The 126,149-nt window shown below is 43.3% G+C and overlaps 4 protein-coding genes across 8 annotated transcripts; 2 read left to right on the top strand and 2 right to left on the bottom strand.

The window, feature by feature from the left end:
• Window positions 1–24,774: 24,774 nt before the first annotated feature.
• On the top strand, window positions 24,775–27,778 carry LOC149314092 (gap junction gamma-1 protein-like). Its single transcript, XM_089523373.1, has 2 exons — window positions 24,775–25,930; window positions 27,649–27,778. The coding sequence occupies exons 1-2, from the start codon at window positions 24,787–24,789 to the stop codon at window positions 27,654–27,656; spliced, it is 1,152 nt and encodes a 383-aa protein (XP_089379499.1). The 5' UTR covers window positions 24,775–24,786; the 3' UTR covers window positions 27,657–27,778.
• Window positions 27,779–32,241: 4,463 nt separating this feature from the next.
• On the bottom strand, window positions 32,242–36,125 carry INHA (inhibin subunit alpha). The gene is made up of 2 exons (XM_089523372.1): window positions 35,632–36,125; window positions 32,242–33,234 (listed from the first exon to the last, which is right to left on the bottom strand). The coding sequence occupies exons 1-2, from the start codon at window positions 35,927–35,929 to the stop codon at window positions 32,468–32,470; spliced, it is 1,065 nt and encodes a 354-aa protein (XP_089379498.1). The 5' UTR covers window positions 35,930–36,125; the 3' UTR covers window positions 32,242–32,467.
• A 4,151-nt stretch (window positions 36,126–40,276) lies between these two features.
• Window positions 40,277–112,706, top strand: LOC149314090 (obscurin-like protein 1). 5 transcript variants are annotated; one of them, XM_089520489.1, is made up of 30 exons: window positions 40,277–40,527; window positions 43,207–44,281; window positions 51,050–51,319; window positions 51,988–52,248; window positions 59,630–59,935; window positions 61,902–62,177; window positions 63,168–63,446; window positions 64,961–65,233; window positions 69,154–69,426; window positions 70,587–70,859; window positions 72,610–72,882; window positions 73,809–74,081; window positions 79,446–79,724; window positions 80,366–80,638; window positions 81,648–81,923; window positions 89,749–90,024; window positions 91,464–91,739; window positions 95,575–95,850; window positions 96,455–96,730; window positions 99,206–99,472; window positions 99,802–100,071; window positions 102,478–102,744; window positions 103,096–103,362; window positions 104,804–104,916; window positions 105,155–105,308; window positions 108,271–108,432; window positions 109,214–109,318; window positions 109,752–110,018; window positions 111,820–112,089; window positions 112,378–112,706. In XM_089520489.1, exons 2-30 carry the CDS (start codon window positions 43,243–43,245, stop codon window positions 112,383–112,385), a joined length of 7,878 nt encoding a protein of 2,625 aa, XP_089376615.1. In that variant the 5' UTR covers window positions 40,277–40,527; window positions 43,207–43,242; the 3' UTR covers window positions 112,386–112,706. The 5 variants fall into 5 exon arrangements, with proteins under 5 accessions (XP_089376615.1, XP_089376614.1, XP_089376616.1 ...); XM_089520488.1 differs by having other exon boundaries at window positions 109,695–110,018; XM_089520490.1 differs by lacking the exon at window positions 89,749–90,024 and having other exon boundaries at window positions 109,695–110,018.
• Window positions 112,707–113,356: 650 nt separating this feature from the next.
• Window positions 113,357–122,653, bottom strand: LOC149314089 (transmembrane protein 198-like). Its single transcript, XM_089520506.1, has 4 exons — window positions 122,393–122,653; window positions 121,005–121,580; window positions 118,041–118,231; window positions 113,357–115,284 (listed from the first exon to the last, which is right to left on the bottom strand). The coding sequence occupies exons 1-4, from the start codon at window positions 122,553–122,555 to the stop codon at window positions 115,138–115,140; spliced, it is 1,077 nt and encodes a 358-aa protein (XP_089376632.1). The 5' UTR covers window positions 122,556–122,653; the 3' UTR covers window positions 113,357–115,137.
• Window positions 122,654–126,149: the final 3,496 nt, after the last annotated feature.

Genomic DNA, 126,149 nt, shown 5'->3' with positions numbered 1-126,149 from the left:
CACTGGAATAGTACCTCTTTAAGAGCATAGTGTGATAATCTCTCTCTCTGTTATGCTCCTAATCTTTTTATGCAGACTGTATGAATGGGCAGAAGGCCATGAGTAAAATATAGACATAAGGTGGGGAAATATTACCTTTGCTTTCAGGATTTTGCAGATTATATGAACCTTCACAGAAACACATTAGGTTGATGATTGATTGATTTAGGCGCAGGAGATACTATTCTATGGAGAAGTTGTAAAGATATAAATGTTTTCTTCTCAGTTTATTCAGCAGGTATAGGTGGTTTCAAACAACGGTCCTCTCCTGACTTTTTTTTTGCATATGTATCCAGTATGGGAAAAATAATATTTACTTATATTGCAAGCAAAAAGTTGCATTCTTGTAGCATAGCATGCGTTCCAGTGCTCTGAAATAGTAACCTAAAGACACTGTTATTGACAAGTAGCACAGGTCCTCCTTGCCTCTGTGTATATTTTAACTTAGAACCCCCCCCCCCCAACTGGGTGGACAGGATACCAGATGTTTTAGGTCCAAAACACATGGCAGAAATAATCCAGTTTGAAACCACTTTAACTGCCCTAACTCAGTGCTAGAGAATCCTGGGAACTGTAGCATATTGTGGCACCAAAGCTCTCTGACAGAGGTGGCTAAATGTCTCACAAAACTACAATTCCCAGAACTCCCTAGCACGGAGCCAGGGCCATTAAAGCAGTTTCAAACTGCTTTATTAGGGTGGGAATAGGGATGGTTTTCTTCTTGGATTTTATTGTAACTTTGGTGAGGTACAGATCGCCCCTTTGGGGCGGCCTGCACCTGCCCCTTTCCCCGGAGGATTGGGACCAGGGCAGCCATACCAGCAGCCCAGAGGCCCCAATTCAGCACTTCTCCAGACCACAGAGAAGTGGCACAATGCCGCTTCCCTGTAGCCTGGAAAAGGGGTGTCCTTGGTTTTGGGGGTGTCCGTAGCCTGGAAAAGGGATGTCCTTGTGGCTTCATGCCCCTGGACACCCTGGGAGCCAGAGCCATGGGAGAAAGGGGCCGTTTGGCTCTTTTCTTTCTGGTGTTGTCCCCGCAGCCATTTGGTGGTTGCAGGAACGAGGCACGCACCCAGAAGGAGCTCTGTTTTAGAGCTCCTTCTCGCACCATGCTCAGGCTGCCGTTTGGACACAGCGCGTGTGTGACGTCATCATGGCAGCCCACATTCATGGGAGTCCTGTGTCCCTAACCCAAGTGAATGGGAAGGGACGAGTGTATAAACAAAGGTTATTACATTAACAGTAGTGATTAACAAATAGTAGTCAGGGGGTAATATACACATTCTTGCACTGATGAAATCATAGAATCATAGAATCATAGAATCATAGAATCATAGAGTTGGAAGAGACCACTAGGGCCATCCAGTCCAACCCCCTGCCATGCAGGAAATCCAATTCAAAGCATCCCTGACAGATGGCCATCCAGCCTCTGCTTGAAGACCTCCAAGGAAGGAGACTCTTATCACCCTCTGAGGGAGTGCATTCCACTGTCGAACAGCCCTTACTGTCAGGAAGTTCCTCCTAATGTTCAGGTGGAATCTCTTTTCCTGTAGCTTGCATCCATTGTTCCGGGTCCTGTTCTCTGGAGCAGCAGAGAACAAGCCTGCTCCCTCCTCAATATGACATCCCTTCAAATATTCAAACAGGGCTATCATATCACCTCTTAACCTTCTTTTCTCCAGGCTAAACATCCCCAGCTCCCTAAGTCGTTCCTCATAGGGCATGGTTTCCAGACCCTTCACCATTTTTGTCGCCCTCCTTTGGACACGCTCCAGTTTCTCAATGTCCTTTCTGAATTGTGGTGCCCAGAACTGGACACAATATTCTAGGTGGGGCCTGACCAGAGCAGAATACAGTGGCACTATTACTTCTCTTGATCTAGACACTATACTTCTATTGATGCAGCCTAAAATAGCATTGGCCTTTTTAGCTGCCGCATCACACTGTTCACTCATGTTCAACTTGTGGTCTACTTGGACTCCTAGATCCTTTTCACACGTAGTTTCATTCAGCCAGGTGTCACCCATCCTATATCTGTGCATTTTATTTTTCCGCCCTAAGTGCAATACCTTACATTTCTCTGTGTTGAATTTCATTTTGTTAGCTTTGGCCCAGCTTTCTAGTCTATTCAGGTCATTTTGAATCTTGATCCTGTCCTCTGGGGTATTAGCTATTCCTCCTAATTTGGTGTCATCTGCAAATTTGATAAGTATGCTCCCAATTCTGTCATCCAGGTCATTGATAAAGATGTTGAATAGCACTGGGCCCAGGACAGAGCCCTGTGGGACCCCACTGGTCACTTCTCTCCAGGATGAAAAGGAGCCATTGTTGAGCACCCTTTGGGTTCGGCCGGTCAACCAATTACAGATCCATTTAACAGTTCCTTTGTCTAGCCCACATTTTACAAGCTTGTTTGCAAGAATGTCATGGGAAACCTTGTCAAAGGCCTTACTGAAATCAAGATATACTATATCCACAGCATTCCCTTCATCTACCAAGCTGGTAATTTTATCAAAGAAAGAGATTAGGTTTGTCTGGCATGACTTGTTTCTCTGAAACCCATGTTGACTTTTTGTGATTATGGCATTGCCTTCTAGATGTTCACAGACTCTCTGTTTAATGATCTGCTCCAGAATCTTTCCTGGTATTGATGTCAGACTAACTGGACGATAATTGTTGGGATCCTCTTTTTTCCCCTTTTTGAAGATGGGGACAACGTTTGCCCTCCTCCAGTCAGCTGGGATCTCTCCTGTTCTCCAGGAGTTTTCAAAGATTATTGCCAATGGCTCCGATATTACATTTGCCAGTTCTTTTAATAATGATAAATGATAAACTTAAACACTGTGCTTAAAGGTCTTTGTATTCAAGCCACAGATAGAAACAGTTGAACCACTTATGAATTATTTTAAGTTGGAATCTGCCTTACTATTCTTTAAAATGGCCACCTTTAGATCAAAGACATCCATGTCAACCTTCTATCCAGGAGGAATTCCAAAAAGTCCTCCATTTTGAGCATGACTAAGAAACCCTATTCTCCTTCGAGAAATTTATCTTCTTGGCAGTCTGTCCTTGCTGCAAATATGGAGACAGGATGGATTCTTGTACAGTTATTTTTTTCCAAGGAAGAGCAGCAGGCAAGATTTGCCCCCAGAACTCAAGGCTCATACTTTTCTCAGAGGGGAAAAGGATAGCAAAAGTGTTAGGCAATGGGCTGCTAGAGGACACAATGCAAATGCTGAAAGTGTTTCTTCCTTAATTTCAGCACAATGGACAAATGAAATGAATAATTTAAATGTAGATTCAGACAAAGATTTGTTGCTAGTAACATACAATTTTAAGCATTTGTCTTGCTTATTCTATAAGTATATTGTAAGCCAACAAGGCATTTTAACAAAGATAAATTCATCAGAAAAAATATGGTTGAGTACATAATAAAATATGCAATATAGCTAAATAAACCATAAATGAAACTGTAAATTAACCATATGAAATTGATTTATATATACATTAGTGTTTTTAGCTTGTACTTTCTAATGTCACTACATTTTGCAGTGCCTTGTCCTCCTTTCTGATTATGACATCTGGTCACCTTGGGCCTGGGAAACTCCTCCACGTTTTAGTAGAGCTTTTTTTAGAGGAAGGAATTTTCCCTTTGAGTACTGAAATCTCACTGGTGTTAATTAAAAGAAGTAAAAAGAAGAAAGGGGGCAGGGAGGAGAGGCAAACAGAGTTCATTGCCACTCATAGCATAGTTGAATTGTTGTGCATTTAGGAATGGCTGCTCCCAGCCCTGCCCCTGACCGGTGTGTCATGTATTGCTCCTTGCAGCCATCCTACAAAATTCAAAATGCCCATTTACTTTTCTCACCAGGATATATGTTTTCAAACCACTGTCTCTGAAGATAATTCATGATTTTTTATGTTTTGGTACCCTCAAAGCAAAGGAAACCAAAAATAAAAGCACACCTTGATGAGTTTAGAGCAGGGGTAGGCAACCTGCGGCCCGCGGGCCGGATGCGGCCCGGCGAGGCCTTGGGACCGGCCCCAGCCCGGTCCTGCCGCCGATTGCCGCTGGGGCCTTTGGGGGGCAATTGTCTATAGAAGCCTCAGAAACATGCATTTATATTAACATTTTTTAAAAAATCAGCAAATTTTTTCGCGTGTCCTCCATTTTTTTTTAAAAAGTGTCTTCCATTTGAAAATTTTGTCCTACATTTGTCCTGGTTTATTTATATATTTATTTATTTTTTAAATTATTTAATTATTTATTTTTTGGCTTCGGCCCCCCAGTTGTCTGAGGGACAGCAACCCGGCCCCCGGCTCAAAAAGGTTGCCTACCCCTGGTTTAGAGAAATGGTCCGTCCAGCTCCAGCCTACTGACCAAATTTTGATAGCAATGATCTCCTTTGTTTTCCTCCTCTCAACTGTAGTAATGAGACCTGCAAACAAAATTCAGGGAGTTATTTCAGTTTTACCTGCTTATTCTGCCTTTCCCCCAAGAAGCTTAGGGCAGTATAGAGAAGACCTCCCCATTCCTAATTTATCTTGACAACTGTCCTGTAAAGTAGGCAAAGAGATCTTGTGGCACCTTTGAAATTAACAGAAAGAAAGAAAGAAGTTGGTAGCAAGAGGTTAATCTCAAAAAGATCCCTTTACAACTGATTTTCTAGACTAACAAGGCTATGGCTTTGAATTCTTTGTTGTTGTTGTGTATCTTCAGGTCATTTCCAACTTATGGTGAACCTATCATGGTATTTTCTTAGCAGGTTTCTTCAGAGGAGGGTTGCCACTGCCATCATCTGAGGCTGAGACATAGTCCAATGCTCAAACCTCTACACTACACTGGCTTGAATTTTACCATCCTATAAAGGAGTTCAGGTTTAGAGGAAGCAACAGGCCCAAGAGCACTCAATACTGAAAGACCATAATAGCTCAGTGGCAGAACATGCTTTGTGCACAAAAGCTCCAGCTATCTTCAACTAAGAAAGACTCTGGCCTGAAACTGCAGAGTCCTGCCAGTTAGCTGTGGAATGAATAAATATTATTGATCATTATCTGACTTGATGAAATGCAGCTTCCTCTATTCCATTCCATGTACTTTTCAGTTCATCTCCAGGACTCTCAACACTTCGCAGGGGGTAGTGGTGTTGTTTGCCATCCAGTTGATTTCCAGTCTTGAATGTGAGACATCCTCAGCCCAAGTGATCAATTGTCCTGCTCAGTTCTTGCAAACTCAGTCATTGCTTTCTTGATTGAATCAATCCACCTGTAATATAGGCTCTTCCACATTCCCACTGCTTCTCACGTTGTTGTTGTTGTTGTGTGCTTTCAAGTAGTATTTATGGCAGTCCTAAGGCAAGACTGTGTGTATGTGTATACCTTCAAATCACCTGTTGACTTATGGCAACCCCATGAATCTCATACAGTTTTCTTAGGCAAGGAATACTGAGATGGTTTTGCCAGTTCTTTCCCCTGAAATATAGCCTACAGTGTGTGTGTGTGCATGTGTGTGTGCGTGTGTGTGTGCAGGCAAGACTGTATGTGAGCCAGTGTGGCATAATGGTTTGAGTGTTGAACTAGGATCAGGATTCTGAAAGTCGGGGGTTCACATCTTCACTCAGCCATGGAAATTCACTGGGTAAACCTGAGCAAGTCATATTCTCTCAGCTTAGAGGAAAGCAAGTACAACCAGGGACATAGCCAGGATTTTGGGAAGGGGGGGTTTCCAGACTAAGTGCCACCATTATAATGGGGCTTAGGTGCGGCAGCGCGGCAGCGCACACCATTCATTTTATCTAACAGAAGGGGGGGGGTCCGGATCCCACCCCCCCCCCCCCCTTGGCTACATCCCTGGTACAATCCCTGCTTTGAACAAATCTTGCCTAGAAAACTCCATGACAGGAGAGCCACAACAAACTATTAACCCTCTAGAATTGAGCTATGGCAGTTAAAATGGCATCAAACTGCATTACTTCTGCAGTGTGGATGGAACCTCAATCTCATGATATGCCCAGAATACTACAGCCTCAGTGAAGACATCTTGGCTTCTAGAAAGAGTTCAGGCCTGATAGTCCTAGAAACTGTTCACATTAAGATTTTTGCATGCACAGACATTTTTATTCTATTTTATTTTTATTCCCCTTTTTTCCTACTAAAAGACCTAAGGTGGGTTACTACAGATTTGAGGAGTAGTTCACATCAAAATCTCAGTGATTTTTCAGCAATAACATCTTTAAAAATGTTTTCAGCTAGGTGAAAATATTAATATCCTGAAACTGCACTCAGTGAAACAGAGCATGAAAGCATTTAAAACTTTAAAGATGAGGGAAAGTACTATTTACAATAGTTATACAGAACAATAATGGGAACAATTTGTATTTGTTTCCCAGTGCAGGAGCCAAAATTAGACTTTAACTGGTGCAACAGCAAAAACAGGTGTGTTTACCCCTTCCCACTTGCAGCTCCCTGTATAACCCAACAACCGATACATGAGGGCTAGGAATCTCTCTGGAGATGTTTTGGGCCACTCAAAGAACTGGAGGGAGAAGGGAAAATCTTTGTGTTGCTATTGCAACACCAGGATCAAGGAGGATTCTGTGGTTGTAATGTGTTGTCCAGTCAGGTCCTTTTATGGCAGCTCTATGAATATGAGACATTATGAAACCACCCTTCAAGAGTTCTGCTGAGATCTTGCAAACTTGTGGCTATGGCTTCCTTTAGTGCCTTCTGCATTACTGAGCATGATCATATTTTCTAATGAATTGTATCGTCGCATGAAATGTCCAGAGCATAATAAGTTCATTTTAGTGTGTTTGTCTTCTAGGGAAGGTTCAGGATTGGTTTGCTCTTGGACCATTTATTTAACTTTTTGATGGTATTTAACTTTTTGTATATGTTCTTCAGAATCATATTTCAAATTAGCTTCCCCCCCAACCTTAGGTTGTATCAAACCTAACTTCTCTCATTTTTCAAATTTCATCACCATCATGATTCTGAAATGTTTGAAGGAACAATTTTGAAGTGATTCTGATATCTAGTGTGGGAACAACTAATTTCAAGCCCATGCAATAGGAGTAGAAAACCTGTGGTCCTCCAGCTTTTGTTCCTCTTCGGCTTCCCTCAGCCCCATCTGGAATGTCAATGATTAGGGATAATGGGAGCTGTAGTCCAATTATATATGGAGAGCTATAGTTAACTTCTACAGATATATAAGTTGCAAATAAAGTTAGGGATTCCACGAGTTTAGGATATTTAGATTATTTATTATGTAGTTAATCAATCTGATATGGAACATTTTCACTAACTTGAATAAAATTCCAGGTCAGAAACTGAAGAGAGGGAAAGGACCTTAATAATTCTGCCTCATTATCTATGAAATGTAATGCCCCTCGAAATTAATACATGGGGCTGTAGTTTTGTGGAGCCATAGCTGAGCTTTGTTCCTGCTAAGAATGTCCACGGTCAATCCTGTATAACTGAAGGGAACGGTACAGCTGTATGTCACATTAACAAACAAATTGCAGTGCACAGTGGCTCTAAAATATTAGTATGTTATCAGATTTGCTTGTTCTAGCTCTATTTTCATAGATCATAGAGTTGGAAGAGACCACAAGCACCATCCAACACCCTGCCATGCAGGAACTTTTAATGTTCCTTCAAGTTATTTCCAGCTTTTGGTGGCCCTGTCATGGAGTTTTCTTGGCAACATTTTTCAGAGGGGGTTTGAGGGAATGTGACTTGCCCAATGTCACCCAGTGGGTTCGCATGGTGGAGTAGGCATTCGAACACTGGTTCCCAGAGTCCCAATCCAGCCCTCAAAGACTACACCATCTTGGCTCTCTATTAGTTGCATGTGCTTGTAAAAAAAATAGCAAACCATTTTAAAAACAGAGTGTCCCTTTCTGGCTAAATTCAGATGGGGTTGGTTCGGGTTGCTGCGCGCTCCCGAACCCTAGTATCAATGGCGCCACGCCGCTTTTAGCCCCTCTGTACCGGGCCTTTATGTTCAGTTTATGTTCGGCCTGCCTTTGTACTTTATTACTTGATCTTTCTTAGTAGTTGTTCCAGGTCTTTGAGAGTTTCTGCTAGTGCTACGGTGTCATCTGCATATCTTAGACTGTTGATATTTTTTCCTCTTATTTTCATTCCTCCTTATTCTGTGTCCAAGCCTGCTTTTCTTACAATATGTTCTGCATACAAGTTGAACAAGTAGGGTGATAAAATGCAGCCTTGTCTGACTCCTTTGCCAATTGGGAACCATTCTGTTTCTCCATGTTCTATTCTGACAGAATATTATACTTCCAGGAAATGCAAAAAATTCTTTTCAACCAATGTCTGAGAGCATGCTTGCTGTTTTGTCCCAAGAGCAATACTATGGACTTTGGGTGTAGTAAGGCCTCTGGCTCTCAGGAACACAGCTAGAACAAAAGACTTGTCCACAAATTTCTTAAGTTTTTAAAAGCTTTACTGGATATAACACAAATAACACAAAACTGATTTCTTCTTTTTCTTACTATAGTCCTTTCTAAATACCTTGCTCTCTTCTTGATGTACTCTATCTTTCTTTGAGGACTATCTTTCTTCCTTTGTGGACTTATCTTTTTGTCAAAGGAAAATACTCTCTCCAGGTCTGACTTGGCTGAAATCTTACTACACACTGCAACTTAGCTAGAGGGAGACAGCATAAGACCCTGGGATTTCCCACAATCCTGGTCTTTCTTAAAGCTGTAGATCTTTATTTTCCCTCCTAAACTAATACATAGAAAACCTATTATAATCTTAACTAAATATATGTCTCAAGAGCATCAAAGATGCTCTGGAGGCATGACACTTGCTGTGGCAAGCAATCAAATACAAAATAGTGCAATTTTACATTACAAAGGCAGTGAGGTTCTACAAGTCCTTTATGGACAATAAACTTATTTTGGTCCTACCTGGTGCTTAACAGAACACTTGATTTACAATTGTATTAAAGTCTCTCTCTGTGTTTAATGGGCCTTATCCACTTCGTTCAAGAAAGGATTGACGGGATTGCAGATTTAATATAAAAAATCATAGACTGCAAATTTTGTTGATGTTGTTGTTATGTGCCTTCAAGTCATTTCTGACTTAGACCCTATCATGGGATTTTCTTGTTGAGATTTGTTCAGAGGAAGTTTGTCATTCCCCTGAGGCTGAGACAGTGTGGATTGCCCAAGGTCACCCAGTGGGTTTAATAGCTGAACTGGCAATCATAATGGGGTTTAAAACTGTCAGTATAGTAGGACAATTGCATATAACTTCAACAAACGTCAGCTTTCACAGACACACAAATCCTAAAATAAACTACGCCTATGTATGTGCAGGCATTCAGCCATCATTGTCAGAAGAAATGAGCAATAAAGTTTTTTTATTGATATTTGCTGAGTACCTGTGAGAGCAGTTGTCATTACAATGGACAAATAAAAACTAGGCTGGGTAAGAATGAGTGGAAGAATGAAGAATGAAGCAAAAGCATCTAGTTAGTGTCGAAGATGAAATCTAGGGTTAGCCTAAGAAATTTTGCTGCTCAGCATCATCCCTAAATTAAAGTGCATAATACCCAAGGCTGGTCATGTTATCTTGGGTACATGAAGCAGAAAATGCAACATGTACCTCTCTCTGGGAGAAAAATACAGTATACCAACAACATAACAACTAATAATTTCTTGCTCCTTCATGATATCCCAAATGAGTTGTCAAGGGCAGCTGTTTTATTCTATCTAATAGGAGGGCTGGCCCTGGAATAATCCATCAAACAGCATCCAAAGTGCTAGAAAAAACACTGTAGAAAGACCCTAACAAAGACCTCTTATAACAGATCTGTCATATATCATGAGATATAATACCATGAACCCTTTGTCAGATGCGTGATACAGGTTTTCCACAATTTCAGATATATGACTACATGTAGTAGTAGGAATAGTCTGTGAAGTTATATTGAACTGAGACCGAGTGGTGTGGTGATTTGAACATTGGACTGAGTCTCTAGAAACTTAGCTTGGCAATGTAAACCCATTGGGTGACCTTGAGCAAGTAACACTCTCTCAACCTCAAAAGACAGCAATGGCAAACCTACTCTTAAGAAACTTGCTAAGAAAACTCCATGATAGGAGCCTTTGGGTCTCCACAAATTGAAATCCATTTGAGGACACACAACAACAATAATCTTTGGAGTGCCACAGAACTCCTGTTACTTTTGCTGTAACAGATTAACATGGCTGCCTCTCTGGAAATTATGGAAGGAATTCATTTGAAGGGTTAGCAGTGGATACGGACCAAACCAACCAAGCCCTGAAACCAGAACTAACAAAAATGTAATGCACTCAAAATATGGTAAAATTGGGGAGTACAAATCCAAAATTTTGCTCTTTGATAACTGATCATTGTCCTCTGTTTTGACAACCTAATGCTGACCGAAAGAAAAGAAGGAAGGAAGGAAGGAAGGAAGGAAGAAAGACTAGTCCACGGTGAAGGATATCCTACTTCATAGTAAATCCCCTTGCAGACATAGAATGTGCTGAGGCTTGCTGGAATGTTACAGGGCTACCAAGCAGGACATACTAGATATTTTGAAGAGCAGGGGGGCAACCTTTTGCTTTATATCTCCATTAAATAACCAAGTGTTGTTACTGCTGTGTATGTTAGGTAACAGTGTTCTTCTTATGTCAGTACTTCTATATTAAAGTTTGAATTAATGGAGAAGGCTGTCCCATGTTGAGCTGTTGCTTTTGCAGCTGGATATTTTTTCTAAATATTTTTTTACAGGCCCTGTAGTTTTCCAGGCTACTTGTATGAGGCAACAATTTGTGCGTCTTACACATTTATGAAGAAATCTACAAACTAGGAGGAAGAGGTTTGAATCTGAAATATGTGTGCCTGCATGGGTACGATGGGGGGGGGGGGAGACGTAGAAAGAGGGTGGTCCCTGAACAAGGAAAAAGTAATGAAAAAGAGAAATGTTGACATTTCTATGTTTGAACGTACAGCCTAGCTTCCTACATGTTGCAAAGTATGCATTCACAAGGTCTGGCAGGGAATGAGTACCAGATCCAGCAACTCCGCTGTTGGGCCTCAATGCAAATTTACTGGAGAGTTGGCTCAAGTGGGGTCTTACTTCTGAAGATGAGGTCGAAATAAACTTTTAAGAATGAAGAATGGCCTAGCGAAGCCTCCTGTAACTGAGCAGTCTTTGGAGAATGTTCTGAACTCGGTTGCGGAGGACTTCGGCATGTTAAATTCATTATTTTTGGATGTTAGGTCCAAAGCACACTGCAGAAATAATCCAGTTTGAGACTGCTTTAACTGCCCTGGCTTAAGGCTAGGGAATCCTGGGAACTGTAGTTTTGTGAGACATTTAGCCTTCTCTGTCAGAAAGCTCTGGTGCTGCAATAAACTACAGTTCCCAGGATTCCCTAGCACTGAGCCAGGACAGTTAAAGCGGTCTCAAGATAGATTATTTCTGCAGTGTGGCTTGGACTTTACTTTCCAAGTTCAGCAGTAAACCAGGCTGGGGTCCCACTAGCACAAGCAATGCAAAATGGAGGACAAGCCCAAATATAAAAATGGAGGACACGACCAAATGAAAGCTAAAAAACACTTATAGAAATGTAAAGCAATGCCTCTGCGCCCTTTTCAGCTGCCCTGTGATCTCAGAGCCTGGTGCTCCCTGAATTGGAGGAGACCTTGCAGAACAGAAATCAAGTGCAAAGAGGGCTGTTGATATTTGTGCCTTCAGGTCACTTCTGCATCATGGTGACCCTAAGGCGAATCTATCATGGGGTTCTCTTGGCAAGATTTGTTCAGAGGTGGTTTGCCACTGCCTTCCCCTGAGGATGAGAGAGTGTGACTTACCAAAGGTCTCCCATTGGGTTTACATGGCTGAGTGGGAATCGAACTCAGATCTCCAGAGTCAGAATCCAACACTCAAACCACGCTGGCTCTCATATATATCCAGGGATAGTACCTCTTTTTGTCTTGCTCTTGGGACTTAATTGGCCCAGCATGTATGACTCTGGAGAGCAGGGTTCGAATCCTGGCTTGCCCATGGGAGCCCACTGGGTCACACACTCTCAGCCTCAGAGGATGGCAATGGCAAACCACCTCTGAACAAATCTTGCCAAGAAAACGTCGTGACAGGTTTGCCTGGGAGTTGCCACATGTTGGAAATTACTTGAAGGCACACAGCCCACCCACATAAAGGGACTTTAAGAATGTCCCTGGGGTCCCATAGTGGCCAGAAGGAGGAGGGCCCTGCCTGCATGAATTTCCCTCCAACAACAATTGAGCTGAGAACAGGAATATCATCCTGACAAAATGTAGGTTTGGGATTAGCATCGGCATAATTATTTTTCCCCTTCTGTATTTTAAATATTGCGTATGGTTTTGTATGAAGCAGTGCGGTGTTGTGGTTTGAGTGTTGGACTAGGACTATGGAGACCCGGGTTCAAATCCTGGCTCGGCCATGAAACCCAGCGGGTGTCCTTGGGCGAGTCACACTCTCTCAGCCTCAGAGGATGGCCACCGCAAACCCCCTCCAAAAAACCCTTGCCAAGAAAACTCCACGAAAGCGTCGCCATAAGTCAGGAACGACTTGGAGGCACACAGCAACAAATGATTTGTTTTATCCCTTTTGCCAGATGAAGAAGCCAGTGCAGCTTCGAAAGCTTGCAGCAGATATATTGTGCATTTGGGTTGGCCCCATAAAGGTATGGCCGTTTTGAGGATCTTGGAGGACAAGAGTTTGGCTGCTTGGCATGTTTTTGCCCTAGGAAAGGCATTCCTGGGCTGGAGAGGGAAATCCCCGCCAATGCTGACAGGAAGTGGAAGCCTCTGAGGTTTACTCCTGATGTGACTCGCTCTCAAGTGACTCTGCTGGGATGGGCATCATTTATTCCGCTCTGGGCAGGAGGATGGTATGATTCACACCCAGGGCTCTCCCTCCCTCCCTCCTTCAGTGTCGCAATCCCTTCTCCTAAGCTAACGGCTTTGAGTAGTAGTAGGTCCCACTGAGAAAGAAAGTGAGTAGTAGATCCCATTGAGAAAGCGAGTATGTAGTACCTGAGAAAGTGAGAGAGTGTAGTAGGTCCCATTGAGAGAGAAGGTGAGTAGAGAGTCCCTCTGAGAATGGAGGACATGACCAAATAAAACAGCTACAACAACAACAACACTCCTATAGAAAGGTAAGCGTCCATGCTTCTTGGCCATGCTACAAAGTGGAGGAATGTCAGGGGAAAGAAGAGAACAGGGCCACAGCCACAAAACAACTACCAAACACTCCTGTACAGTATATGAACGTAAAACCCAGGCTCAGAAAGAAAAGGAGGGCGGGGAGTGGGAGCGGGAAGAAGGGGAAGGGGAGGGGGCGTGGCCGGAGGGGGCGGAGTCACCCAGGGCCCCTTTGTTCGGGCGGCGGGAGAGCAGAGCAGAGCAGAGCCTTCTTCTTCTTTGTGGTCTCCGCTGGACGGTCGCAGCAGGGTAAGCAGGCAGAGGGAGGGAGGGCTCCCTCTGGGGCTCTTTCAGGGTTGGGGGAGGGCTGCCCTCAGGGAGGCAAGGAGGGAAGGGTTGGGAGACCCAAGGGGCTTTTGCACAGGGGAGGGCCACCACCATTGCCTTTAGCCTTTTTGGTTGGGTCACGTCCTCCATTTACCCCTCCACTGTCCTCCATTTTGTGTGCCTGCCAAAGAAGCATGGCTTTGCATTTCTGTCCAGTGCCTTTAGCCTTTTCCTTGGGTCTCATCCTCCAGTTTTTTCCTTGCCTGCCTTCCATTTTGAGCAGGACTAAAAAAAAAAAAGCATGGGTTTTTAATTTGGGCATGTCCTCCATTTTTGTTCCGGGGAGGTCCTCCATGTTGAGCCTGACTAAGAAGCATGGCTTTGCATTTCTATGAGTGCCTCTTGCTTTGCACTTGGTCATGTCCTCCATTTTTTTCTTGATTGCCCTCCATTTTGAGCCTGACTAAGAAGCATGGATTTGTGTCTCTATTGAGTGCCTTTAGCTCTTTGTTGGGTCGTGTCCCCCATTTTCCTTGAATGCCCTCCATTTTGAACATGGCAGAGAAGCATGGATTTGTATCTCAATCAGTGTCTGTAGCTTTATATTTGTTCATGTCCTCCCATTTTTCCTTGATTGCCTTCCATTTTGAGCATGGCAAAGAAGCATGGGTTTGTATTTCTTTTGAGTGCCTTTAGCTTTTTATTGGGTTGTGTCCTCCCAATTTTTCTCTACTGTCCTCCATTTCAAGTACAGCACAGCAGCATAGATCTGTACCTCTATGAGTGCCTTTAGCTTTTTATTGGGTCATGTTCCTCCCATTTTCCTGGATGGTCCTCCATTGTGAGCAGTACTAAAAAGCATGAATCTACATCCATATGAGTGGCTTTAGTCTTTAATTTGGTCATGCACTCTATTTTTTTCTGGAAGGTCCTCCATTTTGAACATGGCCAAAGGTGTGTGGAAGGGGCCTTTGGAGGGGGGCAATTTAGGGGTCCTGGTTGTGGGGTGAGTGGGGGGGGTCTCTTCCACAGGGTCGCCATGAGTTTGGTTTGGACCCAAGGGCAGGTAACAGAGACTTGGATTCAAGAGGATTCTCACATTATGCATTTTGGGGACCTGGCTTTCTTTGTGTGAAGCTTCACCGCATCGCCTCCTGGACCAAGCAGCAAGATTGCACCTCACTCTGCTGTTAAATGGCATCCTTGCACCTACAAAGAAAGATGTTTCATTGAGGCTGTGTCTGTACTGCAGAAATAACCCAGTTTGACACTGCTTTAACCCTCGTGGTTCACTGCTACCAATTTCTGGGAGCTGTAGCTCATTGTGGCGCCAGAGCTCCCCGACAAAGAAGGTAAGTGCCCCACAAAACTACAGTTGCCAGCATTCCTTAGCACTGAGCCAGGGCAGTTAAAGCAGTCTCAGACCGGATTATTTCCACAATGCGTTTTGAACCTCAGAGATTCTGGGAGTTGCAGTTCCCAAAAGTTAACTTTTCCAAACTCCAGGAGGTAGATAAAGACCTGAAGAGCAAACCAGTGCATGGTTTTTAGTGTGTCTGGTTGAATTGCGTTGACTGGGAAGGTCTTCTTTTACCCTTTGGCAGAATTTGGCCCACTATTTGTGCCAAAAGCAAAAGGTGCTTCTCATGGATTCTAGGGTTTTTGAGGGGAGATGATGCTTAGAATTCAATTATTAATATCATTATTATTTGTATCCCACTTTTCTCCCAAAATTGGGACCCAAAGCAGCTTACAGTCTAAAAACAATTAAAAACATGCAAAAATACAATATAAAACATACAAAAATACAATGGATCTGAGGAAATAGACTGAAGTCTACAAAAGCTCATGCTTCCAATTTTATTTCAGTTGGTCTTAAAGGTGCTGCAAGATCTCTCTGCAATTAGAACATTACTATATACAGTCAGCCCTCCACTTTTGTGGCTTTGCCTTTTGTGGATTTGATTATTTGAGGATTTGATTAATATGTTCTCTCTAGAAATCTCTAGGTCCTCCAGCACAACACTACCAGAAGTTGACAATAGAGTTGTTCTGGAAAACCTAGAAGTTCTTAGAAAAACCACCTCTCTAGACACTTGTAGGTCCTCCAGCATGATTCTATGATCAAATTTTGGCAGATATTGACCATGGAGGACCTAGAGAGGTGTTAGGTAAAAAGAATAGTGTTTTTTTATTTGCTGTTTTTCTACATTCACAGGGTCCTTCACCCTTAACTCCAGCAGATGTGGAGGTGCTGCTGTATTAGTATAATTAGTAAAATTAAAATTAGTATAATGGAATTTAACAATTGTCTTACCAGAACTATAGAAATGAAAGATGAAAATTGGGTGGCTGTATAGACGCCCATCATCCATAGCCAATGGTGAGGGATAATGAGCGTTCCAGTTCAATACCTGGATGGCTACAAGTTTCCTATCCTTAATCTAAATGATTAATTAAGATAGCAAAAGTTTGGTTCTAGGGAGATAGGACAGAGCGAATGAGCCGGGAGACTGGTCAAGTTGAATGGCTGCACCTTACGGTCAAGCAGTGGATTTAAGTTGAGCCAACTCTTCTGATTCTTGGTTGAGGTTTGGGGAGAGAAGGGAGGGGGGATACTTTTCTTCTGTGTCTTATAAAAAAAATCTTCAGTCTACATCTCTCTCATTGTGGATCTGAATGTTTCAGAACCTGGGTGTGTCTATGGGGGATTGTAAAATGTGTGTTTAGACTTTTGGTGACTCCATAAATATCTATGATTTTCTTAGGCAAGGAATACTTAGAAATGGTTTTGCCAGTTCCTTCCTCTGAAATATAGCGTACAGCACATGGTATCTTTTCTTGTGCTCCCATCCAAGTATTAAACAGGGCTGACACACTTAGCTTCAAAGATCAGACAGGATCTGTTTCCTTTGGGGTGTGATTTTTGTCCCCCAAATAAGAATTTGGCCTTCTAAATGAATTATCCTTCAGTCTCAAATTGGTTGCACTCCTCAGAGCAAAACACTGATAATTGTTCACACCTAGAACTCTTCACATTTGTTGTGTTCACACTTTCTTGGTAACTTTGCCTCTTTGGATGCCTAAACTGTCTTTCTAAATGCTCAACTGCTTCCTTGCAGGCTTCCCTTGTAAGATCTAGGGTGCATCTATACTGTAGAAACAATGCCATTTGACACAACTTGAACTGTCACGGCTCCTTCCTACAGAATCCTGAGATTTATAGTTTTGTGAGGCACCAACACGCTTTGGCAGAGAAGGCTAAAGACCTTGGAATACTACAAATCCCAGGATTCCATAGGAGTGGTATCAAAGTACATTATTTCTACATTGCAGATACACCTTCTATTCTCACAAGATTGGACGTGGGGAGCTGGAGGATGTTAAAACGGCTTACTGACTTGTGGACTGAGTGTCTAAGATTGTTTTGAATTGGTAGATCCACCTTAGTTATTTACAATAAACTAGTTTAGTCTTCCTAAAACAGGTGCCCTCCAGACATGTTCTGGCAACTTTGCCCCCAGCTGACATGGCTCTGTGCAATTTTAATATTTTCCCTTTGTTTTGCTGCACTAAACACCTGTCCTGTGCCACTCCTACTACTAGTCAGAATGAGGAGGCTGCCTCAGGCAGCAAATCCTGAAAGTCATGAACTAACTTAAATTAGCCATTTAATTTGTTATGATTGTAATGCTGTTGCCAGAGAAGGCAGAGGCACTCCAAAAATATCTTGGCTGGCCGGATTCAGTGGAGAGGGTGGTAATGCCGTTTTATGTTCTGTCTCGCAGTCAAAAGATTGGGTTGGTCCTTTCTGTCAACAGGGATAAAGCTGTAGTTTGAGGTGGCAGAAAAATCTTGTTTAGGGTGTCTGCAACTTTGCTATAGCTATACAGGGGACCTGCTTGGATGGGAAATTGTAGACCTTGCATAGTATTCATTCCTTTGAGCCACAGAAAATTTGACTGAGTATAAAACTGCCTGAGCCCAGGTCTCCTGGAAGGTTGGGTAAGTTAAGAATGTGTCTCTGAGTAAGACAGTGTTCACAAAGTTCACTTGTTCAGCTGCAGCAAAAATCTCTGAACACTTAAACTGTGCCCTGCATCTCATGTTACATTCTCTCAGAGGTTTTTTTTTCTCTTTTGGGGAGCAGTGGAGTGGGTATTACTGGTGTGTGGAAATCACAGTGTCCCCTTTAAAATGGGCAGGCAGAGTTGTAAAATCTGCTTTAAAAAAGAACACCACCACCCTAGAACTGTCAAGATCCACTCACCAGAACTTGGTATGTTAGAGACAGAGACTTAAGAATAAAGAACTTTCTGCCCACATATTTGTCCTGGAAACGAGAACTAAGTAGAGCTTCAGTCCTTCTTGCACTCCCATACTGATGCATAGTGGCAAGGTGGTTTCAGTGTTGGACTACGACTCTGGAGACCAGGGTTTGAATCCCTGCTCGGCCATGAAACCCATTAGGTGACCTGGGGCAAGTCACATGCTCTCAGCTTCTGGGGAAGGCAACTGCAAACCTCTGAACAAATCTTGCCAAGAAAACTCCATGATAGGTTCACCTTAGGGTGGCTATAAGTCGGAAATGACTTGAAGGGAAACAGCACCAACTACTGATGAAGGCTTTCTTCATTTTGTCAGTCTAATTTAGGGCAAGAGCACAGTAGAGTCATTTTGCAGCTGCTATTAAAACAGAGTCAGAAATCCTTACCAATCTTCTGTAATTCACATTGAGTTCTCTACTGCACAGAGTAGGACTGAGTTCATGCTTATGTGTATTTTATGGTACTTGTAGCCAGTTCTACATACACTTGGCACTGATAACTGGGAAATTACGAGTATATTTTTGTTTGCTCTCTGTGGAGTATAAAGTGAAGCATAAAGAATTGAAATGGGGAACACACTCCTGTGCAGAGATATGAGACACCGAACAGGTTAGAAATTGGACAGACTGTTGTGGAGTTTAGATTGGGGGGCTGATAGAAAATAGTCTTCTGTACTAGCCTTCTGAATCATGAGCAACATCTGCCTATTTAACTGTACAACTTGTCCCAATTAACCTAAGTACACAAGCATTTGAGTGTGCCTCACTGTTCCAGTAGAATTCAGATTCTTGGGCCCCAAGTTGCATTATCTCATGGTTATACAAGCCAGGAGGGATAGAGAGCCAAAGACCAGAAATGTACTTGGTCCTATATTGTGTTCTGTTCACTAACCCACAGGTCTGGCCATATTTACTTGTGGTCTTGATAAACTCACATGTTGATGCTCTTGTTAATAGATTCTCTGATAGAGGTCTGGATTTCTGGTCATCTTCTTAGAATCATAGAATTGGAAGAAACCTCAAGGACGATCCAGTCTAATACCATTCTGCCATGCAGGAACTCACAATCAAAGAACCCTGACAAATGGCCATCCAGTCTCTGTTTAATAACCTCCAAAGAAGGAGACGCCACCACTCTCCCTGGGAGTGTGTTCCATGGCTGAACAGCTCTTAATGTCAGGAAGTTCCTCCTGATGTTTAGGCAGAATCTCTTTTCCTGTAGCTTGCATTCATTGTTCGGGGTCCTGTTCTCTGGAGCAGCAGAAATCAAGCTTGCTCCCTCCTCAGTATGACATCCCTTCAAATATTTAAACATGGCTATCATATCACCTCTTAACCTTCTCTTCTCCAGGCTAAACATACCCAGCTCCTTAAGTCTCTCCTCATAGGGCATGGTTTCCAGACCCTTCACCATTTTAGTCACCCTCCTCTGGACACATTCCAGCTTGCCAACATCCTTTTTGAATTGTGGTGCCCAGAACTGGACGCAGTATACCAGTATTCTTGTTGGTTACTGATGAACAGGTTAAGCTATTCTTATATCTTGATTTGGTAGAGTGCCCAAAATGTTAAACTGCAGTTTTATAGCTACTGTCTGTGCCTTCAACTGAAGGAAATATAGGCAAAAGAGAACTTGTGGTTGACTTAAGTGCTGATTCATTTGGTATTACTCACTTTACTAACAAAATGAACCAACATTTTGGGGGAGATGTCAATAACCTGTGCTAAATGTGCTTTTGAATTTTTTCTATGTTCAGAGAACATCTTCTGGACAACCATTTGTCTGGTGTGTTTGTTCCCACTGGACATGTTTTAGGCCCATTTTGTTTTGTTTAAAAAAAGTTTATGTGATATTGTTTCAGCAGTCATAAAGCAACAGCTCAGTGATCCTAACCTCCATTTTAAAAAGACAATTACTGTACAATTTATTTAGAAGCAAGTTCCATTGTTCTCATTAGGGCTTACACTTGAGTAAGTGTGTGTAGAATTGGAGTCTGAGTAGAATTAGAGTTGGAAGAGACCACAAGGGCCATCCAACCCCCTGCTATGCGGAAATACTTAATAAAAGCACTCTCAGCACTCTCGACAGATGGTCATCTAGCCTCTATTTTAAAACTTCCAGAGAAGAGACTCCACCACATATTCCACTGTTGAACAGCTCTTACCATGAGGAAGTTCTTCCTCATATTTGGGTGGAATCTCTTTTTCTGTAGTTTGAATCTTGAAACAGATTAAAGAGCTGGACCTGAACTAACAAAATGCATTTCAACAGGGAGAAATGCAAGGTATTACACTTGGGTAGAAAAAAAAATGAAATGCACAGATATAGGATGGGTGACACCTGGTTTGACAACAGTACATGAGAAAGGGTTCTAGAAGTCTTAGTAGACCACAAGCTAAACATGAGTCAACAGTGTGATGTGGCAGCTAAAAAAACAATATGATTGTAGGCTGCCTTAATAAGAGTGTAGTGTCTAGATCAAGGGAAGTAGTAGTGTCACTGTGTTTTGCTTTGTCTGACCTCATTTGGAATACTGTGTCCAGTTCTGGGCACCTAATTTCAAGAAGGCTATTGACAAGTTGGAACATGTCCAGTGGAGGGCACCCAAAATGAGAAACAGCTTAGGGAAAAGGTTAGGAGGTGACATGATAGCTATGTTTATATATTTGAAAGGATAATAAAATAAATAATAAATAAAATTTTTATTTCTATCCCGCTTTTTGCCAGGCAATGAAAGCGGCGTACAACAGGTTAAAATACATCCATATATACACAATACCCCCCCTTAAAACAAGATTAAACAATGTAAGATTAAAAACTACATATTAAAACCGACTAAGCTAAATAAAAATCTTCATGGGCAGAGTTCACTGGATGGGAAGTCTTATTTGTGGCCGAGCATTTTATTCCGGGAAGGCCTGCCGGAAGAGATCCGTCTTAATGGCCTTTTTAAAGCTCTCTAGATTGGTAATTTGACGGATCTCGTCCGGCAGGCCATTCCATAAGTTGGGAGCGGCTGCAGAGAATGTCCTCTGGGAGGTCGCCATCAACCTGGTCTTTAAGGGCTATAGAAGATTCCTCCCAGAGGACCTGAGTGTACGGGGCGGATTATATGGAAGCAGGCGATCCCTTAGATAGGTTGGGCCCAAGCCATGTAGGGCTTTAAAGGTGATAACCAACACCTTGTACTGTGCCCGGAAACTGATAGGCAGCCAGTGGAGTGACTTCAGTATTGGTGTTATATGGTCACTCCTTGCTGTTCCTGTGACCAACCTGGCTGCCATATTCTGTACCAACTGGAGTTTCCGGACTAGGCACAAGGGTAGCCCCATGTAGAGCGCATTGCAAAAATCAAGTCTTGAGGTTACCAGCGCATGTTCTACAGTTTCGAGGTCACCCTGTTCCAGGAAAGGGCGCAGCTGGCGTATCAGCCGAAGCTGATAGCAGGCGCTCTTGATCGTCGCATTCACCTGATTCCTCATCTCATATTGAGGATGGAACAAGCTTGTTTGCTGCTGCTTCAGAGACTAGGACATGGAGCAATGATTCATAGAATCATAGATTTGGAAAAGAACATAAGGGCCATCCAATCCAACCCCCTTCTGTGCAGGAACATACAATCAAAGCACTCCTGATAGACCATGATATCACATCCAGTATTTCCCTAAGTTCACTGAAACCATCTTTCTTAAAGTATAGAATGTGTATTTGACCTCATTCGGCTTCTCCTTTCATGTGTAACAAATTCTAGGAGAACATAATCACTCCCACCTAAGGATCCTGCCACTTCCATCTCATTAACCAGATCATCCCTGTTGGTTATGATCAGATCCAAAATAGCTGATGTTTTGCCTCTTCCACCTTCTGGACAATGAAATTGTCAGCAAGGCAAGTGAGGAATTTTTGGGACCTTATATTCTTGGTAGGATTTGATTCCCCAACAGATATCACAATAGTTGAAATCTCCCATTACTACTACATCTCTCCTTTCTGGATTGTTGATAACCTGTTCCAGGAAGGCATCATCCAAGTCCTCAGTCTGGTTGAAGGGTGTATAATAAACCCCCACAGTGACATCACTGTTGTGCCTCTCCTGCTTAATTTTATGGTTGTTTCCTAGATATCAATATGATTGCAATGCTTGTTTATGTCAAGGTGGGAAATAGACATCCTTCCAAGTGTTGTTGGACTGCAGGTCATCCCCTTGCAACTTAGTGAATGGTAAGAATTGATGGAAGTATCTATCCAGCATTTGGAAAGCCACAAATTGCTCATCTTTAGTTTATTCATTTGATGACTTTACTGAAAAAGATCTTTGGAGGAAGTGTATTTTATATGTTCCTGTGATTAAAACGCATGAATAGTGCAAAAATAAATGCCTTCTCTCTGCTTTGAGGTAGCCTGTTGACTTATGGCAACCCCATACATTTTGCAGGGCTTAGTCAAGGAAGGCTCGGTGATGTTTTCACCAGCTCCTTCCTCTAAAATATGCATATAGGGCTCAAATAGTTAAGAGAGGGGCGACCTATTCCCTCACATTTGTTGATGGGAATAGTAAAGAAAAAAGTGTGTGTGTAGAGGGGATCCCATGTTTCATCCATAGGAACAGAGCATAAACAAAACAACATCTGTGTGAGGGCTGCTGCCACTGCCATGCACTTCCACTCCATGGGTGCCTCCTTTGCTTCAGGATATTCATTGTATGCACGCACTGGAGCGTCACACCCTTCCCAGCACACCAGGATGTGGCATCCATCCAAAGACTGAGACAAGCCTCTTGAGTTAACTCCTGGAGGCAGCTGCTCTGCCCAACTTTCACTGATGTGACAGTGAAGGAATATTCTAAAGGCGGGGGGAACCCTGCCAATAAGTGCCACTCCCATTTCCTTAGTTCTTTACAGGTGTCCTCGCTGCTTCCTCTAGTTCTACGTAATATTCATATGTATGTTACAGTTGTGCTATGTCTACAAGGTGGGTCAGATGGTGGCCTTTCACGGAGAGGGGCCTTCACAAAGAGCCAAGCTGGATGTGACACCAGCAGTGTGTAAAGGAATCTGGTTGCCTGAAGGGGAGAGCAGCGACAGTTCACATTGGGCCTGTATCTTTTCCCAGTGCAATAAATAGATGCTCTGGGATGGGGAGTTAGATCAGGATATGGTATGTGAGTGGGATTCAATGCTCTCTCCCTGTGCCATAGCTCCAGTCTGAATTGGACCCTCTCAAACTACCTGTAGACATCCCCCACACCAAAGTGTTGGGAGATGCATACATGATTCTCTGATTTTGGGTTCAAGTTACTTCTTAAGCTGGGCCTTTGAATTGTGAGGAGAGAAGTGGAAGGAGAGAATCAGAAGTCCTCAAAAACGTGTGAGACTCTTTGTAGGATATGTAAAGACTGGGCTGTGAGCCAGTGGCACCTTTTTTTGAACGTGTGTCAGTAAATGTATTTCAGAGTGGCAGATGTCTATGCATAGTCTTGTGTGTTGTTTATTTACAGGTCTCATCCTTATCTTGAACATGCACTTTAGAATTGTTGATATGTCTATGTCTTTAAAATTATAATTTTGGAAGTGGCCTTCAGTTGTTTCTCTCTGTGATGGCTATGTAGTGATCAGGTTGAGGGCCATGGAGATTACTACATAGAAAGTTCATGTTCTATGGACAAAAGTGGGGAAAAACTATGATTCATTCTTGACTTAGGTATTTTATGACATTCTTTTTCATGGTTAAATATGTGAAGGCCGGAGGTGGGGAGAATCTCGATAAAATGGGGTACTTTCCATTCCAACACTCATAGCTTTGGCCAATTAAGAAGAAAAATTGGGGCAACCCTACATCTTCATTATAAGGTTGAGATGAATAAAATATGGCAACCTTATCATGTGTTTTCCTTGGCAAGATTGGTTTGCCATTGCCTTCCCCTGAGTGTGACTTAGTTAAGGCCACCAAGTGGGTTTGAATGGCTGAGTGGGTATTCGAATCCTGGTCCCCAGAATCATAGTCCAATAGTCCAACCACACCACATCATGCTGGCTCGCTATTGTACATGTATGCTGTAGATATGGCCAATTTTCTGGGCTTCACATGTTGTGTTGTATGCAAAGTACTGATTTTTCTTTACACACACACACACACACACACACACACCAAATGAGTCTGTTCAAACCTGTACAGACCTGAAGTCCATATGTATAAAAATGAAAATTCAGAACTGGGATTGGATTGTTTCAAGAGGAAACTTCATAAAGTGGTGTTTTCAAGAACATATTGTTTACAAGGCAAGAGAGAGATTTCGTGACATGAATGCTTCATAAAAATCAGAAACAGAACATTTGAATGTAATGAATTACGTATAGGTAGTTCTCCGAGTTGGAGTTCTTCTCTCTCAGAAGAGAAGGAGGCTTGCTGGTGCAGTGGCCTGTCTCCCACTGGGGAGGTTATGCCCAGTGTATCAGCAGAACGTTCCATCATGGGTTTTGAAAAGCTGGTAGTTTTTTGGCTGGGAAACTATTGAAAGACCCTTTGGATCTGAAGTCTCCTTTATCTCCTGGCAACCCTCCCAAACAACTCCAGCCTCAGAACCAATGGAAATTTCCTCCCTCCCAACCCAGTTGCAATAAACAGATGCAATCGTTGCTGTGCCAGGGAATCTTACTATAAGATTACTCTTTCTGTATACATTTACATATTTAAAGTAGTAAACAAAGTTGAGATCTAATAAGAAAATAACCAATATTTCAATTTTCCCACCCCGGATTTACTAATCCCCTGTCCCAGAGATTGGTTCAGAAAGAAAAATGCTGTTTTTTCCATGATTTCAAAGCTTGGGGAATCATACAGTCAATTTACTGTAGTTTAACCTTCTGCCTACTTGTGTTTATTGGCTACAGGCTGCTGCTGAGCCAAGATGAGTTGGAGTTTCCTGACGCGCCTCCTTGAGGAGATCAACCAGCACTCAACTTTTGTGGGAAAGGTGTGGCTGTCTGTGCTGATTGTCTTTCGCATTGTGTTGACTGCCGTGGGTGGTGAGTCCATCTACTATGATGAACAGAGCAAGTTTGTCTGCAACACACAGCAGCCTGGCTGTGAGAATGTCTGCTATGATGCCTTTGCGCCCCTCTCGCATGTCCGTTTTTGGATCTTCCAGATCATCATGATAGCCACCCCTTCTGTGATGTATCTGGGCTTTGCACTACACCGGCTCTCTCGCCAGCCCCCTCGGAAAAGCCGGGCCCCTGTGGTACGGCGTGGGGCTGTCCGTGACTATGAAGAGGCTGAGGACAATGGTGAGGAGGACCCTATGATCTATGAGGAGGTGGAGCCAGAGAGAGAGGTGAAAGAGCCACAGAATCAGAAACATGATGGCCGGAGGCGCATCAAGAAGGATGGGCTGATGACAGCATATGTTTTGCAGCTGCTATGCCGTTTGGTGTTTGAAGTGGGCTTCCTCCTGGGGCAGTACCTCCTGTACCGCTTCGAAGTCAACCCTTCATATGTGTGCTCCCGTAGCCCTTGCCCTCACACCGTCGACTGCTTTGTCTCCCGCCCCACTGAGAAAACCATTTTTCTCTACATCATGTATGCTGTGAGTGGGCTTTGCCTGCTGCTCAATATCTGTGAGCTATTGCACCTGGGCTTTGGAGGAATCCGGGATGCCCTTCGTGGCCTTGACAAGGATGGTGGTGTCCCTCCCAAGCCCCAGTATGCTCGGAAGGACCCCTCTGCACCCCCTAACTATAATTCCCTCAAGAAGGATCCTTCCAAGAGCCACCTCACTAAGGACAAAATGGCTTATGGTGGAGGGAATTTAGCCGGCATTGGTTCTGATCGGTATGCTGTTGCATCAGGCCTCCCAAGCCATGAGCTGGAGCGACTCCGCAAGCATCTCAGGATGGCACAGGAGCACCTGGAAATGGCTTTCCACCTTCAGCCAGAGGACACAACCAGCCCTTCACGTAGTAGCAGTCCTGAATCTAATGGGCTGGCGGCAGAGCAGAATCGCCTCAATCTGGCACATGAGAAGGAGGGTGCAGCCTGTGAGCGAACTACTGGTATGTTAGGCCAACAGTAATCTTTCCTTTGGAGCAAGATTGGGGAATCTTTGGCCCCCTAGAAGTTTTGGCATCCAGTTCCTATAATCTTTTACCCTTAGGCACACTGGCTGGGGCTTCTTGGAGCTGAAGTCCAAAACACCCTTGCAGTCTAGTACTACTATTCTTCTTCTTATTATTATTAATTTATTTATTTCATTTTTATGCTGTTTTTATGGGTTCCTTTTCTCCCAAAAAGCCACCCAAAATGACACAAATAAAAACATGTCAAAAACAATTCCCCCCCCCCCATCAATTAAAATAACCCAGTTAAAACAGTACAAAATTAAGATTAAAAACATACAAAAGTTAAAACACATAATCTAAAACACCTACTCCATATAAAAGCCACCCTGTCATGATTTTAAAATGCCTGTCTAAATAAAAACATTTTTACCTACTGGTGAAAGGCCAGCAGGGCAGAGGCCAGTCTAGCCTCCCATGGAAAGGAGTTCCCAGAGGGTGGGAGCAGCTGCCAAGAAGGCTCTCTTTCTCTTGTCCTCACCAAGCAAGCCTGTGATGTTGGTGGGACCGAGAGAAAGCCTTCTCCTGAAGATCTTAGGGTTCTAGCAGGTTCGTATGGCGAGATACTAGTATCCTAGGATAGGGCATCCATTCCAATCTGGAAAGGCAAGAATCAGCACCCTGCCAGTTCTCTTTTTGCTGATGCTAATTGTAGTTAAGTTAAAAGAGCTGTTCATGTAGAATGGAAGCGTTGTTCTCCTTTGGGCTCAGAGATGTTGGCTCTGCTCATGAACCCTAGGAAGCTGGATTATCTCCAAGTGTCATTTGGTCAGACATGCTGCCCTTGGCAGTGTAGGAGATAATGCCAGAAAGTGGGTTGACTGGTAAAGCCAGTCAGATGGCAGTGCTAAAGAGGATGGCTGGCAGCCAGATATATAATGAGCATCTGACAGAATTTATCACCCAGAGAAGGATGGGATGATGATGTTGCTCTGACTACTATGTACACCCCTTGCATGGTGCGAAATGCTCGAGATGTCCAGAGTGCTGGTGATTGACATGAAACAAAGATGCATGGAATGCTGATGCCTACTGGGGTTGGACAGCAGAGTGCCACATTTGGGGGGGGGGGGGTCTGCATATGTCTTTTCAAGGATTTTTTCATATGTTGGTCTTCAGCCCCTTTGTGCTCCCGATTCTGCCTTCTTTCTGCCCCCAATGATTGTCCCTCTTGGTTACAGGTGCTGGGATGCTGGTACTAGACTCCAGTGCAGGGGGTGATCCTTGGCCCTCCAGATGTTTTGAACTTCACCTCCCAGCCAGTATGGCCAATGGAAGAGGATTGTGAGAGCTGGGTTCCAAAACAGAGGCAGTTCATCTGTTAATAGGCTAGAGGGCCTTTCTGCACTATTTAATAGTAAACCCACCTCCCACAGTTTTGCAAAACAAGAAGCCAACTTCTGGCTTCTGGTGGGGGGGGGGTCTCCTCTTTTTTGGCAGTTTCTGTGGGTCCCACAGAAAGGACATTGCCATAGTTGCCCAGTTTTGATTGCAGTGTGTGAAGCTCACAGATTACTGGGTTGGGGGAAGAGAAAAAGAGATCTTCAAGATTGTGGTTAGTAAACCAAGATGGATTGCTTGTGTGAGGGGATGAGAGTTGATCCTGAAGGATTCAAATGAGAAATGTAACAAGCTTTTTTCTCTCTGTTGTCCAGGTCTTTGAAGATCTTGCTGGGCCTCACTAGGCAGCTGCATAAATGACAACAGGAAACGTCTGTGGAGAATTGGCGTCTGTGGAGAATTGGCAGCGTGTGAATGTGTGCTCCTAGCCTGAAGATTGGAAATGCCCTGACAGGGTGGGTGGGTGGGGATGACAATGTGCTCTGATCCTTGGTGATTGAGAGCAAGAAAAGGAGATGGATGTGAATGTCCACATCCCTTCCTTTGTGGGTGGGGGTTGTAGTGAGGCACCCTCAGAAGTCTCACTCTGTATAAGTATGTGAGTGCGTGTCTTTTTAGGGGTCCAAAAGGGAAGCCTTATTTTTTTACTTTTATACATGTTGTAGAGGTACTATTTTGTCTTTTTTAGAGGATTGTTTTTGTCTTGTTTTTCTCTAGCAGGACTGGATAGGTAACTATACGACAGCCTCCCCCACCTCCCCTTTATTTCCTTTTGAAGTTTACTGTATATTGGGGAGGGAGAGGCAAGAGAAGACTAAGATATGCACAACATTCCAGGAATCTGTACACATCCATGTACAAATGGACCTCATTTTTTTTTGCTTTCTTTGACACCAGAGTATGGAAACAAATGGTGACTGGGCCAAAGATAATAATTCTACTACATTCCAAGATGCTGCTTTTTAAGCAGTGTCTGTCTTCCTGCCCTCTGTGGGGTGCTGTGCTGGATTCCCACCTGAATTGCAATGGGACCTGACGTTTAGATCATCTCAAAGATTGACATGGAATGCATATGTATGTTGTTGGTTTTTTTTTTGGGGGTATTTTTGTATATGTAATTTACTGGAATAGTTATGTATTTGGTCCTTTTTTATATGAAATTATATATTTGGTTAAAGTCAACAGATTTTTAAAAAATAAGAATCCTGAGATCATGAGTTCTTTTTGCATCAGAAAGGAGGGGGGACACAGATAGAAGACTGCACAAGTGTGTGTCATTCTAGTGCCTTGGTTGGTTGAAGATTTTGCTAAATCACAAGCATGGGGAGGGATAGGGGTGGAGCCGTTTGTCCCCCACCTCCACCCCACCCAGTAGTATAGGGAGGTGCCATAATACCATCTATTGGTGGGCAGGTAGCCTTAGCCAACCCAACAAAGACAACAGTCCCGAATCATTTGCTTTCTTGCCTAGATTTCAGTCTGTATTTGATTCCACTTATCACAGGATACGATCTCACAAGGGCACTAGTTATATTACCATGGTAATCACAAAGAATTTGGGAAGGAAACAGGGACTGGGTGTTGGTTGGAAGGGAGCATTTTAAGGGCTAGAGGTGATCAGATAAATGTAAGGTCTCTTGGAAGAGAATGGAAAGTGGGATGCTGCTTAATTCCTTCAATCAGCTGTTTTGAGCAAGAGGTCCAGGCTAAGAACTCTGCGCTTCCTGCCAAGTTCTTAATATTTCACTGGGAGCAACTCCTCATAGTATCACATGGGGTTTTCAAACCTTCCTCCTAGCCTGTTGCCTGGGCTTTACCAACTTAGACTTCATGTAGGAGAAAGAGTGTCCTAGAACTTTCTCACTGATTTACTCAGTTCTTTGAGGGCAGTTCAAACATGTTCTGTCACCAGCAATCTGAAACGTATCACAGAGTGTAAAAAAGTTATTTTTGTGGACCATAGTTCCCAGAATCTCCAGCCAGCATGGCCAAGTTTTGGTTGAGTTTTTGAGGTCTCTGAAGTGGAGATACCAAGGACTGAACCACAGACCTTTATGGAGGGAAGGTGTTTATGCTTCTTCTTCATGCTATGTAGTGCAATCTAACACGGCCCTATCTCTCCCCTCTGATTCTGTATACTTGGAAGTTCAGCTAGACCTTGAGTGTTGTTCAATTCCCCCAATGCTTCATGTTTCTTGCTCCCCATCCCCTCCACAGAGATTTGATGGACTGGTGACCATGTCCTCTGTACATAGAAGAGAAGAGAGGGACCCAGAGTTTTATGAAGCTTCCATGAGGGTTGAAGATTTAGTGTATCATTAAAGGTGAGGTGGTCCATGTTTAGGGAACACAGTGCTTTTCCTCAGCTTCATCACACTGGGTAGCAGTAATGCTGAATTAGGCTATTGGAAGGAAAGCAGTTGTGGATGGAGAGAAACTCATTTTGCACATATGTAGCAAAGAAACAATTGCCAGCATGACCATTCTTTAAAGGCTGACTTATCAGAGGAGGTAGTGGTTTCAGACAGCCTTCTTAAACCTCTTATCCTCACCCCTGGGACAGTGGACTGATAAAAAGAATATAACACTCTTTGCTTCTCACACTCCCTATTAAAATAGATATAGAAGCCTCCAATCTCTATGTATATACATACATTTATGTATATTTGCCTTGCCTGTAAAAACCCAAAGGAGGAAAATACTGACTTTCTTCTCACATACCCAACCTTGTTTGCACTGAAACGTGCAGAAATCAGCCTTGCCGCTTTTCTCTCACTGCTGCAGCACTGGACAATGTGGCCTTCAGATGCTTTTGGATTGAAATTCCTCACCATTGCATATACTGGCTAGGTTAAGGCTGATAGAAATTGCAGTCTAACATCTGGAGGGCCACAAGCTGTTGTCTTCGGTGATATTTTTTCCAGGGAGAAATGGGATGGTTTAGAAATAGCAGTGTACAAATCTGAGAGTTAATATAGTGGGCCACTGGTGTTTTGTTCCAGATTATGGATACCAAAATCTGGATGCTCAAGTCCCATTAAATACAGTGGCATAGTAAAATGGTGTCCCTTGTATAAAATAGCAAAATGATGGCTTGCTTTTTGGAATTTATATATTTTCAAGCCATTGATGGTTGAATCAGTGGATAAAGAATCCATGGATATTGGGGGAGGACTGTATTTCTAACCAATGTGTTGTTCTTCTAGGCTTGCTTTGGGTCATTTGGTGCCCTCTGCTGACCAAGGCTTTGTATGGCAGCCAAAGCACAACCCAAAGCCTGGAATAAATTACGTGGTTTCTTTGGAGTACGGTAATAGCTCAGCTCATAGCTCTCACTTTGTATTTGATCCCAGAATTATCCTGGGTTCAGACAAAAAAAGGCCTCTACTTTAGGTTTCATCTGCCATAAAATATTTCTTTTAATTTAATGTGTACAAAAACTTAACATATTCACATGCATGGAACCAAGAATGAATCCACTTTGATCCCCTCATACAATGTTAGTAAAAGTTACTGGGTCAGTTAAGTACAGAATTTCCCAGGAAGGGCATATTTGAGTTTTCAACTTGATTATTATTATTATTATTATTATTATTATTATTATTTTTAAAAAAACCACAATGTTGAATTTAACATACAGTGTTTTGAAAACACTTTCTGAATAGCCCTTTACAGCTAAACTGCTGATTACAGTACAATATTAAGAAAGCAAAGGAACTCCCACACTCTGGCCATCACACAATGTTCTGATTATTGGCATTCAATGGCTGCAGGCAGCAGTACTAAGAGATGTCTAATATATCTCCTTGCCTTTAGCCCATCCTGAATGCTTCAATCTGCAAGATGACTTTGGTCACACACACACACACACCCCAGTTTCAACAGTTCTAGTATTAAGTTGAAATTTTCTCTCATAGCTGAATTACCTGATAATCTTAGTTGGTTACCCCTCCCAGACTGAACTGAGTCTCAAACTGGGCTATGCTTATTGGGGCCACAGGGATCAAGTGCTGGATAGAAGTCCCAGTGATTCCACTGTAAGCTTTTTGCTGCCACCTCCACCAGTGTTTCCAGTTATATCTGAATAATAAAAAGAAAATTCCTTGCACTGGGATTCTTGATGAGCCCAGTGCAAAGACTGCTGAGTATTTCCTCTTGCTGTGTGCAGAAGGCCAAGGAAATAGATCCTAAGGGTACAACAGAACCTTGGATTGTCTAGATGATGATAAAGGTTCCTGACCTTGTTTAAGGGACAATATAGGGCCTGTAGGGTTCTGTGACCCCTACATTGAGAGCCAACATGGTGTAGTGGTTTGAATGTTGAACTAGGGCCCTGGAAATCAGGGTCTGATTCCCCAATCAGTCATGGAAACCCACTGGGTGGCTTTGAGTGAGTCATACTCTCTCAGCCCCAGAACACCCCCTGATAGGTTTGCCTTAGGGTCGCTATAAGTTGGAAGCAACTTGAAGGCACACAACAGCAACAGGGTTCTGTATTCAATAATAAAAACCATATTAGGATATCTTTTGCCCTGTTGCCTCTCAATTCAAAATGGTTTTTTCCAGACCAAAAAATGGATGTGATTATATAGTACAGCCTTCTTCAGCCTTTCACGATATGTTGTATGCCACCACAAACAGCACAGACACTGGCTATTGGGAGCTGTAGTCTAAAATATTTGAAGACTTCCAGGTTGGGGAATGCTGCTTTTCTGTGTGAAAGTAGCTTGGGGGAAAATGAGTGCATAAAAACTAAGAGAAGTTATTAAGCAGTCTTTTCCCCACCTTGGCATGTCTACACTAAATTGTAGTATCAAAGGCTATTGCAACATGTGACAAGTCTAGCTGGGAAGACCACAAACTTAGACGACTACATTTATTTTAGATGAAGCAATCTTTATACCAGGCAGGTGAATCCCAGATTAGGCAACACTTAGAAAAGAACTGGTGTGACTTTACATTTTTCTAGTGAAAATCAGGGTTGAGTGTGCACATCTTTGACAGATGGAATTGATCATGGGCCTATTAGCCAGTGAGAATATTTGCTTGTAGAGGTGTTACGGTGAACTGAAGTGGGCAAAAGAGGCTAGTTTATTTTCAGGAATGCATTGGTCCTTGGGAGCCAGGTCTTTGCTATATACATGCACAATCCTGGGTGAGGATGTTGGGCACTGTCTCATACTTGAAGGAGTAGCCACCATCTGAGGTGGTGCGGACCTGCAGGGAATGCATGGTGCTGGGCAAGGCTGCACAGCAAAGTTGGAAATTGGGCTTGTCTGTGAGAGTGGGGGTGTCAGAGCAGCTCCCGTGGCAGTAGTGAAATATGAAACTGGTAGGGTGCACAATCCACTTATCCCAACCTAGTTCTTCAAAGGAGATGTTGAGAGAGGCCCGGTGGCAGTTGGCATGGACTGCAGCATCATCTGAAGGCCGCTGGAGCAAGTTGAGAAAAGCTGGTGACCAAGGCACCGAGGAACGCCGAGCCCGGTCACGGCCCTTAAGTTTGGTAGATGCCACAAGGAAAGGTATCTTTTCAGCATCGGCTACACAAGGACAGCCAGGGCAACGAACAAACAACACAAATATCTTCTGGGCAATGTAAGGCAAGAAAGAAGTTCCAAAATGAAAGACTGTCCAGCCCTCTGCAGCTGGCACTGCCATGGTAGCCACAGGGACCTGGCCTTGTTCGGAGAGCTTCAGTATCTCTGCCTCAGGCATGGAGCTGTTGGATGATGCTTCTGAAGGGCTGCTGCTCTGCACTGTCACAGGGCCTGTGTAAAACCACAGCTGGGCCGAAGTCACCACACGACTCAGGGTGTGTGTGGAGGGCTGGAAGATGTAGGTGAAAAGGCCTGCCTCATCTGGCAACTCATCAGGCTGATGTGGCCCACAGGGCACGTCTGCAAAAAATGAGAGGGGTTAGTGGTGGCTTTGCTCTTGGCTCAATACATGGTCTCATGCTTGTCAGCCTAGTCCTCTAGAAATTTGGACTTCATTTCCCAGAGGTCCCAGCTTCTGGAAAATGGATTATGGATCCAGGGATTCTGACAGCTGAAGTCCAAAACATTTTGCAGGCCAAAGTTTGAGAAAAACTGGCATGAGCCACTGTTTCTCCAAAGACAGAAGGCATCTGTTTTGTGAAGTCGAAGGCTTTCATGGCCGGCATCCATAATTTTTTTGTGGGTTTTTCGGGCTATGTGGCCATGTCCTAGAAGAGTTTATTCCTACTCTTCCTAGGAATAAACTCTTCTAGAACATTGCCACATAGCCCAAAAACCCACAAAAAGCTAAGTATCTGTTTTGTTTGTTTGTTCCTATCAGCTATTTTGTACTCTTCCAGGAAAAGCATGACATCTGTGTCCCTGAACACTCTGGGGCCCCCAAGTTCTCAAGTGTGTGTCCTTGTGTTAATTTTTAATCCTGAAGCAAAGATTTTAAAATGGGAAACTGATTTCCAAGATGCTGAAGTGTTGAAATCAATATCCTTTGTCAACAATGTATTTTGTGTCTGCGTTCTGGTTCAGGATCAGCCACAGTCCAGCTTTCCAGATGTTGAACTGCAACTCCCAACTTCCCTGCGATTGCCTATGCTAGCTAGGGTTGATAGGAATTGCGGTCCACAACATCTGGTGGGCCACATTTTGCCACTCCTGTTCTTGAACATTTATGCCTGATGTATTGAAGTAAGCATTTATTTACCCGGAACACACTTCAGTTTTTTAAGATTAACAACATGTGCTGTTACTTGGGGCCGGGTGGATGGATATCATCAACAGCACCACTGTAATAGTTTGTGAATGGCAAAACCAAGTCAAGCTGATAGTAATTTTTCACAAAAAAAAAGGTTAAAATGAAATATGACTATAATATATGGAAACTACACACCATCATTTGTTGGTTGAATCTGTAACAGGCCTGCAAGTAGTTAAACTGGATTTTCCTTACTATATTTTCTTACTGAATGGCAGGAATATATTTCCCTCCAGTTAACTGCTTCTGGAAACCCATTGACTGCAACACCTGCCCTAGGTACGCTTGGAATCTTGTTTCTGCAGGCCTAGCCACATCTATCAAAATGTCATAGGTGCATAATGTGGACAAATATACTTGGGCAAGTGATACAAAATTTGATCATGTGTTCTCTTTTATTAGATCAATTAATTTTGGTCAGTGTCAAGAGAAGCCAACCCTTCAGGGTCATGTCACATGAGAACCTGGATGTTCTCATGCCAGCGGAAGTTGGATCCAATAAAAGTTACTGCCCAATTTATTTTTATTTCCCTTAACATGTTGCTGTCTGTATGTTAATGCCATATTGTGGTGGAAGAGCTACTCAAGTCATTAAAAATAGAGAAAAATAACTAGTTTTAAAAGACCCATACCTCTTAATTAGTAATTTCCCTCTTTTGCAAGGTTTAAATTTACCACCCCTGTTTTCTTCTATTCATTATTCCTGATGCCATTTCCTACATAGTTAGAAATTATATTATTAACACCGATTGGGGGAAAAACCATATCTATTCCCAAGATCCTTGCTAAGGCAGCAATCCTATACAGAATTACCTGAATGTAATTCACAATGATAACTGGGGCTTAGAGTTGGAAGAGGCCACAAGGGCCATCCAGTCCAACCCCCTGCCATGCAGGAAATCTCAATCAAAGCATCCCCGACAGTAAGTATGTAATGAGTAAGTATACACCGTTTGGACTGTAAGTCTCCAATAACTCATTAGAAAGTCAGAGTGCAGTCTTCTGAATGGCTCTTTCGACACACTTCCTTTCAGTTCGGTGGGATAAATGTATATAAACTCAAGTTAGCTGACAGTTCCACTGTACTCAATGTGTCTTACTTCTGATTGTCAATCTAAACTCAATAGAACCTCTGAATAAGCACAGACAGAACAGGCTATATCTCTACAAGAAGGGATAGCTGTATAAGAAAGTACTGTGAAGGAGATCCCAGGTGAAGTGTGAAGGACAGTGCCAAAGCTCTAAGATTTAGAGGCATCAGCAGTATTGTGGATCTCTGGAGTGTCAGGAAGAGGGGTAATCTGCTGGTCAGCTGTGAAGGCCATTGGTAAAACTACACTTTGGAAACCTTATTTTTAGAGACTGCATCTCTCAAAATTCCCCAACCAGCATAGCTACTGTGTGGGTTCTGGGAGTGGTTGTCCGAATTATTTTTTCCAAGTTCTGTTCCTGATAAAATGACCCCTAGGTGGTTAAAACTTCTGCTACATCATGTTCGCAAGGTGCCTTAACTCTCCTAGCAGCCTTCCTAGAATTGGTTTGCTTACCTCTGGATGGGAAGGCGATCACTTGGGATGTGTCCTCTTCCTCCCACTTCGGAGCAACTGATGTGCCTGAGGCATGCCGTCTGTGGAGCCCCCTTCGTCGTCCCACCTGGGGCTTTTCACTTTGTGGAACAGGACCAAGGGACTCCAAGAAATGCCCCTTCACTTTGGCCAGGATGAGCTGCCTGTCAACTTCCCCTTTGCTGCAGCCAGCGACAGTGGCAGGAGCCAGCAGGACAAACAACAAGATCAGCATGGAGTTGATGAAGGGAAAGATGTGCCAAGAACTCTGATCCAGCATGTGCAAAGGAATGATGTACAAGGGGAGAAAAATACCTGCAGGGCTGGGTTTGCTTTTAGCCTTTTGTTTTTTGAATGTGTGTAAGAGTGCAGGCTGAGTCTTTGTGCCCAAGAGCTGGTTTCTAGCTTTAGGCTATGTGCATGCATGCAGAAGTCCTGTATATTCTTGTGTGAGGTGGTCTGGCTCTTCACTTTTCTCCTTTGAGTCCAACCCACCCAGCAGCTTCTGCCTCCTGCCTTCCTTGCTGAGCCAGGCTGAGGGCACGATGGCATTGAGACTCTATCTGACACTGACGCAAATGTCTGCCAGCCATGAATATTATCTCCTGGGCAGCAAAACACAGGAGACGTCTGGAATGCAAGGACAGTGCTGCCCAGGGGACAGGGCCCAGGGCAGGGTGCTCAAAGGGGGAGAGAGGAAGGCTGCATGGGGTGGCAATGCTGGACATTGTTGACAGTGGGGGCAACGTCTTCCATATTTCTAATCCCCCCCCCTGCAATTTGTCTGGAGATCAGTATAGTCAAGTTGCTAAGGACTGAAGCCTGATCACTCTCACCAACCCCAAGCAAGAACTGTCAGTCTAGATCCAAATCAGAGCTTTTGCTTTTTTTGAAATTAAAGCCCAGATTACTGCACACTATACAATTGTCAGTGAGTGCATTGTGATTAGTTAAGAGTACAGTAGAATGTGGTGCTAAAGGGAATCTGATCTACATCTCAAGGCTGCTCCTTCTGGTGGTCAATCAGATCAGAGCTTTTTAGAGCTCAGAAAAGTTAGGTTTTGAATTACAACTCAGAATCCCTCAACCTCTCTATTCAAGGCCATTCAAAAGTGTTTAGATATAGTTACACCTGCTCAGGAAAATCCTTTCTCCCAGTCTCTTCACTGTTAGGAACTATTATTGGATTAACTTATTTTGAATTCTAGAAACAAGCAGAGAAACTCATCCTTGCATTCTTACAGAGGATCCTGATGTTCAACAGTATTTTGTTTTGCAGACCACACCCACCCACAGAATTGCTTTATGTATGATTTTTTTCTGCATAGGGAACTCTTCTTTATAGGGAAAGGAATGAAAGTTATGCAGAGATGTCTAGTCCTGTGTATGTCATGATCAAGCACATACTGTACATGAGTCCCTGCATTGTATTTATATAGTACTTCGTTTTTAGACAGCATACTTCAAGTAGCCAAAGTGCTCAGCTAGACTGAAATTAACACCCTCTTGTTGCAAATAATGTAGTTTTGGGTAAATTAGAGTTCATACAGCTGAAGTGAGCTTAGAAATGACAACTTCCTAGTTCAGACCTTCAACAAGTTAATTACATAGGGAAGTATGTAATATTTTGCTTAACTTGAAAATTTAAATGGCAAATTATTCTTTTGACTGCAAGTCTCAGAATTCCCCAGACTACACTAGGGGATTCTGAGTTATAGTCCAAAAGAGTAGCTTTTCCAAGCTCTGCCTGTTAACAGCTCTGGCTGTGATTGTTATATTGTAAGTTTTATATGTTGTTAAACCGCTTTGATCAGTGGAAAAGTGGTATACAAATAAAATTTTATTTATTATTATTATTTATAACCTCCCACTTTCCCCCTACTGTTGTAATTGGTGATGTGGTGACTAGGATGCAAACACAAACAAAGTGGGCATAGTTTTCTGAGTGCCTGGCAAACTATGGTGCTGCTTGCCTTCCAACCACAGGCTTTGGAGGGCTGTCCAAGAACTGAGAGGGAGATGCCAAAGAGTGTAATTTTTCAAGCATGTATCGAAGAATTCAGGACATACTGCTGCTTGGCATCTGTCAGCTGAGGTTAGATTTCAGTGTTCTCTGAAACTATGGAGTAATCATAGCAAGATCTGTCAGTTGGTTCCCACAGGCAGGGGTGTATCATGTGGGCCAGGAGGAGACTCTCATGTGGATGATCTCTGGACCCTAAAGGTAAAGAAGCAGGCATAGGATGGATGTAGTCAGGGATGGGTTAGAACTACCCCAGGCCCCTAACAACATTTTCTCAAATTGGGTACCCATCCACATCTATAAGGGAAAAGGTTGCTAAGGGCTGTAGGGAAACAATTTCTATAATTCACTGTAGAATAGGTAGTATCTAGAGAGATCTTGTAGCACCTTTGAGACTAATTGAAAGAAAGAAGGCAACTGCTGATACATTGATCAGCAACAGTCATATGCAAGCTGCCTGTGAGTTATTTTAGATTTGTATCATGGAGCCTTTCCACTTTGTCTAGAAATTCAGTGAAAGGTCTGATACAGACCTCAGAATCTGCCTGATACTTATCCACACACAGCTGGAGCTTTTCCATCCAGCAATATCAGTAGTGCAATAATACAAGAGTATTAGAATAACAAAACCACAGAATGGGAGGGAATCTCAAAGGTTATCTAGTCCAGCTCCTTGAAAATATGATCAAGCACTGCTACACCATCCCAACTATGTGGGCCATTCATCTCCGTTTAAACACTTCTCATGAAGGAGAGTCCATCATCTCTTATGGTAGTTTGTTGCAAGTTCAGATTGTCCAATAACTCCTTACATGGAAAAAAAGAGAATGATAGAGAAATGGGGTTGTCTTAGCAGTATGCTTGAATATCTGTTTTGTTTTGTTTTTAAATGTGGGAATCATTTTCACCTATTTCAAACATGTAACCTCTCATCTCTAGCCTAAAATAATACAGTGGTGTTGGATAGCATGGAGGAATTAATTCTGCTGGGTATATGAGTTAGCTCCTTACTTGTTCCTCTTGAGTAAGATCATTCTACTTTCCTCTGAGCCTGCCTCATAGTCCACTCATTGCCTCTCAGCCATGTGTAACCAGAAAACTTGAAGGCAGTAATTTTGTCATACAAAAGAATAGAAAACAATCTCAGAAGGCATGGCAAAGGAACAAAAAAAAGTTGCAAATAGTCCTGATTTTTTAAAAAAATTGTGCCGGTATATTTTCGTTGATAATGTTATTCTTTGCAACATGGAAAACAAATGAAGATTGTCAGTTATTCTTGTGTTGGAGAGAAAATAACAATTCTTAAATGTTCAGTACTTGCTGAAGTGGTGGTGGCAGTGAGAGAACATTAAGTTTTCTTCTGACCTTTCACTTCTCATTTTGGTTGGCAGGGCCATATACTTTATCACATCCCCATTCCAATCTGCTATGATATCATGCTTTCTAACATTAAGGCTGCTGCCTGGTTTCTGATTCCTAAGGACCTAGTAACAGGACTGGCTAAAAGAGCCAGCATAGCAGAATGGTTTGAATGTTGAATTAGGATTCTGGTTTAATTCCCTGTTCGGCCATGAAAGCCACTGGGTAACCTTGGGTAAGTCACAAGCTTTCAACCTCAAGGGAAGACAATGGCAAACCACCTCTGAACAAATCCTGCCAAGAAAATCCCATGATAGGTTCACCTTAGGCTCTCCATAAATCAGAAATGACTCGAAGGAAAGCAATAACAAAAACAACAGGGCTGGCTGTGGTCCGAAGCCCTTGCCCACAACAAAGCACCCTTTTGTGGGTCCTTCCCTAGGCTGATGGGCCCACTAAAAATGTACCTGGCACCAGCCCTTCTAAGACTGGCTGGTAGCTGCCATTTTAATTTCCCACAATTCTGATTTAGCATGATGGGAAAGTAAAAATGGAGGTTCACAGATCCTCCTTCCTGGTGCTGAGAATCCAGGGCAGATTGTCAGCAGTGGTAAGCCCTGTGAGTGCTATTGGTGTATTTTAATGCTCCCCCCCAGGACTATTTGCAAGTCTGAACAATGGGTGCTAGTGGTGGGGCTCAACAGCTGCCCTAGGATGCCAGCTGGTGATGTCAGGGCTATCCAGCAATTTACAAACAAACAAAACAAACAAGCTTCATTTATATAGCACTTCATACCACCTAAGCAGTGTCTAAACAATCTGGGTACTCATTTTAGCGACTTCCTTGGAAAGATACAAGCCTGAGTCAAGCTTGAGCCCTTTTGCTGGTCTTGAACTCACAACTTAGTGGCTGCAATACAGGCATTTAACCACTGCACCACCAGTGACGTGGACCAGAGTTTCAGGCAAGTTGGTGGTATCCTGGAGGGATGCTCTTAGCTTCTTTGAGGCCACAGGGGCCCTTTCCTTCCCCTTCCTCCCTTGAGGTGGGATGTGCCTGCCTCAGCTCTAGGGCTAAGGGATGCCTTTGTGCTCCTCCCTGCTGGGCTCTATACTTAGCCAAGCCCCAGCCCCCGCTTATCAGCCCAGCCATGTCATCAGAGGGTATTTTTGGGGACAGCAGCTGCAAGCATTTGTAACTCTTAGTTCCTCACTCTCAGACGCCTGGTGAGCGGGGCAGAGGCAGGCCAGGGACCCACGGCATGTGAGGGGCAGGACACATGTTTGTATGCTGGGGAGTCAGTCAGGAGTGGCAGCCGAGAAGCAAGGATGCCCAGTCTGGGGCATGGTCCAGAAAGGGGTCAAACTATGGAAAAGAGCAACTGGGATCTGCACAGATGGATAAATAGACAGATGGAGGTTGCTTGATGAGGAAGAGGAGAAGCAGGAACTGATTGACCGAGCAATCCAAAGGTTGATGCAGACGGTGGTTTGAGGTTAGTGAATGCTGAGAAGAAGGTAGGCCCGTCTGGCCCCCTCACAACCTGCTTCTCATATCCCTCACTGAGTAAGTGTTGCTGTGGGAATAAAGGAAAGAGAGGAAGGGGGGCTAGTATGACCCATGAATCATGATGGTACTTGGGGAGGAGATTTTTGTAAGAGTAGTGGTGATTCTATGCAAGTCACTGGATTTTTCCTGTGAGCTTTTCCTGTGTGTAGTGATGAGTCTAGCATTAACAACCCATCCTAGTCATTGAGGCTGCATTCATCCAGTAGAAACTATCCAGCTTTGCACAACTTTTAACAGCTGTGGCTCTGTTCTGGAAATTATCGTTTTGTGAGACCCTGTCAGAGAGCTCTGGTGCCGCAGCAAATTACATTCCCCAGACTTCTATAACATTGAGGCATGACAGTTAAAGTGATGTGAAACTGGATTCTTACTGTGTGGATGCAGCCTGAGTGATAAATCAATGGGAACACTTGAGGATGGGCTTTGGATACCAGCGGGATCAGCAGAACTAAGGAACTGACTGAGCTAAAGCTTAGCAGGCTGAGAAGGGGGAAGCTATATCTGTAACCATAAGTTCCATACCAGAACTTTGATTTCCCGAGAGCAACCCTTTTGTGTTTGGGAGGTTTGTGCCGCTGAGTCAAGAATACTACATGGGTCCTTTGCCCCCCTCCATCACTTCTGTCCCTAACGGTCAAGCATTTTCCTTTGGCAAACAGGAGCTGGATGGGACCCATTGTGGAATGTTCTCCCTTTCGTGTCTGCTTTCGAGTCTGCATGGCAGTGACAGCCTCTTATCTGTGGAGCATTACCCAGAGCATGATAGGGCAGGAATGCATGATAGGACAGGCATGTGGAGAGCACCATAATGAACTGGGATCCTCTGAGGGCTGGTCTGGCATTCAGGCAAGAAATACAAGCTGGTACCCAATTCAAGTCTTACATCAGTTGTGCACTCGTTAAGTGGTCCTTATGAAATCATTATTTTTTCTCAGCTTCAACTTTCTTTGCCCCCATCTTACCTACACTGTGTAGGCATAACTGTACTGATCTACTTTACAGTTCATGTATTAGGAGCACTTTAAACACCTGAAATATTGAAATGCTGAATAAAGTAATAACCTGCATTACTGTTGATTTGTGAGCACCATTGTGGACTGGTGGTTGCTTGCATGTCAAGCCCCATTATGGCTATCCTAGTTCAGAGTTGGAGAGAAGAGACACTGTGATGTCCTCTACTATTTGTGGCTTAGGAAAATAGCATTGCTGCTTGTACCTGGCCTTCCATAGCTATGCTAGAAACTAGGGAATTTAGTTTACTTTCTGCATCACTCCTTTCCACTTTGGTTTGATATGCACATGTTGTGTATAAAGAGTCCTGGGATGTATAGGGAGATAGAAGGATATGATTAGGTGCAAGAATGGGCAAAGTATGACTACCAAGATTATTTTCTAGTCTTGATCCCCAACTCCCATACTTTTTCTAGCTAAAAAAGACAAAACAAAGCAAAAGGCTGAGTTGTCTCTTCTGGAAGTCTCCAGACTCCAGGAGTAGCAATTCTCCTTTTAAACTGGTCAGGGCTCCCCTATATTTTTAAACCTAAAAAATGCTCTTAAAAAAACAGAAATAGAATTCCAGCCACTTCTTTTTTTACTTTTAGACCTTTTTTAGGTTTTACAGCAGCTGAAGTGTCTCGTTGCAAAGTATTGGGCCCAAACATGCCAGAGTTGCCAACCTCTGGTTTATGCTATAATACATTGTTCAATCTTAAGATGCCACCATACTGTTGCTTATGTTTTTGTGTCATACAACCCACTATTATGGAAGGAACAATAAAGGTGTTAGCAAACAAGGCCTCATGGTGGGTGAGATTACATGCGTATGTGCATGGACACACTCACATTACTGCTTTACTTCAGGATCACAAAGCCTAGAATTGCACACCAAAGCCATGTTTCTGCTCATGAGTTTGGCCTGATGCCACCACAGAGCATCTGCAAAGCATTTGTTGGTATCTTAATTTCACCACAAGACTGGTGAAACTGGTCCAGTTCCATGTCCTGCAGTCTGTTCATGAATACGCCTATCCTATCAAATAGTGCAACACACAAATAACTAGCTTGAATAAAACAAAGTTGTGCAGAATGGGAATATCTAGAGGAGTTATCATGAGGACCGACATCCTATTCACATAGCCCAGGGTGGGAAAATAGTCAGAACAATGTGTGTTGAATGCTCACAACAATTTGCCACATAGTGTAACAATCATATGTAGAGACTGGAACAATTATGCTTTTGGAGTACAATTGCCATAATTCCCCAACCAGCATGATCAGTGACAATGTTGACTGGGGTATTCTGGAAGCTATAGTCCAAAAAGAATAACTATTTCAAGCTCTGGATAACATCATGAAGTGCCTACCTTTCAACCTATGTCTTTCACAGAACAATGCAAAATTGCTGAAAGGGAGCTGAACAGCCATGCAAGATGGGATAATTGTAAAGCAATTCTCTAACCACTTCCCTGCATGCCAAATTGAGTAGCAATCCATGTATTCCACTTCAGGTTTATTCTTCTGTGAAAGTCTCTTTCCTTCCTCATCCTTCAACCTTGCCCTTTGCAACAGCAGCTTCAGTTGTAACTCTTTATTGAATTCTCTTTAGGTCCCTGGCCTCTGCTGTATCCTGACTGAGTCAGCAATGGATGCCTTTGGGGGAGCTCCCCGATTTCTTGCCTACCCCCGCACATTCACAGTGCAGAGTGGGGCTAGTGCTGTACTGAAATGGCAAGTGGCTGGCGAACCACGTCCTAACATTGTCTGGGAGAAGGATGGCTCTGAGCTGGAATTATCATCGGGCCGAATATTTGTGAAGGCTGATGGGGACGCATACAGCTTACTGGTGTCTCAAGCCAGTCCGACAGACAGTGGACGATATGTGTGCAAAGCTAAGAATTGTGTGGGTGAAACTTATGCAGCTGCTACTCTCAAAGTGGAGGCCACAGAACTGAAACCCAAGGGAGATCTTGATGCCCAGCCTCCAATCTTCCTCAGTAGACCAGTGTCAGCCCAAGTGGCCCGGGGAGAGGATGTGAGTTTTGCTTGCAGGGTTGCAGGGCAGCTTTCGTGGGAAAAGGATGGACGCAAACTATCAGACATCTTTGAGAGCAGCCATTACAAGGTGGCCACAGAACCTGATGACTGGCACTCTCTGCACATCTACAACACCCGTCTCCCAGATGCAGGTGTCTATGTGTGCCGGGCACAGAACTGTTTTGGAGAGACCATGACTGCAGCTGTGCTTCTGGTGGATTCTGTGACATGCCATCCCCATGATGAATCATTTCAGGATGCTCTCCCAAACTGCCATTTCAAGATGCATCCAGAGGCACAAGATGCTAAGAGACAAAGATGTCACCCTGAGCAAAATATGGTATTAGAAACCAGACAGAATGGACAGATCATTCCTGGTTTACCTACTACTAAAGCATTTACCGTGAATGAAGGGAAGCATGCTAAGTTCCGCTGCTATGTCACTGGCAAGCCCAAGCCAGAGATTGTCTGGCAAAAGGATGGGAAAGTGCTGTCCCCTGGAAGGAGACACCTGCTCTATGAGGATAGGGAAGGTTACTTCATCCTCAAGGTGCTTTACTGCACAGCACGGGATTGTGGGCTCTACGTGTGCTCAGCCTGCAACACAGCTGGCCAGACACTCAGTTCTGTGAGACTCCATGTCAAAGGTACTCACTACAATGGAGAGGACAGTGTTGGGTGAAGGGGCTGGAATCTGGGAATTAGAATGGGGACATATGATGTGTTGGGAGTATAAAGCCTGGAGAACTAGGGGATTTCCCAAGGGACAGAATGAAGGTGGGAAAACTGAGGGCAGAGCTGAGGATCAAGGTACAAGTGAACATCCTGCAGCCCTTGGCCACTTTCATTGTCCCCTGCAAGGCCTCAGGAGGGCAACCCATCCATAGGCCAAAGACTATTAGCAGTGCTGGATCAGCAGTATTGATCAGGATCATGGGGAGGGGAGCAGGTTTAGAGGGTTTAACCTTTCTCACTCCCACATGATCCTGAAGCAGATAATGCACACAAAGATATACACTGTTTTTTAATTTTTGTTGCCACACTGCTAATAATTAAATTATGACAAGGAGGACAACTGCAGAGGCTACAGAAAAGCAGAACCCCTAAGTGGAGGGGAACCCCATGAAGCCCATGCTTAAAACCCATGAAGTTGTGAGTTGGAACTGAATCTGAACTCTTCCTCTTAATTTATAGACCAGGTTCAGCATTTCCCAATCTGGCACCCTTTGAATATGTTTGTGTGTATATGTGTGTGTGTTCCATTATTCCCCAGCCAGCATGACTGAAATTGTAGTCTAGCACATTTGGAGGTTCCCAAGTTGGTAAAGGCTGGACCAGGCTAAACCCATTTCACCTTGGGCTAGCATTGCTCTGCTGGAGATGATAAATTAAGGAACCAGTTGCTCCCAGGCTGAGGTGTGTGCATTCAGCTTTGTTCCTTAAATGAGAACTCTGATATAATGAAGTGCAAGGTGTAATCCAGTAAATGTGTTTACTTGTGACAATGGAAACAAATCTAGAGCCAAGAAGCTTTCACAAAGAACCTACAAGAGACACTGAAGGCAGGAAGCAGCCTGTATAAGATGGTTCGGCTGCCAAGGAGAACCTTGCTCACTGCCTGTTGTCTGCTTCCATAGGAGTCTGAGTGACTCTCCTGGAACATTCCAGAGGGCCTTGCCAGGAATGGCCAGTGTTTGCCATTCACCAGTGACAGTGCCTATGAGGTGTAGAGTGGTTGGGCACTAGCCAGAGGACAGCTTAGATGCCAAGTATGGGGCTGAACAGGAAACCTTTCCCATCTCAAAGGAGGGGATATGGCATGTAAGATAGGGGCTGCTGAAGATAACTTGGCAGGACACTCTTCCATCTTGGACCAGGAAGAATCATTTCCTTTTCCACACAACAAACATGGGCAGATCATGTCTTCAGCATATAGTGGAATGGAGCAAAATTATGTCTACAGATCCTGCCCCAGACAACTGCATATTGGCCTGAGCCTGAGCATGCAAGCTGTGCTCTGTAGGCTCTGTGCAGAACTGGTGATCAACACATGGATGCTGGGGGTATGGCAAGTGGGCATGATTCCTTTCCACTATTGGTTTTATTTTGTTGTGTGAAAGAGCAGAACAATGCCAAATAATTTCGCTGCCTGAGATGATAAAGCCAATGCGACCCCTTCCCCAAAGTTAATTGCATAGTAACTATAACCAGCCAAGTTATCTTCACACATGAGACAGAAGATTTCACAAACACCTTTCTCCATTTCTGGCAACAAATCTGACAAGTGAAACCAATCCAACCATTAATAACTTTCATGGCACCCCAAATCTGTGTGAACTGGATGGCTTACTCTTCCACAGTCAGCTCTGGAAAAGAAATTGATGTTGCAATGTGGAGGTAACAAAGATCATAGGTGGGAATTGTATGTCTGACTATTTCTCTGTGTAACATAATCTTACAGTACAATATTAAATGCTAGCGAGAGAATTTCTCACCCAGCTTTCTACCCAGTTTTACTGTTGTTGTAGGTACACAAGATTGTGTGTGTGTGTGTGTGTGTGTATTTTTAAACACCTATTTAAATGGTCTGCCCCATGAGGTTTATGGATGCGGATGGATTCTTAATGGCTGTTAGGGACTTTCCTGCTGCCTTGACAGAAATTCTGTCAAAGTCCTGGCTGATCTCTGGAATGGAGAAATGACCAGGGCAATGAACATGATCTCTCCCAAGTGTCTGCTCTCACAGAGTAGAGCCAAGCCAGCTTCCTGGTTTTCCAGGGAGCTGGTCACAATAAAATAAGTGAGAAGGCAACTAGAGTGACATTGGCAGAAAACTTGGAGTAGGTCTGATTAATCACAGGCTAAAGTTTATCTAAGGACCTACTCTGTGGCAATACAGGCAGCAAAGGCAAATTTCTTCTCTGGATGAGATGGATTAACTAGATCCATTTCAATCTGGTTTCAGGACTGGTTATGGAACAAAAGTGGCCTGGTTGCCTTGGTGGATGACCTGCGGCAATAACTAGGCAGGGAGAGTGTGTCCCTGTTGGTTTTGCTGGACCTCTCAGCACCTTTCAATACCATTGACCATGATATCCTTCTGAGTTGCCTGGCTGGGATGGGATTTGGGGCATTGTTCTATAGGGGTTTTGCACCTTCCTAGAGGACTTAGAAAGTGGTGCTGGATGTGGGGTCCCTCAGAGTTCAGTTCTGAAACCCATACTATTTAACATATACATGAAACCACAGGGAGAGGTTGTCCAGAGTTTTGGAGTTCATTGCCATTGGTATGTTTTGACACTCAAATCAAGTACTCCTTTCCATCCCAAGCCAAGGAAGCTGTTTTGGTCCTAAATTGGTGCATGTCATCAGTAATGGACTGGATGAGGGTGAATAAATTGAAACTTAATCCAGACGAGAGGGAGGTGCTCTTAGTCAATTGAAAAGCAGATCAGGGAAGATGGATTCAGCCAGTGCTGGATGGGGTTACACTCTCCCAGAAGATGCAGATCCACAGCTTGGGTGTGCTCCTGTATTCAGTTCTGGACCTGAAAGCTCAGATTTCAGCTGTGGTTAGGAGTGCATTTGCACAGTTAAAACTTGTGTGCCAGCTGCACCCATTCCTTGAGATGTCAGATATGGCCTTGTTGACATGTGCTTTAGTTATATACCTGTTGGATTTCTGTAACACACTCCTCATGGGGCTGCCTTTGAAGAGTGTTCAGAAACTTCAACTGATACAAAGAGCTGCAGCCAGATTGTTAACTACAAGGAACACACAACTCCCTTGTTGGAACAGCTTCACTGGCTGATAGTCTGTTTCCAGACACAATTCAAAGTGCTGGCTTTGATTTAAATGACTCATGTCAGGTTATTTGAAGGACTGTATTCTCCCTTACAAACCAGCGTGTGCTTTGAGATTTGCTGCGGAGAGCCTTCTCTCTATCCCACCACCCTCATAGGTACATCTGGTGGGAGCACAGGAGAGGACCTTCTCAGTGGCTGCCCCCAGGCACTGGAACCACCTTCCCAGAGAAGTTAGAGTGACACCCTCCCTACTTTCTTTTCGCTGACAAGTAAAGATTTCTGTTTTGACAGACATTTTATGAGTGACCGTATAAGGTCCATCCTACCTAAACAATGTGCTCATTTTCCTGGACATGTCCTACATTTCAACCTTCTGTCCAGGAGGAATTAAAAATATACTCCATTTTGAGCATGGCTAAGAAGCATGAATTTATATTGCTATGAGTATTTTTAGCTTTTATTTTGTAATGTGCTGCATTTTTCTTGAATGCCCTACATTTTAGCGTGCCTTGTCCACCTTTGTGGTTGAGACATCTGGTCAACCTGAATGTGCTGGATCCTGCTAATAATAGTTGAGCCGGTGTGTTTGCTTGTGTTTGTATGTCTAATGATATATATTTTAATCTGTTTTTAAAAAAATGTTTAATCTTGTTTTAACTTTTGCATCCTGTGAATTTTTAACGATATGTTTTTAAATAGTTGTAAGCTGCATTGAGTTCTGAACTAGGAAACGTCAGGGTGGAAATGAATAATAATAATAATAATAATAATAATAATAATAATGTTCAGTCATGTGATCTCTCCCATTTTCAGTCACAACTGGCAGTGTCTACAGATAATTTTACTGCTTCATCTACGGCTTCTTTGTGTGAAATGAAACCACCCTCTGTGAGAGGAGAGTGTGTTGTTTGAGGAAAGCTTTTGGAAGGGTTTACAGCTATTTCTTTATCAAAACTGGAGGCTGGGCTTGCTTGCTCTTGAGGCAACCCATTGCCCTTGGCTCTGCCTCAGTAAAAGCAGCCGTTTTGTGTTTTTTTGATATGGAACTGGGCCCCTTTGCACAGGCATCTGTCTGTTCAGAATGGCATATATCACTCAGAAGATAAGGCAGAGAGTAATGGAAGAAAGATAGGTGTATTGGTTAAAATGGGGACAAAACTGGGGAGAGAAAGGGTATTCAAACAGTGACATATTATATGGATGGGCTCTGTGGCCTTTCCTACTTCAGTGGGTGCTTGGCTGGGACCTGAAATCATTAATTTTGAAGAGGATTGAGAGGAAAGTGGTGGAACTGATAAAGGGTCTGGAATGCTGCTGAGCTGAGCAGGAGCAGATGAAAGCTTGTTTAGCCTGGAGAGGAAAATCTGGAGAGTGGCATGAATGATAACAGGCTTCAGTTATATGTCAAAGGCTGCTCTTAGTGAGAAAGGAACCAAACTGTTATCTGAACCTATTGAGGATCAGGAAAGAGGAGGAAGGGGCTTTATCCAAAAAAAGAGATTAAATACCAGGAAGATTTTTCTGTCCATAAGAATAGCCATGCAATGGAATGTGACATGCCTGCATTCATTGAGAGTTTTTAAAAATAGGCAAAACATTTGTCATGGCATGAGGGAGCCTGAGTGGATAAAGGATGGAAAGAAAGAAAAAAACCCTTGGAGGAGACAGAGAAAGAGATTTCTGACTGTAATGATGGGACTGCAGAGAAAACAACTGATCCTGAGAAAATAGCTTATAAAAATACTAAATAAGGCAAAATATTGAATAAATACCTGACAGAATATGGAGTGTTTAAAGTTTGCATTATGAAAACAGGATATAAAGTGGCAAAAACTTGGACTGTGCCACTTTAGATTGGAGTGAATGTACTCTTATGTCTCACATAAATATTTGCTTATACAAAGAAAGACACCAAGGGGAAGGACTTTCTGCCTAGACTTTCCTTGGAAATGTGAGGTTTTTTTAAATGGGGTATGGATGTGTGTTCAAAATGTTACTTGCTGCTGCCGCCGCCACCACTGAACGGTATAGCCAGGAATACTTCTACCACTTCATCTGCTGTCTGTGTGGAGCAGGCCCAAAATGTTATTACAATGATGATGTTACCACTTTAAAACATGGTTAGCTTCTTGAAAAATCCCAGTTTCAAACCCCTTAATGGTTTGGAGAGAGGGTCATCCAGGCCTTAAACTGTGCCAGGTCTCAGTTCTGACCTCTGCTCTCATTGCCAACCTTCTTGCCCTGGAACAAGAAAAGATGGAACTGCTTACTTCTTCCATCGGGTGCATTACACTCACCAGTGAGTAATTTTAGAGGGACCACATGCATTGTGGATTAAGAGGAAGGGCATTCAGATCAGGGCTATTTTTTTTTTCTAGAATGGCTTGAGCCTGGCGTCTCTTTTGCTGGAAATTTAAGCACAGGACTCAGCTGTGCCATCTCAGTAAACTCCACCTGTTCTTTCCAGAGTCATTTGCCTTTGCTGTTTCCCACAATTCCATCTCTGTTCTGTGTGGGTGGCAGGTGTCCATCTCCCCGGGCCCCAAAGAGCTGACAGCAAGGGGGTTGAGTGCTATAGATACCACATGCCACCCACTTAGCACTCTGCCACCTCTCAGAATAACGCTTGAGAGGAAAATCAGACTGCTGTCCCCCAATTGCTGACTCCCCTAGAGCAGATAAAGGTGGGGCAGGACCTGAAAACAATTAAGAAACCCTTAATGTATATACTCTTAATGTATATATTCAGTTTATTGATTGGAAAGAAACTATCTGGAAAGAAAAGTGTTTTCTTGTGTGGGAGAGAGCTATAAAGCAGTGGTGTTAAATCCTTACATTCGTATTCCCTGTCACAGTCTGATGGCTAAATATTGTAGAAAGAATGTTAGATGGGAAGATTGCTGCACTAGTTGTTAAACATTGCCAGTAAATTAGTAAATAATGACACCCAGTATTCATTAATTCCTGTGTGTCACTACTTTGGCAAAGAGGTCTTTGGTTGTTGTCAGGATGGGCGAAGTCATAAGGAGTGCCACGTAGTCTTGCTTGGATGTGCAGCTCATGGTATTCTAGGGAGTTATAGAAGGAAGAAACCCTTGGGAGCTTTGGGCCTTGGGGATGTGCTTGATGGCTAAAGTGAGCTTGTCTGAATTGACAGGAGGGGGTGACAGTGGGTTGTGATTATGAAACAACGTAGGAAAAATCCTGAGTGCTGAGGCTACAAGTAAGAAATTTTAGTTTCTACATGGCATAGTGGTTTGAGTGTTGGACTAAAAGTCTGGAAACCAGGGTTCGATTCCCCACTTGGCCATAAAACCCACTGGATGACCTTGGGCAAGTCAAATTCTCTCAGCCTCAGGAGAAGACAATGGCAAACCTCCTCTGAACAAATCTTGCCAAGAAAAACCCATGATAAGTTCACTTTGGCATTGCCATAAATTGGAAATCACTTGAAAGCACACAACAATAGTGAAAAGTGACATTTTGATTTATTCTTGTATCCTCCATCTCCTTCTCAGTCCCATGACTTTGAGGATTTATGGTCAGCCTCTGGGGTGGTTTTTGTCCTTTGGTGAGGGTTGAAGCCCTTCTCTGACTCTTGCTTACAGAACCGCGGGTGCGGTTCCAGGCACCTTTGGTGGATGTGGAAGTAATGGAGCGCCAGGATGCAATATTAGAGTGCCAAGTGCCTCTAGAGACCATCCCTACAGTGTGGTATCTTGAAGACAAACGTTTGCATCCCAGTCCCAAGTACCTGATAGAGGAGCAAGGCTTGTTGCGGCGACTGACCGTGAGGGATGCACGGGCTGACGATGACGGCATCTACCTATGTGAGATGGAGGGCAAGGGCCGCAGCATTGGAGAGCTCTCAGTTCAAGGTGAGAAGAATTTGGAGAAATGTTAGATGCAAGGTGACAATGCATACTGTTTTACAGAAGACAATAATCTGTATGAAGTCATTGAGTCTGTATGAAGGGCTAAAGTATCCTAAGAAGCTGCAAAGTCACAATCTTTCCTACTATGGCAATATGTTTTGCATTTCTATTTCAATTATAATTATTTTTAATTGAAATCTATACATATTAGTGAATCTATGTAAGTTCATACTTCTTTTAGGAAGTCCTCCTCTTTGATAATGTGTTCCCTTTGGGGGGGGGGGTGATGCATAAGTAGCTGCCTTAATAAAGCATTGGCCCTGAGCTTTGACAGGGTTATTTTAATGATTTAATGACTGACCTCAAAGGGGCGGGATATAAATTTATTATTATTATTATTATTATTATTATTATTATTATTATTATTATTATTTAATAGTGGCACTGGGAAAATACTTCTCAAGCTATCTTATGTGATTGGGTCTGGCATTTTTTCCCCACATTGTGCCATATTATTATCATCATATTTGCTCAATGTTCTGAAAACTCATTGTTGACCAGTACCAAATGGCTCACAGACCAGCACTGGTTCACAGACTATCACTTTGGATAGCATTGTATTAGAGTACTGTTAAAACTGTCAAGATAACAGCCAAAACCTTTCCCCACAGGGCTGATAGTAAAGCGATTGCCACGAAAGCTGGATGTGATGGAAGGTGAAAATGCCGCTTTTTATGTGGAGACACGGGAACCTGTAGAAGCCCCAAGCTGGGGGCGTAATGGGCAGGAACTGGTGGAAGCATCACACACCCTCATCAGGAGCTTTGGCAAAACCCATCTTCTAGTGCTGGTACACGTGTCACGGCATGATGCTGGAGTCATCACTTTCACAGCAGGCGAATCACAAACTTCAGCACAGCTCCGGGTCAAATGTGAGTCAGAGAGGTGATGGGACTGGCTGAGGGTTGAGGAGGTGAAATCGAGCAAATCACAAAATCTATTACATCTGGCCTTTGACCTGAACAATTCTAAAAGCCATCCCTTTACTGAGAGTAAAGCCTGTTTCTCTTTTAGTTTCATTTCACATTTAAAAATATTTATATACAGTGTACCTTCTCACAGTAAAGAAGTCTGAAGGCAATTTACAACATAAACTTCAACTAAGGAGATTATTGCACCTGTAAATCCCATCGGGATAGACGCAGGACTGAAAAGTCAAAACCAGGTGTTATTGCACACAGCTGAGGCCAGGCGAGTGCAACCCGTCTGCAGCCCAGACCCCAGCTGTGCTTATCCAGATTATTTTCAAAAACTGTTTTTGAAAAGCTACTGGTTAAGCATGGCTGGGGTCCGAGCTGTAGATGGGTTGCACTTGCCCAGCCTCAGTTGCGTGTGATAGCACCTGGTTTTGACTTTTCAATCCCATGTCTATCCTGGCGGGATTTGCAGGTACTATAATCTCCTAAATTTACCCATCATAAAGATAATCTAACCCCTACCCTCACCCCAAAATGAAAAAGCCTGAAAAGAAAGCAAACAAAGTTGTAAGGATTAGATCTTTAAACTATCCAAATGTTGGGGGAAAGGAGAAATGTCTTTGCCTGGTGCTCAAGAGGTGACAAAATTGGGGCATGTGAGCATTCCTGGGGAACATTCCATAATTTGGGAGCTATCAAAGAAGAACTCTCTTCTCTCATCTCTACTTTGTGAACATTTCTTGGTGGAGAAATGGAAAAGGGGGCCTCTGATGTTGCATTTAATGTCAAAGCAAGTTTTAAAAGTGGCTTCACAGCACTTGTAGATGTCATACAGGTTACTTGTGTCTCCAGTAGCCATAATGCATTCAAAAAGGACCAGTATGCTGTGCACTTGTTACTTCATGGTGTTTGTGACCATTGAGAACTGTGTTGCAGCCCTCCCATCTGGACTGAAGAATCATATATTAATAGTCTTACATATATTAAACTTGAGAGAACTGGAGTTCATTCAATCCATAACTGAGGCTATGGAGAACTGGAGTTCATTCAATCCATAACTGAGGCTATGGAGAACTGGAGTTCATTCAATCCATAACTGAGGCTATGGAGAACTGGAGTTCATTCAATCCATAACTGAGGTTCAGTGTGTATCCACCACCACATCACATCAGTTAGGAGAATCCCCCCACACCCACTGTTCACTCATACAATCAATTATTTCATTACAAAGATCACTACCATTCGTTCTGAGTTAACTCCTCATGATTTGGCTCCCACCATTAATCTCCTCACCCCTCCTACTAATAAACTCTCTGTGTTTCCTCCCGTTTCTTTGGAAGAACTCTCTTCACTGCTGAACTCATCCAAACCTACCACCTGCTCTCTTGACCCACTTCCTTCTCGTCTTCTAATCTCTTTAGCCCCCTCTTTGTTACCCTCCCTCCTCTATATCTTTAATCTCTCTCTCTCCTCGGGTTCCTTCCCCTCAGTCTTCAAACATGCCTTAGTTTCCCCTATCCTGAAAAAACCCTCTCTCGACCCCTCTTCCTTGGCTAGCTATCGTCCAATCTCTCTTCTTCCTTTTCTCTCTAAGGTGTTGGAACGAGTTGTCTATTCACGCTGTCTTGAGTTTCTTGAAACCAACTCCATTCTGGATCCTTTCCAGTCTGGTTTTCGCCCACGGCACTCCACAGAGACGGCCCTTACTAAGATCTCGAATGATCTTTTGCGGGCCAAGGCGAATGGCCTTTATTCTATCCTTCTCGATCTGTCTGCGGCCTTCGACACTGTGGACCACTGTCTCCTAATAGACGTACTCTCTGACCTTGGCTTCTCGGGTCTTGTTCTCGATTGGTTCACAGCTTACTTGTCAGATAGATCTTTTTCAGTGGTCTCGGGTGGTCAGACCTCGTCTTCTGTCTCCTTATCTGTTGGAGTTCCTCAGGGCTCTGTTTTGGGTCCCCTTCTGTTCTCTTTATACACACTCTCCCTTGGCAAACTTATCAGTTCTTTTGGTTTCTCCTACCATCTGTACGCCGATGATACCCAGCTGTACCTTTCCACCCCTAATCTTTCGCCAGAGCTAGAGCAGCAAGTGTCATCCTGTTTAACAGCTGTCTCCCACTGGATGCACCATCGGCGTCTGAAGCTCAGTATGTCCAAGACCGAGCTTCTTGTTTTCCCTCCTAAGCCCACCCTTCACTATTCCTTTTCTATTTCTGTCAATAACGTCTCTATCCAGCCAGTCCAGGAAGCCCGCAGTCTTGGTTTCATCTTTGACTCCTCTTTGTCATTTATCCCTCAGATCCAGACTACAGCCAAAGTCTGCAGATTTTTTCTCTATAATATCGCCAAAATCCGTCCATATCTCTCAGCTTCTACCGCAAAAACACTGGTCCATGCCCTAGTGGTCTCACGACTAGACTACTGTAACCTCCTCTTGGCAGGGCTTCCCCTCTCTCATCTCCACCCATTAATTTCTGTTCAGCATTCAGCTGCACACATTATTTCACTCGCTTGCCGTTATGATCATGTCTCCCCTCTGTTGTCCTCCCTTCACTGGCTCCCTTTTCCTTTCCGCATCAGGTACAAACTTTTGCTACTCACCTTGAAAGCCCTGCATGGGCTGGCCCCTCTTTATTTAACCGATCTTCTCTCTCCCTATATCCCTACTCGCACTCTCCGCTCTGGTAGCCAAAGTCTCCTCTCTCAACCCAGGATCTTCTCTGCCCCATCCCGGATCCGTCCCTTCTCTCTTGCTGCCCCTCATTCCTGGAACCTTCTTCCTCTGCATGCACGGCTCATCACTTCCCTAACCAGCTTTAAGGCTGAGCTGAAAACCATATTGTTTAGGGAAGCGTTCTCAGGGAATTTGTGATTGTCATCTGGCTGTCTGATAATATTTGATGTGATGTGATTTGTTTTTATATTTGATGTTTTTAACTTGTTTTTTCTTTTCTATATGGTAATTTTATCTATTCCTCTTTTTAATTGTTACTATCTTAGAGTGTACGCCTTGGGCAGGCTTTTATATACTCTTTAAGTTTACCGACTTTGTACAGCGCTGTGTATAATTACAGCGCTTTAGAAATAAAGTTTAATCATCATCATCATCATCATCATCATCATCTATACCATATCAGTTTCCTCAGCCATGTTAGGTGACATTTTATTGAGAACCAGCCCTTCATTCATCACGAACACCTAAAGGTCAATTGGCTGGATGATAGTACACCCACTACATTCCTGGCTGGAGGATGGCTAGCATATGGCACGTCAGAAAATAAGTATGCCATAAGGCTCTCCCTTTGCTAGTCTCTTTCCCTGTGTCTTATTTTCTTGTACTGGGTAATATAATATCCTCCCTAACCCTGAATAACTTGTTCCTATGCCCAGGAACCACCTTCCTCTAGGCCCAGACCATAGACAACCAAGTATATCTACACAGAGGATTCCTTTGCTAGAGAAATCCTAATGTAGCTTTCCATTCATCAAAAAATAATAGAGTAGCCCTCCCCCCCTCCCCCCCCGAAGCAGCTCTCCCCAAATGGGAGAACTGCACCAAAAGAGTGGCGTTGATATGTTCCTTTTTGCAGTTGCCACCACCTGCATGTTGATAAGGCCTTTCTTGACATAAGGCAGAGCTTACTTGAGTTTATCACTCATCTTGGGAGTCTATCATTCTTGCTGGCAGCATCAACATCTTGAACAACTGCTCGGACTACTGGCATGGTTCCTCATGATGGTAAGAAAGAACTCACCTTTCTTTCCAGAATTTTCCAGCTGCTTTATCATTCAAGGGTAAAAAGGGCTTTCCCTTTCCTTTGACAAAATTAGAATTGATGCTTCATAAATGGGAGGTTTGCCATAGCAGAACCTTGGAACTGGATCAGATCTGCATGATGTAGTGCTTCCGTTAGTAAGTGAAGCCTGGATATGGCTGATCAGTGCTGATTTGAAATATTTGTGGATGTGGATAGAACTAATCACTAAACAGACCTAGAGAGTTAGAATCAAAAGCTCTGATATCTCCATCCCCCTGTGGCATCTTTAGTTGTTAGTGGTGTCATTGTCCCTCTAACTCACACTGGCTTGTGTCCCACATCCCTGTTTATGTGTATGAACCTTCAAGTTACCTGTCGATTCCTGGTAGCCCCATAGATTTTATAGGGTTTTCTTTGGCAAGGAATACTGAGGGATGGTTTTGCCTGTTCCTTCCTCTGAAATATAGTTTACAGCACCTGGTATTTATTGGTGAGCTCCCATTTAAATTCATTGGTGATCTCCCATTTAAGTATTAACCAGGGCTGACCCTCTTAGCTTCCAAGATCAGATGGGATCTAGTTTCATTAGGGTATTTAGCTCCCCTATACATAATATCTCTATTTCCTCTGTTTTGCATATTAGGTGGCCTTTTCTGGACCTCAGTGAATCTTTAGGTAATGTGGCATAGTGAGGTAGCTAATGTAGTACTACCTGATGCTGCAGTACTGTAGAAACTAAAGGTGCAGTTAATATAACCAAGGTTGGGCGGAAACTACCTGAAGGCCCATATATGCAGTTTTCAGCATTTGAAAGGAATATCAGTCAATTAATTTGATGTGATTATTAATGCTAAGTTACTGAAGTATGATTAAAGGCTCCATTTCCATTATAAATACATTTTTCTCTAGAACTGAAATTGAAACAGGAGAAAAAAATTCTCATGTACATTGAGAGAGAGAAATGCATATCTGCTTGCAACAATTGGAATCTATATGGTGCTTAATGACACTGAATTTAACACATTTATAAAGCTGCACTTAAAATCAGTCAGTGGGACTGCAGCTTTATATATATATATTTTGAAAGTGCAACTCAAAATGAAATTTTACTTAACAATTCTGGAAGATGCTGGAAATTGAAACAAACAAAGCTCCCAATTTCTGGCAAACTTCATTTTGATCTACCAAGTTAAATATGAACTCTACTTGTACTAATGAACAATCTTTTAATTGTGTTTTTTTGAGGTGCATCCAATTGCATATTCCCTTGATTACTTGTTTAGTTACTGAAAATCAGTCTCTGAGGCTGCAGTAATGGTGATGTAATATGGAGAGAGCTGCTTAATAAATTGCTGTTTCTTTGCTCAAAATAGCATTCCCAAGCTGCTTTCCCATCCACAGGGGGTAAAGAGTCAATCATCTCTTCCTGCTTTTTGTGGTTGTTGTTAAAATTTTCTTTTCTGTTAAAAATATAAGCTCAAGTGTTAGACAGAAAAACACAAAACTTTGCATAATGTGTGGTTAAGATTTAAGCTCAAGCAGGTGTACTAATGGGGAATCTTCCCCAAAGACTTCCCTCCTTCCTAAGACTTCAAATCTAATTAATGAAGAAATAGATTTATTTGAACTGGTGATGCTAGTTGCAGCATCACCTTAAATTCTCTTTCACCATGTGTCCACATAGCCACAGAACTGTTGACTAGTGAATTGGGAAGCCAACCTAGCAGTTGGAAAGCATGTAAAAGTGCAAATAGATAAATAGCTACCTCTTTGGTGGGAAGATAAGAACGTTCTATGCAGTTAGGCTAGCCACATGTCCATGGGTCATCTTTGACAATGCTGGCTCCCTCAGCTTAGTAATGGAGATAACCACTGCCCCCTACAGTTGGAACTGACTTGACAATCATGTCAAAAGGGAAACCTTTACCTTTTCATTGTTGGATGAAGGAATTTGTTGGATGAAGGCCAATGGCTGAAAATGCACTCTTAGCAATATGGGAATAATAGAATCTTAGAATTGGAAGAGACCACAAGGGCCATCCAGTCCAATCCCCTGCCATGCAGGAACTCTCAATCAATGCATTCTTGAGACTGTTGGCAATAATGTTTCTGCCAACTGGCGTGAGATGTAACCCATCCCTTGCCAGAAGTCCTCCCTCATGGAACCGCAGCACATGATCAAAGAATCCCAATCATTCTCAACAGCACCATCTGCGGAGCCAGTTGTTTACATCCACTATTTTCCTCTCCCTTCCTGGACTCTGTCCTTCAACTGGCAGAAGAGACGAGATGACTATCTGTGCATCCATTTCTTTCAGCTTCCTACCCAGAGCCTCGTAATCCTTACTGATATTCTGAAGGCTGTGTCTTGCAGTATCATTGGTTCCCACGTGGACCAAAAGGAAGGGGTATTGGTCAGTAGGCATGACCAGTCTTGTCAGCCTCTCTGTCACATCACGGATCTTTGCCCCGGGGAGACAACACATCTCTCGAGACATTTTGTCAGGCCTACAAATCACTGCTTCTGTACCCCTCAGCAAAGAGTCCCCTACCACGACCATACACCTCCTCTGAATCTTAGCAGTGACTGTTCAGCAAAGAGTCCCCTACCACAACCATACACCTCCTCTGAATCTTAGCAGTCACTGTTCCCTGTGGTGGTACTCTCAGCCCCCCCCGCTCTGTCTCTGAAGTCTGTCCATGTTGTTCTTCCTCATCCTCCTTGATAAAGGAAAGAGCTTCAAATTGATTCTGTAGCTGCAAGCTCCCAGAACAATCCCTAGTTTCCCTACTTCTCTGTGTGACATTCCTCCTGTGTATATGAAGTGACCCCCTTCTCACCAGCAACTTCCTCTGTGTGGTCCCTGTCCAATACCGTCTGTTCTGTTCTGTTCAGGAAAACCTCTTGCTCCCTAAGATGCTGAAGTGCAGATATCTAGCCCTCCAGCTGCTGGACTTTCTCTTCTAAGAGGGCTACCAACTTGCACTTGTTGCAGGTGAAGTTCCCCACATCCCTAGGCAAGAAGATGAACATCCTACAAGTGTTGCAGGTGACTGTGGCAATTCCCTCAGTGTCCATACTGAGAAGTCTTAGGTAATCACTGAAACAGGACTGTAGGCTTCCTCCCCACTCAAAATGGCTGCCCAGAAACTGCTCTCTTTCTCCTCTTTGTGGCAGGAAGGGGTTTGATGTGTTGTGGGTGGGACTATACTTCTCGTAGAAGTGCAGATTTGTAGTCTGAGGTTACTTCTTCCTGTAACCACAAGTAGTCTGTGCCTCAATCCAGCTTTGCCACTAAAGGTCTAGGTAGCCTCTCTGGCAAGCAATCCCTTTCTTCAAGTTAGATTGGTGTGACAAGTGTGTTGTTCAGCCTTTTCTGGGTAGGAATAAACTGAGTATCCATGCTGTGAAAACACCTAAGATTGACTTCTGTAATATATAATTATTCAATAAGTCTTCATTTGAAGATGTTTTAGAAACTTCAGTTAGTTTATCTGCAATTACCTGGCTGTTGACTGGAACAACTGGTTAAAGAAGCAAGGAGGTAACAGAAGTGACTTATTTTCTCCAGGTGCCAAGAGAATCCCACCAAGTGCACCTGTGGCAGCAAGAATGTGCACATCACGCAGCAATGCTGCCCTTCTAACATGGTGTCCACCACCTGACATGCACCGGAGTCCACCAACTAGTTATATCCTTGAGAGGCAGGCTGTGGGAGAGGATGAGTGGGTGTCATGCCTAACTACAGACGTTGCCAGCATGGTTGAAGTTCTGGGTGATGGTGTGCCACAAGAAGGTGACTACCATTTCCGTGTGTGCTCTGCCAATCAATATGGATGCAGCGAGCATGTGGAATTCCCAGGATCTGTTCATCTTGGTAAGCTTTTCTGCCTCTAAATATGCATGAACAAATACAGGTGTTAAAAGCATCACCATTTTCTCATGTGGTTGCTTTATTACACAGCTGCAGGATACTTCCATTATACCATTCTCTATACTTTCCTAGTGGCTTCCTCACTAAAAAGACCTGTTCTACTATGCAGAAGGCAATATTGATTCACATTCTCCTTGTAGGCTGCCCATAGGCATCTGGCTTGCCATTGATTGAACAGAACAGTAGATTAGATTTGCCACTGGTTTGTTCATCAGTGCTGTTCCGATGATTTAAAAACTTTATGTATATACAGTAGCTGACTTCTTTACTTTCTTTGCCCTTAACGATCCACCTGCCTGACAGACTATGCTCACCTTTGGAAAGGAAGGAATACCCTATTCCCAGCCTCAAGGTTGTGAGTTGGATCCCAGGTTCTAGTCAGCCTTGTATTTTTCAGTAGGCCGCTAAAATGAGTACCCAGCTTGTTGGAGGCAATTAGCATACACATGTAAACAGCTTAGGGAGTGTTTAAGTGCACTGATAATTGGTATGGAAATGTACTTGCTATTGCTATTGCTTAGAACTGCTAATTCAGGGCACCTGTATTAGCTATCTTTTCTTATTAACTAACCTGTATGTTTTCTAGTGATTATACTGAGTCTATTGTAGTTTGGATATACAGTATAATGAGATGACATGAAAAGATGGAATCTTTAGATCATCCAGCATGACTTCCAGCACAAACTGGCCATAAAGTCACAATGGAGGACCTAGAAATAATGCATTAATCAAATCCATGAATAATCAAACCTGCAAAAGTCAAAGCTGCAAATGTGGAGGGCTGATTGTAATAATAATATGAGAGTGTCACTTAACCTATACTGAAAGCCTTTGCACTTGCAATTACATTAGCACAGCTAGATTCCACACTTCTAAGTCTGGACAGAGATGAGGTCACATGATTTCAAGGCTGGTTGGACATCTACTTTTCCTCAACACTTCTCAGCTTCACTGTAAGGTGAAATTTAAATGCACAAAACCACACGGGCATATGGATACACACAGAGACAGAACTTTTCTTCTACCTTCATGGAGCACTTCGCTACTTCTGGCCCAATTTAAAATAGTTAATTTGTAGTAGGAGGAAATGTCCAGTTGGGCCGGAGGAGAAGGTCAGAAACATCTACTAAGTGAGACAATGCAATTTGATTTTCTACCATGGTGAAGTGTTGCCTACTGGTACTATCTTTCTTTCTCTTTGTTTTTCATGTGTACTCATCCCATACATTCAAACTATTGTGTGCCTTCCATTTCTTTTCTTGCAGAGTCTGAACATCCCTGCATTCTGATTGTGCATGTGTGTGTGGGTGTACTGAGGAGGGTGCGAGGGTGTGGGCAACACTAGGTGACATCTTAAGGGGCGTGACACCACTGCTCCCCAAACATCTGGCTTTGGTCAGAAATAGATTGTAGTGTTTGCCTATGTCCCTTTAAAATGCTGAAGAGATGGTGTAAGTGGGGCAAGGCTCAGTTGAAAGAGAAAGGAGAGGCTCCAGGTCTTTTAGAAAAATTAAATTTAAATTTTTAATTTTTTTAAAAAAAATTCTTTAAAAACATCACATATTATCAAATTTTCACTTTAATCACATGAAACAATGTACTTGTAATTACATTTGGGCTGTGTGTATGATATAGTAATTTAAAGGCATAATTTTAATTTTGCTAGTTGTTTATGTCATAACTATTGCCATTACATTCAGTGATATGGGAATTATGATTTATGAGTATCATTAGTATAAAAAACATTACTAAGGATTCTGTATGGTGTGGTATGAGAGGTCAGGGGTGGGAGGATGACACTATGAGTTACCACACTGAGTGATGCCAACTCTAGTGACACCACCGCATGTATGCATGCACACATCATCCCTTTTAGGCTGATTCCCTCAATCTCTGTCTGTTGTTGCAGTTCCCAGGGCCCATGTGCAAAGAGGACTACAAGATATTACAGTACATACTGGTGAGGATGCTACTTTTTCAGTGCAGCTTTCAGTCACCACATCTGGTTGCTGGTTCTTCAATGGAAAAAAGTTAGAAAAGGAAGAGGAAGACCAGCAGTACCAGATCACATACTGTGGAACAGACCATGCCTTGAAGATTAGAGATGTGCAGCTATCTGCCAATGGTTTTGAGGTTCGATTTGAGGCCAGTGGTGTAAAGGAATGTGCCATTTTGCATGTACAAGGTGAGCCTTTGGTTGAGTTTTTTCAGCAGGTTGAACATCACCCTACCTATCTTCAACATGTTCAAGATACCATCCGTACAAAAAATAAAACACCCCAGTGCTCTTGCCATAGTGTATGTTTTTGTTGTGAGACCTTCAGGAAGGCAGGAATTTTCTCATCTTGCTCCTAGTATTATTATCCAAGTCCAAACTGGAGCACTTCATAGCTGCTTTAGAGACCAAAAAAAGAAAAAAAAAGAAGAAGGTGAGTTTGGATAATGGATTCCCATGCCATGAACCAGTGTGTAGCAGTGGTTAGAGTGCTAGACTGAAATGTGGGAAATTCAGATTCCAGCCTCTACTGATTAATGAAATTCATTGGGCAACTTTGGCCCAGTCACTCTTCATCTCATCTTGACTCATCTTGCAGCATTGTTGTGATGATAAAGTGTGAAGGAGAGGCATGTACATTGCCTAAAATTTATTGGGGGAAAAGCAGGATATACTGTAAATGTAACAAATATCACCGTGTTGCTAGCTGTTATTCCCAATGGATGTCCTGCAACTAAGAACTTTTAAATTGAGAATGGTATGTAAGAATATCAGTCCTTCCAGACATTTACATTTGCTCTCTTTAAACTTCGTCACCCCCCCTGTGATAATAGTTCATTTGAAAAAGCTTCATTTATTTTGAATTTCTCTGTGTTGCTTTCATCTTTGCAAAGACCAAAGCAAAACTGACACAATCCAATTTTGCCAAGCATGGGAGGACATTCTTTATCTAGTAGATAAAGTTCCCTCCCACAGATGATGCAATTACAGCCAGTCTGAAGTCTTAAGTGCTCAAAAACACAGTATTGTTGCAAGATAAGTCACCTGTGTGGCTTTCACACATGGTATTTGTATTTTGTACATGATTTGTGAGATGTTTTCAATCAGTGCTACTGCAGCATTAGCACATGGGTATGAAATTAATGTTTTGTATTGGCTTTACACACTATGTCTTTCCAGCACCACAGGTGCACATCACCCCAGTGCCTGAGGCCAGGAGACTCAGAACACTTTTGGCTGGGATGCCTCTGCTTCTGGAGTGTGAAGTGTCCACACCTGATGCTCCCATCTTCTGGTTCAAAGAAGGGAATCCTGTGCCTTTGGATGATGGTGCCCTTCTTGTCCAGTCAGAAGGCTGCATCCGCAGGTTATTGATTCCCTCAGTCTCATCTTTGGATTCAGGGACATATACATGTGATGCAGGTGATGACTCTATCAGCTTCAGGGTGACTGTGGATGGTAAGTTGTGGGGAATTTTGTTAGTGTGGACAAAATAATAATAATAATAATAATAATAATAATAATAATAATAATTTTTATCCTTCCTCTTCCAAGGTGACATACAATAACAGACATTCAACATAGTAAAATACATCCCATTACCCCCTTCATAAAATAAACTACATAATTATAATATAATAAAACTATAAATTCAGTTAAAATCATTAACCATTAAAACCATCATAACAGAAGCAGAACGTCATAGGCAAACATGGGTTAATTGGGGAAGGCCTGTCGGAAGAAATCGAGGTTGGTAATATGTTGGATCTCCTTTGACAGGCCATTCCATAATTTAGGACAAAAGAAATACTTACCCCCCCCCCCCAAAAAAAAAAAAAAGGAACAGTGGGAAATATAAGAGGGATGTATTGACTGAAGGCTCAGTTTGCCTTAGAATAAGGCCATACCTTTACAAACTAAGTTGTTGCTTGAAATAAGTAGCATGTGGCAGCTTTTCCTTGATACTCTTAGGCCCCATACAGATTGCCAAAATAAAGCTGCTTCGGGTCACTTTGGAGATTTGCTGTTTAAATGATGCATGCATCCTAAGAGCCTGGAAGTCACGCCAAAGCTGCACTCCAGTCCTTAGGACTGGATCGTAGCTTTGGCACAGCTTCCGGACTGTTAGGACACATGCATCATTTAAACAACGTACCTCCAAAGTGACCCGAAGCAGCTTTATTTTGGCAGTCTGTATGGGGCCTTAGATTTCTACCATCCACTGCCAGTAGGAGTTTCATTTGGAAGCCGATCAGGGCACTTCTTACCATTATATAGAGTGAAGTGATCACATTAGTTAGCAGATGCTGTGGGGCTGGGTTTGGCAGGGATGTCTTAGGAGTTTATCACACAGGAGGAATTTCTCTTAATTTCAAATAAAAAGAAAGTGGGGCCAGAACGCATTCACGTGAATTCGCTAATTCAACAAATTGACGTGAATTCGAATTGTGTTCGAACTGACTTCCCATTGCCTGAAAATAGCTTGCCACTGCCCGAAATTGTGTGTAATCACCTCTCATGCAATAACGTGAAACCCCATGATTATGTTCAGACTGACTTCCCATTGCCCGAAATTGCGTGTGGTAGTCTATAACGCAATAATGTGAAACCCCATGATTGTGTTCAGATTGCCGTTGGATTATACTTTCAATGTCCCTTGTCTAATAACATCCTTAGAGAACAAAGCTGTATGTACTCCATGCAGCCTGCCCTGCACCCTTTGCACTAGTTTGCTGACTTCAGGTATAATGAACTCAACGAGTGCTGAAATAAGCTTCACCTGTGAATCTGACTGGCTTTGATGTGGGAAGTGGAAGTGCCATCCTTTCCTTCACTTCAGACAGTAGAGCCTTTTGGACCTGACCTGAAGCTGATCCTTTCCTCCCCTAGCTGAAAAATCAGCAGATAATTTCATTTTCCTTGTGAGTACTGGCTGCATTTTCTGCCATCATTGTATCTTTTTGTCACTGCAGAACCTCCTGTGAGGGTTGTTCACACCAATGCTGAGGAGACCCATGCCTATCAGGTCACAGAACGTGTGGTACTGGCCTGTGAATTATCCAGCCCTGATGCTCCTGTGCACTGGTACAAGGATGGGAAGGCAGTTGAAGAAAGAGAAGGTCTCCTGCTGGAAAGTGAAGGGCCTCGCCACTGCCTAGTTATTACTTCTGCACAAGTGCAGGATTCAGGAGAATTTGTGTGCAACATTGGTAAAGATTCTATCTTCTTCAACATCACTGTTACAGGTCAGCAATTTTTCCCAAATGAAGAGGCACCCTCAAAATGTGTCCTACACTGTTGTGTGTGTGTGCATGTGGGTGCATGTCACCTGATGACTTACCCATTAGTGACCCATTAATTTCATAGTTTTCTTAGGCAAGGAATACTCAGAGGTGGTTTTGCCAATTCCTTCCTCTGAAATATAGCACACAGCACTTGGTATTCAGGTGGGCTTTCCCTTTCCATTGACTAAATTAGAATGGGAGGCTTGCCATAGCAGAACCCTTGAATTGGATCAGATCTGCATGATGTAGTGCTTCTGTTAGGAAGTGAGGCCTGGATATGGCTGATCAGCACTGATTTCAAATATTTGTGGAAGTTGATGGAATTAAGCACTAAATTGTCCCAGAGATTTAGAGTCAAAAGTTCTGATATCTCTGTCCTCCTTTGGCACCTTCAGTTGTTAATGGTTTCACTGTTCCTCTAACTCACACTAGCAGTCTGCCCCACATGCCTCTGTGTGTAATGTGCTTTCAAATTGCCTGCTGGCTTCTGTTGATCACCTGAATTTTATAGGGTTTTCTTGGCAAAGAATACTCAGGGATGGTTTTGCTACTTCCTTCCTCTGAAATATAACCTACAGCAAGTATTATTCATTGCTGGACTCCCATCCAAGTATTAACCAGGGCTGACACCTGCTTAGCTCCCAGGATGTGGTCCCTTTGTGGTATTTATGTCTTCACAGCCAGCTACCAAAGAACTCTTAGGGCTTTACAACACTACACCTTTTTAGCACATTAATCTGCTTCAGCCTTTTGTAGTAGGAATTCTGATTTGTACTGCGACTTGCCGCTTTTCTGCAATAAGCTCACAATTAGCACGTTCCACACACAGATTTCTCTTTCGCAGTACCCATGTCATAGCCTCCACCCCTATTCCACCCCCAGCTTCACAATTGGTCATTTTCTTCACAATTGGTCCTTTTTTGTTTTTCTGCTTTGCCATTGTGCTGTCATGGTGGAAAGCACATCAACCTAGTGCTTGGAACCGGGTGAGATCTTTTCTCACAAGAGGTTGAACAGGAAAAGAAGGCCATACTGCCTCCACCATTTTTTCCCCATCTTGTGTAGATGAACTTTTGATCTGAACACATGCAGTAGGATGTACTTTGGCATTTTAGCTGTTTCCTTGCCACTACAGCATCATAGTGTCTTGATATTGTGGTGCCAATCCAATAGGGTGCTGAGAGTGACCTTCTCAGACCAAATGCCAGATGTAGTCTGTGGATTCCCTGTGCAAATCTCCTGGGAATACCAAGAGAAAGACTAGCTGATCGTGCTCCCAACCTACCAACATCCCATCCAGTAATGGAATTCTCTTTGAAGGAAGTGGGGTTGGAGTTCTGTAAAAAGCTGCGGTTTGGTGTGTGAAAAGGTTGTCAATAATGGATTATTTCCAGTGTGCAAAAATGCACATTTAGAAGGAGCTACAACAGGATGATGCCAGGACACCAATGGGTCATACAATAGGGCATGCTCACTGTTGGTGTTGCTGCATCACTATGTCACCATAGTGCCATGGTGCTATAAGGCCCCCAGACTAATAACTGCTTTGAACATATGGGATTGTTCCCAGATTCCTTTTCTGATTCCACTGTTGAGAAAACCCCCAAAGAGACTTTAATGTTAGCATAAGAATTTGTAGGACAGAGCCTACTATATCAGATGCTTCATTAGGGAATAGTGGATTTGTTTTATTTTACTTGAGGTAATTTAAAATCTCCTTAAATGAGCACTCTAGGTGATTTACAGTAAAAATGTAAAAACAGTAAAAATACAATATTTCAGAAAAACAACTAAAACAAAATTGATAAATGCATATGCTGTAGTAAAATGGGGGTTCTAAAATGAAAAAGCAGCATTAATTACTCAAACATTGGTAGAAAAGCAGAGCGTTTGCCAGCTGTCTAAGAGTTAATAATGAGGGAGCAAACCTGACATCCTTGTGAAGGGTGTTCGACCAAGATGCTGCTGCTATAGGGAATGCCCTCTATCCATTTGTCACCAGCCCCATCTCTTTAAGGAGGTGGGAGAAGTAACAGGATCTTTCACAATGAATGCTGATTCTGGGTTCTTGTGGGATATATTTGTGTCTGCTCCATATTCCAGATGAAATAGTTGCTTGTCTCCAAATTCCCAAGGGAAAACTATTATTATTATTATTATTTGCTTTTATTTGCTTAATAGTTGTGTAAAGGAGGGAATTTGAGTAGCTGTAGCTCCCTCTTCTATTACAGTTGGAGGAGACCCATATTTTTTGCATCTGGCCACACCAAGCCACCAGCAAGCAATTCTCTCTCAACCTGACACAATTCACATTATTGTTGCGAGTAGCTGTTGTGTGCCTTCAAGTCATTTCTGATTTATGATGACCCTGAGGCAAGTCTTTCATTGTGGGGGTAGTTTGGGGCTGAGACTGTGTGACTTGCCCATGGCCCAGTGGGGAATCAAACCCTGATCTCCAAAGTAGTAGTTGTGAGGCTGAGATACAATTGTAAAATATTATACAGTATATGCAGAAAATTTCTATAGACATTGTAAATAATGCTGACAGTGTAAGTGCTTTACAGTGTCATTTTATGCATGTCTCTTCAGGTGTAATGCCCCACTGAGTTCAGTGGGACCTACCTTGCTATATTCTGTAGATATAGGGTTGCATCTTTAGAATCTTTACCTCATTCATGTTGCAGCTGTTATGAAGAGGCATTAGTACTTAACTTTTACAGGATGAATTACAGAGGCCAAGGGGGGAAAAAACTTGCCTGAGGCAAGGCAAAGACTTTATGACTGAGCAGAGATTTAAACCTAGTGGTCTGCCATCATGGATTCCTATCACAATTCAATTGTCAAAGGAAAACATAGTATTAACAGGATATAACAAAAGCCTCACTTTGACAAAGATACACAGGGTAAATGTTTGAACATATTGAGGTAGCGCTCACTTTGCCCTTCCCTGCCCTGTTTGACTGTATACTTTTATTTAGCCTGCTGTGTTTGATGTCCCTTTGATTAAGAGGTGTACCTGCTCCTCCTCAAGGGAACAAAACCAAAGACCCTTTGAAGGAAGCTTTTAGGACATTTGCAGCAGCCTCTTCACTTCACTCAAGAATTCATTCCTGCTAAGCCTTTCAGCTAGCAATGTAATCAAACAGGTTTCTTTTCATCCTCCCCGCCCCACCATGGTAAAGCATGATTAAGAAAGAAAAGGGAAATGTTGCTTTAGAAGCCTTGGAAAATCCAGTGACACCTTCTGAAGACTTAAAAGGAAGTAAGCAGTTTCCAAAAGAAAAGCCCAATATTCAAAGTTTATTCTGCCTTGTAGGTCTCAAGTGCAAAAATCCATATAGCTGAGAGATGGTGGCACAAATGTTCTCTTGTCCTGAGCTCCTGCCTCCTGCAAGAAAGTGCAGGAGACTTGCTATCTTCCTCAAAAGACTACCATGTTTAAAACTGGTTTTTGAAGATTTTAAAGAAAGAGACATAACCAACAAATAATTCGTCTCAGATCATTACAAAGTGGTATACTGAGTTTGTGTTTCCTGATTATCCAGCTAAAAAAATCTCTAGCTGATGTGACAATTACACTAGAGTATCTTTCCAAGTGAGAGTCAACCTGGTGTAATGGTTTAAGTGTTGGACTATGGCCCCGGAGACCAGGATTTGATTCTCCGCTCAGCCATGGAAACTTACTGGGTGACCTTGGGCAAAGGAAAGCAAAGAATGAAGTGTGGCTGTCTTATCTGAACTGGGACAATCGCAAGCTATGGGGACAAGGCTGAACTAGCTTTTATTGTTTTGGAATTTTATTAGTCAGCTTTCAGTTGTGGATATCCAACAGACACTTGTGGCAACTAGGCAATCTTCATAACTTGTGTTTTTGCACTCAGAACCACCTATCACAGTTGTACACTCCAATGCTGAAGATGCCCATACCTATCAGGTTTCCCAGCGTGTGGTGCTAACCTGTGAGCTATCCCGTCCTAATGCTTCCATCCACTGGTACAAGGATGGGGAAGAGGTGGAAGAAAGCAATGGTTTTCTATTGGAAAGTGAAGGCGTCCACTGTCGGCTAATCATCCCTTCTGCCCAGGTCCATGATACAGGAGAGTTTGTCTGTGATGTGGGTGGTGACTCTGTCTTCTTCAATATTACTGTCACAGGTGAGAGGTATCTTTGTGCTGCTAAACTTTCTGCATATTCTTTATTTTTGTATGTTACCCATTGCTCTGGTATCATTTGTAGTGAGTCTGGCAAGTGTTACCTAGGGGAGTAGGTTGAGGGTGCCTTCCTGATTCTCAAAATACTATTATGTGGCTCTGAATAGACAGAGAGAAATTTCAGATTCCTTGTAGTAGAAATTTCTTTGAACCATTTACTTTTTCCTGGCATTTCAACATGTAAGCACAGGAGAACTAGCTTCTTTTGATATTTCTGGATGGGAGGAGAAAACATGTACTATGTAGTAGTTATTCCTTTGAACCTTTGAGGCACAGGCTTCATCAATATAGGAAAAATAAGGCCAGTACCAACCTAGAACTTGATGGATGTGTGTTGAAACAAATACTTTGCATTTTGGGAACCTCAATCACCTCAGAGGACGTGGGGCTTCTATTAACTGAAGGCACTGCTTTTTTTTTCTACTATGAAATACTTGATGCATCCTTTACCAATAAAGCCTTCTTTTATAACAGTGGTTTCTGCTAGTCTCAGTATCACACTGACACCTTGAGATGCCTGGGATTGGGACTAGTCCCAGCTCAAAACAATCCTGCCTTCTTTTAGTGGAACTGATGGCAGAATATCTTCAATTCCAGAACATGTAGTAAAGGAAGTAAAATATCTTATTGGTGCAAAGTAGTGGTCAGAAATAGGTTAGATTCTTTACTTTTGTATCATTCCTTAAATTATTGTGTGCCTTCAAGTAATTTTTGATTTATGGAGACCTATCATGGGGTTTTTTGAGGCTGAGAGTGTGACTTCCCCAAGGTCACCCAGTGGGTTTCCATGGCTGAGCGGGGATTTGAACCCTTGTCTTCAGAGTCATAATCCAGTGCTGAAACCACTATGCAATACTGGCTGCCTTGATTACCAACTGTCAAATTACAAAAACAAAAGGCCATTTTAAAGTGAATAAGACAATTGCTCTGTCTAGTGCCATATAGTTTTAATTGATTTTTTAGCATCTCTTCAGAAAGGATTCTTAACAAATACTTCTTGGAAATGTTGAGTACAGATCCTGCTACCTTCTGCATGCAAAACATGTGTGTTTCCTATGAACTATGGTTCTTCCCCAGTATTTGATGTGCCTTTTCTATTCCAGAGCCTCCTGTCCAGGTTGTGAGCTCCAATACAGATGAACCTCATACCTATCAAGCTTCGGAACAGGTGACATTGACCTGTGAACTGTCCCGCCCTAATGCTCCTGTGCGCTGGTACAAAGATGGGGAAGAAGTAGAGGAGAGTGAGGATCTTCAGCTAGAGAGTGAAGGATGCCACTACAGGCTTGTCATTGCCTCAGCTCAGGTGCAAGACACAGGGGAATTTGTGTGTGATGCAGGTGGTGACTCTGTCTTCTTCAACATTACTGTTACAGGTCAGTGGAATTTATTGCTTTTTCTCAGACATGGATTTTAGCCAGGAATGGACAAAGTGTATTCCTTGACATCATTCCTAGACATTCTTGGACTGATTTTCATCTAGAAATAAAAGGGGGAAAGGATTGTTTCACCAGGAAGCCCCCAGGACCAGCAGTGCACCTGTTAAACACTATTTTTCAAGACCAGAAGTGGATATCCAGCCACTTCTAATTTTGTTTTTATTATTGTCTGGGGGGGGGGGGGATTTGGGACAGTCTATGCAGCCCCCAGTTGGTCCTAGAGCAGAAAATTAGCCCCCAGATTCCAATAGTTTCATTTTGAAAGTTAAGTTTAATGATAATGATTCTGTAGTTTGGGATTCAGCACTCTTGAGTGAATATCTCCTATACTAAGAAAATTTCATTTTTAATGATAATCTGTTTTCTGCTATGCCTATTTAGTGGCACAAAAGTACTCCAGGCTGCTTTTTGGGAGTTAATTTTTGCTATAATAGAACTACACGGTGACCAGTCTGTTTGTTGGCACTTCCTGAAGAAAACCTAGATAACATGCCCTGTATAAATTACAGAATTGTACTCATAATATCTATAATGAAATAATCAGCTAAAACAGTCATTTTTAAGGATTGGTAGACCCAACTGGTTGATCTCTCAAGTGCCTTGAGCTGCTGCTTTGACCTGAATTTGATTTCCTTTTTAAACTTGTGCATGCTTGGTGCTTAAAAATATATAGTGCTGGCTTCCAACTGAGACTAATGCTTAGACCTTTATAGCAGGGCTAGGGAACCTGCGGCCCGCGGGCCGAATGCGGCCCGGCGAGGCCTTGGGACCGGCCCCAGCCCGGTCCTGCCGCCGATTGCTGCTGGGGCCTTTGGAGGGCAATTGTCTATAGAAGCCTCAGAAACATGCATTTATATTAACATTTTTTTAAAAATCAGCAAATTTTTCGCATGTCCTCCATTTTTTTAAAAAAAGTGTCTTCCATTTGAAAATTTTGTCCTACATTTGTCCTGGTTTATTTATATATTTAATTTTTTAAAAAAATTACTTAATTATTTATTTTTTGGCTTCGGCCCCCCCAGTTGTCTGAGGGACAGCAACCCGGCCCCCGGCTCAAAAAGGTTGCCTACCCCTGCTTTATAGGAATCAGATTTTAAGGTTTGTATATAGTTTTAACACATTTTACTATTGTAATGTTTAGTGTTGTTAACTTTATAATTTGCTTTTTTAAAAATGATATAGCTATATTTTTAAACGTGTTTTTGTGTTGTTTTTAATTTGCATTGGTTTAAATTTGCTGTTATTTGCCTTGAGTCCCTATCTCATGAGAAAGGCAGGATAATAAATAAATAAATAAATAATCCTCACCCCTGCTCCTGGGCAATGTACATGGAATTCTATTAAACAATTTCAAATTCTCTTAATCCCTGCAAGCTTTGTTCTGACTCATCAACAAGCCATCCCACCTTCCAGGAGTTACTGAATTCTAATACTGCTATTGGAAGATCCTGTAATTTTATGCCAGTTGCTTTTCCCTGGCTCTGCCATCTACTTGGTAGTTGGATGTTGGGAATAAAATAAGGCTCCACCCCACTGATGTGGAGTCTTGAGCCAGACCCATGGATTACAATCTGCATGTCTGACTTAGACAGTTACATTCTAGTCTCCAATATTTGATATGTACATGTGTGTCTGAGTGGGGTGGGGGTTGTTTCCTAAGACTATTCTTACTGATCCCTATTCACAGAACCACCAGTAAAGGTTGTGCTCTCTAATGCGGATGAGACCCATGCCTATTGGGCCGGAGAGCGTGTGGTGCTGTCTTGTGAGCTGTCTCGCCCAGATGCTCCTGTGTGCTGGTACAAGGATGGAGAAGAAGTGGAAGGCAGTGAGGGCCTCCTGCTGGAAAGTGAGGGTCTGCATTGCCAGCTAATCATACCTTCAGCTCAGGTGCAAGATTCAGGGGAGTTTGTGTGTGATGCAGGTGGTGATTCTGTTTTCTTCAACATCAGCGTTGCAGGTAAGAGGATTAATGAATTTGACTTAGTAGAGAAATGTCCACTAATCAAGTTCCAAGCATTTTGTTTTTCTCTGCTTCACACTGCATGGTCTGCTGAAAATGGGTTTGGGTTCTAGTGAATTTTTTTATCAGCAGCAAGCCAATGGACACAATGGAGGAAACTGCTGATGGGGGCTGAGAGGGGTGGTGCTTCTAATGCTACATTGGTCTATTGGGGTCTGTAGATATGGAGAAGAGAGTGCAGTTGCCATGCTGGTTTGGGTTACTGCCCCATCTCTTTGAGCCAGTGCTTACAATATGTCCTTAGACAATTTCCTGTTGGAAATTCATGACCAGAGGAACGATGACTGTGAATAACTTCTTGTGTTGTAAATACCAATTTTCTGATGGCCAGAGATATGCTGAATCTGAACACAGGGGTCACGCTTTGAGCTGTTTTGTCTACAAAGGCATTTTATTCTCCATTAGTTACCTAATAATTTAAAAAAACATTTATGTTAGTTGCCGTCACAATATTGTGTGTTGTTGAGTAGCATAAACTGATGATGCATTGTGCAAGGTGTTTAGTTCTTTTATTCTTCCTGAACCACCATTGGTAGTTTTCAATATTTTGAGAAAGAATAATATTTTCCTTTAATATTTCTTTCTCTTTCTGCTTCTCTATGTGAGAGAGCGAGAGAAGGACTCACACATGTGCACAACCCAAGTGGCCCAGCCCAACAGATTTCTGTTTCCCATAGTACAGTGGTTCCTCCTGCTTCCTTTACTTTGTTAAACTTCTGATATGCTTACTTTTCACCTTGTGAATAAAGAATTGCTATCTGTAGAGCACCCCTCATCCTCTCACTCCCTGGCTTTGTTCTCCAGCTTGCAAGTCTGCTGTTAATTCCTGAAACTTTTTGTGCCTTCTCTTTCACACACCATAGAGCCACCTGTGAAGATTGTGCACTCCAATGCTGATGTAGCCCACACTTACCAGGCCTCAGACCGTGTGGTACTGTCTTGTGTACTGTCCTGCCCCAATGCCCTCGTCCGCTGGTACAAAGATGGGGAGGAAGTAGAAGCAGGGGAAGGCTTGCTGTTAGAGAGTGAAGGCCCCCATCGATGGCTCATACTTCCCTCAGCCCAGGTGCAGGATACAGGGGAGTTTGTGTGTGACACCGGCACTGATTCTGCCTTCTTCACTGTTTCTGTTGCAGGTGAGGAATGTAAAATGGCACCTCCCTTAGGCTTGCTTTTCTAGCCATGTTTGATATAGTTTTTTAGACATCTGCTTCAAGCCAAGTACAAAGGAGCATCTGCTGGTGACAGTACACAATACTAGGCTAGTCAGACAAACAGTATGTTACCTGATTTAGGGTTGTTTTCAATACGCCTAGATTTAGCTTCATTTTCCTAGACTGGGACACCCTTTGGCTTGTCTCCTTGAACAAAATATTAGCAGTCAGATTTGGTTATGGTTAATCACTGCCATTTATCATCACCTGTTTTACTGATAAATAGTGTGGTTGTTGTACAAGAGAGGAGGGCACGGTTTACTTTATAGTAAGAATAATGCCCAGGTGGACCTTACCTGTGGCACATTCTGAGCAATAATTCTTTCTCACATATGAAGCTGCCTTAGTGAGTCAAACCATTGTTCTCTCTAATTCAGCATTCAGATTTCTGCTAACTGATGTATGTCTTGGAAAGCAGCAGGAGAGCCAAAAGCTAACTCTGATTCCTCCATGAGTCACCCAAGAACTTGAGAGACAAATGGGAATATTTAAATAATATTTACACAATGTTTAAATGGAGGTACAATGTGTAATTGAATATATATTGAAAGACAAATAGATGTTCATAAGAAATGAAATTAAGAAGCAATGAAAATTGCTAAAAGCAATACCGTTAATATATATCATATTTCCTAACCTGTACATGTGGACTCTGAGTGAGTTACAAGATACCCAGAGAACATTATGGCTAAACATTAACATGATCTACTACTTGTCATCAGCTCAGTCCAGTCTGAGCAATGGTGAGGGGAGTTGTAGTTCATTGACATGTGGAAGGAAGATACAGGTTCCTCATGCCTGCCATATCCCAGTCTAATATGTATATAATTTAGTGCACAGTATGGGCCCTGTGGCATACTGTATAGTTGTATAATACACACACACACACACACACACACACACACACACACACACACACCTGGCCTTATGGGCATAGGCTAGGAACATCAGCAGTTACGGCTTTTCACACAGATTCCATGGAGCTGGGCCTTAGGAGAGCTACTGCAGTCTATCTGCCCATGCTGTGGACTACCATCCAAGGAGCAGGAACTTGCAGATGACTGGCTTTGATAATCTAGAACTTTATCGCACTCGCCCTGGAATGGGCCTCTTGCATTCTAAAAGGGAACGTGATGGGGACGGGAGGCGGCATAGAACGCATCTTGTCGCACAAGGAGAATGCTGCTGCTGCTGCCGAAAGTTCCCATCGCGTTCTGGATGTGTTCCCCAGGGGGTGATTTTCTGGAACGATTCTCAAGCATTCCTGAAAATTGTCCCCTCTAGGACGCATCTGGAATGTGCGTCCAGCGGTGGGGCAGCTTTCTCCCTCTGTGGTAAGATGCATTCTATGCTGCCTCCTGTCCCCATCACGTTCCCTTTTAGAATGCAACAGGTCCATTCCAGGGCCTGTGCGATAAAGTTCTTAGTCTGTGGACTTGTTTCTCCATTTCAGCCCACAGAATCATGCACTTCTTTCAAGGCTAATTTCTTTTCCTCAAGTCCTTCAAGCTGCATTGGGGTTGGGGAGGAAGGTCTTGTAAGGCAAAGAATCTGATGGGTCAGAGTAATCTGGGTAGATTGGGTTCAGAGATCATGCGGTTGTAGGCATATGCCCTATGGCACTGAAAGCAGACTCGATCTTCCCTTTATCCTAAGCCCCCCTACCTGTGATTGAGGGCTTATATACCTACTATATTACTTATATACCTAGTAATATAGGAAACATTTATTTTACTCAGTTAAGCAGTCAAGCCATCTAGCTCAGTGTTCACTAGCAAGTTGCAGACAGAATAAGCTTTATTCCCTGCTGATTTCTGAATATTTGGGATGAGGCACAGGTTCTTTTACTTTGTCTGTATCAGCACTGCAGAAATAATCCAGTGTGACATCATTTTAATTGCCATGGCTCAATCTTACAGAATTCTGGGAATTTTAGTTTGTTGTAGCACCAGAGCTCTCTGACAAAGAAGGCTAAATGACTAAAACACCTACAGTTCCCAGAATTCCATTTCATTTAACCATGGCAGTGAAAGTGTTGTCAAACTGGATCATTTCTGCAGTGCAGAAATAGCCTCAGATAAACCAGAACTACCCCCAGTGTCTCCTTTAGGGTAGTTCTGGCTTAGCTGAGGCTACATCTGCACTGCAGAAATAATCCAGTTTGACATCACTTTCACTGCCATGGTTCAATGAAATGGCCCACACACTCCTGTCCTCTGCCTATGCCCATTTTGCTGACCAGTATGTCTGCACACTAGCTATCTACTCCTAGACTAACAGATTAACAAATTTACTTGATTTTGTGAGAATGCAATGTTAAGGAATTGGCTGGGGTAACACAGATGGAAATGTTCACACTCTAGATGTGTGGATGCAAAAGCAGATGTTAGGGCAACAAAAAAAATCTTTTATTAAGGATACAAATCCATTCATTTGCTTAAAATTAACATATGGAAATTCTAGCTGTATTTATTTAAACCAAATTTGAAGAATTTCAAGGAAAAGAAAAGTACAGAAGAAGCCAAATATACATGCCTTTCAGTAGAAAGCTGGCTTTCAGCAATGAACCACTGAGAAGAAAAAGGGCTCTGAGGAAGTCTGCAGGCAGGGGGATATTAGGTCCCTGCACTTTCCAAGAGTTGGAACTTACAGCTACTCAGCTGATCTTTGGAGGCCATCTTGCAGTTTGGCTAGGGGGAAGAGATGTGAAACATTGGAAAACTTCAGGCCATTTTTTGTTTTCCTAGAAACTCTTACATATCCCCATGGAAAGACATCCTTCTGCAAATCTATTGGATGGGAGTAACGCTTTGGAAACATTAATGGGTCTAGCAGCCCATTGATTAATGACTTCTTCTTCTTCCAACCCCAACAGTATATTTCATAGATTCCAACATTATATACATCCCAACCCACCTACATAGTATTTGTAATGGATATATGTAGTAAATAGCCAATAGATATAATAAAGAATAAAAGCAAAATCTAAAATAATGATCAAAGCAAATCCTTTCCCAATGGGCAATCAAGCCAGAGAAGTGAATTACAACTCACCTGAAAGTTACTACAGCCAGTTCTCAATTGAATTACCTTCTGCACAGCCGTCTGAATAGCAATTCTTCATTCAATACCCATTCAATTACATATTGTGCTTTCATTTTAACTTCCCAGTAAAGTTAATTTAAACTTCTTTGGTTGTCTGTCAGATTCACAGTTTGTTCAATAAGCTCCTCACCAGGGAACTGGATTATTTCCAATACACTATTCACAGAAAACTCTTGGTCCAGGATTACAAAGTGCTGTAACTGGAGGCACATCCCACTTCAACTGTTCCCCTGACATAAGCTGAGGCTCTTAATGGGGAAAGAAGGAGGAAAAGGGAATGCTGTAGATATTCCATGAAGGGAATCCTGTGAATATAGTATATCTTGATTTCAGTAAGGCTTTTGACAGGGTTCCCCATGACATTCTTGCAAACAAGCTAGTGAAATATGGGCTAGACAATGTAACTGTTACATGGATTTGTAATTGGTTGACTGGCCGAACCCAAAGGGTGCTCAGCAATGGCTCTTTTTCATCCTGGAGAGAAGTGACCAGTGGGGTCCCACAAGGGTCTGTCCTGGGCCCAGTGCAATTCAACATATTTGTCATTGACTTGGATGACAGAATTGGGGGCATACTTATCAAATTTGCAGATGACACCAAATTAGGAGGAGTAGCTAATACTCCAGAGGACAGGATCAAAATTCAAAATGACCTTAATAGATTAAAAAGCTGGGACAAAGCTAACAAAATGAAATTCGACATGGAGAACCATAAAGTATTGCACTTAGGGCGGAAAAATGAAATGCACAGATATAGGATGGGTGACACCTGGCTGAATGAAACTACGTGTGAAAGGGATTTGGGAGTCCAAGTAGACCACAAATTGAACATGAGTCAACAGTGCGATGCGGCAGCTACCAAGGCCAATATGATTTTAGGCTGCATCAATAGAAGTATAGTGTCTAGAACTCTAGATCAAGGGAAGTAACAGTGCCACTCTATTCTGCCCCACCTGGAATACTGTGTCCAGTTTTGGTCTCCACAATTTAAAAAGGATGTTGAGAAACTGGAGCGTGTCCAAAGGAGGGCGACTAAAATGGTGAAGGGTCTGGAAACCATGTCCTATGAGGAACGACTTAGGGAGCTGGGGATGTTTAGCCTGAAGAACAGAAGGTTAAGAGGTGATATAATAGCCCTGTTTAAATACTTGGAGGGATGTCATATTGAGGAGGGAGCTAACTTGTTTTCTGCTGCTCCAGAGACTAGGACCTGGAGCAATGGATGCAAGCTACAGGAAAAGAGATTCCACCTCAACTTTAGGAGGAACTTCCTGACAGTAAGGGCTGTTTGTCAGTGGAACACACTCCCTCAGAGTGTAGTGGAGTCTCCTTCTTTAGAGAGGCTGGAAGGCCATTTGTCGGGAATGCTTTGATTTAGATTTCCTGCATGGCAGGGGTTTGGACTGGATGGCCCTTGCGGTCTCTTCCAACTCTATGATTCTATGAGTCTGAAAATGAGAGTAACACAGAGGTCTCTTTTCTTGCTCCTGGTGAAAACCACCATTTGGGAAACACAACCATAATGCAGATGGAGAAAACTGCTTTACCCCCACATCTCTAGAGTAATAGCTTATTGACCTGCCATTGATCACCATGCAGCTGAAAACAAGAATTGCCAGCCAAACTGTACTGGGTCTGGAATAGGTTGATAGTTTCACCATTAAACACTGTATTGATTGGCAGGGCTTTGTTTGGAAGTCTGGAAAGCAGCAGTAGAAGAACAGTATGCCTCTGAATATGTGTGTGTTGCCTTCACCCCTTGGTGATCGAATGAGGTTTATACATTTAGAATTGGGACTTGTATGTGAGGCAGAGCTTTAGTTAAGTATCCATCATTTCAGAAACTGATCTTTTTCTGTATATTGGGTGGGTATCATGTGGTCTTCCAGATATTGAGTCTCATCAGTCCCAACTGCCATGACCAATAGTGAGGGATGATGGTAGCTGTGGCAACATCTGGATGGTCACATGGATTTCTTATGTGATATATATATATATATATATATATATATATATATATCTGCTTTATAGAACAGGGCAGGGGATTGGTTAACAGTAGAAGAAAGATGTCTTACCCCATAGCACAGATTTCTTATAAACGTACACAAGGGAACACGTCCTTACTTTGCATGGCTACACAAGGTATACAGGTGCATCACCCATTCACAGAGTTTATCTTCAGCTCCTAAGGTGCACATCAGTCCAGTGCCAGAGGCCCAGTCCTTCCAGACGATCTTGGCAGGAATGCCTATTCTGCTGGAGTGTGAAGTCTCTACTACAGACGCCCCTGTTCAGTGGCTCAAAAATGGAGAGCCTGTGCCCTTGGATGATGACAACTTCACCATCCAATCAGAGGGTTTCCTTAGGAAGCTGTTGATCCATTCAGCTTGCCCCCTGGACTCTGGGACGTATACTTGCAACACAGCTGATGACACTGTTAATTTTATTGTGACAGTCGATGGTGAGTTGAAGCAAAGGGATGAAAAGATTTGCATGTGTAAGCCCCTAGATCAGCTTTCCTCATTCAGGTGCCATCAAGATGTGTTGAATTCCAACTCCCATTACGCTGGTTGAGTTGACGTGTGGCTAAAACACATATGGAGGGTATCAATTTGAAGAAAGTTACCTTAGACCTAGTAGCCTTCTCTTGGCTGGAATGAGGACAGCTCACAGCAACAGCTCAGTCTTTCCCCTTTATCACTATCCTAGAGGCTGGACTAAGTTTGTCTCTTTGAGACCAGTCTTTCTTCTGCCTACCTTTACTCCCACTATCCTTTTACTCTTTTCTTGTAATTGATTCCTGAGGGCTGCACCTGTCTAGGCCATTATTAATAGCCTCCATACTGCCGTCTTCTCTCAAATGGCAGGATGTGAATGCCAAAATCTCTACTTCTCACCAGTACAGTATTCCCAAAACCAGAAGTAGAGAGATTAACCATTCAGCCTCTTCTCCTCCTCTCCCCTTTCTGCTTCCCCATAAGAGCTAGTGAAATGCATGGGATGCAATCCCCAATCCCCTTCCTCCTCCTTCTCTATTGCCCACATTGCTTGTGTTGACGCTAATGTCTTCTCTCTATGCCATTATGACCTTTTCCCCTGCAGAGCTGCCTGTTCGAGTTGTGCATTCTAATGCAGATGTGGCTCACATCTACCAGGTCTCAGAGCGTGTGGTGTTAACCTGTGAGCTGTCCCGCACTGATGTTCTGGTGTGCTGGTACAAGGATGGGGAAGAGTTGGAGGAAAGTGACAGTCTCCTGGTTGAGAGTGAAGGGCCCTATCGTCGCCTGGTCATCACAGCGGCCCAGGCTCAGGACACAGGGGAATTTGTCTGTGATGCTGGTGGTGACTCTGTCTTCTTCAATGTCACCATCACAGGTGAGTAATTTTCTGAGATTCAGCCCAATTGGGTGTATTTTAGACATCATTTGATACCATCACTGCTCCTTTGGATTAGTAGATGAGGGCTACTGCATCTTGATGCTTCTCAATGTGCTCATTGCCTGGTTAGATACAGTAGATTTGGTTCCAACCCTTTCTCTCCAGCTTTGGAGCTCTCTGGAGTAATATGGGTCAGAATCCTTTCAAGCAGGAAAATGGAGAAGGCACTATCCTCTTGAGCTGGCTGTGTGCCCAAGCATTACATAGGGTTCCTTAGTTCTGAAGAGGTACTGGACATTGCACAAGGTTGGAGGAATCTCTCTGACATGTCTTGGTGAAATGTTGGAAGGAAGTTTCAAAAGGCCAAATGCATTACACATAAATGCATGTATTTAAACCATGATCAGGCAATCCCCATCAGTCTCTACCATTGGCTAGGGTGGATGGGAATTACAACATCTGAAGTACTACAAATTGCCCACCCCAGTGTAAACTGAGATGGCAGCTGTTTCTTTTACATAACAGCACCCTCCTTAGAAGAAGAAAATTTTAATGGAAAAGCCTTCCATTCCACTAGTCTTCTTTTACTGCTGAAGATTCAGATGGAGGTTTACCTTTTCAATGATGCACCAGAAATCCTGTGGGAGAAGGAATGGCCGAGGAGAAACTGAAGCAGAAAAACTGGCTGGTAGAGGCTACCTGCTTTTCCTCTGCAGAAAATTGTCAGTGGTTGAGTGAAGAGAGTAACTGAATGAATGATTCTTCGAAAGAGACCCTCTTTGTGTGTCTCATTTGTGCAGTGTTGTGCACTTTGTGCAGTCCAGAGACATGTTGATAAAAATTGCCCCCTCCCAATGTAGCTTTCTTTTAGAATCAGCAGCTGGTCCTGGCTAATAGTCTATCTTTGCAGATTGTCTGTAGTTTGGGCCTAGAATTGCCACTAGATAAGACTGGAGATGGAGATGGATTATGCTTCTCAGGGTCCTATTTTGTATCTGTCTGGTAGAGCCCCCGGTACGGATTGTACACCCAGCAGAGCGTTCAGTGGAAAAGCAGGTGTATGCATCTGAACAGCTGTTGCTGTGTTGTGAGGTGTCCATTCTTGATGCCCCTGTACGTTGGTTCAAAGACGGCCTGGAGGTAGATGAGACACACAACCTCTTCCTTCAGATGGAGGGTGCTGAGCGTCGCCTGCTTATCCTGCAGGCACGTGCAGAAGATGCTGGAGAGTACATCTGTGAAACCAAGGATGAATCTGTTTCCTTTGATGTCAAGGTTTCAGGTGAGCACTTTTGTCTAGAATGTTCAGTTCTGCAGAAAAGCTCCAAATCTAACCTGATCCATGAGCTTACATTCAAGGAACCCGGTCCTCACTAGAGAACAGGTTAGTTCTAACCAGCTATTTTGCACTCTTTTAAAATCTCATAGTCCTCCCAGTCCTAAATCTGGTTTTATTGTGTACATTTTTAATTTTCTAAAAATGGAATTAATACCAGGGACAAGCTTTATATAGTAAGAAGCATAGAGATGTCAGTATGGAGAGATGGCAGGTCCTAATTGTATTACACTATTTTTTAAAATGTCTAATCAAAATAAGATCTGATGAGAATCCAATTTTCTAATTATGAGAGATAGGGTGGAAACAAACAGAAATGGGCAAAAAGGAAGACTAACTGAGATCAGTCACATATAGCAACCCCAAAAGCCAAGTACAAAGGTAACTTGGATATCTGTTTTCCTTCCAATATTTCTGCCTTGTCCAGTTCAACACACAGCGACCTGAACATGTCATCTGGCAGCACATACACTGATTCCTACATGTTTTCAATGTACATATTTGCAGCATTCATATCAGTTGAGTGCTAATCTGTATTAAACACAAGAAGAGCTCTGTTGGGTCAGATGAAAGACCTGTACTCTGGGATCCAGTTTCCCATGGTGCCCTATGGGAACCCCTGAAATGAGAAATGAGGACAATGGCAACCTCCTGTTCCTTTTTTCTGAGCAGTTGGTATTCAGAGTAATACAGACCATGATCCAGGAGCTGGATGGCATGCTAACCATCAAGACTAAATTACTCCTGAATTTTTCAACTCCCCTTTTAATGCTATCTATCTTGGTGGTCATCGCTACAACTTGGGGTAGTGCTTGTATATTTGAACTACGCTCTGAATGGCTGTTCTCCTTATTCACTTTCTCTACCTCATGTATAATTTTATGCTTTTCTATCAGAAAAAAGGTCTTTAGTCACTTTTTTCCCTGAACTATAAAATCCCAAATATTGTAACCTTTCTTCCATAGACAAATAGGTAAACCTGTATAGTAGGTAAACCTGCATTGTGTAGTTAAACACAAATAATGCTCAAAGAGGTAATGCAAAGAAGGGATTGCCATCCAGTACATGCTTTTATGTCCTTGCATTAAGGTCCCATTGCTTGAGGCCACCATATTGCTGGTAACGCTTTAAGAATCTTGACTGATCAGATAAAACAGTTACGACTAACCATTTTTTTTAAAGTCAAAAAATTGCTAGCTTAGCATATTGTTGCCAGTGCCAGAGCTTTGCTAAATGTCTGCTTAAGGAAGTGATACACAGAGGGTCTCCTAGGTTGTTTAGGGAACCAACAATATTCTATGCATGAGTGCATCCTTACTATGAATGCATTCAGGCCAACTCAAATCTTTATCCCAACCAGTAAGAGAGTTGACTGATCTATGTATTGCATGTGGCTCAGGAAGCAATAATTGGGCATTATTTATTAATTTCTGTATATAGCACCGTCACTGTACATAGCGCTTTAGAAGTAAAAGAACATCAAAACATTTCCCACTCCTGCATTACTTTTTATTGTCATGCTGCTGGTTAAAGGGCTATTGTCAATCCTTGATTTTTTCATGGGGACTCATAGAAAAGATGTTTTATCTTGAACTGAGGAGGATTCTCCAAATGAGTTTTAGTATCCCTTTAAATAAAACAAGATTTTAAATAATTACTGGATGTTAACAGTTGGAAAGCTGTTAACATGAACCCTGTTTTGAGAAATCTGGACAAACTAAGAATGACACTCGCTCTTTTCTTCAGTGTTTTATCACCACCTTCCCCACAATGCTCCCTTGGAGGCTGCAATGAGCAGCAGAATAGTGGTGAATGGAAAAGGGAGGAACTTCTTAACCCATTTCCTATCAGTTTTTTTTCTGCCAGTGCTCATGCTTCCTTACTTTTCCTGCTGTTGGAAAAAAGATTCTGGAAGAAGTGCTTGCAATATCAAGCCCTCTGCCTGTTTGAGCCCTGAGCCCTGTGAGAAACATAGAGGAGGCCTAAATATTATAGGCACCAGAGCTCATCTGACCTTGGGAAGCTAAGCAGGGTTAGACCTGGTTGCTATTTAGATGGGAAACTGTCAAGAAATACCGGGTGCTGTAGGCTATATTTCAGAGGAAGGAACTGGCAGAAACACCTCTGTGTATTCCTTGCCTAAGAAACCTCTATGAAATTCATGAGGTTGCCATAAGTTGACAGGCAACTTGAAGGTGCATGTGCATGTGCACACACTCAGACACACACATGAAAAACATAGAAAGACAGCATTGTCTGAGTATCCTTTCTGGAGAGAGGGCGAGCACAGAAGGGAGAGAAAAAGACTCTGAGGACTCTCCTCGCTTTATTTTAAGGGCTCTTTTGCCAAAATTTCTCTTTTCCAATGAAAGATGATGGCTTTGGCCCAGCAACAGCAGTGTTGCCTGTGGCTGCTGCTTCAAATTCGGGCTGCCTGCCCTCTCCTTCCAGAGCCCCCTGTGAAGATCGTGCAGCCCCGCAGGACTCCTTCTGTCCTGAAAGCCTCAACGGGGGAAACAGTGACTCTGACTTGTATGCTCTCTCATGGTAATGTGCCTGTCCGCTGGGTTAAGGACGGTGTCACACTAGAGGCCAACAGCGGCCTCATCCTGGAGGAAGAGAGTGTCCGGTGGTGTCTGGTCATACCTGCAGCTGGCCCAGAGGATTCTGGGAAATACATCTGCAATGCTGTTGATGATACCATGACCTTCGCCATCCAGGTGTTGGGTGAGTGCAGTTCCCTGGGACATTGGCAATGCCAGGGAAGGGAGCTGAGATCAGAGTGTTGGTGGCGGGTGGTAACTGAAGTGGGGAGAGAATCCTGGCTGATATTGGTGGAAATGGATCAGACATAATGATCTATTCCAGATCTCAAGCTCTTGTGAGCCAAGCTCCTTGCACTGTTTGCTGTACAGAGCTTGAGCAAAGATGACCCAGAGTACATGAATGAGAACTAGTTATCCAGCCATCAATGCTAAAGCTTTGACTGTGACTGAAAGTCCCAACTCTGGCTGGGTTATCATTTTGTAATACTAGCAGAAGGGGGAAAGTACTGTCTTTAGAAAGAATGGGGCCTGCAGTCTGGCCTTGTATATTTTTGGTTTTGTGTCTGAAGACTTGTGTGAACACCCCAGAGAATTAAAAGCCAGGTCACAAATGATGTTTGACTGTTCTGTAAACAGTGACATCCTACTTTGGCTCTTGCTGCACTTAGGTGCTCTCTCCTCTGCTTGCCTAGAAGTGTGCACTTGCTTTTCTTTTAATTTTCTTAGCGTGTGTACTCCTAGCATGTTTGTGCTCCCATTTCTGCATCTCTAAGCACATCGTTTTTTACCCACATATAGCTTGCACATCTTGGAGTAATTTTGGGCTACATTTGCATGTCCATAAGTACTGCACCAACTAGGAATAATTTTAGGTTTTATCACAGTCTCAGGTGGCACATTTCGGGAAATTATTAAAGAACTAAAGATTCTTTTCTGATTATGGTGCAGCAAAGATGGAATGATTTAGTCTATAAAATTGTAGAGCCACTGTCCATTGCATTAAGTTTGCTTTATTATTTCTGAAATCATGCAGATAACATGTAGGCCTCTTCTCTTCCTTGAGACTGTGGTGATTTAAATTCTCAGGGTGGAGCTTGATGTGTCTGAGGCTGAAGCAGAGTTTTTGTTCAGCATCTATGGTTCTGCTACTGTGAAATATTATTAGATAGACTGCAGCTGTGATATTCCCTTGGGAAATGCTTTCTGCTTACCCATAAGCCGTTAAAGATAAAGAGGGGTTTCTTCATAGTAAGGGCATGAACTGTATCTGCAACATCCAAAAAAATAAAAATAAAATAAAATTGGCATTTTTGCTTAACAGATGTGAGTGTTATGAGGTTAGAAACAGGAAAGTGCCTTATAAAACCCAGGCCATTGTTTTGCCTAGGTTTTGGGTTTTTTTTACTGTTTACATTAACAATTGGCAGTAGCTCTCCGGGTTTTCAGACAGGAAACTTTCCAAGCTTAGTTGGAGATGCCAAGAACTGAACCTGGGACATTTTGCAGGTGAAGAATATGCTCTGCTTTGAGAAACAGCTCTTACCAAGTCCCCCCAGTGACTATTACTCTACATGCTGTGGTCCAGTTCTACCTATTAAAATTCACCTATGGCGGTTATAGTTGGATACACATTTTCAGACACCCACTCCACACTGGCATATTCTCTTTCAAGTCTAGTTACAGGAAAATTTGTTACTTATATGAAGAGACTGAAAGAGTTCAGGATTTTCCATTCTTGGGCTCAGTCATTAATCAGAACAGAGAATGCAGTCAAGAAATCAGAAGAAGACTAGGACTTGGAAGGACTATGTAGGAACTAGACAAGATCCTGGAGTGTAAAGATATATTATTAAATACCAAAGTTAGGGTTGTCCATGCCAAGCAATATTTTCCACTTCTATGTATGGTTTTGAAAGCTGGACAGTGAAGAAAGCTATAGGAAGAAAATCAACTCATTTGTGATGTGATGCTGGTGAAGAATTCTGAGAATACCATGGACTACTAAAAAGAGCAATGGATGGGTCCCATCACAGATCAGATCCAAACTCTCCCTTGAAGCAAAGATGACTAAACTGAAGTTGTCATATTTTGGCCATATCGTGAGAAGCAATGAACCACTATAAAAAGCAAAGGGCAATAGGAGAAGAGGAAGGCTGCATTCCAGATGGATAGATTCAATCAGAGAAGCCACAGCCATGAGTCCATAAGAGCTGAGTAAGGTGGTTAAGGATAGGGTGACTTGGAGGCTTCTCATACATAGGGTCACCATGGATTGAAGTTGCCTAGAAGGCGGTTAACAACAACAAATCCTGAGGGATCTTTGATTTAAGACCTGCCTGGATCTTCACTCCATGGCAGTAGTCAGAATGCCTTAGGAGTCCTAAGGTTGCCTCAGTGGAAACTAAAGAAGGTCTCTGTACCGTCAGTAGCTGTGTAGAAGAGGGAATTTCAGCAGGTTGTGTGACAAGCCTTACCTGCTGAAATTCCCTCTTCTACACAACCACTAAGGTGCCCGGTCCAGTTTTTTATTCTGGCAAGTCTACTTTTGGGGTGGATTGTATCCACACCACTTCACTTTGCCTGCATTTTCTTGACATGCAATGTTGGCTTCTTCCTGAGAAGTTATTAATAGAGCAGTTGCTTGGATTTTAAAATGGAAATCTTTTATAAATGTATCTGGCACTCTTGGTGGGTACAGAAGACAATCATAAATAGCATTGATTCGGGGTCATTTGTCCTCAGACAGGGGCACCTTGTGGCTTTTGTTGTCAAAAATCTTTTCTGTGGTGTTTTCAACAGAACATTCTGCTATTCAACAGTAGCTAGCAATCAGGAAGTTCAACAGGAAGTACCTGGTTAAAATGGCACTTCTTGTACGAGTTTAGAGCAACTGTTGCTGCTTTTCCATGAAAGAAACTCTGCTTATGCCAGTCACGTAGAAGAGGGTTTTCCCCTAATCACAGATTAATAACAGCCAGTTTGAAACTCATCTTTATGGTTAAAGGGATACCTGGATAGATGGATGCAAAGCCCAGGCATTAAATAAAGAATTGAGAAGATAGATGCAACATGTTTTTCAACATAAATTATGTATGGGCAGAAACCTGAGGAGCAAGGAACAATTCCCAATGAAATAGAGTGATCAGCCACTATAGAAGCTGAAGGAGGTAACAAAAAGTTACTGGGTCCTTGGTATCTGGTGCAGTTTGGATCCAGGACCCTTCATGGATCCCAAAATCCATGGCTGCTCAAGTCTCATTAAATATAATGGCATAGTAAAATAGTGTCCATTATATAAAATAGAAAATTCAAGGAATCCCTGGATAAAGACTCTATGGATAATGAAGTCTGGCTGTAATAAGAATTAAAATGAGTTGGTGCTTGAAGAAGAACAAGGAGGATTTACCGGGGGGGGGGGGGGGATCTCCACCATGCAGTATTGTTTTGGCCTCTAGATGGAGTTGGCTTTGTGGCAAATGCCATGCAGTTTTGGCAGTGGTTTTGTTTTCAGCTTATTCTGTGCATAAGTGATTATCAGACAGTTTCTCAGAATTCATATCCAGATGAGACAGAGGCCAGAAGACAGGATGTTCTTTGATTATTATTTTTTTCTGCATGGTAGGTAGAAGGTTAAAGAAGCACAGCAGTCCCAGAGGATCCTTCCTTAGTGAACAAATCAGAAATGGAGGCAAATAAAGTGTTCTGGTGACAACTGTACAAACTCTCTGCTCTGACACACATTTGATTAATTTGTTTCATGGCCTACAAAGTAGTGTATTTAGCTCGTATGCCACTTCTGGTTTTGTACGATCTGTAGTGAAGATGAGGAAATTGGGCAGTGCACAATCTCAAGACAGTTAAACATTTTTGTGAGTAGCCCCAGCCCCAGCCAGGGTCCAATGAATGAGATGCTGATGCAACTGGTGCTTCAGTTTCCCTGAAGATTTGTGTGGACCTGTTCAGATGGGCGAGGACTGGGAGTTTTATAAAGATGGAAGACGTATCTTCACATATGATTAAATACATGTGTCTTGGGGGTAGAATTCAGAGAGTGAAGTTGAAGGCTTTCATGGCCAACATCCATAGTTTTTTGTGGGTTTTTTCAGGCTATGTGGCTATGTTCTTGGCCACATAGCCCGAAAAACCCACAAAAAACTAAGAATTCAGAGACATAGCCATGTTATTCTAGAATATCAACATGCAACGGAATATTGTAGCACTTTTGCAACAAGATCTCATTGCATACATGTGGCTTGCTTCAGTTTGGTTTCCAAAACAAATGTAAATCCTATTTTGGCCAGGATGCCTATTTGTATATATAAAAAAATCTCTTATCCACAGTCTTCTGAATGAACACTGATCCAGCATCACACAAACGGGGAGAGAATCCCAAAGACACATGTGAAAATGACACCTTCCCCTTTGTTTCACTTATGCCTGAATCCTCTAGGTAGTTCCAACATGAAACATTAAATGGTGAACCATCACTTATGCAGTTCCTGTCAATTCAGTTGATTTACTCAAGTTGGACTTGCCAGTAGGATTCAGGCCAATCAGTTCATCTGTCTGCTTGATTTAAGTTGGTCTTAACTCCTCTAATGTTCTGTATATCCACTTTCCCAAACATCCAACTGAATGAGAATATAAAGCTATAGTTTGACACAGTTTTAAAAATAAATAAATAAATAAATAGACTCATCATTGTTATGTGTCTTGGTGAGCATAGAACCTTTGAATGGTCACTTAGCTGTCATGAACAACCCTCTTCAGTGCTCTTCTGGGCATGAGGACTGATTGTATACTCTTCAAGTGGCACGATAACCCCACATCCCGTATCAGTTGCTGCAAATACTCTGAACTCCTTTGGAAACTCTTTAAATTATGTAGGACTGATTAACTTCAAGGAGTCTAATTGCCCAGAATGAACTAATTCAGTTTATTCCAATTCTTCTTTATACCAATGGTGGCTTGTGGATTGAATGTGGAGAGGTCCTCACCCCAGAATTATGGGTGCCCTCAACATTTGGTCCTTGCTTGGCCCTTACCTCACACTACACAGCACTTACAGTTTATGTAAACTGAGAAAGAATGGTAGGAAGGAGGTGTTAGGATAGCCATGTGTTAAGGATTTCAAAGTGCTTTGCATATTAATATTGTCACAAATGCATTTGACCGAGAGAACAGTAGCAACAGAAAGTTAACTGAAACTTTCTTTGTACTGGTAGACCCTCCAGTACAGATTGTAGGGCGTGATGAACTGCAAACATGCTACCACTGCCTGGCTTCAGAGGATCTTACACTGTCAGTGACACTGTCTTGCCCTAAAGGAGAGGTGAAATGGTACAAGGATGGAGAGAAGCTGCAGGACACAGATCGTGTGCGACTAGAGCAGGAGGGAACATGCCATTCATTGGTGATTCTGGGAGCAGAGCGTGGTGATGCAGGGGAGTATCTGTGTGACAGCGGCGATGACAGCCTCATCTTCTGTGTCACTGTGGAGGGTAAGGCTTGCATGTGATGAGAGAGAGAGAGAGGAAGAAGGACAACACAGGTGTAATGTCCTTATTATTTTTTTTTAAAAAAAACATTTTTATAAGGTGAGGCATACAGTCTTTAACATGGAAAGAGCATCATATTCCACCATGGTTCAGTGATGTTTCAGTAACCTTCATTCAGTTGTGGGGGAGGACAGGGAAGAATGGATTTGATGGAAATTCGTCCTTCCACATATATATGTAAAAGGTCAGTTTATTCACAGACAGCATCTTTATTTCCCATTTCCGGGACTACAGTTCTAGCTGCTCTTCATCATGTTGCCCAGCATTCTTGAGTCCTTGTCTGAATCTTTATTATGAATCCTTATTATGAAAGGAGAAACAGTAAAATTTATATCCTGTGCCTTCAGCTACTTTATGCCAATAGAATTTAATTTCTTCTCACTGCATCAACTTGCAGGTAATAAGGCTTCAGAGTGTTGCATCTCCACCATCTGTTTGAAATGCCATTGGTAAAACATAGCATTAATCCTCTGATATAATCATGATGTTGGAAGAAGTGCTCACATTTCAAAACAAATGTTTTCTATCATCCATCGTGGTAGCTTAAGTTAAATTTGTTTCCATTGGTATTTATTTTCATCATTGGCATTTATAACATTACAATAACAATCAAAATGTGATACCTGGATAACCTGAATTCTGTATCTTATATAAATTATGCAACCTGTGCTATTTACCTAAATGATTATATAAATGATATAACTTAACTTTATAGTAAATTAAGCAAATGCACATCCATTTGTTTATTTAAAATATTTTTCCACTTAGTATTCATGGAAGATAAAGCTATCAATTGCTTCACCTCATCATGGTGTGTGCATGTGTTTATGTGTGTGTATTTGTGTATCTCTGTGTATAAAAATATAGTAATAGTAACTGTATGCTTCTTATTAAAAGTATTTGAAGAAGGAAGAAACACAAGCAGGAAAGTGCTGCACAATAAGGTTTTGTGCTGATCTCACTGGACTTTCCTCAAGTTTTAGTGCTGAGGTCTGACTGGTTCATGTGAAATTAAGACAGCAACCAAGTAGAAAGTAGTTGTGGCAGAGAAATACAAGGGTCAAATTCCTAAAAGTGTATGCATTACTGTGGGGTCTGGAACAGATCTTGAAAAAGTTACTTTTGGAACTGCAGTTCCCCAGATCTCTCAACTATCTGCTATACCAGCTAGGGATTTAGCCACTTTTTCTCAGCTCTAGTCGGAAATATCTGGCTACTGAGGCCCATGACACTCTGTGGGAAGAAGCATGGGAGATCCCCCTGGACTTTGAGTGGCACTGAAAAAACTGAAGTGGAATGGCCTAGGTCTGGACAATATGGTGGTCAGGGCTCTTTTCTGCACTCTAACTCTACTTTCTTTTTTCTCTTCTTTGTTTCTTAAGAGCCTCCTATCTTCATTGTGGGAAACACAGAAGTGCCACAACATCACTCTTTGGCAGCAGGAGAAGCTCTAGTATTGACTTGCAAGGTGTCTTCACCTAATGCTGTTGTGCGCTGGTTACGAGATGGTGTAGAGCTAATACCCAGCAAACGTATTCGCATTGAAGCCCATGGAAGTCACCGGCAACTCACCATCCTTGGAGCCAAACCAGGAGATTCAGGCTCCTATGTGTGTGATGCAGACACAAACCGGATGGTATCTATAGTAGATGTGGCAGGTGAGATTCCTCAAAGAGAAAAGAAGAAAGCTAAGGCCTGGGTAGGAAGAGACAGAAAGTGCAAAATGGTTGCTGATCCTGTTCCCTCTTTGCTGGAATCCTCAAGAGGTTGTGTAATAGAACTGCTGAAGTGTGAGGCCAAAAGACCCCTCCTTATTCAACAGTTGTCTCAACCATGAAGGCTGGGAAAAGTTTTAGGAAAAAAGTTTTAGGAAGCCATTATCCATCATCTTCAACCTCACTAACTTCCTCATGGCAAAAATGACCATCCTATGGTATTGTTTCAGTGATTATTGAGCTAAGTATGTGAACCACTTGGAACACATTAAAACATTAGCTAAATCCTAAGCGGTATTAAATGTTATTCTTAATAAAACATCACAGCAGATAGGCTGGCAGGAAGATGCACATAAAGAAAATGGGTTCTGTACAGGGATGTAGCTACATCAGAGGGGAAGTGGGCAAGGTGAGGGCATTGCCCTTCTAAATAAAAATTCTTCTCCAAATTATATTTTCCTTCCATCTCTAGATTTCTAGCACTGTACTAACTTAAAACTTCACTTAAGCATTTAGAAATATAATTAGGCATCCAGAGGTAGGCAAAGTTACCAAGGGAATCTGAACACAACAAATAAAAGAGATCTAGGTGCAAATGCATATTGAGGAGGGAGCAGGCTTGTTTTCTGCTGCTCCAGAGAACAGGACACGGAACAATGGATTCAAGCTCCAGGAAAAGAGATTCCACCTCAACATTAGGAGGAACTTCCTGAGAGTAAGGGCTGTTCTAGGAGTGTATCACATGGAGCTTTTGGGTGGTTTTGTAGCTCAGTTCCAGCTCACTTCCGAAGTGATTGCACTTCCAAAGATGCGGTTTCATCTCATAAAGGGACTGTTTTATCAGACACCATTGATTTCTATGGGAGCCCCTTGCGAATTGCTTCAGCAGCATTTCTGAAGTCACCCCTCATTTTGGTTAAAATGGAAAAAAGTGCCTTCAGAGAATTTGCTTCCTGGCTGCCTTCGATTGCACTGCAATTTGGTCTGGTGTGGAAAAGCACTCCAATGCCACCCCCCTTGGCCCCAGCGTCCTGCTCCGTCATTCTCCTCCTCCTCCTTCATGCCATCTCCTCCTCTCTGCCAACCAGCCGATCCCATCATCCCCTGCGTCCTGTGCATCCTACTAGACCCTGACCTGCTCCCCTCCTTCAGCCTGCCACCAGTCCCATCATTCCCTGCATCCTCCTAGACCCTGACCAGCTCCCCTCCTTCAGCGTGCCACCAATCCCATCATCCCCTGCCTTCTCCTAGACCCTGATTTGCTCCCCTCCTTCAGCCTCCCACCAATCCCATCATCCCTGCCTTCTCCTAGACCCCCATCTGCTCCTCTCCTTCACCCTGACACCTAACCCATCATCCCCTGACTGCTCCTGCATCCCCATCTCGCCCCCTCTCCACCTAACCCATCATACCTTGACTGCTCCTGCATTCCCATCTCACACCCTCTGTCACCTAACCCATCATCCCTGCTGCTCCTGCATCCTGATCCTGGCCCCAGCAACCCCCAGCCACCTATCCCATCATCCCTTGACTGCTCCTGCATCCTGATCCTGGCACCAGCAACTCCCAGCGACCTATCCCATCATTCCTTGACTGCTCCTAGACCCCGATGAAGGATGACAGCTAAGGAGGGGGCAGGAAAGGAGGACAGCGTCCAGAGTCCCACTGAGCATGTGCAAGGGGGCTGATTCGAATTGTTGACCCCTCAAAGTATGCTCTGGTGTGGTAATACAATGTGCACTCACTCCCCTTTGCTTGAGTCCGCATCATGTGACTTGCTTGGAATCGAACTGACTTCGCTTGTCCCTCACTTCGGAAGGACAACAGAAAGGCAACCAGGTGTGGAAAAACATGATGTTTTAACCTCAATCCAAATTGCTAGAGAGAAGTGACTCTGGATCTGGTGTGGAAAAACATCACGCTTTGCATTGCTAGAACAGGAGTGACTGCGGATCTGAACTGCAAACCCCCCCATGTGTGATAAGGTCCCTACAGTGGAACACACTTCCTCAGAGAGTTGTGGAGTCTCCTTCCTTGGAGGCCTTTAAGCAGAGGCTGGATGGCCATCTGTTGGGGATGCTTTGATTGAGAGTTCCTGCATGGCAGGGGGTTGGACTGGATGGCCCTTGTGGTCTCTTCCAACTCTATAATTCTATGATTTTTCAAAGTTGCACTTTTTGCAAGGCTAGAAATTTGGGAAGTGAAGGAAAATTTCATTGGGAGAAAGAATTCTTAGGTAATGCCTTCATTTTGCCCTTTGCCCCCGTGTCAGAGTAATTGAGGGCTCCAGTGCTCTTGGGTAGTATTTCAGAGCTTAACACTTGAAACAGCAGCTTTGTTCCCATATCCAGTCCTGTGGGAAATTGTCAAGAAAGAAAAACTGAAGGGAGCAGGCTACTTCTCTGTTTCCATTTTGCTGGGAGAGGGTTAAATTTAACTTTGGCAGACTCCTAGCCACCACTGCTTCTACACCTTCTTGCCAACAATTTCTGCCCTCATTGAAAGCTTGGGATGTCTTATTGACTAGAGTTTTTATTTTAAATTGTGAAGGAGAGCGTTGGCAGGGCCAGGACAGGTGCCCTAAAGGAGAGCATGGGAAATATCCCAGCAAGCCTTGGCAACAAGGTGAGAAGACAGCAAGTAGGGACAGTCTGCTTTCCAGCAGCTGTGACTGAATGCAGTGCCCTTTTGGGAGGAGAGGAGGTATCCAAAGGGTGAATACAGGGCACTGGGACAGCTGGAAACATTCCTAAAGTGACTGCAAATTCCCTCTTGAGGCAAATGCTAGGCTTCTTTCCTTATAGCACTGCCTACTAGAGGAGTTAAGTCTCAATCATGTACAACACTGAACATCATCAGATTCATCAACATTCTCACCAAGGGTAGTGGAATTTTGCAACCTGTGCTCATTGGGTAAATTGACTTACATGTATTTGCTCTACATACCTCAATTTCTTTTTGGAGGTCATAAAGAAAAATAAGGGAGGAACAATTGAGGCCTGTCAGTGAGTGCAAAATCCTTGTTGGTCATCCTTCTGGCTTATATTTTACGTGGCATTGACTACACCAGCCTTACCCAACCTAGTGTCCACTGGGCATGCTGGACCTCAGCTCCCATCACCACAGATAAATATGGCCAATTACCATGCTGACCAAGGAAGATGGGGTTGTAGTCAAACACATCTTTGGGGCACTAATGTTTGGTAGACTGGCCTTACAAGCCTGTCTTTCCTGATACAGAAAATAAAAAATGAGAACCTAGATAATTTATTTATTTCAAAAAATGAAAGCTGAAAGTCTGTTTTGTACCACATAAAACTCCTATGCTTAAATGCAGAGTAGATCTTAGAAATGTTGGTTCTTGTGTTAGAAAACCCAGATTGCTAATTGCACAATGTTGTTTATAGTTATTATTAATAAATAGTAATAATGTGAGAGCTTGACATTGCATACAAAATGTGAGAACTTGATTTTCTCTGTGTACAAAACGTTAATAATGAATAGAAGGAAATCACACATTTTGTTGTCTAGAAATGCTGAATTTGTGCCATGCTATCTTAGTTCTGTACCAAAACGGTTTCACAGAATAACCATCCAAGAACACAATATGTCAGTTGTGGCTGCAGTTTAAATAAATCTCTTCTTTACAGTTTCATGAAAATTGATTATTTCCTGCCTTTCAGTCACCTCACCCTGCCTCATGGTGGATCTGGCTTTGAATTTATAATATAGCAAAATATACCCAACCTTACTTACAGGAAAGTCTTTTTTCTTCCAGCACCACCTGTGCGCATAGTGAATAAAACTGATGCCCAGCTGCCTATGGAAGTTCAGGAAGGAGAGACTGTTACCTTAGTTGCTCGACTTTCTCAAGAGAAGGCTTCTGTCCAGTGGCTGAAGAACATGCGGCCACTTTACCCTGGGCCACGCATGGTTGTGAGCAGTGATGGGCTAATGCGTAGCCTCACCATCAGGCAAGCTGAGCCAGGGGATAGTGGCATCTTTAGCTGTGATACTGGAGATGATGAAGTTCATTTCACAATGTATGTGCGAGGTAAGATGAGATCCAATAAATATCCCCCTTCCAAGCCTGCTCCTTACTCTGATGAGAGTGAGCAGGAACTTCCAGCCCCAAGTGGCTTCTCCCATCATCCATAATTTCCAGAAAATTTACAGGCAATGTGAGGTGGCACTGTTCAGTGACACATACATGTGTGAGTGGCTGAGGTGCTCACAGGAGAGATGGAGGGCACTGAAGAAGGCTTTTGGAGAAAGAGAAAGGCCTTGTGACAGGTGTCACAGGGTTAAGAACCATGGCCTTGCTCTGTCTGTAGCCTATGAATTGTCTGTTGGGGAGAGACTTAGGGGAGGATTTCCTCAAAGTTGTTCTTAGGGGAAATCCTCCTCCCTAATGCTATAGGAGGGGAAGAAATCGAAATGCAAGGGCTGGCACAGATCTGACAGTATTGTGTTTCAATTATAAGAGAGTGTATTGGTTAAATCAAAATAATAACTGATGGGAGGTGGCTGTGGGAAGGTTCACAGTTCTGACAGATGAAATGTACAGTGGAGATAAGAGACCAACCTGAGCCCCTCCTGCCTTTTCTTCCACCTTGTGTAATTCACCCTTTTGCTCTTGTTTTCTCTTCCTACTCCAGAGGCCCCAGTGCTGTTTGTGCCAAAGCCAGATCATCCAGAGAAGGTGCTGGTGCTGGAGGGGGGCAGTGCAGTGCTCTCAGCTATTGTCTCCAAGGAGCCAGCTGTGGTGAGCTGGAAGGGGCCTCAGGGCACCCTGGTGGCAGGTGAGCACTGCCAGCTCCGGAGAGAGGGACGAGTGCATAGCCTCCTGCTGAGCAACGTGGGCAAGTCTGATGCTGGCGAGTACATATGTCATTCCCCTGATGACCAGTTGCATTTTGAGCTTAGTGTCAAAGGTAAGAAATAATATATTCAGGAGTAGCCATGTTGACCATGTAGCAAAATACAGCAATACTGAAAATCCACAGAATAGCGCTACTGTTATTCAGCCAGTTCAAAAGCACAAAATATACCATGGCAGCTTTTGAAGCTTCATTGGCTTCTTTATCAGGCAAAAATGTTAAAAATCACACAGGAGAAGAAATGTTAGGCCTATGACTCTTAACACTATCACTTTTTTTTCTCTTGTATAATTTTTAACATCTTTGCCAGTGAAGCTTTGAAAGCATGCATGATGTATTTTGTGCTTTTGAACTGGCCCAATAAAAGAAAGTGTAAGAGGTGTAGTGGTCTGAGTGTTGGACTAGGGCACTGGGAGACCAGGGTCTGAATCCCCACTCAGCTATGGAAACTGGGCAAGCACTGGGCAAATCACACCCTCTCAGCCACACAGGAAGGCAATGGTAATCCTTGTCTGAACAAATCTTGCTAAGAAGACCTCATGGTATATTTGCTTTAGGGTCGTCATAAGTAAGAAATGACTTGAAGGTACAGAGCAACAACCAAAGAGGTGTGCACTCAGGAATGCATTGGAGGTGATTCAATCTGAGATGAATCACACTTCACTAGACTATGGGGTGGACTGAACAAAAGGGATATAGGTGTGATTGTATGTGTGTATGTACCTTAATGTTGTTGTTATTATTATTATTATTATTATTATTATTATTATTAAACTTTATTTCTAGAGCGCTGTAATTATACACAACTTATGGCAACCCCATGAATTTCATAGGATTTTCTTAGACAAAGGAATACTCAGAAGTGGTTCATTCCTCTGAAATATATCTTACAGCACCTGATATTTGTTGGTGACCAACAAATATCAGGGCTGATCCTGTTAAGCTTCCAGGATCAGACAGTCCAGTGCCTTTAGAGTATTTAGACCTCCACAAGAGTGGTCAGTAGGCTCAAAACAGAATGAAGTTGCTGGGTTGAAGAGGGAGGTTTGGCAAGTGTGGAATCTTCTGCTGTAACACCACAATATGGCTTATTATGTTGTAATAATATATAATAATAATATAGATTTATTTCTAGCCCGCCCAATCACGGAGAATGTGGGCATGTTAAAACAATAAAACACATCAAGTTACAGTAAGATTAGAAAAAAACCTACCCCCCCATACCCAACATTAAAACAGAATTAAACAATGATGATATAGCATTAAAAACGTTAAAAACATTCAATTAAAAAAATAGACATAAAGATAGGCGGGGGGAAATGGGCAGATGAGGGGGAAAATATCTCTATATCTGGGGAGGGTAACTAAGTTGGAAAGGCCTGACAGAAGAGATCCGTCTTAAGTGCTTTCTTAAAAGCTGTCAGAGTGGGAATAAGACATAGGAGTGAAAATTCTATCTGTACAATGGTCTGGTTCACACATTACAGTTGGTGTATGCCTTCTGAATGTTTCTGTTGCAAGTAGGAGCAGCTAAACATATCTTCTGGATGTGATCTCTTTAAAATTATGTGAACCAAGAACTCAGGTTTCCCACCTCCACCAGCAAGTCATAGTCATAAGCCTAGAACAAAACCTGATTTATGATTCTTACTTGTTACGGGACAGACAAACCAAAGCTCCTGGTTCATACCATGCTAAATAAACCATGATGTGAAAGCAGAAAGAACCAAACGAGTGATGAAACAGTGTGCTCCCAAGCAAGGCAACTGCTATCAGGCTCTCTGCTATCTTGAGTGAAAGGGTTGCTAGGCTGCAGAATTGGAAAGACCTCTTGTGTTACAGGTTTGTTAGGTGGGACAACTGGAGTGCAAGAATTCGACTTGGTATAAGTCAACTTTAAATATGCAGGCTTCCTATGTTGTTCTTCTTTATACTCTCTTTAAAAGCAGCTTGTACTTTGCATATGAAAACTAAAATCACTCTTTGGCCTTATTGTATTCACACAAGATTCTCTGTTCTTTGCTGCAGCAACTGGTATTTCTGGCTTGGTCTGTCACTTGGAATGATTCAGCCTGGCTGTTGCCAAGAATCTAAAGCAGGGAGTCTAGTTTCCTATGCTTGGATTCTGCATCTGGCATAAATAATGCACATTTGTATGTGTTCATTTAATTTCCTCCTGTATTTGCAGGATTTAAGATGTTGGACTTTGAATGCAATTTGTACATAAGGATAAGTGATCCTGAGGAGGGAGAGAGTGAAGTGCTAGTGCAGAAGTCTTTCTTTCCCATCTTAGTAAAAGTTATGTTTAGCCCTTTTTGGCTTCTGAGCCTTGAGCAACTCTTTCCCACTAATTATCAACCATGTATCTATTGTCATGAGACCTGGCAATTTAGGAAGAAAGCATACTGTAGGTCTTAAGATTCTGACAAAACTGTGAGTTAATTAGGATTTCATGAAGCTTTCTAGATGACTGCTACTCCCTGTCTGTTGTCTGCTCACTACAGTTGCACTGTTATTTTCTCTCCTCAGAGATGCCAGTGAAGTTTGTTCGGGGCCTCTCAGATGTGTTGGCATTGCATGGAGACACAGTGCTGTTCTGGTGTGAGCTGTGCAAAACCAAGGGTGATGTTGTGTGGCTGAAGGATGGGAAGGAGCTGGAAGACAATGAATATGTGGAGATCCGAGCAGAGGGCCGGGAGCGTTCATTGACCTTGAGCCATGTGGGGCCTGAGGATGCTGGCGAATACTCATGTGAAAGCAAGGATGACCGCACCTTGGCAATTCTTACAGTCCAGAGTGAGTCCTATGGGGAAAGGTAATAACTCCATGAAAGGGCACCTGTGCTGCATGCCAAAGGTTCCAAGTGAAATCCCTGGCAACTCCAGCTGAGTTGGGAATCTTCAGTCAGGGCTGGGACATGAGTCAGTAGAATTTAGGTGGATTCCTAGGCTGCTGTGTTCCTTCCTTTGATGTCACCGTCCTCTGACTAAAAACACCTAAGCATCACTTTAGTTGAATCCTTAGAGATGTTATAAGGGATTCAGGCTGGAATACCCCTATTGCGGCCAGAGTTTCCCAAAACAGACCCAGCTGACTCCCTGACTCTCAGCTTGTTTTCCTCCCAGTTCCCAGGTTGGTGGAGATAATTTCTGAGCTGCATAACTTAACAGTGCTAGAGGGGGATGATGCCACCTTCAAGGTCGTGGTGTCTCCAGACGATGTGGTCCTGCAGTGGCAGCTGAATGGCCAAGATGTGGTGCCCAGTGAACGGCTGACTATAATCAGGAATGGGCTGTGTCATACACTCACCATAAGGCAGTGTCGACTGAGTGACACTGGCATAGTGACTGTCTATGCAGAAGGCCAAATGAGTTCAGCTAGGCTCAGCGTCCAAGGTAAGAGGAAAGACAACAGCAGGTATATGGCTTTGGATGGGTTGGGGGGAGTCTTATAGTCTTGTGACATTGGTGATAAGTAGGAGTCAGGCCCTCTGAGTTTACCTCAGAATTCAAGAAGAAAATCAGCTGATACAAGGACTGTATTTTCTTTGCTTGACAATCCTGATTTCAGTAGTTTAGGATTAAGAACAATTGTCTGCATTTAGGTTGCTTCCTGAATCTTGAAGGCATCCAAGGATACATTTTTAAAAAAAATCTACTGAGTGTTCTTTTTAGTCTCTCACTTTCTCTTCTGAGGTTTTGTCAGGCAGTACACATCCAGTTTCAAACTTTTCTTCCATAACTCTATGGAAGGGATGGGGGAAGTCAGCCCATGAGCTGCATTTTGTTCCCCAAGTCTTCCAGGAGACATCCCTGTTTTCCCATCAATTTTTGGCCCTACATCTTCCAAGCCACACAAAACTACACCAAAATGTGGCAGTTTTACTATCTACAGCTGCCACAGCTCCCCCCAACCCATGAAAAACCAGCTTGAAAAAAACCCAGAACTGATATCATATAACTTTTTAGTTTGGGAAGAAAATGCATCATTGGCAGGCCACCAGAATGTGAAACATTCCAACTGTGTGGTGGACTGCTCTTGCCTACAGGCTCTAAGCTTTCAGTTTTGAAGAATGAAAGCAGAGATCCTCACAGGGATGATTTCTGTGGTTGTAATGTGCTGAGCATGCCCAATCCTGGGCAAAATGTTTAGGGTGCAGGAACTTACAAATCAAGTGAGACCACTCAGGCAAGAGTCATGGAGTCAAGAGATAGGGCACCCTGACATACATAAGTTAATGAAAAAATACCACTCTGTTATGTTTACATTGAAAATAGGACATTTGTTACACTTAAATTAATTGGCCAGAATCCTATTGGGGACTTATGTCTTTGTAAATGTATTTATAGAATTAGGCAGTTCCATAATGTTCATATCCAGCAAAGGGCTGCTGTTACATTATCACATAGGGGAGTCAGAAAAGTGAGTGATGCACATTGGGGCAGAGACACAATAAGACCGATGTGCATCAGTCCTGTTGTGCATCAGGACATAGGATAAGGAGTGCTGATGCTCATTGGTAGAGCCCAGTGTGCGTTGAGACACTCATGCTGGTGTCCTGTTACATATCTTCACAATTTACTAACAGGTTTTCTTAACACCTCTGCAATGTAGTTAAGTATATGTAAAGTTACATAAGGTACACCATAACAGAGGATTCTGGTCATTGTGAGTTGGCATTTAAATTTACATCACATTACTACACTAAAAACTTTGTCAGAATGAAGGTGAAAAATCCCATCCATGATTTTATTCCTCTTTCTCCTTGAGAAAATGCTGCATGAGTTTGTGAGGATTCTATTTCTCACCCACCCAACTATTCTGTGAAAAGGAATGAGTGAGATTAAAAATAAATGTCCAGAGGAAAGATACAGCAAACCAAACATTTCTCTGGTGGCATGATAGCAACAAAAGAGGTAGGTGCAAAAGATATAAATTCGAATCTAGCACTCCAGTCACCAAACAATGGATATTAACTCAATAACAAAAATGGTGACACTCTGAAGAGATTCCTACAGCACCTAAAAGAATGTCTAGCTTCCCCAAACACATGCTGCCAACTTCTTTTCTTTGGTTAGTTTCAAAGGTCCTACAAGATCTCTCTACATACTGATTCCACAAGCACAGTGATTCAGCCTTCCTTCCACAATCAATACATTTCTTTCAGAACTGCAGTATGAAGAAGGGGTGGTGGTAGGGAGACAGAGTTTAATATGTAGAAAACTATGATAAGTGTAGAAAACAAAATGCTACACCTTAGTAGTAACAACAAAATTGATGCGTTGAAAGCAGAGGGAACACTGCACAGTTAACCCTCAAGCTTCAGCCAACTGAGCTGGCCAAAAAAAGGGCAAGGGTGGATGGGCAGGATGGTAGGGGAGAAAATGAGAGAAAACTATCCCACTCCTCCTTCATCTTTCCTCTTTCATCTATCTTCACCTCACTCTGCCTTGTGCATCTCTGCATGCAAGCCTTGCTCTTCTTTCCCTCCCTTTCTTGTTACTGTCTTGTATGTCCTCCTCCGCTTGCAACCATCTCCACCTGCCACAGATTAGAAAAACTCCAGCAAGGCAGACATGGCAGTGAGAGGAAAGGGTTGACAATGTAGGAAATTGAAATGCTATTTTCTCTTTCCATTTCCAATAAAATGCTTTCATATTTTTAAAAAATTGAGGGGAAGTACTTTGTGTCCTGGTTTAATGTGACATGATGAATATCATCACCTTTCTTCTGAACTCTGAATGCATCTAAGCAGGAGATATGTCTGCAGTTGGCTAACCTTTGGGTATTACTTCCCATAGAGGCTCAGGTGCTGTTTGTGCAGACACTGCGTGACTTGGTGGCTGAGGAGGGCCAAGATGTGCGCTTTGAAGTGGAACTGAGCCTGGAGAGTGCTGAGGTACAATGGATGAAGCAAGGCATCCTGCTCCAGCAGAATGCCAAATTCTTCATGGAGGCCCATGGTCCCCAGCGGACTCTCACCATCTACAGCACTGAGCTGGCAGATCGAGGCATCTATCGATGTGAGAGCCTGCATGACCGCACTCAAGCCAGGCTAATTGTGGAACGTAGGTGCCCAGGCTCTGCCTTCTTTCTGATGTCTCAGTTATAATTGCATGCTCTCTTATAAAGGGTCAGAATCACTTCTTAATAGGGAACTTTGCACACTACTGATATTAAAGGTTAAGCACCAACACCAGTTGTGCTCCTAAGTGTGTGTGTATTTTGCTGGGATAACACAGGTAAGGAATGAGTTTTGGTGCCAGTAGGAGCTATTTGAGGGGATGGTCCTAGGAATATTCCTTGAAAACCTTTGCCTTGGGAAGAGGCTACATCTCTTATTACTCCTATCTAACTGATATTCCATCTCATGGGGGTGGGGAAAATAAACTTTCATTGATTCCCCCCATCCCTTCCAGCCCGTAGGGTAACGGTGAAGAAACCACTATCAGATGTGGAGACTTTTGAAAAGGAGACAGTGACGTTTGAGCTGGAGCTATCCCATCCCAACATATCTGGAATCTGGACACGGGATAGCATCCGTGTGAAGCCTGGTTCCATGTGCCGAGTGAGTGCCATGGGTTGCACACACAGTCTGACACTGCTGGGACTCACGCAAGATGACTCAGGGACTGTGGCCTTCACTGCTGACACTGTGCGGACCAGTGCCCGCCTTACTGTCCGAGGTACTGACTTGGGAGAAACATATCTGTGTAATCCATTCAGAAGAAGTGGGATTCCAGGGGAAGCAACAACAATAACAACAAAAACAACAACAACAACAACAACAATAGTAATAATTTATATTTTCCCGCCTCTCCCAGGTGGATCGAGGCGGCATTACAGCATAGTATAAAATATGACAGTTAAAATACAAATAATACAAACAAGTTCATAAAATACAAAATTAGCAATACAAGTGACGGTGGGGCAGAATGCTCTCATCCTGTACATGGAGTGGATCTGTGTTTCACGTAAGATCAGGTGGATATGCTTGCCAGAAAAGCTCTGTCTTAACCACCCTCCTGAAGGTTTCCAGGGAGGTGGTAAGACAGATCTCCTCCGGGAGACTATTCCACAATCTTGGGGCAGCTATGCTAAATGCTCTTTGGGAAATTGAAGTAAATTTAGTTGTTAACTCTAGCAAATTCTTCCCCATTGGTCTAAGAGATAATAAGAAGGATATGCAATTAAACTTGATTATTGGAACAGCTCTTAGGAGAAAGACCTGGGTGTGCAGCTACCTGAGATGGAAACCCATGGCTTTGGTTCCCTGCTTTGAGTATGTGCACTGATGTCCCATTGGACCCTTGTGTCTGGGGTCTTCAGCAACTGTCCTCAGTTACAACAGCCTTGGCCCCAGTGCAGGCGTGTCAGGTCCTCTGGTCTATTGTTTGGAATCCTTCTTTTTGCAAGAAGCAAAAACAGTTTCTTGGCTGCAACTCTCTGGGGCACTGTGTTTTAGGAGACGGGTGACTCCTTTTCACATGTCTTGACCACTGAAACACTAGTCCCAGAACACTCCCAACCAGCTACTCCTGTGAACTGCTTGACACAGCAAGCTGGACAGAGCACTGTAGGTATACTAAGCTTCTTCACACACTTCAGAGTTCCTTATGAATTTGCTGCCACAATATATGGTGATTACCATTAACTTAGGTAGCTTGGAAAGGGAATTAGAGAGATTTGTGGGGGGTAAGGCTATCAGTGGCTGGTAGTCATGAGTCATTGTCCACTCTGAAGTCTTGTCGCTGGAGAGCAACAGCAGGGGACACCTCATGTCCAGTTTATGGGTTTCCCAAGAGGCATCCGGTTGTTCACCGAAGAAAACAGGATACTGGACTAAATGGGCCTTTCTGCCAACCTAGTGAGGCTCTTCTTATGGATTCATGTCTACAACTCAGTGCAGCTGCTACAGGACTGTGTCAAGTGTAGAGCTGCTAATAGCAGTAAGAGGGTGGATGTTAGAGTGAGGCTGGTGGGTATTCCCCAGATTATATGTGCCTAGCTAGGAAAACTGTCATGGCTTGGCTAAGTATAGCATTTTGATAATGATAGGTTTTTGATCTTCAGTTTAATGCACCTTTGTGCTATGTACCTGACTTATCTTTGCTTTTGTCCCTGCAGAGCCTCCAGTGACAATGTTGCGCCTTCCTCAGGACATGGGCATTCCTGAGACAGGCTCAGCCACCTTTGAGTGTGAGCTATCCCGGCCTCTAGCTGAAGTGAAGTGGTACAAGGTAAGAGGACTACTTCTAACACTGCCCCCTCCTTTAATTTTCCTTGATTTGACTCTAAGAATAGTGGTTCTTCTTCAGAAGAGCATGACTTGTTCAAGATTGCACCAATATTCCTGATTTGTGTAGCCACCCATATGTTCTCAACCATGCCCTCAGAAATATGTAAAGAAGGGCTCAATCTCCCTACCTTCCTCAGTTCTTAACCAGACTCTGTTTTCTATATTCTGGGCTGTCACAGGATGGGAAGGAGATCCAGACAGGGCCCACTTGCCGCATGTATTCAGTGGGACGCCGGCGTCTCCTACAGCTCAGTCACTGCAACCTTGAAGATGCGGGCGAGTACACATGTGATGCTGGTGACTGCCATGCTTCTGCCAAACTGCGAGTTTTTGGTATGAATGGCCTGGGCAGGATGTGAAGGCAGAGATGGGATGGGGGGAGCTTGAGTGAGGATTTGGACTATACAAAGGAACCTCAGGCCTCTCATTCTTTGAAGATCTGTTGGCCTTTGTGTATGCTTCAGTTTCCCTCTCCCACTTGCTTACCAGATAGCTGCCTCTTCTGCCTTGGAGGTAGGCTGGAGATCATCTGCAGTACACGGTGGTGAGTCAGAGTCTTGTTCTGAAGCTTGTACATCTTGTACAGGAAGCTAGGTTTAGGATAAACATTCAGTGCTGTTTGAAAAAAAAAAACCCTCTTCGCAGCGGTAAAAGCATTTCACTAACGGAAAAGCATGCCCAAGAGGGGAATCTTAAAAACCTTTCAAGAAGACATTGGACAGTCTCCTGTCAAAATTGTTTTTGACATATAGGAGGATATCCCTTTTTAGTATAGGGGCCTGATCTTGAAGCTAAATTACTCACTTGGGTGTTGGTGATAATTCTTTCTGGAATTGCAATAAATTCAGGCTGTGCAGGAAAGGCTGGAGGAGGAAAAATATCATTCAGATTCCCAAAGTTTAATCTGAATGAAGGCTCAAGATCAGAAGCTGCTGCTTTTGATTCCATAAGAAACCTTTAAAAGTGGAAAAGTCTATGGGCATGTATAGACTGTCCTCCTCCCTTAAGACCAAGAGAGGGCAATCTGTGTCCCCTTCCTCCACACATCTTCAATAAGAGAGAAGGACTCACTGAATTTCAAGGCCTAACTGAGCCCTGACACTTATGATTTAAGATGTTAAGCACTGCAGCTTCTGCCAGGAAAGTTGTTAGCTTGGAGGCACATCTCTCTCTCTCTCTCTCTCTCTCTCTCACACACACACACACACACACACACACACACACGCGCGCGCGCACAGAGAGAATTAAATTGGTTCAAATTGGGAACTGTAGTTCTATGTTGAGGCACCTCTCTTGACAAAATTTCAATTCACTTCATCAAGCTGCAAGCCCAGTCATCTTTGGAGGAGGTCACATCAATTATGCTGAAGTTCAGCCAGGATAAAATAGATGTCTGGGTAGTATTAGGTTGTTTGATTCACTTTGGAATTTATTGCAAGCAAAAATAAAGTGACTTGCCCCTGCTGGGATACAGTCGCTTACGGGATGCAATTGGGAATTATTGCACAAAAAATGCTGCCAATGCCGCCAGGCAACTGCATCCCGGCTGCATCCAGACTGCCATCCATGCTCAGCCTGCTGATTTGCAAACACTCAAAGCTCCCATTTTTGAAATGCAGCGGGTTAAGAGTGCTGGGAACCAGGATGCAGCTGGGATGCAGTTGCCCAGTGGCATCGGTGGCATTTTTTGTGTGATAATTCTCAGTTATATCCAGTAAGTGACTGTATCCTGGCCGGGGTAAATTGCTTTGATTTTGCATTCAATAAATTCCATTGTGAATGACGGCAAAGGATACTAAGGGCTCATACTTATCTCTAACACAATTCAGTCCCAGTATCTGATAGAGATGGTAATCACTGCCCTAAATCCAATGGTTAGTCCAGAGTAGACCTACAGAATCAATCAGATTTACTTGTGCATTGATTCACTGTTTAATCATCGAGGAGGTGTCTAGGTAATGCTTAAAAAGAATTATACATTCAATGGCTTCTAGCCACAACAGCTACCTCTGATCCTTCCTGGAGATGCTTTTAGAAACAAGTCACAGACCATGATAATTAAATGGAGCATCACTATCTATCCCGAGGCAGTGGCTGGAGAGCAACAGTAAGAAAGAGTGCCACTGCCCTAGTATCCTGCTTGTGAGCTTCCCAGAAGTACCCAGGTGGCCACTGTGGGAAGCAGAATGATGATGTAGATGAACTTTTGATCTGATCAAGCAGGGCTTTTCTGGTGGACTTGTTAATAGGGCCTAAATACCCTAAAGGCATCAGATCTCATCTGATCTTGGAAACTAAATCATGGTTAGTACTTGGATGGGAGACTGCCAATGAATACCAGATTCTGTAGGCTATATTTTAGAGGAAGGAACTGACAAAAGCATCTCTGGAGTATTCCTTGCCTAAGAAAACCCTATAAAATTAATGCAGTCACCATAACTCTGCAGGTGACTTGAAGGCACATACACATGCACCTGGACAAGTTAGTCCAATTCAGCTATTATCTAAGGACTTTCCCACACAAACTCCATTCTCACAGGAGTCACACTAGTAAAAATAAAATAGGAACATACCGCTTTCAAGGCAGCCATCACTGGCACCTCTTTCAGTGATGTGATCGGGGCTACTGTCTCCAACTTGCTCTCTGCCTGACCTCCCCCTTACTCCCACCTTCCTACCTTATGCCCTACCCAGCATGCCTTTAGGTTTTTGGGGGTGGTGGTGGTATTTTTTCACGCAATTCCGGAGCTCTGCTGCTGCAACTGAAGTCTCTGAGAGGTTAAAAAGAAGAAGAAAATAAATAGAAAAAATAAATAAAGGTAATCGGTGTGCTTTGAAATGGTGAGGGGGAGGAGACAACGACACAACATGATTGGCAATTGCACAATTGCCCCAGGAGCGACACTTCGCATGTGGGGACTTGCGTGATTGCCAGGTCATTTATGAGTCTCCTTCATCAATGAAAAGGGATGGGTCAAGGACAGGGAAGCTATGGGTCAGAGGTGTCCTGGTGCAATGAGTATTGCCAGTGCCACTTCTTTACCGTTGTAATTGTGTTTTAAAAGCCATGTGTAGTAATATCCTATGAAATATCCTTCTCATTAAGCCAGGGCCAGTGATTTCATAGAAGATTAATTTTGCTCAGATGGGGAGAGTCTGTTCCATCAATTACTGGAGGGAGTGCTAAGTGATCCGAGCTAAGAAGAAGTTGAGATTCAGTGTTCTCAGTGGACCCGCTACCCATTAGAAACATCCTCAGCAGCAATTCCATGGGCCTCTTTTTCCCCCTGTGCAGAACGGCAGGTGCAGATTTTGCGAGAACTGGAGGATGTGCGAGTACGAGAGAATGAGAATGCTGTTTTCATGTGTGAGGTATCGCTCGAGGAGGTGAAAGGGGAATGGTTCCGGGATGGGGAGAGAATCAAAGTTACCAGCACTGTGAAAATACGGCAGGAAGGTAAGTGAATCTCTTCATTCTTAAAATGGGGTGGATGGGGGAAGTGAGTCCCTATATTTGCCTAGATTACCCAGGATCAAAGTTTGTGCAGGTAGAGTGGTAGTGGCCCCTGAGGATCAGTAGATTAAAGTCTTCAAAAGTTCTTAAACTATGGGGGAGGAAGGTTCACTAAATGGCAGCTTGTGTAAGAAAATAATATCTTAATTTGTGCACATCACTGGTTTGGGGCATGAATATGCCAATTTATATTACTCTCCTGTTCCATTGATTTGAAATGCCAGATTTAAGAATGTACGTTTTTCTCACTGTAATAAATGAGGCATTTGTCTAAATTGTTTCCCTTGTTTATTTAATAGGGATGACTGAGCAGGCGATGCTTTGCTTTTGAAAGGTCACACTGTGCCCAGGGAGGGTGGCTTTTGTCCTTTGGCTAATCATCTGTACAGTTGCAGCCTACAAAATAAATGGAAGTGGAAAAAAGGTTTCCACCAGCATCTCAGTATTGTAGCTTAATCAAAGGGAAATTGCAACAGAAGCTCTGCTTCACCAAAAAGATGTTCAGGTCCCTGCAATAACTGTTTCTTTGTAATATAAATATCTATGTCTGGATAAATATGGAAACACATGTGTATACACACATAGGCCATAAGTTATCTTAATTTTAGCAGCACAGCAAGTCCATATGTTTTTGTTTCCAGTTACCCCCATTCCTGGAGACTGGAGGCAAATTTCCATATGCCTCTTTAAGAATATTGGCATCTCTTCTGTATTTCTTCACCAGGAGCCCGGCACTTCCTGCTTCTGTGCTGTGTCCATCCTGAGGATGCAGGCCAGATCCGTTTTGTGGCCAAGGCAGCTACTTCTGAAGCCCGCTTAGAAGTGGAGGGTAAGGAGGTTGCTTTGCAGTTTGCTTTGGTTCCCGGCTGTGAGATTTGGCTGGGGTTAACAAATGTGGGAAAGCATGTGTGTGTATGGTGTGTGGGTATATATGCATCTGTGCATGCATAGGAAAGACAGCAGTTTAAATTTAAAGGACAGGTCCTAGACAAAGTGCCTGTTTGCATGAGGGAAGATGAACTGTAGTGTCATGTGTTTAATGGGCAAACCTCTCTGCATGTATTTGCATGTGTGTATATACACACATATAGGAGAGAAAGACTGGTGTAATAGATATGCTGGAGGTTAGAAACCTATGCTGAAAGATTAAAGGTGAAAGATGTAAGGTATACCTGTGTGTGATCTTGGGTTCTCTCTGTAACCAGTGAACCATCAGGAGTTGCTAACCCCAGCCAGAGTCTCGGGGTGTATTCCTTCCACAGCTTTGCCCATTCGCATTGTGAAGCCACTGAGGGACAAAACTGTACTAGCACGACACAAAGCCACATTGGAATGCACAGTCTCACAGTCTCGTGGGCGTGTACGCTGGTTTCGTGGTGACACAGAGATCTTTGCTGGCCCCAAGTATGAGATCTGTAACTTGGACTGTTATCGAACCCTGGTCATCCACTGTGTTGAGCCTGCAGATGAGGGTCTGTACACCTGTGACGCACTGGACGACTGTTCCACAGCCCGCTTGCTAGTGGAGGGTAAGAGGGAGCACATAAGTGCAGTAAAGAACAATATGAAGGGGAAATGGGTTGGTTATAAGGGATAAATATTTAGGCGTGAAATTATGTGCCAGTAGTAGGGAGAAAAAGAAAATCAACTCATTCAAGATGTGGTGCTGGTGAAGAGTGCTGAGGATACTGTGGACAGTCAGACTAAAAAATGGGCCCTTGAACAAATCAAGCTTGAACTCTCCTTGGAAGTCAAGATTATTAAACTGGGGCTATTGTACTTCAGCCACACATCATGAGAAGACATGACTCATTATGAAAAACAATAATGTTAGGAAAGGTGGAGGGAAATAGGAAGAGAGGAAGACCACACCCCAGATGGCTAGGCTCAGTTGAGGAAACCACAGGCCTGAATCTACAACATCTAAGTAGAGCAGTGAAATACAGAGGGGCTTGGAGATATCTCATCTACAGGGTTGCCATGAGTTGAGGTCAACTTGAAGGCAGTTAACAACAACAGTAGGCAGAAGAGGGAACAAAGAAATGACAGAGCACAGTAGGGCTTTGCTGGTCCAACTTCAGGTAGGTCCCAAAACTGATGCAAGTGCAAAACAGCAACTTGGGGTAGTAGATATAAATGTACAATTAACTATCTGGATGGCTCTAAGCCAGGCCTGTACAACATACTGCCTGAGGGCCACATGTGGCCCACCAAAGGATTTTGGGTGGCCTGCAAGAATGTGGAATGACTTCAACCCTCCTCCACTGCTCAGCCTCCTCCGGAGGAGAGGGCCATGCAAAGGGGAAGGAAGTAGGGTGAATGCTCGTCCTACAAGGCTCCTGCACTGCTCAGCTTTCTCCTGAAGAAAAGACCAGGTGGTGGTGGAGGAGGAACAAATGCTCACCCTGCAAGGCTCTTTGTCTGCCCAGCATTCTCCTGAGAAAGACAGGTAGCAGAGGAGGAAGAGAGGCAAAAACTTGCCCCTCAAGGCTCCTCCATCACTCCTGTCCTGAGGAAAAGTCTAGGCGGAGGAGGAGAAGGCTCCTCTACCTCTCAGCTTTCTCCTGGAGGTCCAAGCAGAGGAGGAGGATGGAATTGATATTAATTCTAATTAATATTAATTAATTAATTCTAGTTGATAACAATTAATTAATTCTAATATCAATCAATGAATTAATATTTAATTAAAACCCACCTGCGGCCTGAAGAAGTTTAGCCTATTTTACTTTTGGCCCCTACCTACTGACAAGTTGTGCAAGTCTGCTCTAAGCATACATTAAACCCTGGAGATTGATTTCTATACTCCTTGTTGTGTGCTTTCAAGTGGTTTCTGACTTATGGTGACCCTATCATGGGGTTTTCTTGACAAGATTTGTTCATGGGGCCTTGGCCTTTTCTAAGGCTGACAGAATCTGACTTGTCAAAGATCGGGTTTGGACTGGATGGCCCTTGTGGTCTCTTCCAGCTCTTTGTGTGATTCTATAGTCACTCAGTGGGTTTCCATAGCCAAGTAGGGATTCAAACACTGGTCCCAGAGTTCAGCACCCAAATCACTACACCATGTTGGCTTGCGTGCACTAGGACTGCGCTAGTGTAGCTTTCACACAGATAATGCCACTCCTGGTTCCCCTGGCCCCATCATTTCAGCAGCCTCATTGCAGAATAGGGTGGGTGGGAACTTGATATTACTGTTTTGAGACATTTGGTAATCTGCAAACCAATCTGAGCAATACCAGTAGGTCCAACCCAGTTTACTTTCTTCCTATTTGTTGTGGGGGAATGGCAACTGTGCATCATATAGGAAACTGATGCTTTTCTCTGTCTCTGCAGCTGAAGGGATCCAAGTGGTGCGGGCCCTGCGAAATGTGGAAGTGGTGGCTCCCTCTGATGCTCAGTTTGAGTGTGAAATATCTGCTCCTTCAGCATTCAGTCCCCACTGGAGCCTCAATGGAGAGGCGTTACAGTCTAGCTCACAAGTGCATATGGACAGCATAGGACACATCCATCGGCTGAGGCTCTGCCAGACAACACCTGGAATGAGTGGGATGGTAAAGGTTTCCATGGGCAGTGCCCGTTCAAAGGCCCATCTCACAGTTAGAGGTACATCTGCCTGCATTGGTAATAGGGGATAGAGTATAAAGAGGTTTATGGTACATGAAAATCCAAGTAAGTCCCTATCCTAATTGGCCTGTGAAGCTATGTGAGACATATCAAACCATCTGTGGCCATAGCTACTTCTGTAGTCCTAGATGAATTATCAACCGAGGAACTGCAAGGTGGTCAGTGTCCTTGTTTTGAGAGGGTTGTGGGTAGAAAATATAATGGAAGGAGAGATAATTGAACAATGCCTCTATCCTGTTAATATTTATCCCTTTCTTCTGTCCTTAGAGCACTAGCATTAGGAAGATGCTGAATGTAAGCACGGAAGGGCCAGGACCACCGGGGGAAGGTGGAGACAGTATATTGGATGGTCGCATGAACATCTGGAAGGATGGACACACTGATGGATAATTCTTCTTCCTTTTGAGTGACAAGGGAAGCAGATTCTGCTTTATTAAATGCTGTTGATTACTGACTGTTTTTTAAAATTAAATCTTAGTTGTCTTTGTTAGGCGAGATAGCTTTTATAAGGCCTCACCACGTAGATCAGTAGGATGAGATCAGGCAGTGAAGCATTTCCCTGCACTCTCTTCCATAGACCTCTGACTGGAAGGTTGCTTGCCCTGTGTGCATATATGCTTTCAAGTTGCCTGTTGAGTTACCCATGAACCCCACAGGATTTTCTTAAGCAAGGAATTCTCAGAGGTGATTTTTGGTATTTCCTTCCTCTGAAATACAGGCTACAGTGCCTGGTATTTGTTGGCAGGCTCCCATCCCAAGTACTAATCAGAACTGACCCTGCATTGCTTCCAAGATCAGATAGGATCTGGTGCCTTTAGCATAGTATTCAAACGATACAGAATACTAGCTAGGGTAATATTGTGACTAGTGCCTGCTTGTTTCTTTCCTCTCCTAATTTACCCATCTGAAACAATACTAGGTTACATGGAAGAAGGGGCAGAGCCTATGCAAGGGCATATACATTGTGTATAGATAAGTTGTGTGTATGTGTATGCGTTGTTGCTGCTGTTGTTGTGTGTGTATACACATCTCTTAGGTTTTACTCCTTTAGGAGGATCTGAAAGAGCAACAAAGGGTTATAGGCTCTACAAAGAAATCTGAGTGTGTAACATGAGTTGGTTATCTGGTGTGCGATAAAGACTTGCTGATTTGCCTCCTTGCTTTAGATAGAGATTCTGAATCTTACGGTGACTCTTCCCTCCAGAGAATTTGTCAAAAGCAGCACCGTCTAGCTAGAGATGAACTCAGGCATAATATCCTCCAGCACACTCTAACATGGTAGCTTTTCTTCAAAATAAGATGCTTTATCCATAACCCCATAACATAGGCTGCATATGTACATCTTTGTTCCTGGGAATACTGCTATGACTTTGTCATGCAGGAAGAAGTGATGATTCAAGATATTGTTTAGCCATGTTTGCTGTTTGTGATGCCTGAGGATATGGCTGAAACCCTACCAGCTCAGGCTTCCAATATCCATGCACATAGAGGCATCAATGTTCCTGCCCCAACCCAGTGCCAGTGGCACATTCATTCATGAAACTGCTACTTCTGAAAGGCTTTTTTTTTTACTTGTGCAGCCACAGCTGGCCAGCGTTTGGCACATATACAAAAAAAGAAAAGAGAAAGACAAAACAAAGAAAACCAAGAGTGCAAGGTTTCTGTGGTGACAACAATGGCAATTGGTGACAGAAACATGCAGTTTCTCCATGGAGAAGAGGCCTTGCTGAACTGCACTGTATTCTCCCCATCCCACCCTGAAATTGATGGCCAATTAATTCTTCCCCCAATCCTCTCCAAAGATGTAGACAGCAAGAGACTCATTCTCTACCCCACAGAGAGATCACCCACAGACAAAAGCCAAAATATAAGGCTTTCCTAGGGAAAAACTTCCATCTCCCCACCCTCCCCAGTCCTGTGAAGCTAGGGTAAGTGTAGATATGGGCCTGAGGAGGAAGAGGATTGTAGGAATCCATTTTTCTGCTTTCCACCCATCTTTCCAATGGTCCCTCTGGGTCCAGCAGATATCTTCAGGCCCAACTTTGTCAATAATAAATTAATACAAATACAAACAAGACTATGTACATGGGTATTCCCCCTCCCCCTTTCCAAGCTCCTCACTACTCTCCCCACTCTCCAGATTGAGGAGCAGAGTAAATAGGCAGCAGGAGAAGGAGGGGACCTCAGAAAGGCTCATTGCCTGGATACCAGTCGAATGGCCACATTTGCTCCAGTTCCACCACACTCACGCTTGCACACTTGGACAATTACCCAGCCCAGCCCAGCCCAGCTTCCCTCCCTCCTCCCTTCCCTTCTTGAATCACCCTTTGAGACAGAAAGCCAGGCACTGGTATGGGCAAGGGGCCCAGGGCCAGAGAAGCCCATTTCCCTGAGCTGGCTAGTTCCAGCCAGACTGGAGTGAACTGAATCAAATCCTATCACTGTCATTACTCAACGGGCACTTGCACCCCAAAGATAGCCCCTTGGGCCATTTCATGCAAAGACATATTCCAGGATAAAGACTGGGTCCATCATGTGGTGAGATAGCACAGAAACACTGCATGGTCCCTCTGTTTATGGGTCACACCGGCAGTGGTGGGTGGGAAACAACAGCAGGTTCTTGTCAGTTTTGTGGAAGTAGCTGTATGTGATCAGTTCTTTCCTTCATAGCCGCATAGGACAATGCTGATTCTTCCACCAAACCCTCTCTTCCACATTTGTGATCTGGGTGGGTTATAACCAGGTCTCTCGTCAGCCCTTTGCCCCAAGTTCTTGCTCACACTCTTCCCTTGCCCCTTATTTCATGGTGGCTTGGTCAGAGCCAATGTAGCACTGGAGGAATTCCGCATATATATGCAGCTTGAGAGATGCTGGGCTACCTCTGCATGTCCAGGCCTGGCTCACAAATGCCAGTGATGAGCATCTCCCAAGTCCTGATGGTAACACAGATGCTAAGCTATATCCATGTGGCCTGAACCTTGAGACCACTGGTGACAGTGTCCTTGTGTCCTGGTGAGAGGTGCTGGACTATACCCGCATTGCAGGGCCAGAGCCCGTTGTCAGGGGCACAGTAGAACCACAGTCATAATCTATGTCAATGGCAGCATGAGTGCTGGCCAAGAGACTGTTGAGGGAGGAACCTGTCTGCCGCTCTCGGAAGCTCTGTATGTAGCTCTGCAAGAGGAGGAAGCAGAAAATGAGAACGTTGCCATTACTCCTCCACCCTTTCCCCCAAGCCATTTCTGTCAAAGTAGGGATGGACTGCCCTTCTCTTGTTCTGGAGTGTTCTGGAAAAGTCCAGGCTCTCTTACATATCTGCCTGGAAGAAGATATATTATCTGAGCTTTTTTCAAATCACTGCAATGTTATCCCTTCACAGGAAGTAGCCAAGAACCAGGTGCTCCAACACATACCACTCTTCCTTTTTTTTTGGTATAAACAGTCGGCCCTCTCCTTATATGGGGGATCCGTTCCTGATTCCTCCGCGTAAGGTGAATTCCGCCTATGCTCAAGCCCCATTGGAAACAATGGGGCTTGTGCACGGTGGTGCGGCAGCACGCGGGCGCCAGGGGCGCACACGCCCATTCAATTGAATGGGACATGCTGCCCCTTCTGCCCTGCGTGCTCCCTGCGGCTTGAGTGCATAAGCTCAATTCTGAGTAAAGCACGCCCGCGTATGACGCGGGCGCGCTGTACATTACCCAGAAAAGGCTAACAACATTTCCTAAGGTGGTATCTACCCCTCTTGACAATGGCCCAGATCATACTGGTAGTCCCAAACAGTAAAGACCCACCAAATCAATTAGATTTATTCACTGTTCAATTATTGATTCAATGGATCTGCCCTAGTTGAGAACGCTAGTAGGAGAGGATGTGCTTTGACCAACTGTGCTGTGACCAGGGGAGAATGCTTTCAGGGAAGTGTGGCTTCATGCTGCTGTGACAAGAAAAACAAAGCTTCTTCATACTTGTGTGGAAAGAACATTGACTATGTCTATGTTCTATAGTGTTGGCTATAGCAGAACCATAAAATGTGACCAGCAGGTGCACATTCCTAAACATGCAACGGCCATATGCCAGGAAATCCTGAACAGTTGAAATTCCATGATGCCTTTTCCTAAAATGTTGGGAATGCATGTCTGGTGTTCATACTTTACAAACTGACCATAATGGGACACTGTCAGAGACTTTAAAGTTTTGAACAGATCACTTTCCTTTCCTTCTCTGTCCACCTGAACACTTCAGTTTAAAGAGAAAGATGGCTAGCATCAGAACAGAGCACAACTTTACCCACGCTATTTGTACCTCTGACAACACTGAGAAAATTAACTGGCATAGACTTATTGGATGTAACTGGTTATTAACTTATGTGAAGTGCACTAATCATCACTTGATAACTGTCTACCGACAGTTGTGTTTCTACACCAATTAGAAATGTTCTACTAGGGCCTTATGGGAAGGACTACTGATAATAGTTAGAGATCCCTTTATAGCTGAAGCAAACCTTAATAGAAACAAAAGAAGAGGCTAGAGAGATTTAGACCTCAACTGCTAGCTCCCAACTGAAATTAAAGCAGAATGACCTGGAAATATCCAATAGGACCTGATGTAAAAGAGACACAGGCGGGTTACACACCACCATATTAGTACGCGACAAGCGCGGTGCTTCCGCACCCCCTAACCTTAATACGCGCTCTGCACGCACAAAATGGCAGCGGCCATTCCACACGGCCGCTGCCATGATGGCGTCACGAACGCGCCGTGACGCCATCGCTCCGTGCGAGGGCGCTTAATGCGCCCTTTGTGCGGAGCAGGAAGGAGCTCCATTTTGGAGCTCCTTCCTGGTTTGCGTCGCTGGGCGCAGCCTTCAGACGGCTGCGCCAGCGACGCATAGGAGAAAGGGGCCAAGAGGCCCCTTTCTCCTCCTCCCCGCCGCTGCGGGGTCTCCTTGGGGCTTGAAGCCCCAAGGACACCCCTTTCCAGGCTGTGGGGAAGCGGCCTTTTGCCGCTTCTCCGCAGCCCGGAAAGCGGCGGATCGGGGCCTCAGCGGCTGCCGTTCTGGCCAGTGAGGCCCCGATACACCGGGGAAAGGGGCCGGTACAGGCCGCCGCTTTTCAGCAGTCTGTAACCCACCAATAAGTCTAAGGATGTGTACAGTGAGCCCTTGGTATCTGCTGGGGTTTGGTTCCAGGACCTCCCCACCCCCTGGTGGATACTCAAATCTCATTATATACAATGTTGTAGTAAAATGATGTCCCTTATATCAAATGGTAAAATCAAGTTTTGTTTTTTGAATTTTAAAAATATTTTCAAGCCATGGATGGTGGAATCTATGGATGAAAAATCCATGAATACAGAGGACCAACTATAGTTTATATTTTCTGAGACACAACCTCTCCTTACATCAGGTCCCAAATTAAATTGCCAGATGCAGGTCAGGAACATGGCCTGCACAAAGTTTCATTATCTACTTTCCTTCCATATAAGTGGTGCTGTGTATTATTTGGATGGTACTTCTTGCCCTGCACATGAAGATATTAATTGGTGACCAGCCTGTGGCACTAGGTTCCCATTCACTTTTGCACTACCCACCTCAACTGTCTCTATGGGAATTCTATATTTATAATCTGTATGGGATGTGGGATGCAATAGACATTAGTGCCATAGAATGCTATCCTACACAGATGAGTTACTAAATGAAGGAAGTATTAAATGTAAGTCTGTCTCCTAAGAGGGTGAATGAGATGTCAGAAAGAAACATGAGGGCGAGAGGAAAAGAATCAGAAGCAACCTGACTCTCGCCAACCGTCTGTCCCTGCTGCTGGATAGCTGAATTATTCATGGTGTAGTTGGGAGGGGTGTGACCCACTTCCCCAGTACATACTGTCCCACCTACTACCCTGCTGGAAGGGGGCCTGGCATTCACTCACTGGAGAGAGCACATCCCCATCAAATCGGCGGACAGGATTTGGTTTGCGACGGTAGGCAGGCTCTGGTGGATGGGCCTTGTGTTGCACATGAGGATGGGGGTGTGGCCGCTTCTTCTTCTTCTTCTCCTTGTGCTCCTCCCGTTGCTTGATCCGCATCAACTGGACACGGCGCTGCTGCCGACTGATAATCACTGTGGAAGGAAGGCGAGGTGGTGAGAAATTCAGTGTGATAAAGGCTAGCCTATAAGGGTGAGCAGATGGCACTTCTGCGAACATTTCACTGCAGGATGAAGTAGAGATCTAAAATAAGAGTCAAGATCCACCAACCCTCCCTTGCCTGCTCCCAGTCTGAGTTAAGTTCATGGTTGACAGAGCCATCATGAAATATATGGGAAATGACCCAAGAATGTGCCCTCTTACTGATGATGTGCAGTTCCTGGCTAGGCAACAGTTCTCACCAGTGCTTGGGAAAATTTATTTTCTTGACTGCATCTCCCAGAATCCCCAAGCCAGCCTGGTTAGTAGATGAGAGATTCTGGGAGGTGCATCCAAAAATAACTTTTTCAGGTTCTGCTACACACTAGAGTAAGAGGCTCAGCATGGCTTACTATGCTCTGTCCTTTGAGGGATCGCATGTTAACCAGTTCTGTACTGTTGCTGAGAAGGAGGTCTGACGCTTTTAAAAAAGTCAAACCTTTGTTGTTTTGATAACTTAAAAATATGGAGAAAAGGTCCTTGGATGGATATTTCCACCCATTCTTCTGCTATCGGCTGCATCCTCTAAAAGTGGATTTTAAAAATAAAAAGAAAAGATGGCAGGTTGCAATTAAATTTGCATGTAATGTGTAGTTTAGCCTTTGGAGACAAGATTCTGAATTGGATTGATTCTCCTAAATTTGAATAGGATTAATTATGATATTTAATTACAGATTAAAATTTGATCCTGAGGTATCAGCAGGGACTTAAGCCTGCTCTGGAAAGTAGATTCTCTCCCCCCCCCCCCCCCCACTTCTTTTCTGCTAGAAAACAGTTGGTCTTTCAGAAAGGAATTGCTGCCATTTTGTTTCTACCAATAAGAACCACAGGTAACCGATAGCATTCAGCTAAAATTAATATTTATGCCTTTTAAAACCATTATTTCCCCACAATATTAATAGTCTTGTTTTACAGAAGCTCTTATGGATCAGGTGGGTTACAACAGCAAGGAATATTTCACATTTCCAAAGTTAACGGAAAAGTAAGTAACAGCCTTTAAAAGGAATGCAGCTTAATACTCATTTACAATGAAATAGCCTTTTCATTCAGGATCCTCCAAAAGGCCACCTTCATTCTAGTTTTGCAGTGTGTCAAATAATCAGTTAGTTGACTGTTTAATCATATGAGGTTTAAAGAAATAAATAGATCAAAAGTGCTGTCTGTGAACCAGTATGACCAACTTTTGCATTCTTATGGGCCTAAGTGAAAGCTCTGCAGACTCAGCAAGTTGAAGCTGTATATATTTTACTAGGTAGCTAAATACAGAAATGCAGTATCTGTAAAATAAAAGAATCAGACCAGGAACAAACTGGTGTTACAGACCTGATTGTGAAGGTAAACATACAGCATTAAATACCAAAGTCAGAATAATCAATGCCATAGTGTTTCCAGTTTCTATGTATGGTTGTAAAAGCTGAACAGTAAAAAAAGCTGACAGGAAGAAAATAAACTTATTTGAAATGTGCTGAAGAAGAGTTCTTTGGTATCATGGACCGCTAAAAAGATACACCAGTGGATCCTAGAGCAAATTAGGCCTAACTTTGACTAGATGCCAAAATAACTAAACTGAGACTATTGTACTTTGGGCCTATCAAGAGAGAATATGATGTGCTCCAAAAGGAAATAAGACTCTTTAAAGTGAAAGGAACTAGGAAAAGAGAAAGACCACATCACAAGTGGATTGAGCCAATAAAAGAAGGCCCAGCCTGAAGTACATCAGACATATACAGGATTTTTGACTACTGTGGGCTCTTGCAAATCTCTTATTCATAGGGTTGTCTTAAACCAAAGGCAACTTGACAGCAAAAAACAATAAGCAGAGCCTCTGTATCAAACTATGGTTAACAGCACGGCTACAGAAGCTGGCACAAAACTTGGTACCAACCCTATTTTCTCTTTAACATAAACACCGTGCTAACCACTTAAATCAGAAAACCATAGTCATAATATGAACTGCAATAACCAGAGCTTAGAAAAGTCAGTTTTGGATTATATCTCACAGAATTCCCCCATGGTGATTCTGGCTGGGGAATTCTGGCAGTTGTAGTCCAAAACGTAACTTTGCCAAGCTCCAATAATGATAAACCCACTCTTGATACATGTAATTTTGGACCAAATGTTGCCAGTCTTGTGTTGGTAGATACAGTTCCCTTCACATCTGATACAAAGCCCTACCCACAAGGCATGATGCATTTGTGTCATGCCACGATGATTTGTGTACCTCCCACACACCCCAGGCCCACTTGTGATAGATATATGGCTTGTTACATATGCCACTCCCAAGAGCTTAATCACATATTCAGTTTTTTTAAAAAAGCCTGCTGAGCTAAGCCCAAGACATGTCAGCCACTGTGTTGATGAGAAGCCCCTCACTGGGATGGGAAGAAAAGGCAGGGGAAACAGTTTACCATAACTCCTTGGTAGGTAAATGGACTGAAGGGAACAACAGGCAGACAGCAATGACGCTCCTTCAGCCCAGCTGCCTTTTGGAACACCTCTGTTACAGTACTAGCACTTTGAACATACCCCTTGATTTTGGAAGCTAAGCAGGCTGGGCATGGTCAGTACATGGAAGGGATGTTATCAGGTAAAATCAGAGCTTTCCCTCTCCAAGTAGGGCTGGAATATTGAGCAAGATGGACCAATAGTCAAGTATAAGGCAGTTTACAGTGCTCCCAGCTCCCAATGAACCCACCCAATATAACCCACCTTCAGTGTGCGAGTATCCCTCAGCGGTGACTTTCCACTGCACCAGGACACCCAGCAAAGCCAGGATGGGCCAAGTACCCAGGATGACCCAGCTGTACCAGCAGATGGGCTGGGCGGGCGCCACCTTGATGCGTTCATATACATATTGCAGCAACAGAAAGAGCTCGACAAAGTAGTCAGCTGTGGCAGTCATGACAGCACTGCCAAAGACAGCAGTGGAGAGCGTGGTGAAGAGTCGCTGCCACTGTAGGGTAAGCACGGCACATAACATGCCCATGCCCAGCAGCAAGCCGATGGGGATCCAGACAGTTGGCGGGTGGTAGAACTGCTCCATCACCACCAAGGTGGCCACAGCCAGCAGCAGTCCTAGCAGCAGGCCAACCATGAAAAGCCCGACACTGCGTACCAGCATGGTAACCAGCCCACAGAGCACGCCGATGCCCAGCCCAATGCCCACAGAGGCCTCCACACTCAGTTGAGTGTCCAGTACCCGCTCCTTGTAGCACAGCATGAAGATGATCACTGAGCCAAACATCAGGCCTGTCAGGAACATCACTGCCTTGAAGCATCGGTACCCTTAGGGAAGAAAGGAACAGACATTAATACTTGTGGAGGGGAATGAGGGACACAGTATAGGGTACTCATCTGTTTATGTTTCAACAGGACAGAGCCATCTGGATTTCACTGAGCCAGTTGCACTGTGCTTACACTCCCACATCCTGTAAGAGACTCTGCTCTTGGATCACAAAGGGAGAAGTAAGGACTGGCCAAAGGTATTTTGCTGTTTGTCACCACCAATCAAGGCACAAGCTATCTTGAGCTGGCTGTTATTTTAAAACATGAAGCAGAAAATCCCACACTGCCTCTTCCCTCAGTAGTTAAAGTGAACAGTAAAGTTATAAAAATAACAAATTTTCTGCCCATTTATAACAACGAAAATCCGCTGCTTAGGCTGTCACCTCACTCTGCTTAATGGTTGGTCTGACCCTGTGTCTAGCTTGAATGAGGAGTCCTAATATCAAAGATCTTGTATCCTTCATTTTGGCATGTCTTGCATTCTGCACTTGGCTATGTAATATATGAGTGGAAGCACCAAAGTGTCCCAGGGAAAGCCAGTTAATCTTTTCTTCTGGGACTTTGCTGTATTTAGCACAGGAACCCAGCCAAACAGCATTGCTACACTTAGGAATGCAACCTCAGTGGGATATTGCAAGGGCTAGTTTGTGAACCTGCTGCTGCCACATACACACTGTGACACAGGGTTGTGTTTGGGTGATGAATGGGCTCTGTAAACCTAGAAAGGGCACTCAGAGAAATATATCCCATCAGGGCCCCATGCCACTTTTGCAGTTGTTTTCCATATGCTGCAGACCCCTCTGGCTGCTCACCAAAAAAGCAGTAGATGATACCGAAGAGGCAGCACATGGCACACACCACTGAGGGCACCACTTGGTAGCGCCGCTCAATCTCCTCCTCACAACTATGTGCCCGGTCCTGGCCTGGTGCATGTGGTAGCAGCGGAAAACGCAGGGTCTGTACTGTTGACGTCATGGCTCAGCAAGGTCTCTGAGGCAATGTCAGCCCCTCGTTGCTTCCGTGGAGCCCTGCCTCATGGCGTTCCATCCATCTGTTGAGAGATAAAGAGGACAAGGAAGGTGAGGTCCCAGATTTCTTGGAGGTTTATTCAAGGGCCAACCAGTAACATCATCCATATGAACTTTACCCATTTGAAATTCACATCTCCTTGGTATGACACCATCGGCTCTTTCCACCCCTTCACATAGCTATTACACCAAGGGTTTAGAAACTACACCCCCATTGTAGACTATGAGAGGCAACTAACAGGATTAAAAAATGTGACAAGATCGAAGATGTGAACACCCGCCATCTCCCTGGCGCAGAGTCAAATCCAAGGAGACATTACTGGCAGACAGGCAGAAGCTGCCTTGTGTTTAAGAAATGTGTTACAACTGGTAGAGAAGGTCAGGCACTCAACGAGTGCCCCTTCCCATACCTGTGGTACTTAGTATCCCACCGATCTTTCTCCATCTCTGCTTTTATATAAAAAACCCTCCTCAAATTCTCCTAGGCTGCCAACATTGTTCAATTGTCAGTGATTCCCAAACACTGGTCTCCCAGGTTTTTGGACTTCAGCTCCCAGAAGCCTCAGCTATCTTGGCCAATGGTCTGGGATTCTGGGAGCTGATGTCCAAAACACTTGGAAGGCCAGAGTTTGGGAATTACTGAATTCCCTGACAGAACAGGCTATGAGCAATCCTGGAAGCAGCTGAGCAGAGATGGGACTTCTTTCCAAAATTGGGGTGGTAGTGGCTATAAAGAGAAAGATCACTGTATGGTCTCCATGGCAACCCAGGGAAGAACAGATGATAGTTTTAACAACATGCATTCACCCCCTCCTCCACACACACCCGGTTTATAACTCATATAGAACCGGTGAGGCAGGGGAGTGAGTCATGAGAAGAGCTGGGGTAGCAGTATCTGTCAGAGATCTGATTTTCATTAGCTGTGTGAGTGCATGTCTGGATGCCATCCAGACAAAGAAAGGTTGACTAAGAAGCGGGTACAGCCTCCCCTCAAAATTTACCATTGGCCAGTAATGAGCAACAAGAGCAGACAACAGTACCTTAATCCTGTTTTAAGACTGGGCTTCCATCTACACTGTAGAAATAATGCCATTTGACAGCAGTTTAAGTATCATGGCTCCATCCTACAGAGTCCTGGGATGTGTAGCTTTACATTTGCTGCTCTGAGAGCCTAAGGCTCCATCTGCACTGCAGAACTAATCTGGTCTAACACCACTTTAACTGCCATAGATCACTGCTATGGAATTCTGGGAACTGTAGTTTGTTGTGGCACCAGAGCTTTGCTCTGTGGTGTCAGGCTGGATGATTTCTGCAGCGTTTCTGCAGGCTTTGTAGCTGAAGAGTGGGGTAAATACTCTAAATAAAATACACTGTAGAAATAATGCAGTTTGGCACAACTATAACTATCACAGCTCCATTCTACAGAATTCTAGGATGTGCAGTTTTGGAAGGCACCAGCTCACTTTGGCAGAGAAGACCTTATGAAATGACAAATCCCAGGATTCCATAGGACTTAAAGCAGGTTTGCACTGCATTATTTGTACAGTATAGATCAGGGTGACCAGACATCCTCCTTTTCCAAGACATGTCTTACATTTCAACCTTCTGCCCAAGAGGAAATTCAAAATGTCCTCTATTTTGAGCATAACTGTGACGCATGTATTTACATTTTTAGGAGTGTTTTATTTGGTACTTTCCTTCCTTTTTCTTGAATGCCCTCCATTTTTGTGGTTCTTTGTCCTCCTCCATTGCAGTGAGAATGCCTGGGGTAGGCACACTCTAGACTAGAGCCATGTAATAACACTTTATCTGGCCCCTTCTCATTTTCTCAGCTCTGGTGGACTACAGCAGAACTCCCCCTTGCTCAAAGAGTACTGAATAGACCATTCAGCAAGATACAAGATCAAGTCACCCGCCCCCCTTTATAGCTTGCAAGTGAGGGCTTGGAGAACACTGGCATAATCTGTCAGGGGTGTGTGTGTGTGAAGGTACCCCAGGCCCAAAACCCACTGTCAGACAGGTAGGACCCCTGAGACTTGAGGAAGGTGGGACTGCACAGAGACCTCATTCCCCTCTTCCTTTGCTGTACAGGAATGGGGTCAATAGATAGCCTGGGAAATCTCTTTCTTTCTGCCCCCCCCCCCCCCTCCATCCCCTCATTGCCAATGAGCACCAGTCCTGAAAGCATTCCATCTCCTGATTGGTGGATTCGCTGTTGCTAAGGCAGGCAAAGCATTTTTCAATAGGCCACTGAGAAATAGCCAAAGACAGCCTTCTTCTGGCTATATCTTTCCCCACTTTTGTTTCGACAATCCAGCCTCTCTCACAGGAACAGCCCGCAAAGCCCCCTCCACCAGCTTGGCTCTGCCTCACAATGCGGCTGCACAGAGACACCAATTTGTTCCCCAATATATACCTGCATCCTCAGGGGGAAGCCATGGCAAACCTCCTCTGAACATATCTTGCCAAGAAAAGCCCATGATATTCCTTGCCTAAGAAAGCCCTGTGGGATTCATGGAGTTGCCATAAGGCACCAAGCTTAGAGCTGGCATAAGTTGGAAAGGACTTGAAGGCACACAACACCTACATATACCTGCACGAGTCTCCTCGCTCTTGAACCCAACCTTATGTGTGTTAAATATCTTCATGTCGCATGTTGTCTTATGGCAACTTCATGAATTTCATAGGGTTTTCTCAGGCAAGGAACCCTCAGAGGTGATTTTGCCATTTCCTTCCTCTGAAATATAGCCAACAGCACCTGGTATTCAAGAGAGCCAGCCTGGTATAATGGTTTGAGTGTTGGACTATGACTCTGGAGACCAGGGTTTAAATCCCAATTTGAGCATAAAAAAGCCATTGGTGACCTTGGGCAAGTCATACTTTCTCAGCCTCAGGGGAGGGCAATGGCAAACCTCTGAACAAATCTTGCCAAGAAAACTCCATCATAGGTTCACCTTAGGGTTGCCTTAAGTTGGAAACAACTTGAAGGCACACAACAGCCACCTAGTATTCATTGGTGGTCTCCCAACCAAGAACTAGCAAGGGCTGATCCTGCTTAGCTTCCAGGATCAAACAGAATCTGGTGCCCTTGGGGTGTTTTGATCCTTGACCACAACTTTACACCCTTCTTAAATCACCTGTTCTGTTGACTTATGGTAACCCTATTAATTTTGTAGAATTTTCTTAGGCAAAGAATACTCAAAAGGTGCTTTTGCCAATTCCTTCCTCTGAAATATAGCCTATAGCACCTGGGACGTTATCAGACAAGGGAAATTGTAAGTATAATCCAATGGCAATCCGAATACAATCATTATTATTTGATCTAATTTGGAAAAGCGGTATATAAATAAACATTATTATTATTATTGTTGTTGTTGTTGTTGTTGTTATTGTGTGATAGACTACCACACGCAATTTCGGGCAATGGGAAGTCAGTCTGAATGCAATCAAGGGGTTTCACGTTATTGTGTGAGAAGTGATCGCACACAATTTTGGGCAACGGCATGCTATTTTCAGGCAATGGGAAGCCAGTTCGAACGTA

The sequence above is a fragment of the Sceloporus occidentalis genome, unplaced genomic scaffold, assembly GCF_023333645.1.
Source record: "Sceloporus occidentalis isolate IW3139 unplaced genomic scaffold, rSceOcc1.0.p SCAF_4, whole genome shotgun sequence".
Classification (NCBI taxonomy): domain Eukaryota; kingdom Metazoa; phylum Chordata; class Lepidosauria; order Squamata; family Phrynosomatidae; genus Sceloporus; species Sceloporus occidentalis.
The sequence above is the reverse complement of the archived record's forward strand: the minus strand, read 5'-3'. Positions and strand labels throughout refer to the sequence as shown.

Bases quoted from the DNA above. Each gene is read 5' to 3' on its own strand.
- LOC149314092 (XM_089523373.1), top strand. From the start codon at position 24,787: ATGAGTTGGAGTTTCCTGACGCGCCTCCTTGAGGAGATCAACCAGCAC.
- INHA (XM_089523372.1), bottom strand. From the start codon at position 35,929: ATGCTGGATCAGAGTTCTTGGCACATCTTTCCCTTCATCAACTCCATG. The intron at 33,235-35,631 runs GTAAGCAAACCA...CATTTTTTGCAG, and splicing joins GATCGCCTTCCCATCCAGAG to ACGTGCCCTGTGGGCCACAT.
- LOC149314090 (XM_089520488.1), top strand. From the start codon at position 43,243: ATGGATGCCTTTGGGGGAGCTCCCCGATTTCTTGCCTACCCCCGCACA. The intron at 51,320-51,987 runs GTGAGAAGAATT...CTTTCCCCACAG, and splicing joins TGGAGAGCTCTCAGTTCAAG to GGCTGATAGTAAAGCGATTG. The intron at 59,936-61,901 runs GTAAGCTTTTCT...CTGTTGTTGCAG, and splicing joins CCCAGGATCTGTTCATCTTG to TTCCCAGGGCCCATGTGCAA.
- LOC149314089 (XM_089520506.1), bottom strand. From the start codon at position 122,555: ATGACGTCAACAGTACAGACCCTGCGTTTTCCGCTGCTACCACATGCA. The intron at 121,581-122,392 runs GTGAGCAGCCAG...TTCTTCCCTAAG, and splicing joins TATCATCTACTGCTTTTTTG to GGTACCGATGCTTCAAGGCA. The intron at 115,285-118,040 runs GTGAGTGAATGC...CTCCTCTTGCAG, and splicing joins ATGGGGATGTGCTCTCTCCA to AGCTACATACAGAGCTTCCG.